Source organism: Anolis sagrei, chromosome 2 (genome assembly GCF_037176765.1).
Source record: "Anolis sagrei isolate rAnoSag1 chromosome 2, rAnoSag1.mat, whole genome shotgun sequence".
NCBI classification, from domain to species: Eukaryota; Metazoa; Chordata; class Lepidosauria; order Squamata; family Dactyloidae; genus Anolis; species Anolis sagrei.
Window position 1 is genome coordinate 223477056 of NC_090022.1, and position 144179 is coordinate 223621234.

At 39.2% G+C, this 144179-nt stretch overlaps 2 protein-coding genes across 7 annotated transcripts; one reads left to right on the forward strand and one right to left on the reverse strand.

Moving 5' to 3' along the window:
- Window positions 1-4689: 4689 nt before the first annotated feature.
- ALDH1A1 (aldehyde dehydrogenase 1 family member A1) lies at window positions 4690-100781 on the reverse strand. Of its 5 annotated transcripts, none has more exons than XM_060762195.2 (14): window positions 100663-100781; window positions 44647-44756; window positions 33260-33364; window positions 31260-31400; window positions 27581-27710; window positions 25996-26057; window positions 20855-20983; window positions 18144-18257; window positions 17386-17488; window positions 16632-16816; window positions 12092-12256; window positions 9097-9254; window positions 8202-8276; window positions 4690-5274 (listed from the first exon to the last, which is right to left on the reverse strand). In XM_060762195.2, the coding sequence occupies exons 2-14, from the start codon at window positions 44740-44742 to the stop codon at window positions 5202-5204; spliced, it is 1536 nt and encodes a 511-aa protein (XP_060618178.2). In that variant the 5' UTR covers window positions 44743-44756; window positions 100663-100781; the 3' UTR covers window positions 4690-5201. The 5 variants fall into 5 exon arrangements, with proteins under 5 accessions (XP_060618178.2, XP_060618175.2, XP_060618176.2 ...); XM_060762192.2 differs by lacking the exon at window positions 100663-100781 and adding an exon at window positions 64152-64233; XM_060762193.2 differs by lacking the exon at window positions 100663-100781 and adding an exon at window positions 63828-63924.
- Window positions 100337-120437, forward strand: LOC132767350 (cytochrome P450 1A1-like). Of its 2 annotated transcripts, XM_060762196.2 has the most exons (8): window positions 100537-100623; window positions 103745-103900; window positions 113871-114696; window positions 115107-115227; window positions 115419-115508; window positions 115601-115721; window positions 117766-117852; window positions 118944-120437. In XM_060762196.2, exons 3-8 carry the CDS (start codon window positions 113884-113886, stop codon window positions 119224-119226), a joined length of 1515 nt encoding a protein of 504 aa, XP_060618179.2. In that variant the 5' UTR covers window positions 100537-100623; window positions 103745-103900; window positions 113871-113883; the 3' UTR covers window positions 119227-120437. The 2 variants fall into 2 exon arrangements, with proteins under 2 accessions (XP_060618180.2, XP_060618179.2); XM_060762197.2 differs by lacking the exon at window positions 103745-103900 and having other exon boundaries at window positions 100337-100623.
- The last annotated feature ends 23742 nt before the right edge of the window (window positions 120438-144179 follow it).

Sequence of the window (144179 nt, forward strand, 5' to 3'; positions counted from 1 at the left end):
GACTTGCCCTTCCTACGTCACGCACATGCCTCGTATTAGCTTGTGGTCTAAAGTAAGTGCTGTTGCAATTTTTTCAAAACAAGAATAACGGAGTTGGATAAAGATTGAATGTGCCGGAGTTCATATAGCATGACAGTGTCATCAAAGTCTTCAAGAGGCTTGCGGGGAATCTGCATTGCCTTACAGAACAGTGGTAAGGTGGGTAAAAGCCTTCAACAAAGGATGCCAAAATGTGGCAGACATGCATTGGCCAGGTCGTCCTAGTGTCAGTGAAGTGGAAGTGAATGCTGTTGCCATACTCATAGACAGTGATCGACACCATACGATTCGTGAGCTGGCCCAAAACACAGGATTGGTGCATACGACTGTGCTCCGCATTCTGAAGGAACACCTGGGCATGAGAAAAAATGGTTCATGATAGGTTCCACATCATTTGATGAAAATGCAGAAATGGCTATGATACTATGCTGCTCATACCCACTTGGAGCGCTATGAGCGCAAAGGAGAGGCTTTCTTATGCCATATCATTACGCTGGATGAGACTTGGGCCAGATTGTACCAGCCAGAACTGAAACACAAATTGAACAAATGAGTCACCACAAAGTTCAAAATTTCACCAGAACCCCAGTAATGTGAAAGTTATGGTGATTCTCGTGTACGACTGTGATAGTGTCATCCTAACACATCCCCCACAACAGACCGTCAATGCGCAGTATTACTGCTCATTTTTTGAACACCATCTCAGACCAGCTTTGAGAAAAAAATGGCGACACTTTCTGCAGAACGCCCCTATCATTTTGCATGACAGTGTTCGGTCACATGCAGCGCAAGCTGTGGCTGATTTGCTCGATCAATGGGGCTGAGAAGTGCTGTACCATCCACCATACTCCCCAGACTTAAGCAATTGTGACTTTGACTTAATTCCTAAGATGAAGGAACCACTTTGTGGCATTCACTTCAGAACTGTTCCAGAGATTCTTGCGGCAGTACAACGCTCCATTCGAACTATCATCTTAACAGTGATACCTGTTCCAACTTACATACAAACTGTTTTCCTTCAGATGTTTTGGCCTTCAACTCCCAGAAATCCTAACAGATGGTAAACTGGCTGGGATTTCTGGGAGTTGTAGGCCCAAACACCTGGGGACCCACAGGTTGAGAACCACTGTGTTAGGCTTTCCTTCCCAGTGTTATGTTAAAAAGCTAGTAAAAACACAATTTTGAGGCTAGGTTACTTTTAAGGAGAAAATGCAGAGAAAGCACAGTGGTGAGGAAAGACTATTCCTCCCCGTCACTGAAACGATTCAACATGGGCGAATGTCAGATCCCATTAGCACAGGTCCTGACTTGCGCTAGGAACTCAGAACATGATTTCTCACCTATGTTCCGAACTCCCTTATTACAGCAAATTTTAGCTCAATTTCAAGGACAGAAGGCTCGGGATGATGGCCAAAAGCCGTATCTCTTATGGACATTTGATGGGCTCCAAGCCACATCGTCCTTGAAATGGACCAAAAGTGTCCTACAATGGGGAAATGTGATGAGGCCCTCACTCTGATTGATGTAGGATCTCTAGGTCAATATTTTTGGTTGATCTTGCAGTACCTGCTGAATTGCTGGTTTTCTCTCTTCCCTTTTATGTCAAGCCTGTTCAGTCTTAGGCTGGCTGAATTCTTTATTGACAAAACGCGTATCTCTTATGGACTTGTGGATAAACCAGGAATAAAATGGGAATTGTTCCAATAGTGAACTTAGAAGAATTAATTGAAGAATTCATATTTGTTTGTAGGTAATAACGCTCAGTGTTTATTGGCTCTTTAAACACTTGAAACATAGTCTTATATCTCCCTCTTTGTAGGCTGACTTGTTTGTTGTTTCACACTATACAGGCATTCCCCAAGTTACAAAAATTTGACTTATAGTTAAGAACACAAGTGAGACAACAGGAAGTGAGAGAGATCTACCCCTAGAAAGGGAAATTCATTCCTAGAATAGGTACTATGGGGAAAAGGTGTCTCCACTGAAGCTTTATCACCAATTCTTGCTTCTACAACAAGCCATTTTTTTCAAAATCCAATTTTCACAGAGACAGAAAATGAGGTGAAATCATCTTTACAGGGATACAGACAGCAAAACAAACACCACAGGGGCTAGAGTTACACTTTAAAAATGTACCTGTTCCAACTTACATACAAATTCAGCTTAAGTACCAACTTTCAGAACCTATGTTGTTTGTAACTTGAGGACTGTCTGTATGCAGGGTGGCTAATGAATAGTTTAATGTAAACCTTATACTGTATGGTGAGCTTGGAAATATTGGCTAGAATGCACAATTGCAGTAATAAATTTGAAACCTAGATTTTCTCTTTCATAACTGAGTGGAGTAGCTGCTGAGAGTGGAGCTGGTCTGTTTTGTTGATCTGGGCGCAGCAAACAGATGTTTCCACCTTCCTCCCACAGGCATTATCTTGTTCAAGGAGGAATTGTGTCACAAATCCTGCTCCTGACCAGATGATGCAAACATTAGTTTGCTGTACCTAAATTAAAATGCAGTTGTACCCCCACATACTATTTTAAAAAAAAAATCTAAATAATTTTGATTCTCATGCCCATGTTGATTGGGGGATTATTGTCATTGTAGTCCTAAATTAAACTTTTTCATTTTTGAAAACTGGAAAACGGTAGAAAAGAAAAACAGAGAGGAAGCAGAAACATCAATTTATTTGGGGGGTAAACTAGCTTGCATATATTTGGCGAGTCCTCTGTCTCATAAACAGCCATGGGTCATTTCTGTATCTCCTTCATTGGAAATACATTTGGTGGTAATGCAAGAATCTGGGTAGCTGCCCCCAAGTTCTTGAAGTCCATGTGAAAAGAAACAAGGTGAGCTGTATCATAATTGTCCTCTCACCATTAGACACTTTCAAAAAATTTTTGCAGTGGAATGACTGAAATGCAAATTAAAACAAGCAAGTCTAGTCACAAGGAGTGGCTGAAAGTTTGTTTGTTTGTTTGTTTGTTTGTGTGATCACAAGCAGATTAAGGTGACTGTGGCCCCTTTCACATTGCCATATAAAATCAGATTATCTACTTTGAACTGAATTATATGGCAGTGTAGACTCTCATAATCCAGTTCAAAGCAGATAATGTGGATTATCAAGTTTGATAATCTGGATGATATGGCATTGTAGAAGGGGGCTATGATGATCAGTCATGGGATAGGTCTCTATGTTTTGGCCTTAAGCCACTGTTTCCCCAATGTTCAAAAACAGGGTCATGTTTCCATTCTCATTACTAGGAGGAAAACATCATTCTTACATATAGTACATTTTCTTGACTTGTTCTTAGACAGATCAATGTTTCTGTAAAACAAACCAATGCAAATATCCTATAGCTCTTTGACTATTGCATCATGGCTTATGAATGGGAGAAATTGTTTCCAAACAATGGTGATGTTTTTGGTTTCTCCTGAGCTTGTCACACAGAATAATGTTCCTTATCACTATAGCAAGGGAAAAGGATGAGAATAAATGCGGTGATAGCTTGCTCCAACTGGAAAAAGTTATAAGAATTAGTTTAATTCCTGCATCTGATGAAATGGACTGTTGTCTATGAAAGCTTGCTGTTGTGTGAGCCTTCATATTATTTTTGATTTATGGTGACTCTAAGATGTGGTTTTCCTGGCAAGATTTGTTCAAAGGAGATTTGCCTTTGCCTTCCTCTGAGGCTGAGAAAATATGACTTGCCCAAGGTTACAAATGGATTTCTATGGCCAAATGGAGATTCAGACATTGGTCATAGTCATAGTCCAATACTCAAACCACTACACTTTGCTGAATGCTTCTGCCATAATTAATTTACTAGTTTTAAAATACTGCAACAGAGTGACACATAGTTGTGTTGTTGTAGGTTTTTCGGGCTGTATGGTCATGTTCTAGAAGCATTCTCTCCTTGATGTTTTGCCTGCATCTGTGGCAGGCATCCTAAGAGGTTGTGAGGTAACTGGGAAAATTGGGTTTATATATCTGTGGAAGATCTAGGTCCAACAGAACTCTTGTCTGTTGGAGGTAGGTGTGAATGTTTCAATTGGCCACCTTGATTAGCATTTGATGGTCTGACAGTTTTTAGGTGTGGCTTGTTACTACCTGGGAAATTCCTTTGTTGAGAGGTGATTAGGTGCTCCTGATTGTTTCTTGTCTGGAGTATCCCTTTGTTTGAGTTTTTTTTCTTTATTTACTGTTATAATTTTAGAGTTTTTTATACTGGTAGCCAGATTTTGTTCATTTTCATGGTTTCTTCCTTTCTGTTGAAATTGTCCACATGCTTGTTGATTTCAATTGCTTCTCTGTGTAGTCAGACATGGTGGTTGTTGGAGTGGTCCAGCATTTCTGTGTTCTCAATATGCTATGTCCAGGTTGGTTCATCAGGTGCTCTGCTATAGTTCAGTTCCACAGATATATAAACCCAATTTTTCTAATTTACAACAGACCTCACAACCTCTGAGGATGCTTGCCACAGATGCAGGTGAAACGTCAGGAGAGAATGCTTCTAGAACACGGCCATACAGCCTGGAAAGCCTACAACAACCCAGTGATTCTGGTCATAAAAGCCTTTGACAATACATTAACATGTAGCTGTTCCCTGAAATCTGCTAATTTCTAATAAATCTAGTTTATGTTAGAAAATAACTGATTTTGTAACAGTTTAATGTGTAGATTTTAATAAAGTGTACATCCAAAGCACTTTTGTACAAAAGTTAGTATGAACAGATCTGAATATACACCATAAGGTTGTTAACGATTTTCCCCAATAACAAAGCATTGGATACACACGTGACTGCTTGTGCCAAGTTCATAACAAAGACAGCTAACAATGCCATAGACAATGCCTCACCCAAGCTGTGTAAATATCATTTGTCAACAATTTGTTTTCCACAGAACCATAGATATACTTAAACAGGAAATTACTCTTTTCACTAACATTACAAACATGTTTGATATTAGCATTAAGATTTCCCTTTCTCAGTGAAACAGGTTAAGGAATTTCTAAAAACAACTGTGAATAGTGGTTAAAAGCATTTGTTGTGATAGAAAGAAAAAGTTTAAATGAAAATTTCAGCTACAAAACGTTTTGCAGTATTGCAGGCCTTCACAATTTTGTTTAGCCAAAAATACTGTCAAGTCCTCTCTCCTGCAATGACTTTACGAATTCTTCTGTGGAATTTTGATTGTGACAGTTTTGACTTCTGTATATTCATGAAGGCCATATTCTCCCCTTAAAAGAAAGAGAAGAGAAGATTACTTCTCATAACAGTATTGTCTATGAATGTTGTTTGACAGTGTACATTTTAATATGCTCAGTTGCACATTTATTGGTCAAAGCAGGTTGAATGAAGGGAGAAGAAACATAGCACAGACAAACTAGCCTTAATGGTCAATTCATTATAGCTACCAGTTTTTGCACAACATAACACTTGCTAGACAATTCCCCCCCCCTTTTCCCTCTTCAATCCACGTGCTTGGAAACTATAGGAGTAGAAGAAGCCCACAGGGTCTTGAAATAACTGTGTGGGTATCTCCTGCCATCTGGATATAAGGCTGGCGTGATAATCCCCAAACTGAGTTTCCTGAGAGGCTCCGTTCCCAAGATTCCCAATGAGGATACTATACTTTTATTAGAAAATATAAGTGATACTCTAATTACCTTGACCCCTTGATCCTGCACTGAGCACTGGTGCATTGGTCCATAAAGAGACCTTGTGTTGGGGTTCAGCCTGCATGTGAACCTGAACCTGATTCTCTGATTGTATTTCCTGATGCAACTGAACAGGCTACTGAACATGTATTTTTCCCTGATGGTTTGGAAGATGTTGATTCTGAGGTCAGTGGCTTGGAAAGTGAAACTACACAGCCTGATGAGAATGTTTCAGAACCAAGCAGGGATAGCTCTCCAGAGGAGCTAGCACCTGGCTTCCTTAATAAGGATAGAAAAGAGCAGATTTGGAAAAACAGGAGTGAATCGCAGAGTCTGCGAAGGTCAAGCAGATTAAGGGAACGGGAGGCCCAGGCTTCAAAGCCTGGAGGCATGTCCCGAAACAGTTTCTTTAGTTTTAAGTGCCTCTCCCCGGGCTGTCTCGTTAGATCAGGATCAGTTTAGACTGAGGCATTACCTTGGCAGATTTCCCGTTTCCCGTGGCCTGCACCCCCAAGAGGCTTCTAGTGTTCCAAGTACGGTTAGTGAAATGCTAACAGGTTCCAGGTTTTGACAGTGTTGCTTTTGGAATTTTGATCTAGTTCATAGATATTCCTGACTTCTGAATTTTACTGTGGCTTTTTGACTTTGCATTTTCCTCTATTTTGTAACCATTTTTTCATCAATAAAAAGGGATTGTTTTTCCCCACAGCCAAGTGTGGTGGATGGTTTTCTTATGGTCTCGTTTCCTGATCTGGACTGCAACACCTTGCTCTTTCAGGTCCATCTTGGAAGGCCCAATTCCCATGTCAGTGCTGCCAATTGCTTGTCATGTGGGCTCTCAACAATTGCACTAGCACCCAGAATTACTTGCTACAGATGGAGACAATAACCACTATGCTCCTCCTTTTCCCCCATGCATTGTCCCCTTGTACAACGCAAGCATGCCATAGTAAAGCTGAATAGCTAAAGCAGTCACATCTATGACTGTACAAAGAGTACACAGCCTTGCTTTCACAAGTGAGTGCCAAAGTAGACTGGTAGGACTTTAGTATCTAATTTTTGAAAACTATAAACTTCTATTTATATGTAAAGGGATTTCAAATGAGCCCTTGCTAATACTGACTGGTTGAGAGAAACTGGAAACTGCCTGGAATTAAACTATGGTAACAAAATGAAGTTCAACAGGGACACATGCAAGATACTCCACTTAGGCAGAAAAAAATGAAATGCAGATACAGAATGAGGGACGCCTGGCTCAACAGCAGTATGTGTGAAAAAGATCTTGGAGTCCTCGTGGACAACAATGAGCCAACAATATGATGTGGCAGCTAAAAAAGCAATGGGATTTTGGCCTGTATAAATAGAAGTATAGTGTCTAGATCCAGGGAAGTCATGCTACCCTCTATTCTGCCTTGGTCATACCACACCTGGAATACTGTGTCCCATTCTGGGCACCACAATTGAAGGGAGATGTTGACAAGCTGGAATATGTCCAGAGGAGGGTGACCAAAATGATCAAGAGTCTGGAGAACAAGCCCCATGAGGAGCTGGGCATATTTACCCTGCAGAAGAGAAGGCTGAGAGGAGACATGATGCCCATGTGTAAATATGTGAGGGGAAGTCATAGGGAGGAGGGAGCAGGACTGCCCTGGAGACTAGGACACAGAACAATGGCTTCAAACTACAGGAAAGGAAATTCCATCAGAACATTAGGAAGAACTTCCTCACTGTGAGAGCCGTTCAGCAGTGGACATTTGTGCCCCCAAGTGTTGTGGAGGCTCCTTCTTGTGAGGCTTTTAAGACAAGGCTGGATGGCCATCAGTCAGGGGTGCTTTGAATGCATTTTTCCTGCTTCTTGGCAGGGAGTTGGACTGGATGGCCCAATAGGTCTCTTCCAATTCTATGATTCTAAGGAGAAGATGGTGCCCTGTTCCATGAACAGCAGTTGACCAAATGGGCAACTGACTCTTGGTTTAGTCCACCAGCTTTAAGGAAGAAATATGAGCTCCTCCCCACAGCCGTGAAGAACCAGTTGCTGGGTTTTTTGGAATGTGGCTATAATACCACTGACCTGGATTCCCTTGCACTAGCTCTTTTAAAAGAAATCCAATTGCATGGCACATCATGTTCTTTGTAGCTTTTAAAATCTGCCTTGCTGTTTCTCAGTAGCACGAAAAATGTAACAGAAGTATCTGCAGCAGTGCCAACTCCGTAGTCACTGTTCCGTGACCACCACATTATATAATGAATTATTGTTACTAGTTTGCACATAGTAGTGAAATTTCTTCACATTTCTTTTCAATGGTTACTCATGTTTCTGATAAGCCAAATCAGATAGCTGGAATTCAGAGTAGGAAAACAAAGCAATCTGAACACATAGGGATTTTGTAGCGATATTTTGCTCCTAAAACTGATAGCAAGGCCTTGCTTTTAAAATTCCTGTGAGTATCATATGGATGAAAATCCAGTTTCAAGATCTGAAAGAAATCCCTATTAGCAGTACTTACAGCTCACGGCCATTTCCAGACATTTTGAATCCTCCAAAAGGACATTGAGCAGACACCGCACTATAGCAGTTAACCCTGAAGAGAAAAGAGAGAAGGTGATGGAAACTTTTTGTGGATAGATTTATAGCTCAGCCTGTTAACAAGACTGGTTCTGTGCAGTGTCAGTTGATGGTTTCCATGTCAAGGGGTCAGAAAATGAACCCCAGAATTCACTCCAGACGTTGAAGGAATTGTTCAAGATGCTGAACCATATTCTCCAAACAAATTCCACAGCTTGAATATGTCCTGCTCCCGAATGAGAACAAATTCACCATCCCAGTTGTATGGGAACCAAAAGGCAACTGTGGAAGATGTGTGGGAGTTTCACTTAAGAAAATAAGGAATTCCCTCTCCAAGATAAGTTAGTCTCCTCTTTTTCAGCACTGGGATGTTTCTGAGAAGAACTCTGTTCAAGAAATACTATTACTGCTAGAAACAAACTCACCGTTGTTTTTGAGTTTGCTTGTTGGAAGTTTTTTGCCTTTATCATTTATGAACTATAGGCATACAAATTTGCTCTCATGTGGTGCTTAATAAGAATTCTGAAAATAATAATAATAATGATAATAATAATAATAATAATAATAATAATAATACAGATTGGGTATCCCTTATCCAAATGGTTGGGACTAGATTTTGGAATGCTTTCATTTGTAGGAACATACATAATGAGATATCTTGGAGATGGGATCCAGTTTAGACATGAATCCATGCATATTTCATATACAGCTTATACACATAACCTGAAGGTAATCTTATACATAATATTGTATAAATTTTGTGCAAAGTTGGCATACATTAAACCATTAGAAAGCAACGGTGTTACTTTCTCAGCCACCCACGTAAGGGTACATACCAGACTGTTCCAGCCTGAAGAGCAGATGTAAATGTCAAAGCTTTATCGATGTCTTTGGTAAATACTGCAGCTGCTAGGCCATAGGAAGTGTTGTTTGCTCTTTTGATGACTTCATCTATAGTTTTGAATTTCATAATCATCTGCACTGGTCCAAATATCTGTTTCAGGCCAGAACAAACAATAATCACTGCCTTGCTGTTAGGAGCGTTTTTGTGTTCTGTCTAAGAGTTGATGAATCTTTACCCCAAAAAGCTTTTGTGTTTCAGAATTTTTTTCGTTCCTCCACAACTAGTACCATTGCACCAAATTTCCAGTTTATGATACTGGTTATTTAGCTACATTTAAATACAAACCTTTCCAAAGACTTTGACAAGCTTTTGGAAAAAAGGTCCCAGGAACTGACCACCTTACACACAATTTGCTTTTGCTAGCAAAAGCCTTCTTTCCAACTCCTCATTCAGAGACCTTCATAAAGAGAGTCTAGAACCCAATCTCTGCGAGAAACATTTGAGGTGATCACGTATGTTCAACCTGGGATGGACAACTTATGGGAAGTGTAATGTTGGTGGGAAGGACAGTGTGTTGTGGAGGAAAGATAAGAAGGCTTGCCTTTCTTGTCATTTGTCATTTCTTCCCTACTCTCCCCCTCTCTCTACAGGTCCGGGATTTCACCTAGTCCATGGCCTCAAACATTTCACAGGACCTCTTCGAGGAGAAGATGGGGCAATGCTGACAGGGGACAGGGAAAAGGCAGAACTACTTAATGCCTTCTTTGCCTCGGTCTTCTCACAAAAAGAGAGTCTTCAACCTCAGCAAGATGGAGTGGATGAGGGACTGGAGGACATCCAACCCCAAATTGGGAAAGAAGTCGTCCAGGAATACCTGGCCACTCTTAATGAGTTCAAGTCCCCAGGGCCAGATCAACTACACCCAAGAGTACTGAAGGAACTAGCGGAAGTCATTTCGGAACCATTGGCAACCATCTTTGAGAGTTCTTGGAGAATGGGAGAAGTTCCAGCAGATTGGAGGAGGGCCAATGTGGTCCCAATCTTCAAGAAGGGAAAAAAGGATGACCCAAACAACTACCGTCCGCTCAGCCTCACGTCGATACCGGGCAAGATTCTGGAAAAGATTGTTAAGGAAGCGGTCTGCAAACACTTAGAAACAAATGCAGTCATTGCTAATAGTCAACATGGATTTATCAAAAACAAGTCATGCCAGACTAATCTGATCTCTTTCTTCGATAGAGCTACAAGCTGGGTAGATGCGGGGAATGCCGTGGATGTAGCGTACCTGGATTTCAGTAAGGCCTTCGACAAGGTCCCCCATGACCTTCTGGCAAGGAAACTAGTCCAATGTGGGCTAGGCAAAACTACGGTGAGGTGGATCTGTAATTGGTTAAGTGGACGAACACAGAGAGTGCTCACTAATGCTTCCTCTTCATCTTGGAAAGAAGTGACAAGCGGAGTGCCACAGGGTTCCGTCCTGGGCCCGGTCCTGTCAAACATCTTTATTAATGACTTAGATGAAGGGCTAGAAGGCATGATCATCAAGTTTGCAGATGACACCAAATTGGGAGGGATAGCCAATAGTCCAGAGGACAGGAGCAGAATTCAAAACGATCTTGACAGATTAGAGAGATGGGCCAAAACTAACAAAATGAAGTTCAACAGTGACAAATGCAAGATACTCCACTTTGGCAGAAAAAATGAAATGCAAAGATACAGAATGGGGGACGCCTGGCTCGAGAGCAGTACGTGTGAAAAAGATCTTGGAGTCCTCGTGGACAACAAGTTAAACATGAGCCAACAATGTGATGTGGCGGCAAAAAAAGCCAATGGGATTTTGGCCTGCATCAATAGGAGCATAGTGTCTAGATCTAAGGAAGTAATGCTACCCCTCTATTCTGCTTTGGTTAGACCACATCTGGAATACTGTGTCCAATTCTGGGCACCACAATTCAAGAGAGATATTGACAAGCTGGAATGTGTCCAGAGGAGGGCGACTAAAATGATCAAGGGTCTGGAGAACAAGCCCTATGAGGAGCGGCTTAGGGAACTGGGCATGTTTAGCCTGAAGAAGAGAAGGCTGAGAGGAGATATGATAGCCATGTATAAATATGTGAGAGGAAGCCACACGGAGGAGGGAGCAAGCTTGTTTTCTGCTTCCTTGGAGACTAGGACGCGGAACAATGGCTTCAAACTACAAGAGAGGAGATTCCATCTGAACATTAGGAAGAACTTCCTGACTGTGAGAGCCGTTCAGCAGTGGAACTCTCTGCCCCGGAGTGTGGTGGAGGCTCCTTCTTTGGAAGCTTTTAAGCAGAGGCTGGATGGCCATCTGTCAGGGGTGATTTGAATGCAATATTCCTGCTTCTTGGCAGGGGGTTGGACTGGATGGCCCATGAGGTCTCTTCCAACTCTTTGATTCTATGATTCTATGATTCAAACCAGGACATGTTAGGGATGTAATTCTTCCTAATGTTCCTTCTTAAGGGTAGCAACAAATAATTTCAACTATTTTTGTCCCACTCCAAGAAAGTATTTTAAAAATAGCAATTTGGAACTTATTTTGTGCAAATTTAATTGATTTTTGTTTTGTGAGTGCTAGAAATGTGGGGTAAATTTCCTTGTGGCAGCAGAATTCTTATTTAAAGGAGAAATGCCTTTAGCCCTCCTCCTAATTACACCATAAGTGTCTAGGAAGAAGGCCTTACAAGTGAATCAGTTATAGAAATATGAATATGGGACAATAACAATTGCAGAAACATCCAAGGTTAAGCAGTAGTGCTGACACAAACAATTAGCTGAGTCACAGTAGATATGCACATATTTTAGGAATGCTTTATCAGTTGTTAAAGCAGTCTGTACCAGGGAGGAAAGTATTACTGTGCAAACTCCACTCTACAGATACAGATATTGATTTAATTCACATTGCATGCAGCTACTGAAATAGAACACTGAGTCAAAAAGCACGATGTCCCGATTTCCCTTACCTCCTCTTTTGCAATGAGCATGTCATCTGTAACATCAGAGAAAACTGTGGGCTGGATGAAGAAGCCTTTGTCTCCCCAGGGCCCTCCTCCACAATGCAGTTTGGCTCCTTCTTTTTTCCCACTCTCAATCATTGCCAGTATTTTATCATACTGCTCCTTATCAATCTAAACAGAAAACACAGTGCCCAGATAAGACACTCCCTCACCGCTTATTTGGTCTTGAGATTAACAAAGCAGAAACAAAATCTTTACTACTGAGGAATAAAGGAACAATTTGCCATTGAGATGCTGGATATTTGCCAGTCTTCCCCCTAAAGTCCAGTAATTAGGAATTTAATCACAGAAGAATCAAAAGAAAAAAAGAAGTGTTGCTCAGCAAAGTTCTCAGCATGCTTATGGTCCAAAGATTCTCTTAAACTCCCCTTCACTCACAATTACATTCATTTCTCAGAAAGTGTTTTAACTCTGTTGGTTACATTTTGAAGTCCATTTTTTTCCTCCGGCACAGCTGCAATTCTCAGACCAACTCTCAGACCAACTCAAGAGAAGTTACATTGATTTGAGAACCTAGGAACTGATGTTAAGATTGCAGTTACACTGAGTCATTAACAAGAGTCAGCCAAAAAAGCTTTGATTAGAAAGAAAAAAAATGAATTTGCATTATACACAAATTCCAGGCTCATTATCCAATAACATTATCCTGTAGTTTAGTCTGGTTCCAGAATTTGGGGGTTCTGATTGCAGAAGTCTGGAGACATAATAGTAGACCTTGGGATTTTTAGCACAGTGGCCTAGGTAGGTCTTCTATATTTATTGGAATGCATCACAGTTTCCCCTGACACTTTTTATGAGAATAACTCAAGTCATTTCCAGTGGTGGATGTTGGTATGAGCTGGGTTTTTTATATTTTGTTTATATTTTTTGTTTATATTTTTTGAAGAGTCTGCTGAAAGGACAGGACTAAAGGCTGGCTCAGAACGCCACTATTCCCTGATGGAGTCTGCTGGAAAAGGCATGCCAGTGGTTTAAAGAGCCACATAAAAATGTGTAAGACAGAGGTTGGGACTCTGTGGTCCTCAAGATTTTGTTAAGTTTCAGTTTCAAGCATTCCCCACTACTGGCTTTAATGGAGAGCGAGTTCAACAATGTCTGGAGAGCTGCACAATTCCATGCATAGTAGAAAGCTATTCATCACATACATTGCATCAATTGTGCATGTGGCAGGGTCCAGGTTGCATTGTAGTAGGAAGTCTGTGGTTTGCTCTTCTCCATACTTGCATGTTGTGGATTGTACTTTGTAGCTCCATTTCTTAAGGTTGGCTCTGCATCTCGTGGTGCCAGAGCACAGTCTGTTCAGCACCTTCCAAGTTGCCCAGTTTTCTGTGTGCGCAGGGGGGAGTCTCTCATTTGGTATCAGCCATTGATTGAGGTTCTGGGTTTTAGCCTGCCACTTTTGGGCTTTCACTTGCTGACGTGTTCCTGTGAGCACCTCTGTAGATCCTAGAAAACTATTTCTTGATTTAAGTTGTTGGCATGCTGGCTGATATCCAAACAGGGGATGGGCCGGAGATGTCACTGTCTTGGTCCTTTCACTATTGGTTGCTACTTCTAGGTGGATGTCAGGTGGTGCAATACTGGCTAAACAGTGTAATTTTTCCAGTGGTGTAGGGTGCAGACACCCCATGATAATGTGGCATGTTTCATTAAGAGCCACATCCACATAGTGAGATGTGTTCCGCACTGGGCATGTGTACTCAGCAGCAGAGTATACAGACCAGCAACTACTGGTCAAAGGACATTTAATAGAATGCCAAGTTTGCAAACTTTGTGTGTGTATGTGTTTTTAAATACAATACAATTGTATAAATAAATTGTATAAATATAGTTTGACACTATAAATAAATAAATTGCATCAATTGTGCTGAATTTTCTTTTGACTGGGTCTATTGATGAAATTAGCTATTTGCAAATGGCTCTCTGGGGAGCTGGTTGAGGCACCTGAACAGAACTCATATTTACAGGAAATTTTACAGCAGGCTATATTCTAGGGATGGGGACAGAGTGGCCCTCCAAATACTCAAATGAAGCTCCCATGGTCCCTATACATTGACTGTGATATTTAGAGCTGATGGTAGCCACAGTTCAACAAGATATGGAAGGGCACACATTTGCTGCTCCTAATTCCTAACACTGCTTCAACACTGGATTTAAGCTCCACAAAATCTAAAAATGAACACATAGCTGTATAAGAATATGGCATAATCTGCTTAATTTATGAACAAGAGTCTCATATTTTTCAATAATGTTGTGAGAGCTGGTTAGTAAGTACTTTCTGGTCAAATTTTCAGGCTATGTGAGCACCCTGGTATTATCATATCAGTTCTCTTATTACTACATAGAATGAAGAGGTTTCTCAATGGGTCTTTTCATATATAGAAAGAAGTCAATTATTTCAGATAGAACTCTGGTGTCTAAAATGGGGGAAGCTTCATTATCACTGACAAATGCTAAAATATTTCAGCATCACATGTTGGGGTGGGTACTGTGCCCTCCCTGCAGGCTTGGGTTGAGAAGTCAAGATTCAAGGGTGTGTCAGAATCACTGGTTAGAAAGGCAGGCTGTGGCCAGTTCCCTGAAGGCAAGGTAGGCAGGTGCAGTAGGTGTGGAAACCAAAAGAGACAAGTTAGTTTTGTAGAGGGTTTGAAGAGACCAGGAAGTAGCAACTGGGATCAGATTGAAGATGGCAATTGCATTCCACGATGTTTTGGTTATTACAAACATCCTAAATTATTTCAAAAATAAAATTTAAATGTAATTTTAATAGGAAATCAAGTCACTATTTTGAAGTAATGATGAATGCTTTAAACTTCTTTATATCTTAAATTGCCATTTTTAGTCATTTTTTAAATGTTGAAGAATTAGCAATAAAAAAATCAATGGAGATACCGATTTTGCAAAATTTTTATGACCTCACAACTTCTGAGGATGCCTGCCATAGATGCAGGTGAAACGTCAGGAGAGAATGCTTCTAGAACATGACCATACAGCCCGAAAAATCTACAACAATCCATTTTTGTGATGGTTTAATGTGGACAAATCTAATCTAATGTTGCTGCTGTCATTAATTGCCATCAAGTCAACTTTGATTTATGGCAACCCTATGAATGAGATATCACCAAGTCACTCAGCAATCCTACTTAGGTTCTTGCAAACTCAGAGCTGAGGCTCCTTCCAATTTCTTGACTACATTCTCTGTTTTGATTAATGACCAAGCCAAGGATTAGGAATCTTGGATGATCTCAATATCTTTGTCTACTTTAAAGTAATGTAAAAAAATATTTGTTCTTAAATTACTTTCTTCAACATTTTTCCAAGTCCAAGTTAACATTAGCATGCCACAAATACAAAAACATCAAAATCCTGTCTTCTTTTGACAAAGAAGTACATGTTTGTAAGGAGAGGAAAGGAGCTAATTACACTGAAGATGACTAATAAATTAAAAACTACATTGATTCAAGAAAGGCTTGAAATTTTCCAATGCCCCTTTACTGGTATGAAAAAACAATATTTAAATTCAGTTGCTGGGAAATCTAGGGACCAACTTATATGGCCCAAATGAATCAAGGTGGGAGTGACTGAACTCCATGGTGTCCACATAATGCATTAGGCCAATTAATCCTAATGCCTTGCAAGGCCTTGTCCCACATTTAACAAAGTTAGGAGATGTCCTGGAGCTTCTCTAGAGCTCACCTGCATTTTGGGCATGTGTAGTTTGCTTAGCAGGAACCACCAGGCATGAAATTGCTGATGGTTATTGTTTATTGCATGTTCTGATGCAATTGAAGAAACGAGGGAACAATTCCTTATTTCCTCCTCCCTTTTCCTGTATTGGTCTGGCGCTCCGGCCAGCATGTGTATGTGAGAAGCAATGAGAAACAGCAATTTTGTTCTGGTGGTAACTGCTTAGGTTTTGTTTTTTCATGTCAGGAGCTATTTGAGAAACTGCAAGTCATTTCCAGTGTGAGAGAACTGGCTGTCTGCAAGGATGCCCAGAGGATGCCCAGATGTTTTTGATGTTTTTGAAGCCTTGTGGTAGGCTTCTCTCATGTTCCCGCATGGGGAGATGGAGCTGACAGAGGGAGCTCAACCTGCCCTCCACAGATTCGAACCTCTAACCTTGCAATCTTCACTACAGCCAGCACAATGGTTTAAGCCATTGCGCCACCTGGGGCTCCTACTGCTTAGGTGAGGACAGGGCGATAGCAAGGATGGTGATCCAATGGCACTGAACTGGATTTGGTGCTGCTGAGCCATGCGGACTCCTCCTTGCCATTGGGCCACCTTGGTGCTGTGCAATGTGGGCACACACCAGTCACTGAGCCAGTTTGCCAACTGGCTATGTGAACTCCCCCAATGCTGATCCAGAGTACTCCACTCTGGATCGGTTCCAGCATACGTGAACAGTGTAGATGGGCCCTGGGTTTCAAGTCCAGATATGACTGTGAAAATTCTGGCACAAAATATTCCTCCTGAAATTTACCTGAGGACCTTGATGTATTCCAGGAGTCAGAGGATTTCCAACGACAATTTTCTTAGCTCTTTCCACACTCCTACGTACAAATTCATCATAGATTGGCTCTTCCACAAAAATTCTAGATCCAGCTATACAACATTGCCCCTGATGGTAGAATAGGCCAATGTGTGCATATTCAACTGCACAGTTCACTGTAAGGAGAAAGGGGGGGGGGGGGAGAAAAATAAATATACCAGCACTCTGTTTATTAGTTGTAACATAGTTGGTTGTAATACAGACACATTATCTTTGCTTACTTATCAGATCTTCCAGTTAAAGTCCCCAAATCCTACCTGTCTATCTATCTAAATATTGTTTTTCTCCCAAAATGGGACTGATGTAGCCAATGGAAATCAAATAGTCTCTGAAGTATATTGTTGCTATCACAGTCACTGGCCCAAATCCTCTTAGTTAGTCCTAGCTAGAGTAGAACTTTAAACCTGTTGATTAAGAATGAGTCAACATTTATGTAAATCTTACTGATTGAATAGGCTTAGTTTAATTGGGAGCCCAACAGAATTCAGGACACTGTTGTTAAAAGTAAGAGAGTTATTTCACATTAAGTGACAATTACAATATGGCTTAATTACTTTCAAACAACTAATTATTTGTCATTAGTTACTTCTAAGTTCTGTTAGCTAACCCCTGCAGGCGACAATCAGAAAATGTTTTAGTGTGAAGACTTTAAACAAAGTAAATCCAAGAGAAATATGCAACTCACTATCAGCATCAGCAAAGATGATATTGGGACTTTTCCCTCCAAGTTCCAGAGTGACCCTCTTCAAGTTGCTCCTTCCAGCAGCTTCTTTGATCTTCTTTCCAACCTGAAAGAGAATATAAATGGAACATTTGTACAAGTACAGATTGTAATTGAATATTCCTGCTTCAAAGACACAGCTTAGCAAAGTTACTTTTTGGAGTACAATTCTCAAAAGCCTCTAGCCAGCATGGGCATTTTCATTTACTTTTAAAAGTGGTACATTGATATTGTATGTTCTATCTATTTTTGGAAAATGTGTTAATCAAATTGGACTTTTTGATACTGCATCCAGTAATTTTTGTGGGTTATATACTGCTGCACCACTTTAAAAAGATAAATCTATGTATGTGTTGCATTTTCCTTAACTTTGTTGTTTGAGATTAGCATTTTATCAAGGAAGTTAACCTACTTTGGTGTGTGTGTGGGTCTCCTCCAACTCACATTTAGAGGAAATATGCATGTTTAGTTTTTAAGTACAACCAGGCATACAACTTTATCTTCTCACATTATTTTGCTTGGAAAGCTGTTCCTTTTATTTCAAACAGTGTATTATTTAAAGTGACTAAACCCACCAAGAAATCATTAAACTGACATTGTTTAACAAGCTCAGGGCCAGAAAAAAATAACATAATCACACAAAGCGAGCCAAGTGATAAATCATTTGTCAGAATCTGGTGCTTAGACTTTCTAGTTACAATTATTTGCAATTAGGGAAATACCTCAGTGGAGCCCGTGAATGCCACTTTATCTATGTCCATATGATTGGAAATGGCTGCTCCAGCAGTGGGTCCATATCCTGGAACAATATTCACAACTCCTGGTGGAAATCCTGCCTGAGTATCAGAGGGAAAAGGAACACAATTTCTCATTTCAGTCCTAAAATTACACCCATTTTATTTGTTGCCATTATATCTGAAAGCAGCCGAGAATGGTATATGAGATCCCCTCATTTTAATCTTCCCAACCAGGCTGGGTAGACTAAACAGTGCTTTCCCAGCCCTATATCCTCTAGATCTGTTCAGGTTGCATTCCTCCTCATCTTTGCCCAGTTGACAGGGATAGTAGATTTGATGTAGTCCAACACATCTAGAAAATGTTGGGATGAGCAAAGCCAATCAGATATGATCTGGTTCACTTATAAAAACCATTAAAGTGGAGCACTTGGAATTAATACACAGTTGGCTTAAAACCGTGAGAGTTTAAGCTTGATCTTTTGCGCATGGGATAATTCATGCAAAACATTATGCAGCTTCATTGTATCTAAGCCCAGCAGCTGAGAAAAAGTCCTCCTTCAATTCCAATTGATGTTGTTATGGCCTCAGAGCAGGCCCGTAGCCAGGATTTCGTTTCGGGGGGGAGGGGGGAGCTGATTTTTTTTCAGGGGGGGATTTGGGGGGGGCTGAGTTTTGGGGGGGGGGCTGAGTCTGAGTGAAAGAGGGTCTAGCCTAGCAAACCTTTTGTATCATTACCCCAATACCCCCATGCATATGGGATATATTGAGTATGGTAATCAGATCATGATATGAATAAACATAACAGTTTAAATAATGCACCAGTAAGGCCTTTTCGCGAGCCACCATGAGAATTTCGGGGGGGGGGGGGCTGAAGCCCCCCGAGCCCCCCCCCCCCTGGCTACATGCCTGCCTCAGAGCGAGCAGGTAGAAACAACTTCATCACGATAGTCCTAGCAGCTGATGAAAGGTCCTCTCTTCATTCCATCTGTCACTACTGTTGCTTGAAAGCAGAAAGGGGCAGCTTCATCATGCCTACGTCAGCAGCTGAGGAACCCCTGTCTCAACAGGCACTGCTAGGGCCTCTTAAGGCAACAAGGGAGAAAAGAGCAACAAGGCACAGTGCCATCACAGTGGTTGGTGAGAGCCCTCCTTCTGTACCAACTTTCACTGTTGTGGATGTAGTGAGAAAGGGAGAGAAGAGCAGCCGGTATCTGCTGGACTTAATCCTCTCCTCCACTTTTTGTGTGTGCGCCTTCAAGTCATTTCTTATGTGTCTGTGTTTAACCATGGTCCCTGGACAGCTGCAGGTTCCTTTTCTGCATATCAACAAAAACCCAATTTCTCTGAAAGTAAGGCCTGATTCATACATGCAACAAAATAAAATAGTAGGGTAATGATGTAAAAAGGGGGCAACATTTCAAAGTGTTTCTCCACCAAAACATAGGTGCCCACAAAACTGTCAAAGCCATCTGGCAAGAAGAAAAATTGGCACATCTGCTACAACATACATAGGAGAGCATTCAGAAGTATGATATGTCAGCTACAGTCTCTTGTCATAAAACAATCAACCCTGCCACTTCAGGATTCCATATGAAAGTTTCCTCATTCTGAGTCAGACTACAAGTCTTCCACAGATCTGGGAAGCATTTCCTGTTTGGATTACAGCTCCCAGAAACCCCTAGACAGGATCATTCATGTTGACTATGGAATTCTGGGAGCTGTAATCCAAAAAATAACATTTCCAAACTTTAGTCCATCTTATGCAGCATTTCCTTCTGCACCAGTTGATCTGATCTCAGTCTTTGGTCTCCAGATGTTCTGAACTTCAGTTCTCACATGTCCCAGATAGCTTGGCCGATGATAAAAGATAAGGGATTTTAGGGATCAAAATTAAAGTATTTGGCATGTCAAAGGTTGGGATCCACTGTTTTATGCTAACTCTTGATTGCCTTCCAGGGTCTTAATCTGGTCCCTTCTTAATTCTTTCTTGAAAAGGAATCTGGGAACATCCGGGTACAAAAAACACCCTTCAACTATTTCCTCTCCTTGTTTATACCAACATCCCCTTACCATTCTAGTTTTCATTTTCTTCTTTCACTTAACTCCTGTAGGTAGAAATGGGACTTAAATTCTAGGTTTAGATGTACAGCCTTATGCTAGACATGTTTTATTTTCTGGAGCGTACCAGGATTGACAAGTAGTCATTTCAAGCTCATTTTCTTCCATTTCATGAGCAAAGTAAATATCCCAACCAGACCATTAAATTAAAACTTCAAGATGCAGAACAGCACTTCATGGTTGAGATTCTGTATGCAGAAAAATACAATAATGCCCCTTACCCTCTCCTGACATTAGTCAACACACTGTTTTTCTGAGTTCTTGTTTGCTTTTGTTTCTAGAAGACCTGGCACTTGGCAAGATGTTCAGTTTGCTAAGCTCCTAATGATTTGTTTTCTGAGCAATTTAGGCTCAAAGATGCCAGCTACTTGCCCTTGATTTGCTTCAGTGGTTTGCCTGCCATGCATTGCAGTTTCCCAAGACAAGACTAGACATGCTGGGAGCTGGGGCAATGACACAAAGGAAACTAGCCCTTGCTATTTTATTAGCATTGCGGCAGTGGAAGAGTGAGCACCCACATAGCATGAGCTTTCCTTCTTCAGAAACACGCTTGATGTAGTTTTGTTATAGCAACTTACCTCTATAATTAGAGAGCCCATATGAATCGCAGTGAGTGGAGTCTGTTCTGCTGGTTTGACGACCACAGTGTTTCCACAACAGAGAGCTGGGGCAATCTTCCAGATGAACATCACCAGTGGGAAGTTCCACTAAAAAGAAGAATGACAATACTAGAAATGGAGGAGACCAATGAATTGCTAGGACAATGGCTTCAAACTACAGGAAATAAGATTCCACCGGAGCATTAGAAAGAACTTATTGACTGTGAGAGCTGTTCAGCATGGAACTCTCTGCGCCAGAGTGTGGTGGAGGCTCCTTCTTTGGAGGCCTTTAAACAGAGGCTGGATGGCCATGTCGGGGGTACTTTAAATGCGATTTACCTGCTTCTTAGCAGGGGATTGGACTGGATGGCCCATGAGGTCTCTCCCAACTCAAGGATTCTATGATCTCATGCTTTCTAATCATTCATGAGGGTTGTGTAGGAATGAGGGACTCATTCATATACATGACTCTTTGATGCTTACTGATACTAGAGGGCTATGTTGACAAGATACTGGTAACAGTGTTCAGTTTGGCGACCAGCTGAGGACAAGACCCCTGCAGTGTGCTGCACAAAGACTCCTTATGTCACTTTGACTGAAGAAGAAAGCTGTGTTGTTATTACATCTTCTGACTTTCTGAGCCTGTTGTTAACAGCCCTGCTCAAGTCTTGCATACTTCAGATTTCCATCTGTAATACTATCTCCCTCTTTTTCACCATTTCCAATTGACTTAAAGAAGAAGGTACCTCCCTATTTTTCATGGACACTTTCTGAGCTTTAGTTCTGATTAGAGTCTGGGAAAGTAACTTTTTCAGATGGCAACAATCGGACTCCTCTAGTGCCCATGCTGGTTGGAAAATCTGGGAACCTCTCATTCCAAAAAATAACTTTCTCAAACTCAAAGCATAAACATCTGCTTTGCAACAGGGAAACCCACTCTTTCAGTTCACACAGGAAAAAAATTGTCTCTCCAACTCCTGAAGCAAATGCTGACCTAATTTGAAAGCGTGTTAATTGGATTGATATATATATTTCTCTCCAACTCCCTTCTGTAGGAACTGAAGGAGTACTTTGCCACATATTTCTCTTTAGATTGGCTTTATTGGCTGCAGTTCAAAGGGTTCCTTTCTTGGGCCTCCTTGAGCTTCAGAGATCACACAGTGGTCACTCCTTTCTACATCTCAGAAGTCTTTGAAGGATGGGGTTTGCTGACTTACAGTCAGCATGAAATGTCTTTGAGACTGCCAGCAGACTGTTTATTTGGCCACAGTGAAGCATGTGAAAATATGAACTGGTCTATTAATTAACAAACAAAAGGCCACATCTAAGCTTCATGGGTATTTCAAGATTTGTGTTCATTGTCACTATTTGAACTTCAACATGGCTGTAATTACACTCAGATTTACAAGACCTGTCAGACTGCTGGTATTAAAACTGTGTGAGCATGCATGCTCTGAACAGTTAGTCTTTGGAGTTCAATTTCCAGAATCCTCCATCATAGTCACTGATTCAGCATAGTCAATGTCTAGGCAATTTTGAGACCTGATATCCAAAATAAGTAGAATGTCCAACTGTGCACACACTTGTCAGCATACAACTTTGGCTAATGCTATTTTTAGTTTTTGAGCGTATCTAAGGGTGTGCAACATTGTAGAATTAATGCAGTTTGACACCACTTTGACTAGCATGGCTCAATGCTCTGGGAGTTGTAGTTTTACAAGGCTGTTAGCGTTCTCTCCCAAAACATGCTAGTCCTCACTAAACTACAAATTCCAAGATTCCATTGCAGCTAAAGGGGTGTCAGACTGCATTAATTCTAAAACACTGTTAGTCCGATTTATCTCACAGCCTAATATACTACAACACCAATGTTTATATTATACAACTGTCTTGTACCCAGCCTACAGAACTCTGGGACTTACAATTTAGTTCAGTTTTGGCTTGCCAGGTAAATAAGGGCCAGGGCCCTTGAATCTTCCTGCGGCTTTTGATGCAAGTAATACTTGCTGAGATTTCCTCCTTTAGACAACTGTGCCTCTTATTTTAGTTAGTGATTCCAGTTCAGTGGGGTACTTCGAATTCAGTTGTAGATATCACTATTGCTCTCTCCCTGAATTACTCATGTCTCAGTAGAAGTTTAAGTACCTCACCAGACTAGTGAGGCTTTTTTCAAATAATGTCCTAAAAAGGTGTTGGATAAAAACTAGCAGTTGCTCCTGTATGACCAGCAATGAGAAGCTTATGTTCAGGGCCTTTTGGTGAGGACCTTTGAACTGGAACAACAAGCAAAAGAAGCCAACCTGACGGTATTTAGCTATGGCTGTGCTTTCATCTGACCAGCATTTAGGAAAAAAAACTAATTTGGATGGGAAATGTTGGCTTAATCAGGCTTCTATATTTAACTATTGATTTAACTAAAACTGGTATCAAACTGCTACTGCTCACACTAAAACTGAATCTATTTCAATTATGTTCTCAAAGGAAGTTACAAGTTGCAGCAAGGAGGGTGTAATGGAGTCTATACCCTATGCACTTGACTTAAATATTTTTGCATTCTTGCCTCTTTAGAAGATCACCAGTGGGAACGCGAGACTCTGCAAATATTGTTGTGGTTCATGTTTCACCAGTCCTAGGCAGCATATCCAAGAGCCAGTGCTGCTGAGATAGAAGTCTGACAACATCAGAAGATACTTCAGTACTAGAAAGTGTCAAGGGCTAAGTTTATCAATTTTACTGTTTTGTTTCAATTGATGTATATCGTATTGACATGACAGGAACTAGATTTCCCTGACAACCAGTTTGATAACTATCTTCAGTACCTAAGGCAGCAGCAGGTATTTCATGACCAATACTGCCATAATTTTAAGAAATGCTGTGGAGAAATTCTAAATAGGTAAAGATGGAAAGAACACGCGTTCCTTTAAAAGTATTTTTAATAGTGAAATCCAAATGTCTTGTTCACAGAAAAGCAAAGAATTCACTGTTCCTTCTTCTTATAATCCAGTCACAGCCAAGAATACAGATTAAATACGAGAGTGGTTTGAGATCTCAATGGTGAAGAGATTTCAACCCAACGTGTTCAGGTGATGCTCTACTCAAACCATAAACCACTGGCATTAAATGCAGGCTGCAATTCTTCCTGCCATTTCTATCCATTTTAAAACTCTTGCTGCTGTCACTAGGATCACTATAGAGATCACTAGGTCTTTTTTTCTTTTTAAGTAACTAGCTCATTAAAGAAGTTTTAGCCAACATTACTTTCTGAAGTATGCCTTGATTTCAATCAATCTGACCTCTTGCAGTTATGCTGTTGGATATGAAAATATGCCTTTTAAAAGCAAGTCAATGATCAGAGCTAACATTTTTTCACTTAATTAGATGCATAGGCAGTCTAACATTAACATTATAAGTATCCTTGTTTTAGCTTTTCAGAATGAATTGAATGTTTGTTAGTATCTTAGATAACTGCTCTATAAAGCTACTAAAAATATAGCAAAACAAATATCATCCCACTTGCTGTATAATTGTGGTTGTTCCAGTATGTCATTAGAATAATTCTTTTTAAAAGGAACTTTCCCAAGTCTGCCAAAAAGCAAGGCTCTTCAAAGAACTGAAGCTAGCTGATGAGTAAACACATGTCATGAGCAGCCTGCAATTACAGTCAACCCTTCACATTTGTGGGTTTAAATTCTGCAGAGTTGATTATTTGCGGATTTGATTAACATGGTATCTCTAGGAATCTCTAGGTTCTTCAGCTACACCTTTATGGTCAAATTCTTGCAGAACTTGACCATAAAGCCACACTGGAAGACTTAAGAGATTCCTAGAAAGAAATGTTTTAATCAACTCCACGAATAATCAACTCAGTAAATGTGAGGGAACAGTAATTTGGAAGCCTATGGTGGTATGGCATATATATGTGGAGCCATGCAGGAATGATGCTTCTTTGTTGGGTGTCTGAGTGTGGCAGGAAGAGTTGGTTATGCCCTGTTTTGGATCTTCCTCCAGCCCTCATATAGCAAGCCAATCAGAACTTCTCTTGCCTCCTCCTGATCACAACTGAAAGATGAAGAGTCCTCTTTGGTCTGCTAGGGAGACATAAATCTTTTCCTCTAATACTGCATCTTCCTTTGTCTGGTGGAAAGCTGATTGGGGGTTTACTTCATCATAACAGTAAATTCTCACCACCTAATGTTTGCTTGTCACCATTTTCAGGTAGTGGTGTTGTTTGTGTACAGCAGAAGTGAACAATAAAGTGAACAATAAAGATATGTAAACCAAATTGCAGCTTAAATCTTTTTTTAGAATACATCACACGTAATACTCAGAGAATCGGATATGCATCTTTAACATAATGTATAATTTGGTCTTCACATTCATGAGGATCATCAGGATGGTTTTAAATATATTACTTAATCAAAACTTTTTTACAGTCCAAAGCACAATTAGTTCATCGGTAAAAGGAGCACAACTGCAAACAAATAAATAAAGTGATATAACGAATTAAACTCAATATTACTGTTGTTTGAAGACACCCATACCAAAACAAAGATGTTTGAGGAATTCACATAAAGTCAAACTGCTCCAGTTCATGTATCCTGTATTCATGAATGAACTCATACAAAACCCCAAGCAGACTGTTCTGTCCATCTCTAACACCAATAACTTAATTACAACCAATGTGAAATATAATACTGGTTAAATGAAAAACACATGTTCTCATCCAACGCTTCCCTTTGTGAAATTGAAGAGTTCCTATTTAGAGACAGTCTTCTACCCCCAAGGTGATCAGATTATTTCCCCTTTCTCTCTTGTGGCCCTTGAAGTACTTTGCAATGGGATGGAAGTTGGCCATGGGCAACACCGAGAGAGGAAGAGCTTCCTCCTCCTGTTAGCAAAATCCCCCACTTGTTTAAAGGCCTTTCATTGTAAAGGAAGATTTCTCTCACTGACAGAAGGACAATATCAGTTGCAAGCCTTTAGAGCTTGGAAAAGTTACTTTTTGAGGGCTACAACTACAACCCATCCCCCTAGCACCACTACCTAAGAGATTCTGGAATCTGTAGTTGCAAGAAAGTAACTTTCCATTTAGTTCTCTTAAGTAAATCAATTTAACTTACAGGTATAATTTGACCACAGACTCCAACAGGCTCATGCCTTGTATATGTGAAATAGTTTCCATCTAGGAAAGATAATAAGAACAGTTTGGTAAGACAAAGCAAGGACAAATGAGAAAAATGTTTTTGCTATTCAGCACTGTCCACAATATTATAATTGTAAGACAATTAGAAAGGAAGGCAAATAATTACTATTGATCAAATAGAACAAAGAGTATAACAGTTGTCAGGCATTACCACTCCTAATTTTTAACAATTATATATATGAGAGAAATGTTGGTGACCCCTATGGAATCAGGCTCTGGGGTTTGTTTCTTTTCAGCTGAATGTCTATTGCAAAGTTGCTTTTCTTTTGCATTGTTTAATTCAACTGGGAAAGTTGGGGAGCTAAGGAAACAAACTCCAGAGGAAAATGTTATCAGTGACAGAAGTAGATGAGTAATCAACTACTGTGGATATAACAATTTTTTATTCTCTTAAGACTGGTGTAGGTTATGGTTGGATGAATATAAATCTGTGTATAGAATAAGGAGCACTTTACAAAATATAGCTTCAAAACTTTTCAGATATCAACTTCATACAATAGAGTGTAGCATCCCTTTCATTTTTTAATTACAAGTAAGTATTCCCTCCCCAAATCCAAATCAGGAGCGTCTTGGGAGATATCTCAAATCTGGTTCCTTTCCTAAATTCACCCACCCACCTACATAAAGACTGTATATATAAGCCAGATCAGGACCCCACACACTACTTTGTAAGTAAAATAAAATGGGTTCAAGTACATAGCATTTTTCTTTCAGCAATCATACCTTCTGGTACTCTTGCTCCAACAGATTTGATCTTATTTCACTTCCCAAAGCTTAACAGTAATGGTTGAAATGGTGTACTAGAGTGGAAGGGATGGATTAGAGACTAAGTACCTCATCAGATGGGTTGATTTGCCACTTTCTCTCCCATTTCACCATGGAGCCCATTACACAACGCACAGCGACTTTTGGCCAGGCTCCATGGCCAAAGGGGAGAGCAAGCAGTGTATGCACAGCTGTAGCAACATAGAAGGCTTTCTGTGTTGCCTTTGGAGCAATGGGGGAAGCTAGGCGATGCAGGGCATGGAGTGATGGGTTCTCCACGCCCCCTGCTGGGACCCTATGGATTTGTCACGATGTGTGGTGAATCCATATGCTTTTCCGATGAGATCCTTACTCTGTTTGCTGGTGGAACCTTGTCCAACTGGTTTTTTTACAGATACTTCCAAACAAAGAGTGAGGAGGAAGTGTGAGTTATAAGGTCTCCTGACACTTAGCAATAATAACCTATTTTAATCAGTATTTATATTGGGACTCTGCCAATTTGTACAGCTGTAGGTGCTTCAATGAAGATTACAGTTAAACAAGTGAGTTAAACAAAATTTACCAATTGTATTTTAAAAAGAAGATAGTTATCCCACAGTGATACTTATGATTTCTAAAAGTTATTTTTTCTGAGCTAAAACTCCTCTTTAATTGGATACTGTTACCTCTATTTCAGATTTAAGTTCCACAATTACTGAGTCGTCTTGGAATCATAAAAGCTTATCTGATTGACTCACCCATTGGGATGGTACGCCCATGGATTTTATCGGCCCAACCTGCACAGTAGCGTAAAGTGTTGATACAGCCGCCTAAGTCCATTAAGTAGGCATTGGAAAAGAGTTTCCCTGCATTAATGCTCTCCATAGTCTGGAATGAAAATAGCCAAGAAATTATCCATAGGAAATAAAATTATATAGCTGTATAAAACCATGTGTGTATTTCACTTTACTCTAAGCACCCAAATCGGCCAAATTATTTTGGCATATGAGACAGTGGAGTATGATGAAGATGGCAAAATTTATTAGTGAGGAAAAATGCACAAGTTAAGAGAGGTTTCTGCAGTTTGCTTTTGTCTGAGCCTTTTAGGGAAGGTTAGATTTCATCTTTGCCTGTCCTTGTTGAGTTGAATGCAACTGCTTTTAAATTTTGTACTCAGAGCCCTTCCATACAGCCATACAACGCTGAATATCAAGGTAGAAAATCTCACAATATCGGCTTTGAACTGGGTTATCTGGGTTCACACTGCGATATATTCCAGTTCAAAGCAGAAATGTTCAGCTATGTGGAAGAGGCCTCCACCTGTAGCAATGGAGGAAAGTTGAGTACAAGGGGAAAGTGGGAGGTGAAGCGAGAAATTGGGACATGGTGGGAGGGCATGGGAAATGGGCAATACACGTCGAAGGAATATATATAAAGTGTCATATAAGGTAAAGTGACATTCTGAATAATGTATATCACAATAAGACTTGTATGGCAGAATTTTGCTAACTGAATGGATGTATCAATAATCTTCATCATCATAATAAAAGGTGGGATGGCATAAGATTAATCAGGACTGTTGATGTCCAATCAGGAGAATCGGGGGATATTTTTTTTTTGTCGTGTCAGGAGCGACTTGAGAAACTGCAAGTCACTTCTGGTGTGAGAGAATTGGCCGTCTGCAAGGACGTTGCCCAGGGGACGCCCGGATGATTTTTGATGTTTGTATCATCCTTGTGGGAGGCTTCTCTCATGTCCCCATATGGGGAGCTGGAGCTGATAGAGGGAGCTCATCCACCTCTCCCCGGATTCGAACCTGTGACCTGTCGGTCTTCAGTCCTGCCAGAACAGGGGTTTAACCAATGCGCCACCAGGGGCTCCATCGGGGGATATGAGAACATAGTTCCCTTTCAAGAGAGACCAGAATGTTTTAAAATATGCTTTTCCAAAATACTTTCTTGCAAAATATTTAGTGCATATGACAGAAACAAAACATAACAACACCCTGAAAATAGCAATTATTGGGAAAAATAATAAAAAGCAGAACAATGTGTAATGTCTTCAAGTCACCTGTCAACATAAGGCAACCTCATGAATTCTGTAGTTTGTTGTTAGGAAAGGAAGATTTAGATTGGATCTTGCCAATCCCTTCCTCTAAAAATGGCCTAAAGCACCTGATAGTAAAAAATAATCCATATCTATTATGATCTGTTTGAAATATGAGGAAGTTAATAAGCTCAAGATGCTTCTATAGATTACTTCAGTTCCACTCTTTTCATTGCCTGAGTTTTCAGACTATTTGTGAAACAGGACTATCCAGTTCCTGGCCTTTCTTATTACTGATCTTTTTGCTTCCTTGCCTTGAACCTAAGGAATGAAGATACTATTACATTCAATCAGAGATGGGTGAGAATTTTGTTTCAGATAATTTTAAATAAGAATGCTCCAAATTTACAAATTTCTTCATACTTGGGATCGAAATAACACCAAATGTTTTTCCCACCTTTCATATTGTTAAATTTAACATAGGGGAGTCTACTGCTGATTAAAGGTAGTTAATGGCTTCAGATATGTAAGAACAATTTTAATTTATAATGTTTGAAGTCCAAAACTACTTCACAAACAAGCAGGGATGTCTGCCCAAAAGAGTGCTGATTAGTATGGCGTGTCTTTATGGAAAAATAAATATTCTAACTCAATAGCCAATTTGCTAAGCAAGCACTGAAAAAAAATTAAACTCTCTGGTATTTCCTTGTGTTTCTATACTTATTTTCATTCTTGCATACTATGCACGTTATCTGAGAGAAGCTATTGAGTTCATTTCATTTCTTAAACTTTCCTCTTGTCTGGGAGATGATAATCTCAGTCAGTATAGTCAAACAGTTTTAGTTAATATTTAGACAATAAATATGCAAGTAGTTAAAGGTTAAGGATTTAAGAATGGTATTAAACATTTTGGATTATATATAACCCAGTGGTGGAACTATTTCTGTTACTACAATTGGCCAATGACACTCCTAGCTTGTCTAAAAAGCCACAGAGGTAAGGGCACTTTTGGTCTCTGTAGATTAGTGGTTCTCAACCTGTAGATCCCAGGTGTTTTGGCCTAAAACTCACAGAAATCCCAGGCATTTTTCCAGCTGTTAGGATTTTGGGAGTTGAAGGCCAAAACATCTGAGAACCACTGCTGTAGATTTTCAGATGGTGAAGAGGACTACATGGTAAAAAACTGGAGGAAGTCCTATTATGCAAGTAGACTTTTATGACTGTGTTTGGACTTAACCCTGTGTCTCTGGTTGCACAATGATCAAGGATAATCAGGAAAAGTCTGGCTGAAGTGAGGATGTAAAAAAATCAGATAAACTGGTGAAAAAATGTCAGTCATATAGTTTGTTTGTCCCAGCACAAGGGCAAAAAGAACAGCACCTTTTCAGCAGTAACAAAAAAAAAATAACAAAATTGTATTTTGTGCTGAAAGTTGTATTTTTAAAAATTAAGCATAGCATTGTGCACAAAACACAATGTTTTGTGCACACTGTTTTTGGAGATAATAAATATGAAAAAATACTCTTTCTGTGTTTTTGTCCAAAATATTTTGAAATGGGAAAGAAATGATGCAAGAATATGCAAAAAAGTGTCATAAACATGGTGAGTTTTAATTTTAAAAACTTTTGTTGAGAATAAATTTAGCAAAGATTTATATCTTTTTGGGCAGCAGCACCAGGCTTGCTAGATTTTTGGAGAAATGTGAAAAAAATTGTACTTATAGTCCTAATTTCAACTCAAGAATGAAATTTCTGCGTTATCTTATACTACTTTCGTTTCCCAGCTGCGGTTGATCATTCTAGATAGAGAAAATATACATTTACTTCAGAGAAATGCTATTTGAGAGCAGAGGTCAATAGAGTGGAGCCACACTGACCCGAGGCCAAGTGAGTTTGCTCAACCCACCTTTGCACTCAGAGTGATAGTGGAGGCTCTAATTGGCAGCCTCCTCCCCTCCTTATTTTTCTTCTACAGCAGGGCAGGCAGACATTGACCTTAATGTGGCATCGGTTGACTTTTCAGTCTCGCTGAGCACAAAAAGAGAAACTTTTATCTAGACCTAATGTCAGAGTTTACTCAAGGGCCACCCTTCTGGAGAATAAAACTAAGCATGGGGTTTAATTCAACCAGAAGTATTGATTGTTTGAGATAAACATTATATCTTTGATGACATCTCTCAGATAATGCTGCCTGCAGATCATGAAACTTGCGACTTGTCAAAATGTTGGGTTCCCCCATCTCATAAAACAAGTTTTTTAAAAAAAACAAAACAAAACAGAAAACTAAAAGGATCCTTCTTAAGTCATAAAATCACATGTTCTGTGATCATTGCAAGAATCAAAGTTTCTTGCATTGCTTGACATGTACGACTAATGAAAAGTTCACACTTACAGCTAATAGGAGCCGATCCCGTTCAATTAAATCAGCCAGTTTGTTCAGCAGCTTTCCTCTTTCAGAAGCATCCATTGTGCGCCAGCGGGATCCAAGCTCAAAAGCTTTTCTTGCTGCTTTAACAGCCTTGTCAACATCCTCCTTTATGGAAAATCATTTTAAATACAGTGAGCATAAGTTCATGGATGGTACAATTCAGTACCCATACATTTTTTGACCATGCATTCAAATAGCGTGACAAGTGGTTACCATGAGTCTCCTTGAGAGAGATAAAGCAGGGTATTAATAATAATAATAATAATAATAATAATAATAATAATAATAATGAGTTCTTGATTTCCTCCTTACCTTTATCTTCACAAAATCCATGTGATGTAAATCAATCTAAAGATACATCTACACTATAGGATTAATGCAGTTTGGTGTCATTTTGATTGCCATGTATCAGTGCTATAGAATCCTGTGATTTGTAGTCTGGTGAGGCACCAGCCCTCTTTGGCAGAAAAGCTAAACACATTGTAAAACTACCAAATTCTATAGTACCAAGAAATCAAATGACTGGAGAAAACTGCCAATAAAAGCATACATACAATTTTCTGCTTTCAAAAATAGTTTTGGATCTTCAAAGTGATCTGCAAGACTGAAAAAAAGGGTAATACACTGGGATAGCAGTTAAAGTGGTGTCAAACTGCATTAATTCTGCAGTGTAGATGCTTCCTTAGTGACAGCAATGAACTCAGGATTATCCAGTGAATTTTGAGGTTCTGTGAAAAATCTGAACCTGGATCTCATAAATCTGAGCCTAACATCTTAACCACTATACTAAAGAACGCTGCCTCTTTAATAAGAGAGCTCCAGATGCATTGTTTTCCATTTGTTCCTCTCATGTATTTTTCCATTGTTTCATCCACCTGTTAATAATTTCTGAGGGTCCGTCCAAACAGTACCTTTATTTCGGTATCTACCGCAATAAAGGAGGGGCTGCAGACAATGTTCTGGACCAGGAAATCCCTGGTTTGTAGTGAATTAATTAGATAGCGGGTTTATTCCGCTCCTTCTTGAAAGGCATGGGATGAACCCACTATTTTCAGTTCTGGACTGCAGAATACTGTAGTCCAGACAGTATTCCCAAAGTTTTCCAGGATAAATTAGACCAGAAAACTGTGGGAATCCCAATCCCCTTGCCCAAAGCCCCCCGAAACGAAATAAAAAAAAGAAGAAAAGAACTCACCCGGCCTCTCTGGGATGGCTGCTGGAGTTCTCCTGGCATGTACAAATGACGCAACAGGAGAAAGGGGGGAGGGGAAGAGAAGAAAATTGCTCCCCCCTTCCTTTCTCCTGGTGCGTCATTTGTATGCGGCAGGAGAACTCTGGCAGCATTCAGAGGGAGGCCGGGTGAGTTATTTTCTTTTTTTGCTCAGTTTAGGGGGGCTTCTGGGGAGGGGGTGTTAGTTTCCCAATGTTGTACTGGGAAGTTCCAGTACAACATATGGACACCCATCCCAAAAAGCACACACTTTCTGGGGTGGGTGTAGTCAGCCTCCCAGGAACATCTGCATTTTTAAATGCAGATGCTCCTGGAATAAAAGGCTGTCTGGATCCATCCTGAGACAAAACCTGCTAAGGAGGGAAATATGACATATCTACACCATGATAGGATCATTCCACATACAAAGTAGCAGTATGATTCGAGTTTTAATTGCCAGGATGATATCCTATGGAATCTTAGTGTTTGTAATTTGGTGGGCCACCAAAGGAGTTGATTGAAATTTCTAAATGCCTCCCTTAAACTGTAAATCCCAGGATTCTATAGGATCGGGTCATGGAAATTGAAATGACAGCTTTAAAAATGGAATCACAGCACTACAATTGTGTAGAATGAAAGGACCCAGAAGTAATGTATCTGAACCCCCTCTCTTTCTTTTGTAGATGATTGTCCCAGGCAATAGAAGGTAGTTTAAATGTTAGAGCAAGTCTAATGCATACATGTATTAACAAACCTTATCTCCTTCTTCCACTTCACAGATTTTCTCTCCAGTTGCAGGGTTAAGGACAGGGAATTTTTTGCCGCTAGCTGAATCATGCCACTCATTGTTTATAAATATCTGCAAGAGAATAGGGGTAAGGGAGAAAGATATTGCCGTATTTAATTTCTTTCCCCAGGATTCTAATTTATTACCAATTAACAAGATTATATTCTGAAAATAAATATGATTTTCAGTCACCGTATTCTTGTTTAATGAAATGTGATATGTAACTGTTGCGTGCGTGCGGAAATTTCAAATATCTTGCTCACTTAGTCTCTTCCTATGTATGTTGCTTTAGTACAGATAACAAAGTACACCAAGTTTGGAGTTGTACATACGTTGTGAATGCAACATCAGGGCTTACAATTTTGTCTTAGGACTGTTTTCTTTCTTTCTTTGTCTTGAAGAAAGCACATAATGAGAAGTGGCAGGGCATGGTAGCTCTTATTGGAGGAAGAAGACAGAGGAAGAAAAGCAACGGTCCTCTTAGGAAACAGAGGGTAGTGGGCAGCATAACTGTTGGGCCTAAATATTTCTGATTGAGGAGAGATATCCTTCATTGTTGATTGAGATTCAGTTTTTTATTAAGGATAATGGTGAGTTGATCATGCCTGGGTAGATCATGATGGACAGGCAAAACATTATGAATTGTTCATACTTACATGTATGTTTTTACAAAACAGTAAAAAGTATGTAATACAATGAATAATAAAAATATCACTACTTAAAGCCACTAATAATGTGGCTACTATGAAGAAAATAAAAAACAACAAAGGAAACCTTATACACTAGCTAAAAAATGATGTCAATATATTCTACTGCTCAAAGAGAGTTTTGTGCATACAATGGGCTGCTAACAAGACAAATAAAAGGATCCTAGAGCAAATCAAGCTTGAACTCTAGCTAAGATGGGTCAAATTAGACTGATGGTTTTTGAATATATCATGAGAAGGTATGTCTATGAACAGAGGAAACTGCAAGCCTGCTTAGAGTCAGCAAATTGCAGTTTAGGAAATGTCTATGGGATTAAAAGGATGTAAATCTGAGTCTTGTCTCTGATGGAAGTTAGATAAGAAATAGAAGGTTAAGAGAGAGATGAAAACTTGAAAAGGGTTTTGGGGACCTATGAGTAATGAAATACATATTTCAGAGGTTAATGTGTGATCTAAATGTGTATCAATAAAGTTCTACTTTAATTTTTACAACAATATCTGGCTGTTCCAGCTGTGTTTTAATAAAAATTCAGGTCATGGTTGGCAACACAGTAAACCCACCGAGCAAGGCACCCATTGATCCATATAGGGATGTTTTCAAGGTCCAAATGCCAGATCCAGGGAGGGACTTTGAGGGGGCAAGGTGAGTCACAGGAACTCTAGTGCAGTGGTTCTCAACCTGTGGGTCCCCAGTTGTCTTGGCCTACAACTCCCAAAAATCCCAGCCAGGGAAAACTTCAAGTCCTTCCTTGCTCCCCCCCCCCCCCAAAAAAAATTCTGAGCTTTTTTTTCTTTTTTTTTTTTCTTTGCATCAGGAGTGACTTGAGAAATTGCAAATCACTTATGTTGTGAGAGAATTCTGCAAGGATGTTGCCCAGGGGATGCCCGGATGTTTTGATATTTTACCATCCTTGTGGGAGGCTTCTCTCATGTCCCGCATGGGGAGCTGGAGCTGACAGAGGGAGCTCATCTGCGCTCTCTCCGGATTCAAACCTGCGACCTGTCTGGGCTACATACACATAAACAAACAGATGTTCAAGTCAAGGGTGCAGGCACACTAGGTGGTTACAGTCTTACCATATAATGTTTATGGACTGCATTTGAGAAAGATACCATCTGAGAGAGCATTCGTTTTTGTCCCTCTGCTGCCATTGTCTTTAAAATTATGTATTGAGTTTTGTTTTTCCATTCTATAAGATCACTGGGATTTAAGAGTAACCACAGTAAACATATAATTTGAAACATATGATGGTTTGAACACCTCAGAAATCCTACTGGTTTACCCAACAGGAGTGCTGAAAAAGCCAAAATCTTGCTTTAAAAAAGGTCTAAGGGATCCTTTTACATATGAAATGTTAACCTTTTCACAAGCAAGAAATAGAAGGTGCCCCAAATCCCTTTTTATTATGATACAAATAAAAGCCTCCTGCATTGATGGAAGAAGTTTATAGGGAAGCTGATATCGAAGCCCAGATGCAGATTAAAAAAAACATGAGGGCACAAGTGTCATCTATTACCGAGAAAACCAAATCCATAACAAGCAGAGTGTTAAATGAAGGAAACCTCCGCTTGGCAAAACAGTTGGTTCCTAAAGAGTAAGAGCAAGTGAAAGTATGTAAAAAGTAAATATTGATATAACAGCTTTCTGTGAGGCAACACAATGTCAAATTCTTATCTGTTTGTGAAAGAGAAAATTATGAAACATGCCTTTTTTGGAAATTCCCCTAGCTTTTTGCTACATTTACATCAGTGACTCAATAACTTTTTATCAGGTGCTTTCTATAATTTCCTCATGTCATTAACTGAAAATCGTAACTTGGATGTAGCAGAAAAAATAAAAACTGCAAGAGGCAATTTAGGTTTAGGTTTGGGAGGGAGAATGTAGATACTCTGGTTAATTAATCTGACCTTTCATGGTTGAAAATTGGGTCATGTGTAGTCAAGCAACATCAGAGTATGGTTAAGATGACAAAAACTATTAGGGAACACACAAGCTAAGAGATGCCATTGTAATGTGCTTTTGCCTGAGCATACAGGGAACTGTGAGATCCCATCCCCTCTTGGCTCCTTTGAGTTGACTGAGTGCAAACTACTTTTTGACTTTGAGCTCAATTTGTATCAATGGAAGTATGCTGAGGACAAAGTGAGAAGTGGAGAGAGACACTGGAGCTGGAGCTGGAGCTACACTGCCCTATACCCCAGAATCTGATGCCAGATTATTTGCTTTAAATAGGATTAGATTAGTCTACGCATCCATATAATCCAGTTCAAAGCAGATGATCTGGGTGTTATAGGGCAGTGTAGAAAAAGGGGGGGGGGCAGAGGATTAATCAGGACTTCTCATGGTCAAATCAGGACAGTGGAAAGGTATGGTATTATTGCTTCTTCCCTAAAAACCTAATGAGTTTTATGTTTTGTCCATTTATTAGCCTGTGAGAGATGAAGGGACCAAAGGGATCAAAAGTTGGGGAAAGATTTCATCTTTGCCAAAGATCCTAGATTTATTTTTTAAAATTGATCCCTCGGTGTGAAAGTCTTCTGCCCAAGACTGTGAAAAGTCATTCCAACAGCAGACAATACTGGTCTAGTTGGACACATAGACTCATCAAGTATATAACAGGTTCCTATTTTTCTAAAAAGGTGTACTTCCATCAGTGGTGCAGCATTCCTAAATAGTTCACAATCAAGTACTAACCCAAGTATCTATATGCACCATCAGCATAGATTGTAGCTATCTTTCTCTTGGAACTGTGGTTGACTTTGTAGAAGGAATGGGATCTATTGAATGGGAGATAAGTCAACCAATAAACCAGGAAAAACATCAGCAACTGTTATGGGCATGTTTAAACTGGTTCTTTTTGCTCGTGACGAGCAAGAACACAAATGGAAAATGATAACATGATGAGGTGTACTAACTGGTGTTTGTTTGGCTAACTGTGGTTTTGGTTTATGTACTATGGGATCTTCATGGTATTCATCACTGATATCTATGTTCTGCTTTTCTTTCTAATTAACAATGCATTTCTATTGTTCTTCAGCTTATTTTCCCAAAGGCAAGAAAGAGGTCAGGGTCAAGCATTACCTCCTCTCTACGTAATTATAGAGTGGGACTCTATACATGTCCATTCCAATTAATTCAATGGGAATTACTGGTAAATGTGTATAGGATTGCAATCTAAATGTTTAAGCTTTTTTTTAAAGTTGAATACAGTGCCAAGAAGAAAAGGATGCCAACACAATCAGTGAAATAATAATCATATAGCTCCAAGCCATGACCAAGTAAATTATTTTCTAAGATTCCAGTCCTGTGTTCTTTATTCATCTATGTACAGTACACATTTGTTGTTGAGAAGTATAGTGTGAGTTGGAGACATGGCATAAATACTGGATTAAACTACAGCTAGGAGAAAAAGAACTGTCAAATTAACAATTTGTAAGCAATATGAGAGCCTATGTGGCTGAAAATCAGGGTATAAATTCTCCAAACAAACAAACAAATATTCATTTTAAACTAAATTAGAATCTGTATTTAGTTCCATTCAAATACATGGGACAAATTATAGTAACTCCTCTATATATGCAACTGTGACTTTTGCAGGTTTGATTCTTCACAGATTTGATTCATGTGTTCTCTTTATGAATCTCCAACACTACTTTATTGTCATCTTCTGGTCAACCTTCTGGCCTCAAAGCCAACCTTAAAATCTCTGGCATAGACACTGAGAACTGGGAAGCCCTGGCCCTTGAGCGCTCCAGCTGGAGGTCAGCTGTGACCAGCAGTGCTACAGAATTCGAGGAGGCACGAGTGGAGGGCGAAAGGGAGAAACATGCCAGGAGGAAGGTGCGTCAAGCCAACCCCGATTGGGACCTCCTTCCACCTGGAAACCAATGCCCTCACTGTGGGAGAAGATGCGGGTCAAGAATAGGGCTCCACAGCCACCTACGAAACCACAAGGAAATGCAATCACATTGGAGGAGCTTGAGATTCCTAGAGAGATGTCCTTTCAAATAAAAAAAATACAGATTTTTGAAATTTGCAATTTTTTCACTTTTGTGGGGGCCCTGCACCCCAAACTTCATCAAATGTGGAGGGTCAATTGTAGTCAAGGCTGAACTTAAGCACCATTGATTCCAATAAGAAATAAAGTAGCCCCTGGATATCTGCTGGAGTTTGATTTCAGAATTCCTTGTGAATACTAAAACCTGTGGATGCTATAAGTCTGAATATACACAAAAGTATAGTAAAATAGTGTCCCTTATATAAACTTTTTACAATTTCTTTTGTATCTTTGCAACCCATGGGTGGTGGGATCCATGGATGGAGAATCCATGAATACAGAGGGCTGACTGTATAATGACTATTTATTTGTGTATTTAATATATTTATTTCCCACTCTCTCTCACCCCAAAGGTATCCTTGCTCCGCCTTCATTTCACTGAAGTATGGAGCTATAATCAACATGAGCTGATATAAGGATTTATTTGACATTCCAACACAGTCACATTGGCTAAAGGATTCTAGGAACTATAGTGCAAAGAATGATGTTTCCCAGGCTGTGGCCACTAAAATGTTTTCTAACAGCACATCAGCTTAGTATGGTAAATTCTTTGCCCACCATAAAATAACAAATACCAAATGTTCCAACATTTATCTCTAGGAGTCCATAGAGACCAAATCCTCCCTGGAAAGTATAAATGAAGCTCCCTGAATTCTTGCAACATTGTGCCAATTGACACTATTCCCATTCTTTATCATTTTCTGCAGGACTCTCTTTTATAGGCCTCAATACTAGATTACTTAGTAACTCAGTAAAATTAGGAGGGGAAATAAATTACAATGGCATGCCAAGAACAGTGTCCAAGGACAGATCATTTAATTATTAGAACCATGACCCAAATATTAATGATTTACCGTGAAACTTGACACATGTTTGCTCAGAGGTCTCATGAAATTCAGTGAACCTTTTTCCTAGACAAGAAGATGGAGAACTGCAGCCTTAGCTATCCAATAAATGTGATATGCCAGCTTTTTGTTGCCCACAACATCAACACTGGCAGTGTATGTACAGTTGGCCTTCTGTATATATGGAGTTTGCACGTACAGATTCAACCATCCATGGCTTTAAAATATTTTAAAAAATCCAGAAAGAAAACCTTAAATTTAGCACTTTACATAAGGGGCAATGTTTTAGTAAAAAAAAAGCATACGGTGAGATCTTGGCATTTGCTGGAAATTGGTTCCAACACACACACGCACACACCAGTGACTATCAAAGTCCATAGTGCTCAAGTCTTATTATATATGGACTTTGATAGCTACTGGTGTGTGTGTGTGTCTTGGAACCAGTTCTCAGCAAATATCAAGATGCCTTTTTTATTGAATGTATTGTCTCATGAAACATACAAATTGCCAACTTGCAAAGAGCTAGATATCATGAGCATTGGCAATCAACCACAATGGTATAGCAGAGAGTCAGCATGGTGTAGTGGTGTGAGCATTGGTCTATGACTCTGGAGACCAGGGACTGAATCCCTGTTCAGTCACAGAACTACAGCAGTGCAAGCATTTGCTTAAGCTCTCTGCATGGCAGAGAGTTGGCCTTCTAAAAATACCGGTTGTACTCGTTATTCTGCACTAAATATAGCACATTTCTTAGTATGAATTCAAGTAGTAGCTAAGGATTCTGCACAAAGTTCAGCAAGGAAGGCTTTGAAATATTCCTTTAAAAATACAACAGAACACATCCTATCTACATATCTGTTTAGTTAGATTTCCAGTACTTTCTACTGTAAACTTCAGTCCAGCTACTTATAAAGCTGCTTTAAAGAAGCAATTCATACCTGCACATTGTTCAGAAATTAGTATGTTGACTCTGCTCACTACAGGGTTGGAAAAGCAAATTAAATTATTTATTGGCACTGCTTGCTGCATTTCTATTTATTTCCTCTACAAGAAACAATTAGGCATTATACCAGTTGGGTAGCTTGCTTGGTTACTTTTGAATGTGACTTCATTACACCTTTGTTACCTCCAAAAGGTACTATGTCACCTGTGAATGTTACTTTGGAGCTCTTCATTAGTCAGAAAATCATTCTTGTAACTCTGTATCAATGCAATAATTATCCAAGAAAGGCAACTCAGGCAAAATCACTTCCAATTGTGGAAGTTTGTTAAATATTTCCCAGTTTATGTCACAACTCTGCCACCTGTATCAAAGAAATGCCAACATTAAGTTGGATGTCCCTGGGGTGGTGAGAATAAGCTGTAGAACGAAGTGATACAGCCTCGACGGAAATACAATATATCGTTTGATAAGAAAGATAATCAGGGGGTTCATGTTAATTAGTACACTCGTTGTTGTTTTTGTGTACCTTCAAATATTTTCTGACATATGGCAATCCCAATGCAAACTAACACAGGGGGTTCTTGGCAAGATTTCTATATAGGTGGTTTGCCATTGCCCAGCGTGTTTCCACTATGGGCCCTTCCACACACCCCTGTATCCAAGAATACCAAGGCAGAAAATCCCACATTATCTGAGTGTGGACGTAGATTATCCAGTTCAGAGCAGATATTGTGGGATTTTCTGCCTTGATATTCTGGGATATAGGGCTATGTGAAGGGCCCTTTATGATGCTGCTTCTCTTTAATAAATATATATTTCAGTGCTAGTATTCTCATGGTGCTTCAACATCTCATATGATACATTTTCAGTTTGCCTTCTGTGATGTATTATGCTTGTGAGGTATTCCTGCCACCAAGGATGAACAGCTTTGCATCTCAATGGGAATGATGCAAAATGCAAGCTTCTTCGTCCTTCACTGAAATCAACTGGTCTTAACAGTGCTTAATGTTGTTTTCTTCCTGGACAGCTGGCAGCCTTAAGCCAAACACCCAAATACTTGCCTCAGCCTGCCTTACCCTGCCCTTTAAGAGCATTTTAACATGCTGCAGTTGGCAGGTGAACTTTTTCACAGCCTGGAGATAAACCTTATCACTCACTAATGTCTTGCACATCAAATTGCTGTGAAAGGCACATGTTTGGCTCCACTGTGTTTTGTTTCTTCGTCAAGGTTTGGCTAGGTTGTAATCTTTCTTTCTTTCTTTACCATTAAGCCTCCTGATTGCACTACTCTGTTTTTCTCCCTGAAAGTCTTTCAAAGTTCACATGAGTCTGCTAGCACTCCGGTCAAAGTACAGAGATATTTTGAAGGACTCATAAAAACAGGAGGAAAAGAAAAAAAGTGGAGTGGATGCACAGAAAACTAATTGAAGAATTAGTCAGTGATATTTTCTCATGTTTCCCCTTAACCGTCTACTTCTGCAGGACTATGGAAAGAATTTGGTGAAGTACCTTCTACTTGATAAAACAGGATTGTTCTCAGCAAGGGGTTTCCTTGCTCTACTGGAGCCAGGATGCTTAGCTGGATATACAGATTTATGATGCTTTCAAAGAGATGTGGAGATTAAGGATGGTGTAAGATTTACTTTAACAATTCTCTCCCCCCTCTTGCCAATCCCTTGTCATTGGCCATGATTGCTTGAGCCTTTGCAAGTAGAAGTCCAAGACATCTGGAAGGTCAAATGTCTCCTCATCCCTACAGCCAAGGCCCCTTCTACAATGCCATATAAAATCCAGATTATCTACTTTGAACTGGATTATCTGGCAGTATAGATGCAAATAATCCAGTTCAAAGCAGATAATGTGGATTATCAGATTTGATAATCTGGATTATATGGCAGTGTAGAAGTGGTCTAAATCTGCAACAATTATTTCCTAGGAGTAAGCCCTATACATATTTGCTCCATGCAATTAAGAGGTCAGGATAGTAGATGGGGTTGTCCTTTCCCATCGTAACTGATTCAGATAAGACAGAAGCTCCATCTACGCTGCCATATAATGAAGTTTGAAACCACATTATATAGTCAGTACAGACTCAAACTGCATTATATGAGTCTACACTGACAATATAATGAAGTTTTAAACTGCATTATATAGTAGTCTAGATGAGGCCAACAATCACTATCCTCATTCCATATCTGAGGAGCAAACAGACATTGGTTCAAGACTCCCTCACACTAAGTCTAGCAAGGAAACTTGTCTTAAGAGTCTGATGCATGGATTAGTCCTGGGGTCCCCAAATTAAGGCCCACGGGCCAGATGCAACCATCCAAGGTCCTTTACCGTTACCCACCCTAAACTTTAGACATAGGGTCACCCAAAGTCTGAAACGTCTTGAAGGCACACAACAACGACAATTTATTATTTATTTCGTAAATTTCTATCCTGCCCTTCTCCCCACAAGGGGGACTCAAGTTAATCCTAATTAACTTGACTAGCTCATCAGCCAAAAGCAGACCCACACTTCCCACTGATATACTGGTAAGCTTAAATTGGTTCAAATTGTTATTCATTTTAAATATTATTTTGTTCTTTCATGGTTATTCCAAGACAAATAAGATATGTGCAGTGTGCATAGGAATTTGTCAGTTTTTTTAAAAAAACTATAGTCCGGTCCCCCCAACAGTTTGAGGGACCGTTAACTGGCCTTCTGCTAAAAAAGTTTGATGGCACCTGGATAAGTTAATCTGGAGAATGAAACAGAAGTCATTTTAGTACTATTGAATAAAATGGTTCCGAACTGATATAAACACAGGAAATGTGCAGTTGGCTCTCTGTATCCATAGATTCTGCATCTATAGATTCAGCCATCTGTGGCCTATGAATTTTTAACAAAATCTCAAAAGCAAACCTTGATTTTGCCATTTTATATTAACGTATTTTATAACACTGCTGTATATAATGGGACTTGAGCATCCATAGATTTTGTTATCTGTGAGGGGCCCACAAACAAATCTCTGGTGGACATCAAGGGCCCACTGTAGTTTTCATTAAACCCTTTGTTATAATTTCTTATATCCCTTGACATAAGACAATTCTAATAAGTGGTTTGCTGCTGAATTTTTGTAGCAACCTGGTTGCCACTGATTTGGGGGGACAGCTGTGTTTACTCTTGGGACTCACAGAAAACATGGGGAGGATGGCAGCCTACAAAAGGGATGGTTGAGTACTGCATGTGACCCACAACCTACATTTTTAAACTCACTTGTAAAACGTCAAGGTGTTTATGAACCAGATTGCAAAATGAGTCAGTTAAGGCCTTCCATCTGACTGCAATGGAATTAAGCCAAGCTTTATAGTTTCAAATGTGATTAGTTCTAGTGAAGTAACATTCTGAATAAGAGCACAGTCAATGGAAATGAAATTCCTCTCATTCAATACAGTGCAGGACAATAAATCTTCCTGTGTCCAAATCCTTCATCTTAATTTGGTAGGGGATAAGAGATTTAGCTCTCCCCGCACCCCACAGTCTTTTGTCCTGAATGTCAAGTTTTCTGAGATTTTAAGCATGCAGGCAGATACCGTTCATTTCTCTTTGTTCTAAAGTGGCTAATTTGCTTTTATGCACAAATCTTCCAGGAAATAATTCCTTAGGTCTAAGAATATTTCAGTTTCTTTTTATACATTTTTGACAATTTTAATTCAGAGACTGGAAAAGTTACTTTTGTGGATAGCATCTCCCAGAATCCTTAACTGGAGTGAAGGGTTATAATATAAAAAAGGAAAGTATGATTGTAAAGTGAGAGCCAACAGTGTTGAGAGGTTTGAGCACTGGATTATTAATTTGGAGAATGGGATTTGAATTCCTGCTCAGCCATAGAAACCCACTGGGCAAGTAACACTCTCTCAGCTTCAGATGAAAGCAAAGGCACCCCCTTTTGAACAATTTGAGCCAAGAAAGCTGCACGACAGTTTGCCTTACACTCTCTATATGTTGGAAGCAATTGAAGGCAATATCAAATCATAATGAGATGCAATTGCACATAAGAATTATGTGCACATCAGAATTATGTTCACTGCTAAAATATCCCTTTTTAATATCCCATGCTAAATCTTCTTTATTCTCTTAAGACATATCTACACTGACCATATAATGCAGTTTGATCTGGATTATAAAGCCAGTGTAAATGGGGTTTCAGTCTTTCACAAAGTCAGTTGCAAAGATCCAGTTTCTACAGAGCTTATTTCCAAAGAACATTCTGGTTCTGTGCCATTTGCTAAAAAGGCCCATTTCTAATCAAGCTCTGCAAATAGAATTCTCCAAATATGTTCCGCTAAGTTCAGCAGGGCTTATGAAACACGAACAAGACACAGCTGTTATTTTAATGCAGTTTACTCCCAAGTATAGCTGCCTGGGTGCACAGCTGCGGTAAACATAGGACTGGAAGATTAAGCTGTATTCAGTTCTGAGAATTAAACCTTTAGATATCCTTAGACAACACACACATGAGTGATTAACAACTTTTTACAACATTTCCTTGAGCAGTAAGAATGACCTGCAGAAAGAAGTGCCCTTCTTTAGGAACATTCCCAAGGGAATAGTAACTGGGGAAACCTGAGCCTTTCCAAACCCTAAAACATTAAGAAATGATTACAAAACACTGTCAGCAACTAGCATGCAAACTGAAATAACACAGATGAGTAAAACCACAACTGTGCTCAAGTGCCGCCTGTACAGAGCAATAACATCCCATATCAGAGAGGCACCACTTTAGGGAAGCTAATCGACACAACTATAACTCACCTTCGTATATTTAATCTTCACGTCACTGAGGGGTGCAGGCAAAGTCACAGGGGCTGGAGCCGAACTGGAATCCGGTTGCTTTTTTTCAGATGCCATGTCTGATTTAGTTTCTGAAACACAGGTGAAGGGAGGCTTTCAACAAGTTCAGTGATATTTGCCCTGACTGAGCACTTAGATTTAATTGTGTCCTTTTTTATCTGAACAGAGCTATGGTATATTTGCATACAAGAGCATGATTGGATGATCAAATGCATAGCAAAGCAAGGAAGGGGGAGAAAAGAGAACCATAATAGACTTGTGACACCTACGCAGCAGCCTATGTGCTCAGGGGCAAATGTTTGAGATTTGCAATCATCTGCTGCTTACATTTACCTGCAAGAATAACTCATGCTCTGAAACATCAGTGTGGGTAGCCTGACAGGAGACCTGAGGTTATTCCAAGGTTTTAAAGATTAGCTAGCTTGTGTGTGTGTGTGTGTGTGTGTATCTGTTAGGATCCTTCTATTCTTGTAACATCAGCATGACTGGCCAAAATTGAAGAGGTTCAACTTTTCTTGGCAGAGATTTTTGGTAATGAGAGCACAGTACATCTTGAATAACCAGGAACGTTCCACTGAAAAATTCCATAGCCTCCAACTGTTCTGATTTGACTGGGATAGTCTCAATCCACTGCCATCACCCTTTTTCAATTGCTTTAAAAACGCTCCAGTTTATTTCTTCCCCTTCCATTTCCACAAACAAATTTCAAAGTGAAAAAGAAGTATGCTCTCATTCAACAGGAAGGAAAGAAGAGGAGGCAATTTGGCCAGTAGATTCAGGCCAATGAAAGCCACACCCTATCCCACCTTGTGTGTTCTTCCTCATAGATGACTTAGTGCCATCTTGACCATGCTCCGATGTTGTTTGGCTGCACGCGCATTCATTTTTAGTTTTGAAATGATGGAGGGTGTAAGCTAAGTTGAAAACAAATAGCCAGTGACAAGAACATTTTTGCCATTAATATGCTGTAAACTGCCTTGACTCCCCCCTGGGATGAGAAAAGCGGTATATAAATATAATAAACAAATAAATAAAATCAGGGAGAAAACCAACAATGATGGGTTGATGCCGCACAACCAATTGAGGGACCTTGCACACTACACAATTATAGCACTGTGGTTCCAATGTAAATATCACAGTTCCATTCTACACAATCCTGAGATCTGTAGTTTGGAGAGGAATTTCTAGAATTCTCAGAGGGCTCTAGAGACTTACTAACCCCTCCCCCCCCCCAAATAAAAAGAAATCCATGTAGCCATGGAAGTTAAAGTGGACTCATATTGCTATATTTGCAGCGTTTTAAAGGGCATTGTGCAAAAACAATCCATTGTTTTTTGGGTGACATAAACCTTTAATGTATCTAGTCCGCTTTTCCCAATAGAGACATTACAGCCTCCATATACACAGGGAATGTTTCCAGGCTTCATATGGGTATACAAAACTGTGGATAACAGTGGACTGTATTGAAATGAAGGACTTCTGATGGAGAAAATCACAGAGTTGTGTTGGAGGACCTAGAAAATGCCTTGCATCCCCCTGCAGGGGTGAGAAAGGTGGTGTACAAATGAAGCTAATAATAATAATAGATGCCATATAAATGAAACTGCAGGTACCAATCTCATGGAGAGATGTGTGTGTGTGTGTGTGTGTGTTGTACTGTAGTATTATTCTTAATACTAAGTTAATGATTAATGATTAATAGTTGTATATGCACCACACTATGCATAGGCAATATTCTCCATCAATATAAGCCAGAAATCTTACAAACATATTTACATCTGAAGAAGTAGACTTATGCTACCAGCTTTGATCTCTTAGGTTTCAGACTCTGTTTCCATGTGCTTAGGAAACAAAGCCCCATGGGAGTCCCATTGAGGCCATCACATATCGTGAAGGCACTTCTGGTGGGAATTCATAGAGCTCGGTTTCCTAAGAGCATGGAAACAGAGCCTGAAGCCCATCTTCAGAAGTCAGGTGTTAACTGACTTCAAACAGGTTCCAGATAAGATAAATGTGAAAAGATGAGTAAGGGCATCAGATGGCTGGCCATCCCTCGAGACAGGAGGAAATGGGTTGAGACAGTTCTCTGTGTTTTTCCTTCATTCCAGCTGATGAAGTCCTTAGTCTCTAAGCTGCTACAAGATCCTTTTGCATAATCATGTTAAATATTTAGTTCTCTTGAACCCAAAATGACCTTCATATAGAATAAATATACATCAGATATAAATTTTAACAAAGTGAAACAACAAAAGCTAATCAGAATGGGATTGTTTGCACATCTCTAAATTGTAGGGAGGGGAAAACCCAACCAATGAATCTTTTTCCAGTTGCACAAAAACAGTTACACTGCAGAAAGCTGTCCATCAGCTTTCTAGATATTGGGACACAATGTTCATTTGAGGAAAAGGTGACAACAACAACTTGAAGGTGTTTGAATGGAGCTGTGCCAATTTTACTGCTTTGCAATTTCATGCAAAAAAGGGTCACATTTTCATTATGAGAAAAGATATGTAAGACTCTTTCAGTACATGATTACAGTTGCCAAGCTACTTTATTCCCAGAGATGGAAAGATGTAAGCAGAGTGGGTATTGAAATTGTCTAATTTGGCAGAAATTGACAATTGTGATGAATGATAAACCAATAACCAGTTTTTTCAAAAATATTGTCAACCAGTAAATTACATTTTTGAGAAACTATTGGGAAATTGCATCAGTATAGGATTGGAAGAATAGTAGATGTTTATCTATATATAAATAAAAATATAATGTTCATTTGTGGGATTAACAGAACTAAAAAATCACTGGATGAATTGACACCAAATTTGGCAGCAAAACACATTGTAATCCGATCTATGTCTTTCAAACAAAAAAACCATAAAAAATAAAGGAGATATTACTTAACCCCCTCCCCCAAATGCCTTACAGAGCATGTGCAAAAGCCCCTCTCCCCTTTTGCGCGAGAAGTATGAAGCACCAGTTGTTGTGAGGGAAGAGAAGCCTCGCCATGGAGTCCCTTTTCATGCAGGAAGACAGAGTCCATTTTCTTTTGGGGAGTGGAGGGATTGAGGAAAGGAAAGAGGGAAGAAAGGAGAAGGCCTGGCCCAACGGAGGGGTGGGGGCTTGGTGAGGCAAGCCCTGGCAGCAACTGGAGCCACCGCAGCAGCTCCATGAGGCCCACGTGGTTACCAGGCAACTCTTCCCCCAAGACCAGAGAATTGTAAGGCAAGCCTGACTGCAGGAGTGGCTACACACCACCACCACCACCACCACCCCTCTGTTGGGTGAAGGGAGGATGTGAACCATGAGAAGGCCAGCAACTCTCCCACTTGGGCTCCACATTCCCCCTTTCACCCCCCCCCAAAAAAACCTTTAAAAACCCTTACAAACTGTCCCGGAGGAAGGAGGGGAAAGAAAGGGAAAGGAGAGAAGAAAGGAAGAAAAGGATTGGTGAAGAGAAGAGAAGATTATGAATGGAAGGAAAGGTAGAAGGAAAGAAAGAGGAAAGAATCGAAAGGAGGCAGGGATGGGAGAGGAAAGGAAGGGAAGAGGCAGGGAAGGAACAAAGAAAGAAAGAAAGAAAGAAAGAAAGAAAGAAAGAAAGAAAGGGGAAACTGGTGAAGAGAAGAGAAGAATATAGAATCAGAGAGTCCTAGAATTGGGAGACATCTGGTGGACCATCCAGGCCAACCCCATTCTGTGAAGAAGCAGGAAAATCACATTGAAAGCTCCTCCAACAGATGGCCATCCAGCCTCTGTTTCAAAGAGGCTTTTTGAGTGTTTTGGCCAGCATGAATATAACTGAAAAGCCTTGCAGCTTCAGTGGCTGCTTCTCATTACTTTATTTTCTCTACGACCTTGCACCTTAAGAGCCTGGCTTCTACTAACCAGCAGGAAACCTTTGGTGAGAGGAGTTCCCTAGCCCAGATTGCTTCATGTCTGCAAATCCTCTGTTTTCTGAGGGTCACAGCAACGCATGGCCGGGTACAGCTAGTAAATATGTAAAAATATGTTGATGTTATGAAATGAAAGTTAGTAGAATAGATGATCAATTATAGTAATTGACTGGGTAACTGGAATTCATGTGTTTTCATTTTGCTTTTTCTATTTTTATTAGGGTTTTTTATGTACTATGCTGTAGTTTAGATGTTTGTAGTTGTAGTTTTAATTAAGGTTTTTGTGTATCTTGTTATTTATGTTTATATATTCTTCTCCTTATAAGTTGTTTTTAATTGCATAAAATGTTTTTCTTTTTTAATATGAAGCAAAAAATCTCACCTTTTTTCTTTTCCACGCCACCCATGACAGGCAATTTCTGTGGCATAAGCTCCACACAGGGTGTGGTAATACTCTGAAACATTACCAAGGCTTTAAGTACTTAGCCTTGCCCTTTAGTCTCCATATTGCAACACGGAAGGCTTGCAGAGAACTGTTTGCCTTGCAACATATCTGGCTTCTACCCTCAGCATTTCTTAAATGCTTTCTTTCTAATATAGCTAATGCATTCTCTAACATACCTAATGTAATATAACATTGGACCTCCCATCATGCAATTCAAGAATGCTAGAATAACCCTTGGACAATGGATTTTTATTAACCTCTTAATACAGGGTTAGTCAAAATTAATAGGCCAATAAGAATAAGAATAGAATTTCTTATTGGCCTATTCATTTTGACTAACCCTGTATAATCTACTGTTTATTCTGTTACTGGATGTATCTGTAAAGCATAAAGTAAGTGCAACTTTGGGAAAGCCAGAGTGGTGTAGTAATTTGAACACTGGACTAATGACCTCATCACATTGATGTCACCCGAATCGATTTGCCAGCCTCTGTGGCAAATTGGTGGGACTGTGGGGCAATCCCGGTATGCCTCGGCAGCAGTAACGCTTCCACATCACACGTGGGAAAGCATCACTGCACAGCTTTCTCCCGAGCTAGCCCTGTGATTCCTTATGGAACATGGGAGGCCTCCTGTGTTCTGGGCCAAGCACTCTAGGATGCTTGTGCCCCTGTTCACGGATGGAGCCCCACCAGAAGTCAGCCTGCATCATGTGATAGGTGGTATGGGAATCCATCAATCAGCTGTGCTGCAAGCGTCCTAGGACACTTGCAGCCCAATGTGTGATAAGGTCATAAGACCCTGGAAAACATACATGTTGATGACACACTTTTTACATATGCATCATTTTGCGACAAAGTAATTCAGTTTTACTAACAAACTGGAGGTTAAACCAGCCTCTTATAGAGTTGGAAGAGACAGCATGAACCGTCTAGTCCAACCCCCTGCCATGCAAGAAAAGTACATTCAAAGTACCCATGACAGATGGCCATCTAGCCTTTGTTTAAAAGACTCCAAAGAAGGAGCCTCCACTTCACTTCAAAGCAGAGAGTTCCACTGCTGAACAGCTCTTAAGGTTCTTCCTAATGTTCAGGTGGAATATCTTTTCCTGTAATTTGAACCCATTGCTCTGAGTCCTGGTTAATGGACTGGTAGCCAGTGAAGCTGTTGTAAAAGGTGAATTACCCGATCCCTGTTACCTTTCTCAGTCAGCAGTTAGGATAGCATTTTGGATTGCCTGAAGTTTCCAAACAGTTCCCAAAGGCATAATCACGACCGTGTTATGGTAATCCCAATGGGATTTAATCAAAACATTTGTCAGCATAGCATAATAGCAAACTAATACCTTGCCATGAAGATAAAATCATTAATACCACACTTGCTTAATTTCCTGCTGTCAGGTTGGGATAGGGAAGCCTCAGGCTAAGATGGAAGTCCTATTGTCTACATCTTGAAATTAAGAAACTTAATTAGAGCTGGAAATAAATACATGCCTGGTGGAGTCAACCTGGAGGACCAAGAGATTCCTAGAAAGAACATCATAGTCAAATCCGCAAATAACAAAGTCCACAAAAGGTAAACCCACAAATGTGGAGGGCCAATTGTATATCATTGGGACCAAAGTTGAACACTGGGATTGAAAGCTCTTTAATTTCACTATGGCTGCATGACATGACAAGACTGAATTGGACCATATAGAACAGATGTGGAAATACCGTGAGCCTCCAAATGTTGTTGAAAGTAATTCCCAGTATTTGAAGAAAGTTGCAATTCGGCAACTTCTGTCAGGCTGAACAATTCCTGTCCTGACAGAGAAGCAGGGTGTCTGTTTAGGGAAAAACAACTCTTAGAAATGATTAAGTAAAAATATGTACATATATGTTATAAATATATTCATAGTTTCCGTTTCCAGGAAATGTACACTAACAGTCAGTGGCCTACATATAATTCATACATAATGCAATTGATCATTATATGTGGATCACTGACTCTTTAACGGCTTTTAATATACACATATATAACATTATGTATTTCCTAACTGTAATGCTTTGTTAATTATCGGACTTATGAGTTAGTTCCTGTCTTTCTTTCCCCCCTTTACATCTAGGGAAATGATGTGGCTGCCTTTGAAACTAGTTTAGTCTTGGATACACCAGAATGGCATAGTGTGTTGGACATAGAGTGTAGGACAATGGCTCTGGAGTTCAGGGTTCAATTTCTTGCTCATCTATAGAAACCCACTGGTGACCCCACAAAATCCTGTAATAGGGTTGCTGTAGGGCAGAGATGTCAAACCTGTTTTCACCAAGGGCCACATCAGCCTTCAAAGAGCCATTTAGAATGTAAAACTTTATAAATGTAACTATGCTACCATGGCATTGAAAGCCTTGCAGGCCATAGAAAATGATGTGGCAGGCCAGGTTTGGCCCATCGGCCTTGCGTTAGACATGCATGATTTAAGGTTACCATAAGTTGCAATGGATTGGAAGGCTCACAGTAACCACAATATTGCCACAATGCTGTTCTGATGACACGGAAAGGCAAATTTGCCAGGCCTTGGGAATGTATCTGCCCTGAGACACTCATGTACCACATACTCCCCCAAAAATTCCACACATGCCATAGAAAACCAAAACCAAAAGTGTTCAGTTCTGAAAAATGAGTTTAAGATATGTTAAATGCAGGAAGGCCCTGTGACCTACTCAACAGGTAAATTATGGATACAGACATTTGGAGGGGTAGTTCAGTCTTTTTAGCTAGGAAAGGAGTTGAGAAGGGCATTAAGCACCCTTAGAGAGTCACACCTTTGTCTACCTTTGGACTAGTTGCACCTCACATTCCAAACCGAGACTGATCAAGGACAATTATCAGCCACAATATCAGTGCCTTACCTTTGTCCCAACCAACTCCCAACTCCTATCTCCACCTAACCCATTTACAAAGCATGATTATTAACATTGCTTAATTTTTTGAAGTACAGTATCTGAATTTATGTAGAAAAATATCCAACGGAGCTTGAGGAGGTGATGGGACAGAGACAAAGCCTTCTCCAGGTGATTCTAATGGTCTGGCTGGCTCTTTCAGAGATATACAATCTTTCAAATAAACTGCACCCAAGCTGTATCAGGGTCATCATAAGTTGGAAACAATCTGAAGGCTCACAAAAACAGTACAGCTCTTTTTGCTCTATAAATACTGTTATGTATTAAGTATTATAATCTTTAATAAATGTATTAAATATTAATCTAAGAATTTTAATAATTTGCTAAGATGAAATAGTATGACACCATATCTATGGGATAAGGTAAAGGTAAAGGTTTCTCCTTACATTAAGTCTAGTTGTGTCCAACTTTGGGGGGTGGTGCTCATCTCCATTTCTATGCCAAAGAGCCAGCACTGTCCATAGACACCTCCTAGTTCATGTGACCAGTATGACTGCATGGAGCACTGTTACCTTTGCACCAAGGTGGTACCTATTGATCTACTCACATTTGTATGTTTTTGAACTGCTAGGTTGGCAGAAGCTGATCCTAACAGCAGGAGCTCACTCCTCTCCCTGGATTTGAATCACCAACCTTTTGGTCAGCAAGTTCAGCAGCTCAGTCGTTTAACCTGCGGCACTACCAAGGGGTCCTTTCTATGGGATACATTCCCAGATTTCACACGGATATGCAAAACCATGGATATCAGTCAATTCTATGGAAATAATGGATGTCCATCCTATGAAGACCATAGAGTCATGTTGGAAGATCTAGAAAATTCTAGAGAGGACATACTTTACTACATGTGGATAAATGAAAATGGCAGATATTAGTCCCACAGACATGGGGGTGTACTGCATAGGTCTTCATAGTTAGCTGAGTTAGTTGAGTTAGGCGATCGCAGTTAGCACCATAGCATTATAATAATAGTTTCCTAAAATAGACAAATGACTCTAAGGATGTTTACAGAAGAAATGTTTCCCATTCACTCCTCCTAGATTACAGCTCCTTGCATCCTCTCCAGAATCGTACTGATTTATTATTAAATTAATTAAAATATGTATGCCCCATCCTATATTATTTATTTGCTTTATTTTTATACCGCATTTTTCAGCCTAAATCGGCGACTCAATGCGGTTCAGGGTGGGATATGGGATCGAGTTACACACAGCTTCAGGAGAAGGAGGAAGGGGCCACTTGTGTATTAAAAATTGTGAAGTATAGCCAGTCATCATGACTGTCCCCGCAGCCATAACTCTAAGGAGGTTCCATAAATGGAGGCAGCTATTTTGATTCATCTGAATAAACTAAGTCTAGAAATTAGCAGGAGGACATCTTTTGTAACTTTGCAGGTAATCATTTCTGATTCAAAACTAGAAAATTCCTACTTAATAAGAAACCCTTTTTCCAAACAAAAGATTCTTCTACGTCAGTGGTTTTCTGACATACGTCCAGGGAGCACTGTGGACTTAAACAATGATGGATCTGGACCACACTTGACGCAAATACTCAATATGCCCAAATGTGAAAACTGGTGGAGTTTGGAGAAAATAGACCTTGACATTTGGGAGCTCTAGTTGCTGGGATTTATAGTGCATCTACAATCAAAGTGCATTCTGAACCCCACTAACGATAGAGTTGGGCCAAACTTCCCACACAGAGACCCCCATGACCAATAGAAAATACTGTGTCTTCTGATGATCTTTGATGACTCCTCTGACACCCTCCTCACAACCTCCCCAGGACTGTTCTATGTCCCTTGGTTAAAAGGCCTTAGTTTTTTTTCTATAAAGACAATAACTGGAACTTAAAAAATAAGCTATTTAAGTTAAAATTGTTGAAACCCCGTGAAGGTTTATATGGATCTAATATCTATCCAGTAGGTTAATTATTGACTTTGTGGTAGGTAATTGCTGCTGTGAAAGAATGCTTCCCATGAATGCTTGCATCAGTGCTAGCCTTTATATATTTCAGTATTATTTAAAGCAGCCAGGAATGTTGTAACATATAAAGCATCCAATGATGATAAAGCATACAGAGCATCGTATTGTAATTGTGCTAGGAAAAACAAGATACGCTGCCAAACATTTCTCAACCATGCTGGGGTCAATTAGGAGAAGGTTAGCTATGTCTAAGTGAAATCTGTGGAATGTACATTTATATGTTGAGTTCCTACTGGTTTCAATGTTATTTAGGCACTCCTTTCTTTGAAATGTGCCCAGTGGATACAGTTCAAACTACACATGAGGGAGCTATTAACCTCTGCCATGGGAAAGACTCCAGATCTATGCACAGCTCCACATGCATTTTGCTTTTATGTGCAATATGAGGTAGCCTCTTTAAAATTTGGTCTGTGTAAGTATATTGAAACAATCATATCACCACAAGGATGAAATAAAATCTTTGTGTTCCCTCTGTGTGTTCTCTTTCTGTAGTATAGAGTTTTATAAACTTCAAATTGAATATGGACTTTATTGCACTAGACAGGCAAAGCTGCACTGAAGCAGGACTGACACTTTTGGTGAGGGTCCCTATTACTAGACACTGTGAACATTCATGACTTAGATGAAGGGCTAGAAGGCAGAATCATCAAGTTTGCAGTCGACACCAAATTGGGAGGGATAGCCAATACTCCAGAGGACAGGAGCAGAATTCAAAACGATCTTGACAGATTAGAGAGATGGGCCAAAACTAACAAAATGAAGTTCAACAATGACAAATGCAAGATACTCCACTTTGGCAGGAAAAACGAAATGCAAAGATACAAAATGGGGGATGCCTGGCTCGAGAGCAGTACATGTGAAAAAGATCTTGGAGTCCTCGTGGACAACAAGTTAAACATGAGCCAACAATGTGATGTGGCGGCGAAAAAGGCCAGTGGGATTTTGGCCTGCATCAATAGGAGCATAGTGTCTAGATCTAGGGAACTAATGCTACCCCTCTATTCTGCTCTGGTTAGACCACACCTGGAATATTGTGTCCAATTCTGGGCACCACAATTCAAGAGAGATATTGACAAGCTGGAATGTGTCTAGAGGAGAGCGACTAAAATGATAAAGGGTCTGGAGAACAAGCCCTATGAGGAGCGGCTTAAGGAGCTGGGCATGTTTAGCCTGAAGAAGAGAAGGCTGAGAGTGGATATGATAGCCATGTATAAATATGTGAGAGGAAGCCACAAGGAGGAGGGAGCAAGCTTGTTTTCTGCTTTCCTGGAGACTAGGATGCGGAACAATGGCTTCAAACTACAAGACAGGAGATTCCATCTGAACATGAGGAAGAACTTCCTGACTATGAGAGCCGTTCAGCAGTGGAACTCTGCCCCGGAGTGTGGTGGAGGCTCCTTCTCCTTCTTTATCACTCATGGCCGAGTATACTTGCCTTCCAAGGGTAAAGTTTTGGCAGTGAGTCCAAAAATGATTGTAGATTAGATACCTATTCTGGATCCACATAGCCTGTCACAATGTGGACATAGGTTTCCCGGTAATCAGCAGTCATGTCAATGGTTTGCTTGACACTTTTCTTTCAGCACATTTCTCCTTTTCTCCTTCTATTTGTGCCTCCTCAAAATCTGTAACACCATTGGTAACAGCTGATCTCCAGTTAGAACGCTCGAGTGCCAGGCCTTCCAAGTTCTCGGTGTTCATGCCACATTTTTAAGCTTAGCTTTAACCCTATCTTTAACTCTTCTTAGTTGTACACTGACATTCCGTTTTCCGATCTTGAGCTGATAATAAAGTAACTGCTTTGGGAGACAGTGATCGGGCATTTGGACAATGTGGCCAGTCCAGTCAAGTACCTGAATAGCAAAGTCTATATTAAAGCAAAGTTAATAGGTGGATAGTAGAGATTTATCAGTCTTTCTTAAATTTGGTGTGATGAATCTCTTGAGGCAGGCGATCACATCCCCAAATTTCACATGAAAAAAGAAAGCCATGCCATTTTAAGAACACTTCAAATCACTTTATGAATTTTAAAAAGATGTTCTCACCTTGAATCCAACTCTGGCAGTCTTCATGATCCACAGGGACTTTGAATAAGTAGCATCCTATTTGCATTTTATCTGACTTTGCTTAGCTTTAAGCAAAGTCTGGGGATATTCTAGAGTTTGCAGGAAATTCTGGAGTATTTTAGGACTTTGTGGCTGCCTAGACAACTGGATTAGGGCCATTTTGGTCTGATCCACTGTCCATATGGACACTGTGTCATCATCCTTGCCATGCACTGATCAGTGCAGAGAGGAGGATTGGTGGTCCCTGTGTTGCTATCTCCAATCCCTGCCAGCCATGGAGCTCCATGTGAATGCCTGGCTGTTGGAGTTGTGTCTTCTGAGATCAGAATAGGACATCCACTGATTCGGCAAGAAGGAGGGGTGTGTGGACAATGGGGGTGGCCACTGAAGTTAATGCCAGGTGCTCACATGGAGCTCCATCTCATCATGGTTGAACTGTCTAGTGCCACAGAGGATTCGGCCCAGTGTGTGTGGCTGCCACCACAAATGCCAGATTAAGCAGCCAATGTAGATGCAGCCAAAGTTAGTTGGGGGGGGGGGGCAGGACTTGGGCATTCTCTCTGCCATTTGACAAAGTTAAGGCCTTCTGAAATCTTTCCAAGTCTCCAAATAAATAGTCTGCTTACATCTGTCAGACATGATTCTCATCCTTGAATTCTCCTGATATGATGAATTCTCTTTCAGCTCTTTTCTTTCTTTGGCCACAATTCAATTCAGTGGCACTCAAGAGAAGAGATTACGACAGATAATGTGTTGTCTTAACATAAGTTGATAAAACTTCTTGACGTGTATTCCACCACAAAGAAGAAGCAGTGTTGAGCCATCAAAGTGGAAAGAAACCATAGAAACTAAAAATGATGAGGTGCTGACAGGAATTTTCCTTAGATGTTGTCCTTATGGTTTGCCAGGTTCCCCTTGGCAATGCTACTCAAAGCAAGTCAGGAGATGCATCTTGTCAGCAATAGAGATCCCCACAGAGACAGAAGTCAGACTTCAACTTAAACCATCTTCTTTAAGCTTTGCCCATGAAACATCTTTTGTCAGTTTCGCTAAATGGAGATATTTCCCAAATAGATTTTTGTGTTCACAATAGGTGTGTGTGTGTATGTATACATATACAAATACACACACACACACACACATATATGGATGGCAAAGAGAATTGTGGCATTTGTATCACCACATTACTGAAAATACCTATATGCAAGAAAACAAAACATCATATGAAGACTAACTCTCTCAGTCTGATAAGCTATGTAATATGGTGGATCATATGTCCAAAATGTCACATCATTCCTTCCCCAACAGAAATGGCATTTCAGTGAAACAAATGCAAATACTATGATAACAATGAGATTAACTGAATAACACCTGAAAAAGATCTACCTGGTTGTATTGCTGCCAGGTTGGCAGATGCTGGGGCTAATAGCAGGAGCTCAGGCCACTCCCCGGATTTGAACTACTAACTTTTCAGTCAGCAAGTTCAGCAGCTCAGTGGTTTAACTTGCTGTGCCACCATGGTGTATATAGTGTGTGCCACATATAATAATAGTATGTAAAAAGTATATGTGTGTGTATGTGTGTAGTGTATATGCACACACACACACACACACACATATATATAGTAAAAAAAAGAAGAATACTTTTAAAATAAAAATATCATGGAAATTCAGGTCATAAATTCTTGAAACATTAGTGGCTGAGAAGGTGACTGTCTGACCCATTCCAGGGCTAATCCAGCATACGGAATAGTAGATCAATGTAGATCCACCCACTGGTCGGGTTCAAGTAGAATTAGATGCACTAAATAAAAAAATACAGTAAATGTCATCCATGTAGTCCTTTATGGAGAGAAAAGGCAGGGTATAAATAAACATAATAAACATAATAATGATGTATTAATTAAATTGATCACCTTATTACATCATGCAGCAAAATTGCAAAGACTGGATAAAATAACTGCCATGATGAAGTAACTGCAATAGCACATTGGAATCTGTGCAAAAATATAATTTACTATCTGCTAACCACCGATGGGAACGTAAACCTAAATAAATGTCTGCCAAAACTAGTGAAAAATCTTATGGAACTTTATGATTCAAACTGATAGAACTTAGTGTGTGATTAAAAAAAAAAAGCTTGAATGATTGTGGCGATCCCTGAGAACAGTAGAATCAAATACAAAGAGAGAAGTAAGATTATGAAATATCAAGGAGTACAAATGGACATTCAGCACTCTGGCAAAAGGAAAGGTATGTCGTTTCAGTGGTGATAGATGCTCTGGGAGCTATTTCAAACAAAACATCTGAATGAAACCACTAGATAGAATTACAATGGCAAATTGTAGAAAGTAACACAAACTTGGAACATAATATATTATCCAGTAATACTTCACAGATGCCTCCATCTTGGTCAGAATCTGAATAACTGATGATCCAAAATTCCAGTCAGTAACATCTCATAAACTATGAAACTGCTAGGAGGAGTAGTAGTAGGGGCCAGTGTGTCATAGCGGTTTGAGCATTGACTATGACTCTGGAGATCAGAGTATGAATCCATGCTGTCATGGATGGCTTTGGGCAAGTTGCATATTATTTTTTCAGACATTTATATCCTGCCCTTCTCACTCCCGGAGGGGGATTCAGGGCGGCTTACAACGCGCTAAGAAAGCACTGGAGTTGGTTTGCCAGATTTATGATCCACTTGAAGGCATGCAGCAATAGCAAAGTAATACCAATAACAGATTTCCGAAGTTTAATCTCAATCATGTAATATTGCATGTGAGACAGGGGCTAAAATGTATGCACATTTCAAATCTGTAAATTCATATCGGTAATGAAGCCAAACTGCTATGAACTGGACATTTTATACAAGCAATTACCTAAGGTAAAGGTTTCCCCCTGACATTAAGTCCAGTCGTGTCTGACTCTGGGGGTTGGTGATCATCTCCATTTCTAAGCCGAAGAGCTGGCGTTGTCCATAGACACCTCCAAGGTCATGTGGCCGGCATGACTGCATGGAGTGCCATTACCTTCCCACCTATTGATAGACTCACATTTGTATGTTTTCAAACTGCTAGGTTGGCAGAAGCTGGGGCTAAGAGTGGGAGCTCACGCCGCTCCCCGGATTCGAACCTGTGACCTTTCGATCAGCAAGTTCAGCAGCTTAGTGCTTTAACCCACTGTGCCACCGGGAGTAATTACCTATGCAGCAGAATAAGCACATTTATCTCCCTAAGCAGACCAAGATGTTATGCTTATCTATCCAAAATTAAAGCACATAGTACCTATATTAAGCAAAGTTATTTTGCTACATGAGGGAGAAACTCTGGCTCTGGAAATAAGGCAATCCATAAACAAATTTAAATGAAATCACTCTAAATGAAATTTTGTTGAAATGGTTTGCACAGTGCTTTTTTTTTTGTACAGTGATCTCTCCAAATATTTCTTTATGAAGTTATGACATGTCTTTTCTAGCACTGAATGAATTTAGTGATGTAGTGATGCACTAGTAGAAATGTATTTACGCAAATAAATAGAGTAATTCACTAGGCAGAGAAGTGAGATCTTGCACAATCCCTTTATTTCATAAAAATGTTCCAGTTTACATCAAGTCCAGGCAAGTAAAGGTAAGGCTCATGTATTATCTGGGAAAATTTATAGCCAAATAAATGCATACTGTCACATATTTTGAGATTACTATGATCAACCTATTACCTCTGTCAGGCCATATCAACTTAATAAGAGATCCACTATGCTTCTGGGCCTCTGAACTTATTTCAACAAGCTGGATGTTAAAATATACCACACTGTGAATTTCTTCTTTCAGTGTGAGTGCAACTTTCTAATCAAACAAATTGATGGCCATTACCATTGATGTTGATCAAGGCTTCTGGAAGCTGAAGTCTAAACATTTGTACAGCCAAAGGTTCCCCACTCCTGCCCTAATACAAGCACTGAGATGAACTCCAGAAGCAATTCAGTGGCTCTCTGGCTCAAACTAGTGAATGAATCACAAAGTGGCAAATGAGGCTCACTGTAGCTTGCAGTGGATTCCCAGTTTGGGTTTCCAGTTGTTGTTGGATTTCAATTTACAGAAAACCAGACCGCACTATGAATTCTTTGGGATTGTGTAGTCTAGAAACATCTAGGAGGACCCAAGTTTGGGATCATGTTACTGTAAATTAATACTAAGGGCTGCATATCAAGACAAAAAGGGTTGGTGACCTGGAAACAGTGTGTGAAGGCTGAGTGCAGTATGGATTGGCTGGACAGCCAGAGCTTTCCAACATTCCCTGAGCCACAGCAACTGGATTGATTTGGACTGCCTTTTAAAGAGGTTTTATATAAACCTGGAGTCCTCCTCGCTTCCCATTGCCCTATTTCTGACATTGCTGGGTTGAGAATTTCCTGAGAGAGAAAAAGATACCCTTAAAATGTATCATCTTAAGATGTTCCTGAAGTTGTCCTCAGCACATAGCAGTGCAATTACTGCTATGGGAACAAGCAAAGCAATCTACGGGTGATGTCCTTTGGATTACAACAATACTAAGCATACTTCATGAAAAAGGAAAATCTATAGAGTGTTGTGATATCCAAGGTACTCATCCTGGTGTGTAGCTGCTATCTATGACAGTAAAACTATCATGGAAGAGCAGCATTTGCAATAAAGTCTGTAATCAAAAAGTAATAAATGATTGCAGGCTTTTAAAAGCAGATATCTATGTTTATAGGCACTAACAGAAGCATTTATTCAAATTGTATTTATTGGTAGCCATTTCAAAATACTTTCTGGTACAACATGGACTATGTTTGCAATGAATGCATGGTGGTAAAATTGGAAACTGACATTCAGTATTGGAATTTCCTATGAGGAAACACTAAAAAAAGACTTAAGTGACAGCATGCTGTTGATTCGTCCTTTGGATCATAGTTAGGAGGTTTAGGCTTAGGTTAATGAGACTGTCACCTAAATACAATTATCTAGAAGTAAGCCTCTCTAATCTAACTTACAAATGAGGTCCGTTTGTGTGTGTGTGTGTGTGTGTGTGTGTGTGAGAGAGAGAGAGAGAGAGAGAGAGATTTTAAGTGCAATTAGTTTCAATCATGAGGCTTCTTTTTTAAGCAAAGTAAATGTTTCACAATAGTATCTGGAATCTGTAAGTACAATACTTTATTCTAATTTAGTTGGCTAACTGCATTGTAAGATCAGATTTACCTTTTTATAGTTTTTTATTTCTGTAATACATTTATTTTGTTCAATAGACAAACTGTAATTCTTAGAGTTGTTGACATGAGATATTTCTATATGAGGCTTTCATTACACACTTGCCCCGTCTCATTCATTACATTTTATAGGGGTGTGTTTGTGCGCATGTGGGGAAATGAGAATGCGTGGTTCCAGGTTTTTCTTTTGGAGTCATCCTACCACATTCACAGAATTTTACAGCAAGTTTTCAAATAATTCCATTTACATCCTGTGTTTTACAACTGGTTCTCCTATCTGAATATTGCTTTTAGACTGCTGAGTACTAGGACACACAAGGAAAAAAAGTACAGTCTAGTGATTTCTATCTTTTGTTCATAATAGATTTGTTAGGTTGATTTTTTTGTGGTAAGCAAAAAAAGCTGGATAGAATAAAGGCAGAACACCGAGGACCTGAAATTAGGAGAATATTCTGGGACTGGGATTTTTAAAAAATGCAATCTAGAAGTATCCAGAAAGGACAGGGAAGGCAAAACTGCAGCAGAAAGTGATTTGGCAGGGAGCCCCCCCAAGTCGTTTTTCTGGAAGCATCCACAGCTTTTGGAGTAAAATTTCCTGTGGAATTTGGTACAATTTGCATGTTCTGGTTCAGGTAATCTACCTGAAGGGGTAGTGAGCAGAAAATGTGGTGTCATAGCGTTAGAGAAAAATATGAGGGCCTATATATATATAGGGAGAGCCAGTTTGGACTTTAGTTTGAGCATTGGGCTATGACTCTGGAGGTTTGAATCCTTGCTTGACCATGGAAACACACTGGGTGGCCTTGAGCAGGTCACACACTCTCAGCCTCAGAGGAAGGCACAAGCAACCCACCCCTGAAAAAAACTTTCCAATAAATTTGCTTTGGGATCTGCATAAGTAGGAAATGACTCAAAGGCATCCAACACACATAAGATAGCTAATTCTACTAATGAGAAACCTTGCTAGCAATTCTGCAAGCAATAATGCATTAAATATTTTAAAGACAATTAATACAATATGTGCTGTAACTTTCTGTAGCCAGGACACATACAAATATGAATATATAGTTCTTAATGCCCATTAAGCCTGCATAAATTTCTATCACTTTGGCAGCATTAGTCATCACTGTAAAAGGACAGCTGACTGTATGTACATTATAGAGCAAGCCTCTTTCATTTTATGAAATCTGCATAACAGTAATTGAAATTTTTGTTGTGTGATTAAAAAGTGATTACATATATTATTGATAGCACTGAAAGCGGCTCATTTGGAACCATGACATGCAGATTTCTTTAAAATTAATGTCTTTGTCCCAGACTTTTAGACCACAAAATTTAAGGTTGTTATTTTTAATAACTTTATAAAAAAATCTTTGATAAAATCAAAATTCTCAAAATGTGATTTAATCTACATTGTAGATTCTGCAGACTTTAATTTGCAAGGAGGACATAGATATTATGGAGTAAAGAACTCCATAATAAAATGCCATTATAAAGGTGATATTGACAATAAATTGGAAGTCAGGGTTTTTCTTAAAAATAGTGTCCTAAATTAATTTTTGACAATTTTTAGATCACACACACACATACATATATATAATTTCTTATATTACTTCATAGTTGGAAAATTGTTTCAATCAAAAACATGCCTTGCAGTCTAATTATTTCATTTGCAGAACTCTCCTATCTATATATATATTCAGAATTAGATCCCACTGTGTTCAGTAGCACGTATTCCCAGGTAAAGTGAAATGCTCAAGTCAATTGTTTAGGAAACACATCAATTGAGACATCGTTTATGTCAGTGTTTTGTGTATTCTAAAACTAGTGAACTCTAGAATGTAATATATTTTCCTCTAAACAACCCATCTAAGACTGAAAACATAAAAGGGAAGCTGATTATACTGTCACAAATTACCCACAATAGAAATAAGAGTAATGTATTGTGTAAGAAATCAATGCATTTTTCCTGAACATTTGCTAAGCAAAATTATATCTTGCTTTGTCTACATTTTGGTGTCTCCTACTTTACATTAATTGCATCTAAAAAGCTTCTAACTAAAAGCATTTTTGAGAATGAGCTTTTTGTATTTTCTTTCATCTAATTGCAAACATGTACACTTGATTGTATCACAAAATGTTTCAGAGCTTCAAGCATTCAAAACCAGAAGTAAAAAACAACCTAGTATTAGCAAATCTACCATTATTTTGAGCCCTAATATGTTTTGCAAATAAGTCTCTTTGATTTGAGAGGAAATAGCTCCAAGCTTCATAAGTATGATAGCGCTCTGCTTTCTTCTTAAACTGCATTTGCATTTATGCCCATTTGTCCAACTTGGTTTTTTACCTGTTTTATAGGATATCCATTAAAATAATATTCAGGAGAGCATAAATACATTTGGAAGCATTTATTGCAACTATTAATTGTTATTCAAATATCATGTGTTTTGGGAATATTCCTCATAGAAATAGTAAATACATTCTCAGCACTCACTGTAAAAAGTAAGTGGATTTGAGGATCTGGTTATCCATCTCCACCATTCCCAAAAAAGAAGACATATTGAGATAATCAAGAATTGAAGGCCTTACCTTTCCACTTGCTGTTTGATCTTGTAAATGTGATGCACTTTGCCCAGTAACACGCTCCGTCCTATAGTCTGCGACCAACACTACAGTCAAAGGACCGTGCATGGCCTCTATATATATGCACCCAGCAATAGCTGCAACAAGTGGCTATCGAGAGCCCTACTCCAACCTTGTGTTTATTGAGTGAGATTACTCATAGAAAGAGATCCTTCAAGCAAACACTAAATCTCCATTAAATTAGGAAGAAACGGAATGATACATGCGGGTGGGGGAGGCTCTTACTTACGACACATAGCAGATGAAAATACCCACAGCCACCACACGTACCATTTATTCTGTTAACCATGTAATATAGATTGTCATTTTGACGTTCAGACCATTTCTCTTCTTCCATCACCTCCCTGTCAATCCAGTTCACTCATTCTTGTTGATGATGAAATGAGAGGGTGAGGGGAAGGGAACATGGAAAGATTGTTATCCTAGATGCTGTATTTGTGGGACATTTTAAAGCCGGCCAGATTAAGCATTGGGAAGATGTTAGCCTTGATAAAAGGAAGCCCCACTGGCTTTCTGTCTCCCTGAGACAATGAAATCACATCGTTGCGTCTGTCTCTCTCTGTGTTTTGAATTGTTCTATTTTAACACATAACAGTTTGAGGGCTGGCTAGTATTCTTAATTAACTCAAGTTAAAATAATGAGGGTGGTGGCAGTGGGAGGGAAGGAGAGAGAGAGAGAGGTGGACGATGGAGGAGGAGGGGCTGCTACATAAATAAAATGGGCTCAGTTTCAATGGGGAGGAGGTGGAACAATTGATACAGTAACTGCATTATGGGCTGGGGAAAAGCTTGCAATGTTTATTTCTTTAGTTCAACATAACATTTGTTGTTCTAATGCAATGAAGGAGCCACCAAAGTCAGTTTGGAATTAAATTTTTACTTCCACCTGAATGCATTTCAAACTACAGTGGTGCCCACCAATCTTGCATAACAAATTCTGCCTTGCTTATACACACTGTGGAATAATATGCAACAATGAAGCATTGCTTACCATGTACACTTCCATACAACAACACTGTTTGGGGGATTTTCAGTCTTAGCCCTTCTAAGAATCACTATCAGTAGAGATGTGAAAATAGTTCAGTCTTGATCATTTTGCATTTCCCAAATTCCATCTGAATTTTCTTCACATCCATTTCTTTCCCTACTGCATTGCAAGATTTTGGGGAAAGTGCTGTATTGAAATTTGTATGCATTCACATTTCCCCTCTAATTCACACATTTCTTTGCATATTTTAAATTACATACAAATTGTTCCACCCTTGCTAACTAAAGCATATTTGTATGCATTTTAATGTGTATATATGTGTGTGCAATGTTTCTCAGAAAGCCCCCCTTTCCAAAACTTCACTGTTTGGAAAGATGCATTTCTTATTAGAATTATTTATGGAAGATGCAAAAATATTTCCCAATATAGCTGAATAGAATATCATTTTTTCCTGCTCATCAGAGGTTCACAATGAATAAGAAACACAATGAGTAAGATCCATGTTTTTAACCTGGATTCCTTCTTCTAGTACAGTGGTTCTCAACCTGTGGATCCCTAATTGTTTTGCACTGCAATTTCCAGATATCCCAGCCAGTTTACCAGTTGTTAGGATTTCTTGGAGTTGAAGGTCAAAACATCTGGAGACCCACAAGTTGAGAACCACTGTTCTAGTCTCCATGTTTAAAAACTGGAGATATTTTTCAGTCCGGTTACTACTTGGATGAGAGATCACCAATGTCTACCAGTTGCTGTGGGCTAATTTCAGAGGAACTTGGCAAAACCACTTTGTATATTTCTTGCTCAACAAAATCTATGAAATGTATGAGTTTACCATAAATTGATAGGTAACTTGAAGGCATATGGACACACAAAGCAACACGGAAGATATGTGTTATATGGGAGCTGAGGCCCCTTCACATCTAGTTGCAGAATATAGCCGGGTTTAGTGGAGTTTCATTCCAAGACTTCCACATGTACCAATGTAAGTAGTGGCTCTTATTTAAAATGGTAAAATAAAGGCGAACTTTTTGGATTTTTAAAAATATTTTCAAACATGGGTGGTTGAACCCATTGATACAGAATCCATGGATACATAGGGCCAAGTATACATAGGGAAAAATTTGGGAAACTAATCTAATCTAGTACATGGTGCAGTGTTTGTGACACTCTAAGGCCTGAGATAAACACTTCCCCTAATAAACCTTTCATCCTTTGAGACCTTGGAAAATTGTTTTCCATCCTGTTCATAAAAGGAAGTTTTGGGAAGAAAGCTAGAACTATATAGTCACATTATGAAAATATGTTGAAATTTGAAAGTTGCTAACTTACTGATCTTACTGTCTGTATTATTTCTAAACATCAATGTGCAGGTGACTATTCTTAAATAACAGTTTAGTGGGATGGAATAAATTGAATTGAACGTGTTAACATATTTTACAGATAAACTCTATGTTTTGAAATCCTTTAAAATATGACTGTAATAATTTTAAATGAAATTAAAAGTAGCAGCCATTTGAAAGAAGCATTAACTGAAAATATTATATATTATTATTTACCTCTTACTCAATACTTTCATTTATTTCCATGTTCTTCAATCTTACTGTGTTAGATTTTTACTAGAACTTCCATTTTCTCTTATAACCTTAACCTCAAATGCCTAAGGAGTCCCAGGTGGTGCAATAGGTTAAACCTTTGTGCTGGCAGGACTGCTGACCGATACGTCAGTGGTTTGAATCCGGGGAGAGTGGGGTGAGCTCCCTCTGTCAGTTCCAGCTCCCCGTGCGGGGACATGACAGAAGCCTCCCACAAGGATGGTAAAACATCAAACATCTGGGCACCCCCTGGGCAACGTCCTTGCAGATGGCCAATTCTCCCACACCAGAAGCAACTTGCAGTTTCTCACACACACTAACCCTGAATGCCTGTTATAAAACAAACAAACATTTAAATAAACAAAATATCACAGCCAACATTTCAAAAATGCTTTCTGCATGCAAATTCTTTCACATTTGAATTTTAGTATTTTTTTTAAAAAAATCTGAATTTATTTAGTGTAGATTAAGTTTAAATGTTTCTAAAGGAAAAAATGTTATGGAAATAAAGTGGAATAATGGCTACAGCCTACAGGAAGAAGCTATACTTAATTATTTAATATTCTGCCTTTACCCTTATACAGAATCCAAGGCAGCTTATAAACATTTTAAAATGCAGTAAAATGCCTCTGGTATCTGCTGGAGCTTGGTTCCAGGACCTCCTGTGTATACAATGGCATAGAAAAGTGGTATCCCTTACATAAAATGTTTTTTTGGGGAGTGGAGAGCAGCAGGGACATATTTTCTAGCCCTAGATGGTGGAATCCATGCATGCAGAGTCTGTGGACAGGGAGGGCCAACTGTACAGTCTATAAAAATATTTGTACAAAAGTTAAGAAAAGATTAATGACAATTCAGTTAAAAAAACAGGGTAACAGTTGGTCATTTTATGTCCTATGGGGAAGGTGCCTATAAATCTTCCTGCAGCACTGTAGAATTCATTGACAGAAAAATAACCATGTTAATGTTTCAACGGAACTATGGCAGAAGTTAGCCAATGTGAGTATCTTAGACAGGTAGTATATTCCCGGGTAGGAAAACCAAGGGACAACAATTATGGAATTTGCATTGATCCATGGATATGTTTAATGTGAAAGTTACAGAGCATGCAATAAACAAATCATAGAATCATAGAATCATAGAGTTGGAAGAGACCTCCTGGGCCATCCAGTCCAACCCACCATCAAGAAACAGGAAAACTGCATTGAAAACACCCCCGACAGATGGCCATCCAGCCTCTGTTTAAAAGCTTCCAAAGAAGGAGCCTCCACCACACTCCGGGGGAGAGAGTTCCACTGCCAAACAGGTCTCACAGTCAGGAAGTTCTTCCTAATGTTCAGATGGAATCTCCTTTCTTGTAGTTTGAAGCCATTGTTCCGCGTCCTAGTATCCAGGGCAGAAGAAAACAAGCCTGCTCCCTCCTCCCTATGACTTTCTCTCACATATTTATACATGGCTATCATGTCTATTCTTTTTTTTAAAAGTTTTATTGAGATTTTACATAAAATTGTAGGGGAGAAAAGGGGGCGAAGGGGAGGATGATTGGGCGGGGAAGGAGGGGTTTGGGATGGAGAAGCTGGGGAAGGGGCGGGTGGGGAAGTGAAAAAGAAGAAAAAAGAAAGAACAAAGAAAAAACATGTAAAAAAGTAAAAAAATAGAATAAGGTGTAAAGTTCTAGACTTCCACATTCTTCTTCCTTGCATCTCTTATTTTACTTTTCATTCTTTAGTTTTCATTGGTTTATATCACTTCCCTTTTGCATCTTGTTTGATCTGGAATCTGTTTCTGATTAGCATATCTCCTTCCTGGAAAATCGTGGTGGTAATGTATTCTATTGTGCTTTCATATACTCTTTGAACAGTGTCCAGTTGGTTGGTGTCAAAGGTTTTCCCCCGGAGTCTTTCAAATAGAAGGTCAATCTATCCATGTTCATTATTTCCCATATTTTATTCTCCCATTCTTCTTTTGTTACCAATTTGTTCGATTTCCATCACCTTGTAAGTACAATCCTAGCTGTGGCAGTCAGATAAGTGAAAAGTATATCCTTAGTCAGTTTCTTCATCTGTAATTCCTAGCAGGAAGTATTCCCGTTTCAATTGTAATGGTACTTTTAAGATCTCCTGGCAGGACTCCTGAACCATCTTCCAGTAATTTCTCACTTTTGGGCAGGACCCCCACATGTGATATAGTGTTCCTACTTGTAGTTCGCACTTCCAACACTTGTTGTTTGCCTTCTTATACATTAATTCTGATTTCTGTAGGGTAATATACCATCTATAAAATAGCTTGAGCCAATTTTCCTTTTACTTCTATTGCATACGTATACTTTAGTTTCTTATTCCATATCTGCTCCCATTCCTATAAATTTATTGTCCTGCCCACATTTCTGGCCCATTTCACCATACATTCTTTTACTAATTCCATCTCAGTGGACCACTCCAATAATTTAGTGTAGATCACAGTTATGTTCTTTTTGTCTTTTTGTAGTAGCACTTCCCAGAAGTCATCTCTGTCTGCGAATCCTATTTCTTTATCTTTATTAAAATCATCTTTCAATTGAAAATATTGGAACCATAGATATTTCTATGCTGTAGCACAATTACTTCTTGGGATTTTATTTGGATCTGCCCCTCTTTCTTCAATAAGATATCTCTGTACGTTGGCCGCTCAGTCCAACCCAACAGTCTCCTTTGTCCTGCTATTCTTTTTTTTTAATGGGGGTGGGTGGGAGAGAGAAGCGCAAGGAAAGCAACCTGCGTCTGTTAGGAACCCAATGTGAAGAATCCAGCACTGACCCATGTATAAGTTGACCCAAATTTTGTCAAGCTAGGTTTCAGCTTTTACACAAGTATATACAGCCATTAGTAAAGATTTTCCCCTGACATGAAGTCCAGTCATGCCCAACTCTGGGGGTTGGCGCTCATCTCTATTTCTAAACTGTTGTCCGTAGACACCTCCAAGGTAATGTGTCCAGCATGACTGCATGGAGCATCTTTACCTTCCCGCCGGAGCGGTACTTATTGATCTACTCACATTTGCATGTTTTTGAACTGCTAGGTTGGCAGAAGCTGGTGCTGACAGTGGAGGCTCATGCCGCTCCTTGGATTCAAACCTGCGATCTTTCGGTCAACAAGCTCAGCAGCTTGGTGGTTTAACCCACTGTGCCACCAGGGGCCATTACTTAATTTTTAATATTGCATTTTTCTGGCAGAGAGATAGAGGCAAGTCCGTAAATCTCAGATAACAAAATGGTTTGGATGTAGCCCTGCCTCAGCATTTGGCAGTTTAGCCATGGCGTAAAACTAGGCACTATTCTGTGTGAGACAAGGTACAGTAATATCTAGGAGGGCAGCTGCTAAGTTGCAAATACTCCTGTCTCCAGCCATTTCTTTCTATTCGTTTCATAACCCACAAGTCCATTATGACTTTTCAATGAGCTCTGTTTTCTCAGCTGGGAGAGACAGATATGCTTGCTTCACTTGCAGGCTCTTTCCCACACCTTCCCATGGGTGTGTTGCTGAAGAGATGACAAGATGGGGTGAGGTCGCAATGCCATTCTGTTTCTTTGGATAGAGAACCAGAGATGAGTGCAAGAGCTGTCTCCCTACTTTCTCTCTCTTACTGTTCTGGCCATGTTTCCTTTGCAGATCCAACACTGCAGAGTACATATGTGCAAGCACAAGAGAAAGGACTGCCACACAATAACAAATGCATTTGGCAAAAAATGTATACTGAAAGTGGATTGAGTGCGAGATTTCATCCTGCCATTCCATACGAGACCTTGACCCTTTGGTATGACTTTATCATCAGAAAAGTAGCTTGCATTTTCTCTTGATTTAATACACATCTGTGCAACTTGTGAATGTCCTTATTTGGAGTAGCAGTTAGCTACAAGCTTAAGAAATTTCTTTATTTTTGTTGATTACTTCAGAATGCAAAGGAAGGAGAGGCTAGGCAGGGCAAAATATGGTTAAAGAGCTGTATTCACCTTGGTGAGTCACAACTTGCATTTGATTGATTTAATATAAGTGGAGTAAGTATAATAGGTAGTAGCTGGTGAAAAAATATATCATGTTAGAAGGTAAAAGGGAATATTTAGGCAGTGATGTCTATCTTGACTGTTGACACATTTAATATATAAGCATGTCTTAATTAAACAAGCATCTTGGAAAGAAACTTCTTTTTACAAAGTATTTTTGGCAGCCTCCCTCCTCATATTGTGTCTGAATTATTATAATTCTTGTTTTAGTAGCTTTGGCATTTAAAGGAAGGAGAAAGAAGGCTGTAGAAATACAGATCTAGTTTCCAACAGACCTCACAACCTCTGTGGATGCCTGCCATAGATGAAGGCAAAATGTCAGGAGAGAATGCTTCTGGAACATGGCCATACAGCCCAAAAAACTTACAGCAACCCAATGCAGATATTGGTATTTGGTTGTAGTAATGTGTCTGCAGTAAACAACATAACAAAACTTCAGATGATGGAAATGGGATTCTACTCCATGAAATCCTACTATAGCTGTGTATAGTAAAGGTGAAGGTTTCCCCTGACTTTTAGTCCAGTTGTGTCCAACTCTGAGGGTTGGTGCACATCTCCATTTCTAAGCCGAAGAGCTGGCATTGTCTGTAGACACCTCCAAGGCCAGCATGACTTCATGGAGCACTGTTACCTTCCCACAGAGGCGGTACCTATTGATCTACTCACATTTGCTTGTTTTCGAACTGCAAGTTTGGAAGAAGCTGAGCCTAACAGCGGGAGCTCATCCCGCTCCCCGGATTCGAACTGCCAACTTTTCAGTCAGCAAGTTCAGCAGCTCAGCAGTTTAAGCCGCTTTACCACCAGGGGGCACATATAACTTTATATTTGCCTACAATTGGCAACTGTCTCCATCATTCCTTACTTTGTGTGAACAGCAAAAAGGAAAGGAGAGAGCAGGTAAATCTGCCTTATCGGCTATCTCAGCATGTTTTAATTAGCACAGATCTACACATTTAGCCACCAAAATGGAAATCATAAAAAAGAAAGCTAATGAAAGAAAAAAATCATTCCTGGATGCATATTGGAAGAAGCTTTCATGTAGCCTCTTTAAAGTTTGAAATGTTTTTGTTTGCTTCTGCAAGGCTGAACTGATCTGGTTATTCCATTTCAAATGCTCGTAGTGTTGCCTCCGAAAAATCCTGCAAATCTCTTGGAAAGACAGGAGGACAAATGTCAGCATGCTGGAGGAAGCAAAGACCACCAGCAATGCAGTGATGGTTCTCTGCTATCAATTCCGTTGTCCTGGCCACGTTGTCTGAATGCCCGACCACCGTCTCCCAAAGCAGTTGCTCTACTCTGAACTCAAGAACAGAAAATTTAATGTTGGAGGACAGGAAAAGAGATGAAAAGATGGACTCAAATCCAACCTTTAAAACTGTGACATTGACACCAAGGACTGGGAAGCCCTGGCCCTTGAGTGCTCCAGCTGCAGGTCAGCTGTGACCAGCAGTGCTGTAGAATTTGAAGAGGCACAAATGGAGGGCGAAAAAGCAAAACGTGCCAAGAGGAAGGCATGTCAATTCAACCTCGACTGGGACCGCCTTCCACCTGTAAACTGATGCCCTCAGTGCATGAGAACACGTAGGTCAAGAATAGGGCTCCAGAGTCACCTACATACCCACCGCCAGTACACTGAACTTGGAGGACAATCTTACACGGACAACGAGGGATCGCCTAAGTAAATAAGAAAGTAAGTGTTGTGAATAAAAAGTTTGCTAAAATATGAAAAGCAGCTCTACTTTTTGTGGTACAGGAAAATACCTCCCCCCCCCCCACCCCCCGCCGCCACCCAATGCCATTTTTGCCTCTGGCACAAATTTTATTCTAAAACAATGATGTCCAGGAGCACATCAACTTTTTTACCTGGGGCACACCTGAATGTAGACCCTTCTTTCATTTTGCTAGATTCACAGGAATTCTAGCATCTGTTGTGTTCTACTTTTATCTCTCCCCCCCCCCCCCAACACAGCTAAATTAATATTTATCTTATGACAACACATCTTTTAAGAAAGGCAAGGCGGGATTGCTATATGTTGATAGTACTGCACACAGTTTGGTTAGTATTGCTGAAGGTCTTCCATCGGGAAATGCTAAGAAGAAAAGGAATGCATAATTTTGGATGTGAAGAAGTCTCATTGTTGCTACGATGGTAGGAGGATTTTCCAACCCCCTTAAGTACTTCCCCCTCTGATGCAAAAGTGTGACACCAAATTTGTGTTGTAGCTACAAAGCTCTCTCCCACAAAAATCCCATTCAGTACAGAATCCCTGTTTCTTTTACCATTTCTACAACTATGCACTTGGATATGCTTGCATGCACACATGTGCGAAATACACAATCACACATGACAAGTAGAACAGGACAGACTGCTCAATAAACAACTAACACATTTTGCCAATGTGGGAAAATATATAAAAGGGCATTCTTAAAGATACACACATTTTTTCAAAGCCCAATTTTAAAATATCACAACAGCTCTCTACTGTGCTGTTGTAGCTCTTCTCAAGGGCAAAGGGGTCAATGTTCCCTTCCTCTACTTTCTGCCTGAAGACAACTCAAGGCAGAATTGATATTCTTATTCAAAGGTCATAGTGAAGATCTGTGCATTTGTTTATGTGAGGGAGAACAGCTGGTCCAAAACAGTTTGCTACCTGAAATGAACAATAAGATCCCATCTGCTTCCATTACAGATGTAGATATGAACTAATCTTGAAGCTTAATTTTATTTGAATGTTAAGGATGGGAACATCTTCAGTTTTTGCACAGTGCTCTTTGTGCTTGAAAGCAACAAGCTACCTAAGAGCATGAAAAATACTGTAGTGAATGCACAACTCTGTATTTCAAGGGTGCAGAACAGCTAGGACTCCTTCTAGCCTCTGGTGCCAAAGATGGCCACCTCAGTCTAATAATAGTGCTTCCCAAAGAACTTCCCAAAGAATTCTGAGGAATACAGAATTGCTTTGAATGCACCAAGTGAATTGAGACAATTGGTTAGGAAGAGGCAGGAGGAGCAACAGCAGGCAGAGATCAGAGCCATGAGGAGACCCTTGTGGTCAAGAGCTTGTCAGGATGAGGTGTGATCTAGTGGAATCAGAATACGTTTGCCATTTTTCTGTGCTTTAGGTCAGTTACAAAATGAAAGTAGAGCCCTTAGCAAAGCCTTTGTTGTCTATGCCTCTGTAGAAGTCGTCCCCGGCCATGGCCTTGACTGGGGTCAACAAGAAGCATTGGCGGCTTTAGTAAAAGCCAAGGGAATGTGACTGGTAACAGAGAAGGAAATTGCCGTCTGCCTTTCGATTGCTGTCGTTATTTGCGACTAACGAAGCCAGGCCGTCGCCAAGCTCTTTGCAGATGAAATGAAGCGATGGTCTGAAGGAGGCGCCGTGTCCTGACAGGCTGAGGTGTGACCTGATGTATCCTAACCCACCCAGACATTGTCAGCAGAACAGAAGGCAGAGGAAGGAAAAGGTGGAAGGTCCAGAGTTGGGGTGCCTGGAGAAACAGACTCAAGAAAAAAAGTAAGAGGTTTGTGAGGACATCATTGAGAACCAGCAAGTGGGGAAACATCTCCAGAGAAGAAAGCAACACTGAGATCTGGTCACTTTGTTAGAATGAATGCTAAAAAAGAAAACGTTTCTTGCACATCCACTGACACTCTATTGTGCTTTGGAGAATGACAAAGTTCAGGTGCACAAAGCACAGAGTTTAAGAAAGAAAAAAATTCTAGAAGTTGTACGAAAGCACAGAAACAACTGGTTCTCCATAGAGTTAGTTTTATACTTGGTTTTATCCATGAGAAACATGTGCTAGTTGGATTAAATTTTCATTTGCACACATTGCTTAGTGAATTGATGGTAAACTATAGATTGTACAAGTATTATGAACTAAGTGTTTACATCTAATCTATCTATATTATTTTCCCTTAATGGAAACAAGTGAATGCGCTATTATGAATGCTAAAATTCCCTTAGGAAAATGAATCAGTGGGACACCAATGCACCTAATCTTTTACTGGACAGAAGTATTTTTGTCTAGGGCCTAAAGGACACATAGTGGACCCAAAGTATACATGGTAATTTGGCTTGGGGATCTGCCAGATATGAAAAATCCCCATAGATGATAATACCCAGTATGATTAAATGGCAGTGAGATGAATGCCCACACATCAGCATGTCTGCATTTACATCACAATATGAAATGCAGTAATCTATTGTAGCTGACAGTCATGGATCCAGAAGGCATTTGTAATCAGATATCCCCATGTCTTTTTAAAACCAAAAGTCACAATAGGAGCAGTGCAAGGGTAGGGTAGAGAGGAAGAATGGATGTCTACCATTTTTCCCATGCCGAAATTCTCCCTACCTCTCTGCTTACCTTTTGCTCCAGCACAGAAGCTTGGGAAATGACATAAGATAAAGGATTTTCTTCCCAACATTACAAACACATACCAGATAATTCTCGGCAAGAAAAAGATCAAGCAATCTAATTACACTATGATCCCCATATCTGAGGTGGATACACTTCCGGAGTTCCTAGGGATATGGCAAACTGTTCTATATTTTCAATAGAACAAATAATTGATATATCAAGAAGCAGGTGAAACTTGTACAGGATGCTTTATGTGATTAAGCACCAACTTCTGCTCTGGCCAGAGTGAAGTGAGGGGGGGGGGGGGGGCTACAGTTGAAGACAGATCCATCTTGTCTCCTCTGCTTTACTAATAATATAATATAATATAATATAATATAATATAATATAATATAATGTATATACATATAATATTTATAATATTATAATGTAATACAATATAATAATACAATATTATAATTATATATATTTATATTACATGTAATAGCACTAATAATATTACAATATAATGCTGTAAGTACAATATAGTAATATATAATACTGATATTGTACTATGCTAATAATTTAATATATTGTGTGTATATATATATATATCTTGTAAGCCACTCTGAGTCTCTGAGTCCCCTTCAGGGCCAGAAGGATGGCATATAAGTGTCATAAATGAATAAATAAATAAATAAAGTGAGTAAATAAAACCATGCAATGAAAAAGTGAAACCACTTTTTCATTGGGAGGGAGGGGGCATACTGTATGGGAGACCATACCATATACAGTTTGTAGATAGCTTCTTTTGGTTTATGGAGCCTGTTTTTACAGTTCTATCCTGTGTTTGCTCAGAGATAAATCTCATCCAGTTCTAAGGGGATTAATGGTGAGTAAAGAACTAGGGAATCATCAAAACCTAGTCTTCCTTAAGTGAGGAAAAGATTATAGTTTTAGGATTTCAGTCTAATCTGCATTTGAGAATGTATGGCTTGGAAAATAGCCAAAATTTGCACACACACAAGTCAGCAGCACTACTGATTGAAAAGGTTCAGTATAAGATACTTGCCACTGGACAAAGCACTAATGCTTAAATAAGTATGATCACATATTCCTTCTTATAATATTATTTTTATATATTTGAATAGTTAATTCACCAAAACTGTGACAGAAAATAAATTACATTTTAATAAAAAAAATTGATAGGTTTTTATAACAATGCACATGTTCATTCCTATATGTACAACACATGGCAATCCAATTATGCTAAGTGTGGCTTTCTCTCTCTTTTTCCACCTCAAAAAATGGGATAGAATCCTCTATGGGAGTTTCGTCCTTATATGTGGACTTACATTTGTAGGAATGAGAATTGGGCAGTTTGTAACATCCGTATTCAATAGATGATTGCTGCTATCTTACTCTGTAGCAAAATGCCCAGTGCTCATTATGCACAACTCTTCATTGTGTTACAATGTGCATTCATTCCAATGCATATCAGGTACTCCTGCAAGTGTGTGTGTGTGTGTATACACACACACACACACACATTCACAATTCACTAATAGTTATCAAAATGTATTTTTCTTCATTTAAAGACCTTCCCCTACTTCTATGCAACAGTTTATACCAGTCCCAGTTTATAGCAGATTAACATACTCTCATTACTTCAATCATTTATGTTTTGCCCTGCACCTTTAGCACTAGCAGGCTCTTGTTTATTTCTGCTGCTTCCATTCACATCTGTTGATCTGCACTGGATGTATCCGCCCTTCTCCCGTTTTCAGCTAAGCCTACCAAAGAGAACTTGCCATGAAGTTTCCCTTTTCTGCACAGGATAATTTGAAAGCAAACATGGGATCACAAAGAGTTGGAATTTGCAAATGAATGCCCTGATGTTCTGCAGGCACTCCCAGCTTCAGTCTTCTGCATAACATCTTCAGGACAATTCACTCACACCTCTTGCAAACCAACCAATGTTTTAGCAATGTAATGCCTTAATGAATTGTTTTAATCACTATTATTATTTATTACTGTTGTTGGCATTGAATGAATGCCTGCTGTGAAGCTGCCTTGAGTCCCCTTCCGAGGGTGAGAAAGACGGGATACAAATATGTGATATAAATAAATAAATCACCTGGACCTGTGGTTTGCCATCCTTCAGCATCCGCAGCTTTACTTTTTCATTCAAGAGCTCAAACAGCATTCCATTGTATATTTCAAAGAAAGTCATGTATACTTTGAGATATTGGTCCTGGTCCCGTGTCTTCTGCAGGAAGAAGACATCATATTCCTTTGGAGGACTGTGTTTTTTCAGAAAAATCATCACCAATCGTGTGTGTTTTTCCACTGCCATTCTGTCCATAGGCAAAATACGTAGCCTTCCCCCTTCAAAAATTGTCTGCACAAGTAGTCTGGCAGTGAACCAATAAACTGTTTCATTTGAAGCTTCTTCATCAAATGAGAAATCAAATCGAAAAGGCTGGTTTTCCAGATATTTCGTCATATTGACCTTCACCTTTGGCTCAAATACAAGAATGCTGTTCTTGCTGACAATAGTAATAATATCACATTTCTTCTTTGTAAGTTTTTGTACATTTCCTCACACAAAAACAAATTCTAAGATCTTCTATTGGGTCATGCTTTGATATTGACTGACAATTAGGAATAGTTCTGTATTCCATGACCATTTGTGCAAAGTCCCAGTTTGGATAACTGCTGTCATACACCTTTGCCCACTCACTTCTTATTTCAGATCATGGAGTTCTTTTCTCTTCTCTCTTATTTTTAATTTTCCCCATATTCTTCACAATAGTAGAGTTTTCCCAAGCTTGAGTTGCAGCAGATACAATTTTGAGAGACTGCGGAGATTCCTCTATCATTGCAATACTATTTGGTTGTGTATTATGAGAACGATATCTAATCCTAGATCGAGCTTGTACAACAGGAACAGAAGAATGGATTAGTGGTGGCACAGAAGCAGGTGATTTTACCTCCACATTGCTTTCCCAAGCATTGTTTTATGATTCAGCTATTACAGCTGTTTTGTTAGCTTGGCACTATAGTGCTTCTCTTGGGGCAGGAGTACTTGAGATTGTTGTCCTGGGATTTTGACTCGATATGGTTCCATTTTCCTGGACAGGAAGTCTCCCTTTCCCATCAGGAGTAACTGGAATCACCAGCTCTGGATTCATTGCTACTACATAATAAAAGTTAATCTCCTTCTTTCTGGACATGCTATCCTCTGTCCATTCCACTAATACAATCTCGTTTTCCAAATTCACAGCCATGATAGTGGCAGCATGGGTTACACCACTGCTTCACTGGATACTAATAGTCAGTCCACACAGCAGGTACTCATAAAAAACACTCAACTCCATAGCCTCACAAACAAATGCAACCCCCCCCCCCACTCTTTTCCTTTGATTTTGCCCCAAATGTATTTAAATTGCAATAAAAAAGATATAAGATTTTGGCAAAGGCTTATAATTTTTTTACTGTTATTCTAAGTTGTTCAAGACTGCAATCTTGTGCACAGTCCACTATATAGTACTGTCGCCAACCCATCCCTTTTTGCTTCCTGCTATTCATGTATTATGTTAATTTTCCCAAAAATTCAATGTTCAGCACTTTCTTTACACACTGTTTGCATGTCTGATCCCTATCATGTTAAAATCATTTCTTATCTTCCTTTTCATTTTTCAAGCATAATGTTAATAAGATTTGAACATCCAAATCAAGTTTAAATTTTGTAATTGTATGATCTGTATTTTAATGTATTTTTGTATTAATGTATTATGATCTTATTATGTTTATTCTATCTGTGTATGAATTTTCTGCTGGCCTGAGCCCCTCTTCGGAGGTCGAGAAGACTGGGTTATAAAAGCTCTAAATAAATAAATAAATAAATAAATAAATCCTTTTTATTTATTCACAATAGTTTTTAGAAAAATCAGATATTGGGGTTTTTCCTACCAAATGTAAAGAATCATATTTTTTAATGTGTATCTGATGGAGAGGACCGGGCTCCATAAAACGGTTTACCAAAGAAAACTTGTTATAAAATTCTTATTCGTAGTTTTTAAAATTCCTAGCAGTCCTGACAACAGCCAAATTTTGTTTTGTTAATTTTAAATATTTTTCAAATATGTGCCCTCACACATTTGAGTTTAGGGCATTTATTTTCTGAAATCAAAACATCCCATGTGCCGACCCCCCTGTTTCAAGTAATATTGCAAATCGAAGATTTTCTCCCTGAGATCTTTCATGAAGAATTGATCCCCTCCAAGAGTAGAGTTGTGATTCTTGCTACCTTTTTATAAAGTGGGGGGAGGTAACAGCAACCAGATTAGTGTCTTAAGTATGAGGCTAGACTGAGTACTAGTGATTACTTTGATATGTTAAAATATTTTGTATTTCTGACTGCTTTAAGTTCAATCCTTATCAAAAGAAACATACAAGATCAGAGAGAGAGAGAGTAGGAAACTTGTGTATTCTGTATCAATGGAACAAAGAGTTTCACTTCCTTAGCTGAAAACAAAATAGTCTATCTTAATAGAAAGAGCCAAAGTCCTATGGGAACTTTTATGAGGTTATATAACCCAAAGGATATTCCAGGCTTACAAAGGATATATTGCTGATTAGATGTGAACTAATGTAAACACTTAACTATCATACTGAAGAATATGTTAGATACTGGTGACTGGAATGTTACTATGCAAATGTTCAGTATTTGTCTCATAAATCTGTTACTCCGCATACCAGACTAAATATAACCCACATATCACAAATCTCTATTGTAGTTCACATTTTTTAAGCTTGGTATGGGGTTAAAACATCTATAAAGATCAGTGCAAACTTCATTTTGTTCTTCAGACCCAAGAATAGAAGGAAATAATTATATGGAGCATTTTGTGTAAACTTTTCTGACTACTTTTGTTAGATCCCACTTATTATTAACATTTTTTTTCTTGTAACGTTTTGAACAATGTTGTCTGCTGATCACGTAATTTGGGTGGAAGTGTGACAAATTGGAAAACAAACTATTGGGATTGGGTGATTCTGAGGCTATCCAATTTAATTGCATCCAAATCTTAGTGTAGATTTGAAAAATCCTATTAAGTTTAAAAGTTTCATTAAAATTGTTGCAGAGATATTTTTCCCCAAGAGCAAAAGGTGGACTTATTGTGTAGGCAATTATTATAAAAATGGTATTCTATATAGATGTGTCCCCAATTTTAAAATCCTCATGTTTCAGGAAGGTATGTGGAGTATTTTTTAGAGGAAACTGAGTGTTGTTTTGGAATGGGATCTAATTCTTGATGTATTTAGGGTGGTTTTTTGTCCTATGTTTTTAGGACAATGACATAGTGCTAGGGTAATTATCATAGTGGTCAAGAAATCTGCAATAAATACATAAGTTAAAGAAGGTATTTAAAGGCAAGTATAAACTTTCAGGCCTCCCAGACTCTATTAAAATATTCTTGTAGCTGTGAGAGAGAACTGCAGAGTAGCACTAAACTCTGTAATAGTTCTGAAATCTAACACTGTTCCTCAAAGAAATGTGATTGCACAGCGATGGTACATTTCCATTCATTTTATTTTGATTAGCTGAAGCTGTCGATCACAAAAGTGACTCTTCACTTTCCTAGTGCAACTGGAGTGGAACAAACTACTCCACATCTGTATGCTCACCCACAATGCCCTGCCTCATGCACAGAGGAAGAACTGTTTAAAGCTTCAGACAATGTAGTCACCATTGCCCATTTTTCGTTTATAATTATTTAGCTGCTTATGTTCCCTCTATTTTATCAGTTTTAAACTTATTTATTCAATGCTTTTGACTTGAAATACATAAATCACATTCCTCCACACCACTCCACTAATGTTTCCTTATCTGGAGAATTCTGGGGGAAATACTGATTTTGGGAGACATGCTATGTGTCTTTTGGCATCCTAAAAATTGCTAACAAGTCCCCAGTAGAATTCAGATTCAGATTTAGTTTGTTACGAAGACAACTTGCCCTGATTCGGACATTTCCAGATGATCCCAAATTGACCCTTGATTCAAGGTTTGTCCAAATGCAAACAATGCAAATCAATAGCTATGTCACATGCAAAAATCCAACTTTTCCTATCATCACACTTCCATATTTTGCATGTCAAGCCATTGTGAAATAGTATGCAAAAGAAATGGCAGCCTACCTGCCACACTAATTATTGTTGCTGTAAAGTGCACAATGCACCTGATGATCAACTGAATTGGTTGATCATATTTGCAGTCCTGGATCTGTCCACAAGCCCTAGCCAAACTTTAATAACTTTTTACTGTTCTCCAATTCTTACTCAAATTGACAACTACAACCTTATCTCCTGTTTACCCTTATATGCCATAAACACATGGTCTCATTGATTCTCTTTATTGTGTTGTGTGCTTTGCAGAACAATATGCCCCTTTACCCAGTCATCATCGAGGCAGGGTGTGCTGGGCTTAGGAGTTCGAGTGTTGTTGAAGTGTTTCGAAAGACGTAAATTCCACATTTTTAAATATATGTACCTTTTCCTTCTGCCCTAGAAGTGAACCAGATTTGGAGATCTGATGTGCAATCATGAACACAGAACCAGAAACTCACTTTTCTGGTTCTATACTAAAGATAGTTCATCACATTTCCAAATCAAGGGCCCTTGGGAAAAGATTTTAGAATTGCTGACTAACCCGACTTTCACAACAGTAAGTAGGCAGTTTGTTCATGGGTGGAAATGAGTGATGAGAGATACCTTGATAGATGCAAAGAACTGGAGACCATTTCTAGGTTAGACAACTTATTTGCAAGATTACATATTTGATTAGTATTCTGTCACTCATTGTATATGGTTGAAAAGAGGGTGAAATGCATTTTGAATCTGTGTCCATTGTAGAGATTTCTGGCTGCCAACTCAAATATCTCTGAGGTGCACTTGATAAAAGTCCTACCGTTGAGGCATCTATTTTCTTTCAGTATGGTCAGCTTTTGTACTTTTTACAGTTGGAAATGATTTGAAAGGCTTTGTTGGCAAGGATTTTATTGGCAAGGTTGTTCAGAGAGAATTTGTCTTTACCTTCCTCTGAAGCTGAGAGAGTGTGATTGTACAAGATCATTCAGGGGGTTTCCATGGCTGAGCAGAGATTCGAACATTGGTTTCCAGAGTTGTAGTCTACTACTTAAACCATTACTCTGTACTGAATCTAAATGCTACTAAATATTATAAACTATGATATTACTATTACATATCTGTGAACCTTACACTTTAATTTTTTATAATTGATTAAAAACACAACTTTAATAGGTTAAAAACAAAAACTAATTAAGAAAAATAATCACGGTAAAATTCCCACGGAATTCACTCAAAAGCTGTGCGAAGTTTAAAATAACTGGTCCAAAAGATAGTGGATCCTTAATAGACTTGATATCATTTGCCCTGCCACACTTTGTGTTGACACAGAGCCTGTGCTTGCCTATCACATATTTTTGTTGCTATGGGTTTTAACAAATTAAACAAGATTTGAGAAATCATTTGTTATAAATAACGGGGAGAAGTATATTTAATTGGTGGGTTGACATGAGACTTATCTGACTTATACATGAATCTGACTTATCTGACTTATACATGAATATATATGCTACTTTTTAAAATTAAGCTCCTGCCTTTCTCTCAACAGAAAAACCGAAGTGTCTTATAACCAGGTTAAAAGAAGGTACAGCTAAAAACCTGATGGTAGTTATTTCAAACAATAGAAACATCATTTAAAACACATTAACAGCAAAGTTAAAATGTGGCACATTTCAAAAAAGTCCTTTTGCATGACCCCATTAGTCATCAAATGCCTGTTCTAATAATGTTGCCTTTACCTGTTGGTGAGAAGAGAGCAAAGGGAATGAGTTTAGCCTCCTGTGATGGTGTGTAATGTGTTGCAACTGATGCCTTTGTTTATATTATGACATATTATGAGTTTTTAATGGGTTGAATCATATTTGTGCACTGCTCTTGTTTCCTATGGATGAAGGATTATTTTTAAATGTTTTAATGAGTCAAAATTACATGTTCATTGACCCTTATAGCCATGGATTTTCAAATGTGAAACTTAAATACTTCACATGACATTAAGAAACTGCAGAAAGTTTACTGAGCATGAATACATTTTAATCTTAACATGGCATGTACTTGGCAAAGAAAAAGGGGCTGATTCCTGAGGCCTACCTGTATTATAATTGAAAATTGAGATCTGACCTATTCATGTCTCGCTAGTACTTCGGCTGTAAGACATGAATGGGTTGAAACAAGCACAGGTAAATATAATAATAAAAATACAACTTTAGTTATATACCGCTCTATCTCTCCGAGGGGGACTCAGGGTGGTTTCCAAGCAACATCACCAAAACATACAGAGTAAACAGCATAACATAAAATTAACAAAATAACATAAGCATAACATTATCACAATAACACACATATATATTAAAAATAATCCTGCCTGTTCAGAGCAATTATAAGGCCAGGCCAAGGCTAGTGCAAACTCAAAATATGAGTGGGCCGGGAATTAGATACAGTGCTATAACAGGTTCACAGCAATAGCAGGTAGGGGTGTGTGGCTGCTCATTTCCAGGGCCTATTAGAGGGATGACCGGGGTAATAGGTAGGAAGTATAAGGCCATATTCAACATATTTGGGGCTGGGCTAGAACTGGTCATTCTCAAAGGCTTGTTGAAACTACCAGGTCTTCAAGCTCTTACAAAAAGAGGGGAGGGATGGGGCCTGTCTTATTTCCCTTGGAAGGGTGGTCTAGAGGCAGGGGCCCACCATTGAAAAGCCCCTCTCTCTCGTCCCCACCAACCATACTTGTGACGGTGGTGGGAGCGAAAGGAGGGCCTCCCTGGAAGATCTTAGAGTTTTAATTAACTTTTTAAAAATCACAAATGTGTAGCAAACATATATATAAATAAGGTGTTCTTATTTTTTTTAAGTGCCTAGGCAATATATAAATTAACAACTGTGACAAAGTACATCATTGAGACTATTACCTCTATGCACTAAATCAATCTGAAGCTCTCCAGGCAAGATTAAGTTAGGATAGATCTAAATGTGTTGCCAAGCAACTATCTCTGCCATCTCTGGTTCTTAAGCTCATAATCACCAGGAGGAGAGAGAAAAAAGTTAAAGAAGTTTTTCTTCCTTAAACAGAAGGGACTTGGTGAGTCATTTTGAGATGCTGGTAAAATGAAAATCTGTTGTATTTCTGGGCTTTCGTTTAGATGTGGGACATCCTGGAAGCAATAAGATTTGTAAACAAACTCATAAATCTTATCATGAAATGACAGGAAACAATTCTCCTTCAAGTGGGAATAATACGTTAACTTTCTAGTAGATTCTCCAACAAAAGATCCAGATGAGGATGCCAAAAGCCAAGAATTCCTGCAAATGAGGGTGTTTTATTGGTTTGACATCTGGCAGTATTTGAGATCCAGAAATTCAGAACAAGAAAGATACCAGACTGATACATCTGATCATATTTAAACAGAAAGAAGACATGAACTTGGAAGATCCGGTTGGTTTGTTGTGCCAAATATGGCCTGTTTCCAATTCATGTAAAAATGATGTTGCCTATATATAATTCTTTATTATTATTTTTTGTTTCTTTGCAGTTGAAAATTATCTTAAATACAAAGAGATGTTCCAGTTGATGGGAAATAGTTTACATCGATCCTCTGCAAAACAATCAAATACTATCAATTGGCCATTATCTGCCCTGTTGATTAGGGACTCTTCTTGAGATAATTGCTATACTAAAAGAAAATGTTTGATTGTTAATAAGTCTCAAACGTTTACAGCAAAAGGAATGTAGGTATATTGAATTCTTTGCTATCTATGGATATGGAATGCATGCTAAGTACGGAAGGATGGACAACAGTGCTTTGTAAAGAATCTGGGATACATTTTAAATTAGCTGTGGCTGTCAATGAAAAGTTAATTTTAGAAGTAAAGGGTTTAACTCCGGTCTTGCTAATTAACATAGAATGAATGTGTGGATAAAATCAATCATAAAACATTTGGAACTGTGCCATGACAATTAATAAAGAGATTAGCAAATAATCTGCTTTTTAATGAGAGGAAACAAATATATAAAAGGCTGCTCACAAGGTTAAAATTAAGTTCTGTATCTAATAAGATTCACAATAATCTGGAATTTGTTTCCTCTTCCTTATAAATTCACAACTATTTATTTATTTATTTTCTATATTTATATCCCGCCCTTCTCACCCTGAAAGGGACTCAGAACACCTTACAAATTATATGTACATACAATATATTATATTATTAGCATAGCACAATATTAGTATTATATATTACTATATTGTACTATGCCACCATACTATATATTGTTAGTAATATAACATGTAATATAAAATATATAGTTATTATATTGGATCATTATTATTATTATTATTACTAACTCAAATTATTGTATTGTCATGTTTGTCTTCTCCCTTTCTTGTACACATTTGAAAGAACTTTTCCTTGCGCCTTGATTTGCATTATTTGGTGGAATTTACACTATACAGTGATGACAAAAATGATTTAGGAACTGAAAAGTAATGACAGTAATATTATTTATGTCATAAACTTGAAATTACTATTGTCCCCAGAAAACAAGCGAATATTGTGATTCATTAGAAAATGTGTAATTTAATTTTGTTTGATTTTTGGTCTTTTTTATGTCTAATAAAGGGAAATGCTTTGAGAGAATACAAAATATTCCAGCAATATTCCATGTAATATTTTAATCATAGTGACAAGAATAATGTTAAGATAATGTTAATATTTTATTCATGTAATTAGTTTTGTGAATCCAAAATGTTGATTTCCGATTGTTTGAAAAATGTTATGGTTGCTTCTGAATGAATAAACTGGAGCTGGGTTATTTTATCTAGTAAATTCGTTTTGGAAAACTGTGCTCAGTCAACTATAGCTTTTTGCCTTGTGAAGCAGTTCTTCAAATTGCAGGTCTTAAGGCTCACTTTTCACTGTGATTATAGTGCATGTGCAGTCTAACCCGGTGTAAAGGAATACTTGAGTCACTCCAGAGATTTAAAGTGGACTTATAAACATCACTTGCCGGTGGTATCCAAAACTGGATAATGACAATTTATTAACATCTAAAATTTCTCATCCTCACCTAGCTCTCAGAAAATAATTTATTTTGGCATGAATAAAACTTCATTTCTAGTATGCTATCCTTTAGTTTGAAAGTTATTATTACTCTTTTTAGATTGTAACAATTGTGCCACAAAGCATTGATGCTTGTTAAAAGAAATTGCTTCTTTTTTGTTATTTTTAAAGGTGTTTTAGAGTACAGCTTTCCAAACAATGTATCATAACACGTGAGTGTGTCGGTTGCAGTGTGTAGGTATGTTGTGTGAACGTAATGAGAAACCTCTGTGTCTATGTGAAATAAGGAATAAATCATATATTTTAAAAATATATAAATAAAAAGGTTTTTTGAGATATGTTGTCTCTTCTTACATTTTGTTGTGACCATTTATGCATGTGCCTATATCTCATATCAGGGGTATATGGGGTTTAGCCTCCAATTTGCTATAAAACTGAATTACTGTGTCATGAAATAACGAATGTCTAAAAGGTGTTGTGTCACCAACATGGAATGTTTGGAAAGTTCTGTTTTAGGGCAAAACAAAATGCTTGATGCAAAATCTTATGAGTACTCACAACAGAACTTTAGAGACTCATCAAAATACAATAAAATTTCATGAATAAAGTATGGCAAGTAATGTTAAGGAAGAAATCTAGTGACTAGTACTTCTAAACCAGGTTTTCCCACCGTTGTGCTCTCTAAATATAGTGGACAGCAGCTCCCATCAGCAATTATTATCCAAGACATGTGGAGTACAGTAAGATGAGGAAGACTATTCTAGACTTATTATTATTATTATTATATTATTATTATTATTATTATTATTATTATTATTATTATTATTATTATTTGCATTCTCATTGTGTCTGAAATACTCAATCTGCAATCCTATATTCCCCCCTGTATAGAGTTTTCCTATGTGAACACTGCATGAATAACAAATGCACAACCCCATTCCAATGGCAGGCTGATGTCACTGCTGCCATGAAATCTGTTAATGGATAACTGCAATGCACAACATTGCTGTATGAACAACTTTACTTTTGCCAACATCAGCAGAATATGTACAGCAGTGACTTATTGTCAATGCATGTGTAGTGCAACTTGCGCATGTGTCCCTTCCTGCATGCCAGCCAAAGTTTCCTGGGTGAAGTGTACCCAGGTTTCAGAAATTAATATTCATAACAAAAGAAACAAAACATTCTGTTTTTTAAAAAATAAATTTCAATCAGCCAAAGGAGGAATTGCCATAGTGTTAAGTCCACAGGCCTGCATCCTGCTTAACATGTTTGCTTAAGGTGGTGTTTAAGCTGCTTCTGAGAAACAGCTGATGCAGGTAGAGAGTTTACTCCTCTTCCTGGCCATAAAAGGACAGAGAACAAAGGCAGTAAAATAATTACAGTAATTTTTCCTTTTCAAAAATTCATATCACTTTTCTTTCTCTGAATCATGTTTTTATACCATCTTTCCTTAATAAAGAAGCCAGCTGGTTTCAAAAGCTAGTGTTACATATTTTATGTTTTTATTGCCCAAATAAAGGTGCTAATACGTCTTCTTCTTCTTCTTTTTCTTCTTCTTTATTTATAACCCACTTTTTCTCCATACGGAGACTCAAAGCAGCTCATAACTAAAAGCATTTCAATACAATTACTAAAACAGTATTAAACAACATTAATATTAAAACAATCTAGGTTAAAAATTAATTTAATTTTGTTGTATTTTGTTATATGAACAGTGGATAACAGTAGTTAAAGGCAGTTGTCCTATCCACACATCAAGTCATATGGCATTCTATTCTAAATCTTAACCCAGGAGCCCCAGTGGTGCAATGGGTTAAACCCTTGTGCCGGCAGGACTGAAGGCCGACAGGTTGCAAGTTCAAATCAGGGGAGAGTGCGGATGAGCTCCCTCTGTCAGCTCCGGTTCCCCATGTGGGGACATGAGAGAAGCCTCCCACAAGGATGGTAAAATATCAAAACATCCGGGCGTCCCCTGGGCAGTGTCCTTGCAGATGGCCAATTCTCTCACACCAGAAGCAACTTGCGGTTTCTCAAGTCACTCCTGACATGAAGGAAAAAAATTGTAACCCACATTCTTCATTAGTCTTAAGCGGACTAATATGTTTTGTGAAACAGAATCCACATATATAGATTCACAATCTGACAGTGCTGATGTCAGTCCCATGAAAATATGTTTTTTTAAATTATTTTATAAAGGTAGTTAAAAGCTGTTGTCTTATGATTTATTATTTGCTTACTCTTGACCAAGCAAATTTGAAGGCTGTGAAAGCCCTGTCAAATTAAATTACACTTCTATCTCATTTATGAAAAGCTAAGTGTATGACCTAAATTACAGTGGGATCAGGTCCAAATCCACTGTCTAGATGGACACCACTGCTATCACCCTTTTCCCTGGGCTGATCAGAAGCAGTGGCAACCACAGGGCAGAGATTAGCAGGCGAACGCAGTCCCAGACCAACTAGACAACAGCCTTGGAGTATATTTACAACAAGGCCAGATTGCCCAGATGCACCTTCCATTGCCGGCCATAAAAGGTTTTTGTAAATGAGCCCTAAATTTTCAATCTTTAAAACCTCCTAGTGTTGACACTGTGGAAGGTGAAAAAAGGAAGAGGGAATACTCTCCTATTCTTGTTATTTAAAATTAGAAGGACAAAATATGCAAGGATATTCTGAAAATTCTTTTTTAAGTAAAGTGAATGCAGTGGTTTGTTATATGTTTCAACAATTCTTTTGTGTTTTTTTGACTGTAAAATTTCCCATTTGGATGCATTTTAATTTACAAAATAAAATTGTAATTTTTTAAAGAATGTTAATATGTTTTCTAGAAGTAATTTTTTTCTTTTTATCCAAACTATATTTTATGCTCTTAAAACTGGGGAATGATCTTCTCTTTCTTTTTCTTTGCAATATTCAACAGCAATATTGGTTCAGTGCAGCAAGGTGTAGGTATTTTAAGTGTGATTACATTCAGTGAAAGAAATTTAAGTGGTTCTTAGGGCAAAGCGGCCAAGTAGATTCACCACCTCCATCACCCCGCACGCTGATACGCTGTGGCAATGCTTCCCTCATCACACGGGGGAAGTATTGCCCAAACAGGACAAAAGCATGCTGGCTCCAGTGGACCTAACACAACACAGAAAGGCTCCTGTGTTTGGGGGGAAACATCTAAGGAGGTCTCCATCAGAAGTCACACGATGTTGTGTGATGGCTGGCGTGGGGATCCATCCCCGAAGGCTCTAAACATCCTAGGATGCTTGCTTTAGTATGATGAGGTCCTCAGTTCCATTCTACTTACTGCCTTCCAAGCTTAAAGCACTGTCTGTCCTCAGTTTTATACTCAAAGTAACACTATGTAGGCCCTCTACATCTACAGATTTAACCATCCATGGCTTGAAGCCCCCCCCCCCCCAATCCATTATTTTTCCTTTTTATATGAAGGACACAACTTTACTACATGAGTTTATATAATGGCAGTTCATCATCCTTGCATTTTGGTATCCATGGGGCAGGGGGCGGGATCGGACCAAACTCCATTGGACATCAAGGCCCACTGTATACAAACATGGGAATTTTTCTTCCTTCTTCTCTACCCAACAGCCCAATTTACATAGTATACTTATTTTCTTTTCCATTACCTTTAATGTGATGATGGAACATTTTTAAAAAGGCCAAATAAGAGGGAAATTTAGTTCTACCTTATGTCCTATTCAACACAAGTCAACAAGGCTTTGGAAATGTCAGTTTCCTTGCAATAGTATCCACTGTGTAATGAAAAGGGCCTGGGGTGTCAGGGATGAGAACACAATTGACCCTTTTCATTGTACAGTTATAGTGGTAAGATTTCACTTTATAGTCATATGTTTTCACTTTAACTGTCATGGTTCCATGTGTGGAATACCAAGATTTGAAGTTTGCAGGGAAATGTTTAGATGTGTCATCCATAGAGCTCTACAAGCCCCCAGTTCTACAGGATGCAGCCATGGCTGTGAAAGTGGAATCATCATACTATCATTGTATGGTGTGAAAGTGCTCTTTGTTTCTCATAGTGTTTTTGCCACAGTTTACAGAAGTTGCAGTATTTTGGGGATTCCCTACAATGGTTTAATGCAGTTTAAACTTTATCCATGCAATACCTTGTGGTTCCTAATGTCCTAAGACAGTGCCTCCTATGCTCACAAACACTGAATATCCCACCTTGCTACTCATGCAAAATATTTGACTAAAGTACTTTGTTATATACTATTAATTACTATATGTGGAACTGCGGTGCTTTTTTACATTATTGTATTGTAGCATATTCTTCAACCTGAGAAGTTACAGGGAAAATCCTATCAATGGAACTAAAAAAACAAACATATCAAAATTTTGTTTCTTGAAAAAAATCATTAACTCCTGAGCACTAGTTTATCATTCAAGAATTTTACTTCTTAGAAGACTAAAATAAATAGGAAACTTAAGATATAGTAGCTCATCTGGAAAACAACAGAAACTGAGGTCTGAAACCGAAACCTTTGAAATAAGGATTGGTGCAGAGTTGAAAGTATCCTAGAAGATGCTGTTAAAACACTCACTATCTATTTAACTTTCAGTCATACATAAGTGGGCTGTTCTCAAAAAAAATAAAGAAGAGCTAAACTCTTAGTCAGGCCCGTAGCCAGGATTTCGTTTCGGGGGGGGGGGGCTAAAAAATTTTCAGGGGGGGTTTCGGGGGGGGGGCTGAGTTTGGGGGGGGGGCTGAGTCTGAGTGAAAGAGGGTCTAGCCTAGCAAACCTTTTGTATCATTACCCCAATACCCCCATACATATGGGATATATTGAGAATGGTGATCAAATCATGATATTAATAAACATAACAGTTTAAATAATGCACCAGTAAGGCCTTTTCGCGAACCACCATGAGAATTTCCGGGGGGGCTGAAGCCCCCCGAGCCCCCCCCCCCCCCCCCCGGCTACATGCCTGCTCTTAGTGGCACATTTTTTTTAAAAAAAGAATGAAGCTGATATCATGCCACTTCCCAGATTTTTTTTAAAAGGACACACACACACTGAATCCAATATTTTGGAAATACAGAGGGCATTTCCTGATTTTTTTCAAAGAGTTGCCACCAACTTTGAAAAAATGGAAGTCCTTTTATTCGTTTTCAGGATTGCTCATTTTGCAATAGGTAAAATTGTCTGTAATTGTGCCTAATAAATTAACTATCATGAATAGTACAAAAAAGGTAACTCTTAATAACTTAGCAGAGTGCTGAACAACGTTTCCACACAGAAATCCTGCCAGGATCCAAACATCCCATTATATAGTGTAGGAGATGACTGCAGGAACAACACAGACACCAAACACAGTTGTTCTTTCCAAATTCAGGAAGGCTTTATCTTCAAAGTTGCAGATGATATTTACAGCTATACAGAATGTACAATTTCTCTATATCTCTCCATACCAACTCTCATGAATAGCTGACAACTGGCACAACAAAGCATTGCATGGGCAGTTCCTTGACAAAATTGAAGGAAAAGTTGGTAAGGCGAAGACTGGTTATGGCTCACTAATGGAACACTGAAGAAGGAGACAGAAGGCCTGATTCTTGCAGCCCAGGAGCAAGCCATCAGAACAAATGCAATAAAAACCAGGCTTGAAAAATCAATTGATGACCCCAAATGCAGACTGTGCAAGAAAAGTGATGAAACACAAACATAGGCACAACTATGTGGTCCAAATGATTCATTGGAACTTATGTCACAAGTACCACCTGCCAGTAGTAAAGAACTGGTGGGATCATAAAACTGCAAAGGTAGTGGAAAATGAACACAAAAAAATACTGTGGGACTTTCGAATCCAAACTGACAAAGTTTTGGAAACCAATACACCAGACACCATGACAGTCGAAAGGAAAGAAGTTTGGATTATTGATGTCGCCATACATTGACAGTCGCATTGAGGAAAAACAACAGGAAAAACTCAGCCGTTATCAGGACCTCAAAATCGAATTGCAAAGGCTCTGGCATAAAGCAGTACAGCTGGTCCCAGTGGTATTCGGCACACTGGGTGCTGTGCCAAAACATCTCAGCCGACATTTAAAAACAATAAACATTGACAAAATTATGATCTGTGAAGTTCAAAAGGCCACCTTACTTGGATCTGTGTGCATCATTAGAAAATACATCACACAGTCCTAAACGCTTGGGAAGTGTTCGACTTGAGATTTTGTGATACGAAATCCAGCATATAGATCTCGTTTGCTGTATCATACTGTGTTTTTGTGTCAGAATAATATTAATAATCTTTATTTATACCCCTCCATCATCTCCCCGAAGGGACTTGGGCTGGCTCAAAAAAGCACACAATAGTGCCACAACAAAAACAGCATGCATTTATATAAACAACATATGTTTAAATAACAACAGTGTACTAATATAAACCCTACCAATTTAAATACTAACAGACAAAGCAAGGTTGCAGAGAAAAACAAGCTGTGTACCATCTCAGTTCATAAAGTGCTAACATAAATCAGTCACTAGGTCCTAGGGTTTCATGATTAAGGTACTAATCATGATCCAAAGGCTTGCACAAAAAGCCATGTTTCCAATTGCATCCGGATAGCTTGGCTGACTTAATCTCTTTGGGGGAAGCATTCCAAAGCCGGGGGGCCACCACCAAAAAGGCCCTCTCTCTTGTCCCCACCAGCCGCGCTTGAGACAGAAGTGAGACTGAGAGATCTTAGAGCTCGCGCCGGTTCATAAAAAGAGATGTGGTCTCAAAGATAGTTTGGACCCAAAATGCATAGGGCTTTATGGATAACAACCTGCACTTTGCATTGGGCCCGGAAACTTGTTGGCAGCCAGTGGAGCTGTTTAAATAGCTCCACTGATGAAACTTTCATCATCATCATTTCATCATCCATCATCACTGAGCACATGGAGCCACTTGACTACCCTCCTGCATTGCATCAGACACTTGCCTGGTCATGGTGAGACAGCACTTTTCCACGTGGCTAGACCTGAGTGATTCAGCATTTTATCATTTTAATATGCCTGGAATTTTTACAAATATTGATACACTTCATTACTGAATTTATGATATTGCATGAATGTAATCACTCATATCTTGAAAATAATAATAATAATAATAATAATAATAAAACACCCCAAAAGCAAAGCAATTATACCAAACGATGTATATAATGGAACTTTGTCCTGCAATCAAAACTCATCAGATACCAAGTGCCCGCCATAATTGCTGTGCTAAATTCCAGTTCATTATGTCTTTACCTGCATTCATCATGAGTCAGTTATTTTTCCTTATCACAATGTATACCAAAGAGTGTGCTCAGAGGGTGATGGCAGCTGGCCACAATTGGATTGACCAAAGTATTAATAGGTAAGCCATACTAGCTGAAAGGTTTTCAGGGTGCATCTACAGTGTAGAATGAATACCACTTCAACTGACCTTATTCATTGCTAGGGAATGATGGGAATTGTAGTTTCAGAAGGTCTTTAACCTTCTCTGCCAAAGACTGCTGGTCCTCACCAAACTACAACTCCCATGATTCCGTAACATTTAGCCATGGCAGTTAAAGTACTGTCAAAATGCAGGAATTCAGCAGTGCAGAGGCACACTGAGACCCCTTCTACGCTGCCACATAATCCATATTATCAAAGGAGATAATCTACATTATCTGCTTTAAACTGGATTATGTGAGTCTACACTGCAATATGATCCAGCTCAAATCTGATAATCTGGATTTTATTTGGGAGTATAGAAGGAGCCTCAGAAATCTCTGCAACCCTTCAAAATAGATTAGAATGTTCCCGTTGGCCTTTGAACTGAAATTATGTTTTCAAAATGCAAAGCACTGGAGAAATTAAGATAAAATCAGAAATATCAGTTACACAGAACATGAGGAAAATGGAACAGAGAAACCCACATATGAGTCCAAGTAAAATAAAAGTGTGTTTGGAGAACAAATACAATAAACGTAAAAATGAGAAACCAAACAAAATCAATTGCACCTCCTGGTGGCAACCCCCCAAACTACCAGTGTTTTGCCTAATATATAATATTTTGTGATTTTGAAAAGAAAAGAAAAACACTTTTCAAAAAAGGAGTTGAAATGAAATATACCAATTTGTTCATTTATATTTAAAATTAGAATTTTAAATGTTCAACGTATTTTAAATGCTGTTGGATAATATTAGTTCTTACTTATTCTTGTTATAGGCATGACTAAAATCTGCAGACAGTAAAAGATATGTGTCCTGCTATTATAAGAGGTGAGCCAGTAGGGTGTAGGAGTTTGAGTGTTGGATTAAGGACTCTGGGAAACCAGAGTTCGTGCTTCACTGGAGACCCTTCCACACAGCCCTAAATCCCAGAATATCAAGGCAGAAAATCCACAATATCTGCTTTGAGCTGGGTTATCTGCAGGCAGATCTAGACAGCCCCTTTAATGAAGGAGTTACCACAATAAAAAAGGGGCTGTCCAGATGATGTCCTGGACAAACCCGCACTAATCCGCCACAAACCAGGGTTTTCCTGGTTTGTGGCGGATTAGTGCGGGTTTGTCCAGGACATCATCTGGACAGCCCCTTTTTTATTGCGGTAACCTTGGTTTGTGGTGAATTAATTTGATAGTAGTTTATTACGTGCCTTCTTGGATAAACCCACTACTTCCGGTGTCTGGACTGCAGAATATGCAGTCCAGACAATATTCCCACAGTTTATTATTCCCACAGTTTTCCAGGCTAAATTAGCCCAGAAAACTGTGGGAATGGCAACCCCCTCCCCAAAAGCCCCCTAAACAGACTTTTAAAAGAAAAGAACTCACCGGGCCTCCATGGGGCGGCTGCCAGAGTTCTCCTGGCGCATCATTTGTACATGCCAGAACTCCATCTCATGTTTAGGGGTTTAGGGGAGGGGGTTACAGTGTCCCGGTGTTCTACTGGGAAGCGCACACTTTCTGGTGTGTATGTGTGTGGGCAGGGCCCCAGAAACATTTGCATGGAATAAAGTCCTGTCTGGAAAGGCCCTGAGTCCACACTCAGATAATGTGGGATTTTCTGCCTTGATATTCTGGGATGTAGGGCTGTGGAGAAGGGCCCAGAGGTGAAGCAGAATATAAATGCAAGGATAAAGTAACAACACATGCCAAATGCAGTCTGACAAATGAGAAAGCACACATTGATTTCTCTTTGTGTGTTTCCACTATATTGTCTGTCATTTAAATCTGAATTTGACAAATAAAAGGTTTGAATTGTCTTATTTCAACTTTCTTCTTCAGAAGAATGGCTATGGAAATCTGGTTTGTGCTCTGACAGAATTTTCTGGGCGCTTCCAGACAGGACTAAAATCCATGGTGAGGCAGGTTTTAAAAACCCTCTTTGTCACGGATTTCATTCTCCACTGCCCCCCCCCCCCAAAAAAAACCCGGGCTTTTTTGAAGGGATGTGGCTACATGTCATCCCGATTAAAATTGGGGTGGCATGCAGCCACTCCGAAGCCCCCCAATTTTGCCCTAAAAGTGAAATAAAATGTACTTGACCGACATATGTTTCCTCCTCGCACCCTCCTAATGTGAGGAAATGGGGGCTAGGGATATAAGGGGCTTGGGGGAGAGGGTTTGGGAGCTATCCCGCATGTTTGGGCTCAAGGAACCCAAAAGGTGTGAGATGGCAATGGGGATTCACCCCTGAGTAGTCCCAGGATTGCCCAACAGGCCCAATACCCCATTAGACCCTAGCCTTTCAGAAAGGCCCAGATCTAATGGGGTATCTAATCAATTTGGAACATACCAGGGAAACCTTGGTTTGTTCTGAATTAGTTTGTTTTTACCGGAGGCATCATTTGGACACTTCCAGTAAGAAACGAGACCGGTACCGCTATATAAGCCTGTCTGAATGAGCTGTTTCAGTTGTACCTATTCTTTACATAAGGTGCATCTACACCAGTGGTTCTCAACCTGTGGGTCCCCAGATGTTGTGGTCTTCAAGTCCCAGAAATCCTAACAGCTGGCAAACTCGCTGGGATTTCTGTGAGTTTTAGGCCAAAACATCTGGGGGAATCACAGGTTGAGAATCACTTATCTACACTATAAGAATTAATGCAGTTTGACACCAGTCTAACTGCCATGGCTTCCAGTTATTGAATCCTTGGAGTTATAGGTTGGTGAAGCAACAGAACTCTTGGCAGAGAAAGCTGAAGAAGAACTTGTAAAACTACAGCTCCTTTGATTTCATAGCAGCTAAAGTGGTGTCAAACTGCATCTATTCTACAGTGTAGATGCAGCCTAAGAAAACAAAGTTGGTAACATAAACTTGGGTAAACTTGGAGTGCATCAACACTGTATAATGAATTCAATTTGACTTTAGCATGGCCGGTAAATCACCAGCAATTATAAGATCTACCAACCAAAAGGTTTTCAAGTTCGAAGCATGAGCACCCGACTGTCAGCCCTGCTCACTGTTTACCTAAGCAGTTCGAAAACAGCTTACAGCTGCATCCACCAATTCAAAGAGCCACAGCTTGAATATATCTATATCTATATATTGCAAAAGCAAGCTTCGATTTTTATATAAAGAATACCATTTTACTCTGCCATGGGACTTGAGCATCCTTGGATTTTGATATCCCTGCGGATCCTAGTATCAAACCCCAGTGGATATCAAGGGTTTACTGTCTGTGCAGAAAACCAGCCACAAATGTAACTGTATTGTTCCATCCCCATCCTTCCCACATGTCTTAGGTCCTTACTTTGGCTGCTATCTGTGGTTGCACAGTGTTAAGAAAACTCTTACAGGAAATAGTGAACAGATTCTAGTACAACAACAAGCAACAGCACCACTGAAATCCTGGCAACGTGCACCGGTTTGCGGTAGGAAAAGATAAACAGAAGCTCTGGGATTTGTTTTCTTTGATTCACATCTAGCCGCTTTCATTTCCTTGCTTTGTTTCTCTCTCCCACAAAATTGCAGTGGGAAGTATGGATTCCCACTCCCATCTCTCTTTGATTTCACAGAGCCGTGCAGTCCAACCCATTCTGCCATGCTGGAACACACAATCAAAGCCCTCCTGACAGATGACCATCTTGCCTGTGCTTAGGAACCTCTAGAGAAGGAGACTCCACCATACTCCAAGGCAGCATATTTCTGTGCTGAACAACTGTCAGGAAGTTCTTCCTAATCTTTTTTTTCCCTGCAGTTTGATTTGTTGAGCAAAAAATTGGAAATCGGAGAAGGGAAAGTGCTCACCTTCATCAAAGAGACATACTGAAACACAGATTGCTATATGGTTTGCTTAGTGCCTTGCACTTCCCTGTAGGAAAGATCAAACAGTATTTGCCCACCTGCAGCTTGTCAAGGCAAGTTTGTCACCATTTTCTTCCTCATTGTGCTGTCTATGTATACAAGATGCCATTTAAATATATATATGAAGAAAATATGGGCTATTATTTGAGAACAAACAAATGCTGGACCACTCTAACAGCCACCATGTCAGACTACACAGAGAGGCCACTGAAATTCACAAGCACGTGGACAATTTCAACAGAAAGGAAGAAACCATGAAAATGAAGAAAATCTGACTACCAGTATTTTAAAAAAACCCCTCTAAAATCAGATCAGGACAATAAATGAAAAACAATACTCAGAAAACTGGGGAATTCCAAACAGAAAACAATCAGGGTCGGCTAACACCTCCCAACAAAGGATTCCCCCCAGGCAGCATCCAGTCAGGCTTTGAATCTGCAATGTTATTCAATGCTAATCAAGCTGGCCAATTTCAGCACTCACACTTGCCTCAAGCAGAGAATAATTATTTCTTCCACCCTGGACATCCCACAGATATATAAACCCCACTTGCCTAGTTTCCAACAGACTTCACAACCTCTATGGATGCCTGCCATAGATGTGGGCAACAGGTTTATTACTTATATACGCAATATAAAGGTAGATTGTGTATATAAGTAATAAACCTGTCGTACGATAACACATCTGTTGTTTCAAAAATAACAATAACATAATACTTTGTATATCTTATTTATAGATATCTGTGTTCCAAATATATAAAAATGTGGGCAAAACATCAGGAGAGAATGCTTCTGGAACATGGTCATACAGCCCGGAAAACCCACAGCAACCCAGTGATGCCGGCCATGAAAGCCTTTGACAACATAATCTGCGTAACATTACTGAAAAAGCCATATTCTTTCTATTTTGAACTCATTTGTCCACATTAGCCTTCCTATCTTGCACCCATCATCTCTAAACTGTGGGTGCATCTACACTATATAAATGAGCAGTTTGGCACCACTTTAAGTGCCAGGGCTCAATGCCATGGAATCCTTGAAATTGTAGTTTGGTGAGGCACCAGCACCCTTCGGCAAAAAAAAAAAAAGGCTTGTAAACCTACAATTCCCATGAGTCTGTAGCATTGAGCCATGAGTGGTATCAAAGTGCAATGTGCATGCACTCTAAATCAGCCAATATAATCACTTGAAAGATAATGCCATATAACATTTGTGTCATTGCTTTTCTTTGGGCTACATATCTATTTGACACAGCTTTCTTTTAACGATTAGTGGATAAGTACCTTCAAGTTGTTTTTGACTTATGACCACCAAGGTCCAGAGTGGGAAAAAGAACTCTTGTCTGTTGGGAGGCAATTGTGAATGTTGCAGTTAAGCACCTTGATTAACATTGCAAAGCCTTGCAGCTTCAAGGCTTGGCTGATTCCTGCCAGGGGGATTCCTTTGTTTTTTTTCCCCCTGGCAGGAATCGGGGGGGAGGGGGAGGGTAGAAACACCTCCCAACATAGGATTCCCCTAGGCAGGACTCGGCCAGGCCTTGAAGCTACAAGGCTATTCAATACTAATCAAGGTGGACAATTACAACAGCCAGACTTGCCTCCAACAGACAAGAGTTCTTTTTCCCACCCTGAACCTTCCACAGCTATATAAACCTCCCTTGCTTAGTTTCCAATATACCTCAAAACCTCTGAGGATACCATAGATGTGGGCAAAACTTCGGGAGATAATGCTTCTGGAACATGGCCATACAGCCTGGAAATCTCACAGCAACCCCAAAGCAGTTCTACTGTAAACACTACTACATTCGACTTCATTTAGGTTATGAAGTCAATGAACATAGTTCTCCATGGGAACATCTACACTTTAGATTTAATGCAGTTTGGCACCACTTTAAATTCCAGTGTTATAGAACCCCGGGAGTTGCAGTTTGGTGAGGCACCCACATTCTTTGGCAGAGTAGGCTATCACTAGAGCTGAAAGGGGAGGCAAAGACAATGCATCCCATCTGAAATCTTGTGGCTGCCACCTCCTGCAGAATTCTGGGACTTATAGTTTAGTGAGGACCAGAACTTCTCTGTCTGAGCATTTTAAAGCCTCCCCAAGGGCCCTCCTTCTCTTTCAGCTCTAGTATCATAAGGCATGAAAACAACACATCTCAGTATTCCAAAACATTGCGGCTGCATCTACACTGCCATATAATGAAGCCTGAATGCCGTTATAGGATCAGTGTAGACCAGGCATGAGCAAACTTGGGCCCTCCGGGTGTTTTGGATTTCAACTCCCACCATTCCTACCAGCCTACCAGCTGAGAAGTCAGCCATAGCAGAGCACCTGATGAACCAACCTGAACACAGCATATTATCTGAGAACACAAAAATGCTGGATCACGCTAACACAACCACCATGCCAGGCTACACAGAAAAGCCATTGAAATCCACAAGCAGGTGGAGAACTTCAACAAAAAGGAGGAAATCATGAAAATGAACACAATCTGGCTATCAGTATTTTTTTTTTAAAAAAAACAACAACTCTAAAATCATAAACAACACTCAAAACAGGAGAATTCCAGACAAGAATCAATCAGGGCCAGTTGACACCTCCCAACAAAGGATTCTCCCAGGCAGCAACCAGCCAGACTTTGAAGCTGCAAGGCTAATCAAGCTGGTCAATTGCAACATTCACACTTGCCTCGACCAGACAAGAGTTCTCTCTCCCACCCTAGACATTCCACAGATATATAAACCCCACTTTCCTAGTTTCCAACAGACCCCTCAACCTGTGAGGATGCCTGCCATGGATGTGGGCGAAACGTCAAGAGAGAATGCTACCAGAACATGGCCCCACAGCCCGGAAAACTCACAGCAATCCTGTTAGGAATGGCAAGAGTTGAAGTCCAAAACACCTGGAGGGACGAAGAGTGCCCATGCCTGGTGTAGGACTATATACTGTAGTGTGAACTTACATTATATGGCAATGCAGATCCAGCCTGAATCGTGTTAAAGTGCACTACAATTTCGATGGGCGGGGTTTCAATCTGAAAAGGGCATCAATCATAGTGTCCCGGGAGTCCAGCCTTAACGCCTTAAATCAGCTACTGGGGACGGAGGGAGGAGATCACTCTTTGCATGCTCAGAAACCCTCCCGCTGGCTCCCTGGCTCCCTGCCCATTCCTCCTTGTTTTTGGCGTCGCCGGAGAGGAGTGCCGGGGCGAGAGCGCCGCCTTGGCAGTCCAGAGAAGCGGGAGATTTGTGTGCCGGTCGGAAGCAGGTGAGCGAAGGGAAAGATTGCCCAAGGGCGCATGCTTACGGGGGAGAATTCCGTGGCAAGCGACGCCTCTGCAGGGCAGGAGGGGATGCTCCGATGGGGAGAAGAAGGCACGTCTTCTGGGCGCCCACTCCACGAGCCCACTTTGCCTGGAGTCCCAAACAAGACTGATTTCCCTTCTGCATGGAACAGAAAAAAAATCCCTCTTGTTTACTCCAAGGAAAGTTTCCGAGTTCAGAATTGGGGCGGAAGGAGAGGGAGGGAGATGCTGGGCCAGAATGTTGTCATTGCCTGACTCTGGGAGTCAACATCTCCAGGGGCTGCAGCTGCACCGAGGAATTCAGTCAGCTGGACAGCTTGGACTGCGAGTTCTAGTTTAATAAGGGCTTTAGTCTTCCCTGCCAAAGAGTCCCAGGATTGCATAGCATTGAATCATTGTCGTTAAGGTGCTCTCTAATTGCATTAAGTCAATAGTTTTTTGGCTTTTTAAAAAATGTCAGAAGCAGCTTGAGAAACTGCAAGTCACTTCTGGTGTGAAAGAATTGGCTGTCTGCAAGGACTTTGCCCAGTGATGCCCGGATGTTTTACTATCCTGTGGGTGGCTTCCCGCATGTCCCCGCATGAGAAACTGGAGCTGACAGATGGGAGCTCACTCCACTCAGGGGCGACTTGAGAATCTGCAAGTTGCTTCTGGTGTGAGAGAATTGGCCATCTGCAAGGATGTTGCCCAGGTGACGCCCGGATGTTTTACAATCTTGTGGGAGGCTTCTTGCATGTCCCCGCATGAGAAGCTGGAGCTGACAGATGGGAGCTCACTCCACTCAGGGGCGACTTGAGAACCTGTAAGTTGCTTCTGGTGTGAGAGAATTGGCTGTCTGCAAGGACATTGCCCAGGTGACGCCTGGATGTTTTACCATCCTGTGGGAGGCTTCTTGCATGTCCCCGCATGGGAAGCTGGAGCTGACAGATGGGAGCTCACTCCACTCAGGGGCAACTTGAGAACCTGTAAGTTGCTTCTGGTGTGAGAGAATTGGCCGTCTGCAAGGACGTTGCCCAGGTGACGCCCGGATGTTTTACCATCCTGTGGGAGGCTTCTTGCATGTCCCCGCATGAGAAGCTGGAGCTGACAGATGGGAGCTCACTCCACTCAGGGGCAACTTGAGAATCTGCAAGTTGCTTCTGGTGTAAGTGAATTGGCAGTCTGCAGGGACATTGCCCATGGATGCCCGGATGTTTTGATGCTTTACCATCCTTGTGGGAGGCTTCTCTCATGCCCCCACATGGGGAGCTGCAGTTGACAGAGGGAGCTCACCCGTGCTCTTCCCAGTCCGCTGGCACAAGGGTTTAACCCACTGTGCCACCAGGGGCTCAATAATAATAATAATAATAATAATAATAATAATAATAATATCTTTATTTATATTCCGCCCTATCTCCTCGAGTGGACTCAGGGTGGATTCCAATAAACAAAAAAGGCAAACATTCACTGCTTCAGTACAATAACTAATATAGACATAATATCCCAAAATAAACTCACATGTGAAAATAACATATAACATGAGATGTATAGATTAAATAAAACATGCCTATCTAAATAATTATATCTAACAGAAAACCTAAATATAAAACCTCAAACATCCACATTAATTTACAGGAACCAATGAAGGTTTATTCAGATATTTGGGTTGATTTTGTGGGCGGTGATGTTAACTGGGCGAACATGGTCTAACGAAGCCTGAATACAATAATAGTTTTCCATCCGAGGTCTGGTAGCAGCCTCTCATCATCTAAAGTAAGTTTCAGTTGTTATTTGAAGGAGAAAAGGGAAAGGGGCATCTTTGTTTCTTTAGGGAGGGAGTTCCAGAGGTGAGAGGCGTCCACAGAGAAGGCCCTCTCTCTTGTTCCCACCAGCCATGCTTGAGATGGGGTGGGACAGAGAGCAGGGCCTCCTCTGCTGATCGCAGCGCCTGGGTTGGTTTATAGGAGGAGATGCGATTAGACAAATAATAATAAACTTTATATCCTGCCACCATCTCCCTGAAGAGACTCGGGGTGGCTTACAAGGCACTCCAAGATGCACGTGTAACATACAACAGGTAAAAAAAGTACAAAAGTATAAAACACATCACATAAAATTATAACAACAACCTCCATCAACACATGTAACATAATATCAAAACAGTACAATTTTAAACAACAGTAGATAAAGCTAACGTCAATTCACAAGGTGCCAAGTGTCAGCTTCATATGGGCCTGTTCAACTTACTCAAGGTCAAAGGCCTGTCTGAACATCCATGTTTTCAGTTTGGAATGGAAGAATTGGAGGGTGGGGGCTAATCTAATCTCTTTTGGGAGGGTATTCCAGAGCCAGGGAGCCACCACAGAGAAGGCCCTCTCTCTCGTCCCCACCAACTGCACTTGAGATGGTGGTGGGACTGAGAGAAGGGCCTCTGCTGTCAATCACAGAGCCCGTGCCAGTTCGTAGAAAGATATGCACTCTCGAAGACAGGTTGGACCTGAAGTGTACAGGGATTTATGGGTAATAGCGTGCACCTTGAATTGAGCCCGGAAACTTGTCAGAAGCCAGTGGAGCTGCTTCAGCAGGGGCATTGTATGCTCTCTGTAGCTAACTCCAGTTAGTAATCTGGCAGCTGATCATTGCATTAGCTGCAGTTTACGAACCATCTTCAAAGGCAGCCCCTTGTAGAGTGCATTACAGTAGTCCATTCTGGATGTAACTAAGGCATGGACGACTGTGGCCAAGTCAGGCTTATCAAGGTATGGTCGCAGCTGACGCACAAGTTTTAACTGGACCCGAGCCATGAAGGCACACGAAAAATAACAACCAGTTGATCCCTTTCTACCTTCTGCTCATTCATGGCCTCAGAAAGGTATATATAGAGCATATTTATAGCATTGTGGTAAGGTTTTAACTGTTTGGCTCCATATGGAATCTGGGATTTTTAGCTTGTTGAGGTGCTTGAAATGGTTTGCTAAAGAGTTGGCTTCCAGTTCAGTGGAGTAGACTACAGCAGCTCTTTCCAGACAGTTGAGATGTGTAGAGAATGGGCATCCCTTAAGTACCAGTTGTGCCTATCACCTATATCAGTTTTTTCCTTCCCAGGAAATTTCCCATGGGCTGGCAATTCATGTCCTGGAGATCAGTTTGGATCCATGGATCACTACTTTGAGTGGAAGTTCTTCCCAATGGCCAACAAAGCTACAAGTCCTTGGATTTCGTGGGATGGTGTTGTGGCTAATAAGATGAGATCAAACTGCTGTACATTTTCTTTAAAAAAGAATACTTATATATTGGAATAATCTTTGTACATGTTGAATGCAAAGTATTCAGTATGGAAGAACAAACAACTGGGGCCCCATCTACACTAATCATATAATGCAGTTACATAATACAGTCTAACTGCATTGGAGTGCAATGCAATAGTTCAAAGCAGTTAAACTACATTATGAAACTGCATTATATGGCAGTGTTGATGGGGCCTGAAATAAATTGTTTACTTAATTTTAGTTCCTGGAAGTGCCTGTGAATCAAAAAGTCAAATCTTTGTGTGTTGTCTTTTAAAGGACCGTCTTTCCAACTATTTAGATTCTAGGTTTTAACAGGACATGTGTAATAGTGGCAAATAAGGGGAAAATATTTTATGGATTTCCTAAGTGAACAGGAAAATACTTCATACTGAACTTTGTCCTTAACTGAACTTTGCTCCTGAGCTGAACTTTGCAAGTTGCTAGGAAAACACAGTAAATGGCAAATGCATTGATTTTTTTTTTTTTAAAATTGCCTTCTCATCTATAGCCCCCAAAAGGAACTTTTCTAATGTTTGGAAAAGGTACAACAGTTGCACAATGTATTTTAATTTGTAGCTAGGAATGTTCTATCTGGAATCGCCATCATCTTGGGAAGGACTTTGGGTGGGGAACATATTTTCTCTGAAGGCAAGGAACATGACATTTGTTCTTTAAGGAACTAATCTTTAGATGGCAGCATATGATTAAACTCTTTCCACTCATTCTTATATGGACATCGGTAATGAAAATCAGAAGTTTAGCTCTTTTAATGGAACATACATTATTATTTTTGTTTGTACTTGTTTTTGATCTTGAGAACTGTCTCCACTGCCAATTCTGGGAAAAGTCAGAAAGCCAAATCTATAAATAAATTATGACCAATGCAGAAAGTATCATTATAAAAATGGCAAAATATGTTACTAGGGCATATCTCTCTCCCATGCATAATAGCTATAAGAATAAAACAAGATTTTGGAAAAAATATTTTTTTATACTTGAGAATCCCTAGCTATCAGGCGCATTTTGGTGAGGATTCTGGAAAGTATAATCCAAACAAATTACTTTTCCAAAATGGCTAGCATGATTTGAACTCGAGACTAGTATTCAAATCCCCGCTCAGTCATGAAAACCCACTGGATAGCTTCAAGTAAATCACAGTCTCTTTATCTCAGAGGAAGGCAAACCCGCTCTACAAATCTTGCCAGAAAAAACATAATGATAGGTTCACTTTAGGTTACCACAATTCAGAAGTGACTTAAAGCACACAAACAAGTACATTTTCCAAGTTCTGAGCACAGTGCTTCTCTTAAAAGTTGTAGCTGTTCCCTGCCCTTTAGGGGAGGGCTTTTGTGCTGCTAGAGAAATGGAATGGGGTCAGTTAAAGGCATGTTTATACTTTTAAATGTCTTGTACAAAGCATTATCTAGAGTTTCTGTTCTTGAAAATAGTTCTAAATTCACTGCACACATTTTCACCACTCATTCCAGGGGAGGGAAGCCAAAATGTGTGCCAGGAATCCTTCATCTGGAGACAGAGAGGTTTGCAGTAAACAAACCCAGCTCTAGGGGTACAAGCAGGGGGACTAGAGCTCTCTTTCAAGCAGATTTCTTGCATATGCTGCTTATGTCAATAATACTGTGTCTTAGTTCAAGACAAGCTCCAAAATACAGATGTTTATCAGGAGAAAACAAAATAGTTACACAACCCGCTTTTATGGGGATTTGCCTTAGGATGTATTTGCCCCTTAGAGTGGGTTAAACCACTGAGCTGTTGAACTTGCTGACTGCTGTTAGCCCAGCTCTTGCCAACCTAGCAGTTTGAAAACATGCAAATGTGAGTAGATCAATAGGTACCACTTTTGCGGCACTCCATGCAATCATGCCAGCCACATGACTTTGGAGGTGTCTATGGACAATGCCGACTCTTCGACTTAAGAAATGGAGATGAGCACCAAGCCCCAGAGTTGGACACGACTAGACTTAATGTCAAGGAGAAACCTTTACCTCTATCTTTTTATGGCCTCATCTATAATTCCACATAATCCAGATTATCAAAACAGACAATCCACATTATCTGCTTTGAACTGTATTATATGAGTCTACATTGCAGATAATCTGGATTTTATATGGCAGTGTAGATAGATGGGGCCTATGATTTCCAGGCGTTCCATTTCTTGCTCTATTTGTGTAATAGCCAGCTTGTTTTTTTTTTTTAAAGTAATTTTTATTAAGAATTTTATAAAACAGGACAACGAAAGAGGGAGAACAATAAAAAGAAAATAGGAAAGTAGGAAAAATAGAAAGAAGAAAAAAAAAACCATAAAAAGAAAAAAACTAACCTAAAAGAAAGCATTAAACTATTCTAAAATGACTTCCACTCCAACATCAGGATCTTTTCCGTCAACTTCTTCTACTTTCTTATCCATTCTTATCCTCTAGTATTTTTCTAAATTTCTTTTCATAGTCATAAAAAGAAGTCCAATTCGTTCTCTTTAACGGTTTCCCGGTATTTCTTCTCATTAAAAATGTCAGTTCATCCATGTCTCTAGTTTCTTTTACTTTCTCCAACCATTCTTCAACGGTCGGTATCTGTTCATTTTTCCAAAATTTGGCAAAAATGATTCTTGCTGCAGTAGTGAAATACGTAAATAATTTATCTTCATTTTCCTCTACTTTAAAATCAGAGTCCGTAAATCCTAATAGATAATATTCCGGTTTCTTTTTGAACCCTCTCTTCAATATCTTTTGTATTTCTTCATGTATAGATGCCCAAAACTTAATTGTTTCTTTACACGTCCACCACATGTGGAAGAATGTGCCCGTTTGTTCTCCACATTTCCAACACTTATCTGAGACATTTTGATACATATGACTTAATTTATTCGGAGTCAAATACCATCTATAAAACATTTTATACCAATTTTCCTTCAGATCCATGGCATAAGTATATTTCAACTTTTTGTTCCATATTTGCTCCCATTCTCTAAATTGAATCGGCCGTCTTAAATTTTCGGCCCATTTGATCATACAGTTTTTAACCTGTTCCGTTTCAGTTTGCCATTGGATCAATTTATTATAAAGGATTGTAACTACCTTCTTTTCAGTTTTTAGGACTTTATCCCATGTATTTTCTTCCCAGTCAAATCCAATTTTTTGATCTTGTTTGAAATGCTCTTTAATTTGTAGATAATGTAACCAAGTTATATTACCAAAAATGCTCTTAAGTTGTTCAAAAGTTTTAATCTCCATTTTCCCTTTCAGCAGAATATCCTTGTATCTTGGCCAGACCCTCCATCCTAGAAGTCTTCTTTGATGGGCCTCCATCGCCGAGACCCAAAGAGGTGTGGTTTTATAAAAGAGGGCTTTATATCTTAACCATGACCTCAATAAGGAGGCTCGCACGAAGTGATTACCAAAGTTTTTTTCTTTAGATTCTCTATTATACCACACATATGCGTGCCAGCCCACCCTCAAGTCATGTCCCTCTAAATTTAAACATTTTTCCTTATCCAAGTTCATCCAGTCTCTTATCCATGATAGAGCACAGGCCTCATGATAGGATTTCAAGTCCGGAAATCCCAGACCTCCTCTCGTTTTTTTGTCAATCAAATTTATATAATTAATTCTTGGCCTTTTCCCTTTCCAAATAAATTTAAGTAAGTCCTTCTTCCATTTTTTAAATAAGGTTTGATTTCTTATTACCGGTATGTTTTGGAATAGGAATATAAGTTTCGGAAGAACATTCATCTTTATTAATGATATTCTACCCAGGAGTGATAGATTTAGGTAATTCCATTTTTGTAAGTCCTTTTGAATTTTATTCCAAACTATTTCATAGTTGTTCTTCAAGAGTTGACAATTTCTCGCCGTAATCCAGACTCCTAAATATTTGATTTTCTTTACACTCTCTATCCCCAATTGCTGTTGAATCTTTATTTGTCTCTCCTTTTTCACATTTTTAAATAGCAGTTTTGTCTTCTTCATATTCATTTTAAATCCAGCCACTTTTCCAAATTGTTCTATTTTAGTTATCCAGTGTTGTAGGTTTTTCTCTGGATCTTCAATTGTTCCTAATAAATCATCTGCAAACGCCCGTATTTTATATTCAAATTTGCCGATTTTCGTTCCTTTTATACTTTCGTCTTCTCTAATTTTCTTCATTAGGATCTCCATGGCCATTATAAAAATCAAAGGGGATAATGGGCATCCTTGTCTGGTGCCCTTCGCAATTTCAAACTCTTGTGTCAATTGACCATTTATTTTCACTTTGGCTTTTTGATAGTTATAAATAGCATTAATTGCATTATTAAATTTTTCTCCCATATCCAATTCTTGTATTAATATCTTAAAGAAATCCCAATTTAAATTGTCAAAAGCTTTCTCAGCGTCTATTGCCAAAATGGCGAACTCTTTTTGATGATTTATTTCATAATATTCCAAAATATCAAGGACGTTGCGAATGTTTTCTTTCATATGTCTATTTGGGAGAAAACCTGTTTGTTCTTCTCCAATCCATTTATTTAAGAAAGCCTTTAGCCTTGTGGCCATGATGTTTGCAAATATTTTATAGTCCGTATTTAAGAGAGAAATCGGCCTGTAATTTTTGATATCATTTTCCGGGGAGCCTTCCTTATGAATTACTGTAATTTCCGCTTCCTTCCATGAGTCTGGAACCTTCCGGTATTTCATCGCTTCATTTACAACAATTTTGAGTGTTGGGAGTAGCTGTTGTTTAAAGGATTTATAAAATCCAGCCGTAAATCCATCTGGTCCTGGAGCTTTATCTGCATTCATTTTATTGATTGCTTTTTCTATTTCCTCCTCCGATATTTCTTTATTCAATTCTTCTCTGTCCTCGTCCGTTATTTTATCTAGTTTCATTTGGCCAATGTACTCCATAACTTCCTCTTTCTTTATCTTATCCTTTGTATATAATTGGATGTAAAATTTCCTGAATTCCTCTATAATTTCTTTATCTGTCCTCAGGTCCTTATCCAAGATAGTTATTTTAGATATATGGTTTATTTGTCTTTTTTTCCGGATTTGGTTTGCCAACCATTTACCGGGTTTATTTGCATTTTCAAAAGTCTGTTGTTTTAAGAACTTCAGTTGTCTTGATTGAAGTTCTAACTCTGCATGGGTTTTCTCTTGTTTTAGCACCAGTAGTTGTCTCTCTATTTTTTTCCTTGGTCTCTTTTTTAATTCTGCTTCCTTAATTGCTATTTCAGCCACCAACTCGTTAAGCCTTTTATTTCTTTCCCTATTTTTCCTTGCTCCTTGTTGTATAAAATGTCCTCTCAGAACTGCCTTGAAGGCATCCCACACCACACGTGGGTCCATATCCTCTACTTTATTTATTTGCAAATAGTCTTGAATTATTTTGTTGTAGTATTCTTTATCCTGTTCTGTTTTTATCAGATTCTCATTCAATCTCCATCTTCTGGAGTAGTTTTTGTGGTTAATACATATTTCTAAGGGGCAGTGATCTGACAGATCTCGTGGTAAGATGTTAATTTCCTTCACTTTGGCGGAGAGTTTTCTAGTTATCCAAGCCATATCAATCCTGGACCAGGATTGGTGTCTGTTCGAGAAGAATGTATAGTCTTTTTTGTCTTTATTTCTGGTTCTCCATATGTCTTCTAAATCGAATTCATTTTGCAGCTCTAAGAACTTTTGAGGGAGTTTACCTTCTTTTGTTTTCCTTTTCTTCGCGCTTTTGTCTATTTGAGGGTCCATCACCCCATTGAAATCTCCTAACAGAATCATGTCATCAAATTCTGTTTCCTTTAGTTTAGAATTTAAAAATTCAACAAATTTTATTTTTGGACCATTTGGTGCATAGATATTACAAATCAATATTTTAGAATCTCCAATTGTTATCCTTACCGCAATGCATCTTCCTTCCAAATCTCTAAAGGCTAATTCTGATTCTATTGCTTCTTTTACGTAGATTACTACTCCTCTTTTCTTCTTCTCATATGAGGAGTGATATTCTTTTCCTAATTTTTTGTTCGGGAGGTGTGCAATATATTTGTCACTAATGTGCGTTTCCTGAAACGCTATTACGTCATAATCCAATTTCTTCAAACTATTCCATACCTTCTTGCGTTTTTGGGGGGAGTTCAAACCGTTAATGTTGTTTGAGAAACATTTTATTTGTCGTTCCATCATCTTATTCATTCCCATCCAGTCCCAATCCTATATCGCCTAAAACCATTTCCGCTGTTCCAATTGCTTGTTGTTCCGCGCTCTGACCTTCTTTTTCTTTTTCTTCTTTCCGTGGTGTCGTTCTTGGTGTCGTTCTCTGGGGTTTAGGATCTTTCAAGAAATAGCTATAATCCTTTGGTGACTTATATCTTGCCTTTTTCTCTTTGATACCCTTTCTTGGAGTAGATAGTCTTCTTTCTTCATCCCCTTCCGCTTCGTCTCCTTCTTCTTCCTCCTCCTCTCCCATTTCTTCTTCTTCTTCTCCCTGTTCTTTCATTAATTTATCATAGAACACTTTAGCCTTATGCTCCGATGTTAGCCAATATCTTTCTTCATTATATGTCACCATTATTCCTTCTTTTCTCTCCCACCTGAATCTTATCTCGTTCTTTTTCAGCTCTTCTGTTAGGAAGAAATATTTCCTTCTTCTTACTAAGGTCATCTGGGGAAATTCTTTCAATACTACAATTTTCTTTTCTTTGTAGAAGATTGGGTTTCTATTACTTTTATACAAAATGTCATCCTTCACCTTCTTCCTTGTAAATTTTACAATCACATCCCGTGCGGTTTTATTCCTCCTTGCGTAGAATGAGGAAATCCTATAGACTTGGTCCACCTCTTGTTCAAATTCATCCTCCTCACATTCCATACAACTTGCCAGCATTTTAATAACCAATGATCTTATGTCTTCTTTATCCTCCTCCGCTATATTTCTGAATCTTAATTGGAAATCCATTTGCATTTGCAGTAATCTCTCTTGTTCCCATTCCATTTTTTCCCTATGTTTATCCAATCCTTTTATCTTCTGTGCCATTTCTGATTGTGTTCCCTCAATTTTCTCTTTAGAAACTTTTAATTCTTTCACCTCTCCATGCAGTTGCGATATATCTTCTTTTATCTGGCCAAATTCTTGCTTTATTTCAGACTTCAAGACCTTGAATTCTTCTGTCATCTTTGTAATAATTCCCTCTTGTTTCTTATAATATTCTTCATGTTTAGCCTTAACCTCCTCTTTCAATTCCACTTTCAAAGCATCTTGTTTTTCCGAAATCTTTTTTATTTCTTTTAATAGATTGTCCATTTTTGGGTTTATGTCCAGAGACCCCCTCCGGGATTCTGGTTTGCCTGGGGTTGCCATTTCTTTCAACTCGTCTGCTTCTTGTCCTCGAGTTATCTGTTTTCGTCTGCTTCTCGTCCTCGTCCTTGGGGCCCTTTGTCTACTTCTCTTCCTCGCCTCGTTCGCGTCTCCTCACCTCAAGCGTCTGCTTCTCATCCTCGAGTCGTCTGCTTCTCGTCCTCGATCTGTCTCCACCTACTCTCTACTTCTCTATTGGATTTTCGGGCTTTTCCCAATTTAATTCCAATTTATTTCCAATTTATTTCCAATTTTTCTCTAGCCGCTCTGTATCGGACTTTCTCTATGGTTTTCAAAATGGCGTCTTCCCTCCTTCCGCCCCGTCACTTCCGCCCCTTCTATGCTTCTTCCGACCTTCTCCGTCCGTCACTTTAATCTGCCTTCCGTTTCCGTTTCCGTCACTTCCTTCCCGCCAACTCAGCCTGCTTGTTTATAAAGAAGGCTGAAGATAGACACAACAATTATGGCGTCAAGGTCGGAGATATTATCAGTTTTCCACTTTTAGGTTTCGGGGGGGGGGGGGGTGCGAAAGGGGGCTATCACTCCATCTTCATCTTCGTTTTCATCTACTTTAACAGAGCGGTTTTTCCTCTAATTTTGCCTCTAATTTCATTAATTTAATGCCAATTTTTATTATAGTATATTTTAATCAATCAATCAGTCAGATATTACTACCGAGAGGCCAGAGACCAAAATTACGATCTCTTCCTCTTTAAATCCTGCGGCTTCTTTTCTTCTTATCTCCTTTTCTCTCTTTTTTCCCCCAAGCCCTTACGGCTTGGCTATTTCTTCTTTAAAAGTGTGGGATCTAGTCCCGTTACCTGTTGCTGGGGTCTTTCTTGCTTCTCCACCCAATCTGGGCTTTCTTTGTTTCAACTTCTTCTTCTAATTTGTGAATGGATCGGCGGCGGTTAAACGGACCTTGCGGTTCGATCCTCGTGGGGCGGCTCGCTTTCCCCTGTGTTGCCCGGACCCTCTCGACCTCTCCTCCTTGAGGGGGGGGGGAGATCTTTGGGGTCTCAAGCCCACACTGGGATTCGCGGCACCTTTGCAAACTCAATCCAGCAAAGGGGGGAGCATTCAGCTCAACCTAGCCGCCACAACACAGGTCCTCGCTGGGAGCTCACTCTCAGCGAGGCAGTCCCGTCGCCATGTCCACCGGAAGTCCAATAGCCAGCTTGTTTTGCCTGCATGTTTTGCCTGTCGCCCTGATAAGGATAATAGTGCAGTAACAAGTTTTGCAGATATAAATATTTTAATCAGACATCAAATTTCCAGGAAGTCTTGTTCAACAAATGCTAGGTTTCCACAGCTGTCAACAAAAGTTGGCCATCACTTGATGCCGCTTTGATTAGCTCACTGACTAAATATGAAATAGAAACACCATCAGATGGAGCCATAAGACACACCTGTGCTGACAAAAAGGTTTTTTTTTCAATATTTTAGCTGTATTAATGCATTTTAGCTTTTGAATTGAAAAAAAAACCACATAATATAAGAGTCATACATCAGTTTCTTTGCATATTTGACTTTTTTTCATCATTTCAGGTGTTACTCAGTTTCAGTGCAACTTCATTTAGTGCTTTTGATCGGCTCATTGTCTTTCATGTCAATCAGTTAAAGTGTTTTGGAAATCTGTTAGAATATTTTAATCCCTATCATCTTGCTTACTCTTTACTCCACAAAAAATAGTCATATATTACACAATTAAAAACTCAAAGCAAGTTGTGGGAAATAACAGTATGTGGTGAAGCAAATCTGAGATCATTCTTGGATTTAGAATGCCTATGCCATATAGCTTTTTATTAAATGTTTTTATGACCTTTAGTTTTGCAATCAATTATAATTGGTTGCAAGATATGTTGAAAGAATTGTCATCTGTGGCTGTACTTCAACATGGGAAGGTGGTATCAAATTCTGTCCAATGGCCAACAGTCTTCAACATTTGTATCAGTGATTTAGGTGGGATAGACTTACTCTTTATCAAATGTGCAGCTGATATAAAACTGAAAGGGTAGCTAATACATAGAAAGATAGAGAAAAATCAAAAAATAGCCACGATTTATCTGAAACTGGGCTGAAATTAATACATTTCAACAGGAAAAAATGCAAAATTATACATGTAAAAAGAATTTTTGAATTATTGTTAATGATAAAATGCATATGAGCCAGAAGTGTAATGGTACAGCAAAGAAGACCAATAATATCATAGTGTGCATCAATAGCTTCCAAATTGAGGGAAGTAATGGTCTCCCTATATTCTGTGCTGGTCAAGCTTTGTTTAGGGCTGAGTTCTGGGCATCTCATTTTAACAAGGATTTAGACTGGTCAGAGTCACTCTTGGGCATCCACATGACATTCATGGACTTCTGGCCCATAATGTGTGATAAAACCCATCCAATTTTACTCTGTATTAGTACAAGGTCAGGAATGTTTCAGAGTCTCCCAAAACTCCCAAGCAACCAAGAACAGCAGGACTGGTTCTCATTTGCTATCCCCTCCCCCCCACTTTTCCCTCACCTCAGGTTGTGTGGTTGCCTTTGATGATATCAAGATGTTGAAATGAATAATTTCCTTTTCTCTTGCACATTCTCTTGCAGATCCTTTTTGAAAATGTTTTTTTCCACTGAAGTTTCTTTTTCAGAGGTCACCATCACCCTTTTTGTGGTGGCAGCTCTTTTTATTTCTATACATATGTTAATGAAGACCAAGCGGCCCCAACCACCAGGACCTTGGTCGTTACCAATTCTGGGGAATCTTCTCCAGGTTGAGGAGCATCCATACATTTCCTTTCAACACATGAGGAAGAAATACGGAGACGTGTTTCAGATAAAGCTCGGAATGGTCCCTGTTGTGGTGGTTAATGGTCTGGAGGCAGTAAAACAGGTGCTTTTGAGAGATGGGGAGAGTTTTGCCGGTCGACCGGATATGCACACTTTTTCATTTTTCGCCGATGGAGATAGCATGTCATTTTCAGTCCACTATGGGGAAAGTTGGAAGCTTCAGAAGAAAATTGCTGGAAGAGCTTTGAGATTGCTTTCCAAATCTGAAGCCAAGTCTTCAACGTGCTCTTGCCTCCTTGAAGAGCATGTGTGCGATGAAGCTTCAGAACTGGTGAAAACGTTGCTGGAGCTCTCAAAGAATGGTGGCTTTGATCCTGCGGCTGTGACTACCTGTACGGCGGCGAATGTTGTTTGTGCCCTTTGCTTTGGCAAGAGGTACAATCATAATGACGAAGAATTTCTGGGTGTGATTAAGTTAAATGATGATTTTGTAAAAGCTTCAAGTGCTTTCAATCCTGCTGATTTTATACCCTGCCTACGTTACCTTCCACTGCCGGCTGCAAAAGTTGCTCGTACATTTTATAGAAAATTAAATGAATTTGTTTTGGCATGCGTAGAACACCATTGTAGCACATATGATAAGGTAAGTTTTAACAGCACAAAGAAAACCTATTCAGATCATAGGGTATCCATGCTACCATTGGGAGTTTACAAATTCAACAGATATGTAGAGGAGCAATAAATAGAATACTTGTTCAGGGAAATTCATATTTTTCAAGTCTGGATTTTCTCTTTGGAAAGTGGCCTACATGTGCTCAGACTGTTTTAGATATATAGTTGACCCTCAACATTTGCACAGTTGACTTTTGTGGATTTGATTGTTTGTGGATTTGATTAAAATATTGTATAATATCTAGAAGTTGACCATAGAATCATACCAGCATAGTGACTGGTGAAAAAGAAGTTTGCAAATTGAAGTAGTGTTTACTAGACACATACTAATCAGGCATCAGGTTTGTGGTTTTATTTATTTAGGGTTTTTTTTTTCTTTAGAACTATGTCCGAGACATCACTGATGCTCTGATTACTGTTGGCAATGAGAAAAAAGAGGATGGCAAAACTGCTTTGTCAGATAAGAAAATAATAAATACTGTCAATGACATCTTTGGAGCGGGTGTGTATTAAACATTTTATCAATTAAATGCATGCCTTAAATAACCATTTCAGTAGATGCTTAAATGACAATTGCCAGTTGTAGAATTTTGGTAGAGATGACTGCAGAACTGACTCAAAATGGGTGACAATTAAAACAAGCAGAATAGATTCCATGATGAACTAAATTTCATGTTTTATTTATTTTGGCAGGTTTCAGTACCATAACGGCATGTTTGCAATGGATATATCTGTACTTGATAAGCAAACCAGAAATTCAAACTAAAATTCAGGAAGAAATTGGTAACACTATTCCGTTTTTTAAAAAAAATGAAACAACATTGACACTGTCATTAGTAAAAGACATGGCTTGAAATGATTCTGTTTCTTTGCAGATGAAAAAATTGGACTAAGACCACCAAGGTTTGATGATCGAAAAGATCTGCATTATACAGAAGCTTTCATCAATGAAATTTTCAGGCACTGTTCCTTCTTGCCATTCACCATTCCTCACTGGTGAGATGCTAAGGAGTGGTTTTGATTTCATTGCTATCACGTTCTGCTAATACTACACTTCTGGCAGAAGTAATTAATTTCAGTAGGATTCCTTTATATCCATGGTCTCCTGTTAACACTGTAGATCCAGGAAGACATCCCTCTTTGATATGTAGCTCATACTGATTTCCTAGGGTGCTTCCACACAGTACCTATACTTTGAAAGAGAATGGGTTGAAAAGGCAGATGGCCAGATGACATTTGTGTTAAATGCGCGCTCAATAGTAGCAATGGAGGAAAACCTCAATTCAAAAAGGTCCTCCTTTATCCTGTGTGTCCCTGCAGTCATATAAAGTTTGGGATTTACCCCTTGTGGAAATTGCTTCCCGTACGTGCCGCCACTGCGACTCCGGTTTTGTGTCTTATTCCTCCCCCGATTGAACATCTGCTCCATTAAACCTATGTTTTAATTGTTTTACAATTTGCTACATTATATTTATTATTTGTTGGATAATGTGGCATTGAATTTTGTCATAATCTGCTCTTCTCTAAGTCCCCTTTGGGTTGAGAAAAGAAGGGTATAAATATAGTAAATAAATAAATGTGCACATAGGAATCTCTCCATGTTTATATCAGGATATTTGCATGTGCACATATAAACATCAGAGCATAATTGAGTGATTATAACAAAACTTCCAGATGACGTGCCTCATCCTCCCTCATTTTTATCCTGAGGCACAGAAGGGCCATGAGGATAGCAGGGGAAGAAAGCCAGGGACCGGCAAATCTGTGTGGGGACCTGCTCTGAGGTTTATTTATACCGCATTTTAATCCCATGTTTTAGTGCTGTCTGGAAGCACCCTTAGAGTGATGGCGGGAAATCACAATCTTCATTACAATCACTTTTTTTGTACAAATGTTACTGTAGCTGTTTTAGCAGGAAGTGAATCTTAAAGTGGATTAGTGATGAAATCTCTTTCTGAGAGTTTTAGGCCCCTTCTGCATTGTCCTTATATCCAGGATCTGATCCCAAGTTATCTGCTTTGAACTGGATTATATGAGTTTCCACTGCCATATAATCTGCCATAAGCAGATAATCTGGGATCAGATCCTGGGATATAAGGACAGTATAGAAGGGGCCTTAATAAATAGTAATAGTAATAATAATAATAATACCAACAACAACAACAACAACAACAACAACAACTTTTTAGTTATACCCCGCCACCATCTCCCCAAGGGCACTCGGGGCAGCTAAAATGAGGCCAAGCCCAACAATTACAAAAAGGCAAAAAGAATACAAACAATCATACATCAAATAAAGTGCAATAAAATATAACAAAAGAAAATAATTCAAGTTAAACTCAGTATATAACATAAAATAGCAAGAGAGAGAGAGAGAGAGAGAGCGAGAGAGCAGAGTTACAAAGGATAGAATTTTAAAACCCTGGGTGAGGTGGATGGGTAGGATAGTGTATCTGGTGGGAGGTTCAGATGGGACAAACAATGGGGTTTAATTTCACTAAGGATGAGATAAAGTACATTGAAGAGCATTTTGTACTGAGTTGATCAAGGTATGGGGATCTGTTGTTCATTCCTCAAAGGCACACCGGAACAGCCAGGTTTTTAGGCCCTTCCTGAAGGCTGCCAGTGTGGACACTTGCCTAATCTCTCTGGGTAGTGAGTTCCTGAGTTGAGGGGACACCACAGAGAAGGCCCTCTCCCCCGTCGCCACAAGTTGTGTTTGTGACAGAGGTAGAAGCAAGAGGAGGACCTCCCCAGAAAATTGAAGGGATCGTGCAGGTTCGTAGAAGGAAATGCCCCTTCTACATTGCCATATAATAGCCAGATTGTCTACTTTGAACTGGGTTATATGGCAGTGTAGACTCGTATAATCCCGTTCAAAGCAGATTATGTGGATTGTATGTGGCAGTGTAGATGGGTCATCAGATACTGCTCAAGGATATTTTGAATGTATTATTTTAGCAACATGACATTGTTATGCAGACTTAAAGGCACCATGATGAAATAACATGACTTTTTTTCTTTTAAAAATATTTCCTAGTACTACCAGAGATGCTGTTCTCAATGGGTACTATATTCCTCAAAACACTTGCATCTTCATTAATATGTATCAAGTCAATCATGATGAGTAAGTACCAAAACAGCTCTTATTTAAAGAATTAATCAGGGCACTGTAGTGATAGTCAAGATGTAGATTCTCCCCTTTAAATTTTTACACCGTTTTATTATTTAGTCGTGACAATAACGTTGAGCCAAAGTATTTTGTCCAGTTGTTTTTGGCACTTTTAGGTGGAGGGTGATGTTTTCAGCTTTGGTCTGAACATTTTCCTTTGCTTCTATCCTTTCTAAACATAGTTAAACTGCTACCCCATGACATGTTTGGTGGCCTAATCTTTGCTTGGTTGTTTGTTACCAAGTTGTTTTATCATTGTATCTCATTTCAAACTCCTCTCTGCATGTACGAGAAAAAGGTGGTTTCTTTACATTCTCATAAAGAATCTTGCTAAATTTGGCAAGTTATCTAATGCATAGTATTGAAATAAAATATTTTAAATGAACGGATCCCACCAACTGTGTATATCTTGAACACACTTAGAACTCTTCTACCTGCCATATCATCTAGAATATCAAGGCAGAAAATCCGCAATATCAGCTTTGAACTGGTTTATCTGTATCTACACTACCGAATAATCCAGTTCAAAGCAGATAATTTGAATGTAATACAACTGTGCAGAAGGGGCCTTAGTACTCCCAATTAGTGTAGACCCATTAAATGAATGGGATACTTTAATTAGAACCAAACAATAACGTTTATTGTTTCCAGCATGAGTAATAATTTTTAGAGGCCTCTATAATCAAAGTTTGGAATAATAGTGGCATGCTTTCACATTTCTTCTTACTCACAGCAGCCATAAAGTGAGCCAATAATGAAATTTTCTTCACAATGTTTTTTAAATTGATTTTTTTCTTTGCCTTTGTCTGAGGCTGAGAGAATGTGACTTCTCCAAATCACACAATGATTTCAATGGTCCATTCAAATAGTAATCCACTGCTTAAACCACTACATTGCCTTAGCTCTCTTGGAATGCTTATTTGTTTGGATAGTAATTCCTATAATCCCTCAGCCATCACAATCACAGGTTTCTAAGGGTTTTGAGAATTGCAGTAAGTAATGTTTCCAAGTTCTGTGTAAATTGTGTTTTCTTCCCTTTATAACAGAGCTGTGTGGGAGGATCCATATTCATTTAAACCCGAGAGATTTCTAAATGAAAGTGGAGAACTCAATAAGAGCTTGGTGGAGAAGGTTTTGATCTTTGGAATGGGGATACGAAAATGTCTGGGAGAGGAACTAGCTCGCAATGAGGTTTTTGTTATCGTCACCACCATCTTGCAACAACTGAGACTGGAGAAACCTCCTGAAGATCAACTAGACCTGACTCCAGTGTATGGCCTCACCATGTCACCGAAACCATATCGACTTCAAGTAGCATTGCGCACTTAGCATGAAGTAACATTTGAACAGGGGGCAGCCTTCCTTTACAAACCATATAGCATGCAGTAAATATTAAGTAACCCTTGATCGTTGTGTCAAAATAGCTATGGGAAGAGGGGGAATTCAAACTGGGGAAACGTTAGCCTCCTCTCCTCACATCATTATTACGATGATGATGATAATGATAATGATAATAGTGATAATAATAATAATTTTTATTTGTACCTTTCCTTCCTTTACCCACAACAAATGTCAGCATCAAATTTGAGGAAAGCAGTCACATATTGTGAATAATAGTATTGTTTGTCCACATGTAAATAATCATAATCATAATCATCACCATCATCAAATAACTTTATTAATATTCCACCCTATCTCCCAGGAGGGACTCAGGGCAGATATGAACAGAAAAAAGCATGAATCATGTAAGTGTATGATGAGTCTGAGACTGGAAATTGATTCAGAGAGAAATGCATCTGTTAAGTAGGAACAGAGAGACAGAATTAATTCTGTAGCATGTAAGACTGAAGAGAGGCTTTGCAAATCAGCTGAAGATACTGGTATGAGGTTGTGTTAAGACAGGAAGTGGGCTTGGCCTTTTCATGCTTGTTTTCTACATAACCATGAAGCAAGGCCAAATCCACATAGGCTAAATAATGCATCCTTACCTTGATCTTAGCCTGTTGGAATACACAGATACGTCTTCCAGTGTGAAAATGCATATTTTCAAGACAATTAAGGGCTTTAAGACAAATAAAAAAACCTTCTGCTGGTTTTCAAAACATATGATTTGACCTCAAATTGTGATTGTGGTTGAAATCACGGGTGGGGGGAGAGTGGTTGATGGGTGGCCATCTAATTCCAGTAATCGCTTAGGCTACCTGATAGTTCCTGCTATTGTAGGGTAGTGTCCTTGTTTTTAAATGTATTTCCACAACTTTTAGTATCATTTCAACTCTTGTATTTCCTGCTTGGTTAATATGCTCTCACATGCTTTAATTGTCCCTGAAATTTTCCCCACATCATTTTATAACACATGAGGAAATAACAAGTACTGATTGTTTATTTCAGTGCATTGTTCTTGTTCTTCTATTAGAAGCCTTGCCATATCACATGAAAGCCTTGTGTTTTGCCATAATCTGTGCTGCACATGTCATTTTTTATGTCAAGACTAGTTTGTATCCTTTTGGAAATAAATTAGTCTGATATTTTGGTAACAACTTTTGTTTATTTCATTCTGCAAAAAGACAATGTGCTGTAATGGACATAATGGAATTTCAGGAAAACAACTGTTGGTAAAGGTAAAGGTTTTCCCCTGACATTAAGTCCAGTCGTGTCTGACTCTGGGAGTGGGTGCTCATCTCCATTTCTAAGCCAAAGAGCCGGCATTGTTGTCTGTGGACACCTCCAAGGTTATGTGGCCAGCATGACTGCATGGAGTGCCATTACCTTCCCGCCGGAGTGGTATCTATTGATCTACTCACATTTGCATGTTTTCGAACTGCTGGGTTGGCAGAAGCTGGGACTAACAGCAGGAGCTCATACTGCTACCCAGATTCAAACCTGCTACCTTTTGGTCAACAAGTTCAGCAGCTCAGTGCTTTAAGTCACTGCACTACCGGGGGCTCCAAAACAACTCTAAACTTGTGAATAAAACAGGAAAGACTGTCGATGGCATTTCCAGGTATCCCATGGGTATTTGGATCTTGGCGGTATTGGTCTGTAGTTAGTTGACTTTCATTTAGAGCAATAACACCAGTTATGTTTTGATTTATAATCTGGCTCATGGTTATGCTTTCAAGGAGACAATTTTACACTGCAGGATAAGAGTTTCTCATTTGCTGCTCGTGTAACAGCATGTGGGTGTAATTGGATCAGCTGTTGGACTATCTGCAGAATGGGTCCCAGAATGGATGGAAAGCTACTAGCGATGCTGCCTCCCCATCACCTCTATCCACAGTAGGATGGCAGCAAAAGTTCAATACTCTGACACCATAAAATATATCTTAGTTATGATATTTAAGTTACGTTTATGGGATGTTGTACAGTAACAGGCATTCAACACAGAGTTTAAATCTGAAAACAGTGAATCAAGAAGAGATGAGCAATGGAAGCATGAATCATACTTTAAAATGATTTAGTAAAACCCAAAGTGTGAAATTCAAGAGAATTGGGAATGAAGTTTAGATTCCTGTTTTGTGAGCATCGTGCAGGTTGTGCTGACTTCCACATACAAATTCTACTAACAGAAGAAGCAGGAGAAGAAAGTTCATATAGAAGTAGGACATGTCAGTGACCATCAGTACAAAGAAGGGTTAGGAGAACAGATCTGGAGAATCTGCTAGGGACCCATCACAATTGAACTTTTCAAAGGATAAGTAGTTGCTTGCAGAGTTTCAGTTCAACTCGGAATAATTTAACCTGAGACCTCCTGCTGATGGTGGTTCTGTATAAATCTTTGAAGCAACAAAATCAAAGTGACAGCAGCAAGGACCAGTGCAGTGGCACTGTTCTTTGTAGCCAGAAATGGATGTGAACATTGATCATGTATATTAAAATTGTATGTATCTAGAAAAGAACTGAAAGCTACCCTGCAGTGAGACAAGGCCTTAGCAAAAGATAGAAAAGGAAAACAGCATCATGCCAATAGGGAAGAGGGATAGAGAAAAGGCTGAGCTGCTTGACACCTTTTTTGCCTTAGTCTTCTCCCAAAAGGAGACTGTTCAACTTCAGCAATATGGAGTGGATGAGGTAATATGGGGAATGCAGAGCAAAATAGGTAAAGAAGTAGTCCAGGAATACCTGGATAGTCTAAATGAATTCAAGTCTCCAGGGCCAGATGAACTACACCCAAGAGTATCAACAGAACTAGCAGGAGTCATTTCAGACTCACTGACAGTAATCTTTGAGAATTCTTGGAGAATAGGAGAAGTTCCAGCAGACTGGAGGAGGGCAAATGTCATCTTCAAGAATCTTCAAGAAGGGAAAAAAAGGACCCAAACTATACCTGAAAAGATTCTGGAGCAGATCACAAAGGAGGCAGTCTGTAATCACTTAAAATACTGTGATCACTTAAAATCAATGTGGATTTTGCAAAACCAGGTCATGCCACACTAATCTTCTCTCTCTCTCTCTCTCTTTTGGTAGAGCTTGAAAGCTTGGTAGATGCAAAAGAATGCTGGGGATGTAGCATATGTTGATTTCAGTAAGGTCTTTGATAAGATACTCCATGATTTTCTTGCAAACAAACTAGCAAAATGTGGTCTAGATAATATTACTGTTAGGTGGATTTGTAATTGGTTGAGTAACCAAAACCAAATGATGCTCACCAATGGTTCCTCTTCATTCTGAAAAGTGACTAGTGAAGTACCGCAGGGTTTGATCCTGGGCCCATTACTGTTCAATATCTTTATTAATGGCTTGGATGAAGGTTTAGAGGGCATTATTATTAAGTTTTGCATATGTCACCAAATTGGGAGGGATAGCTAATACTCCACAGGACAAGATCAGAATTCAAAGTCACCTTAACAGATTAGAGAGCTGGGCCAAAACTAACAAAATGAATTTCAACAAGGAGAAGAATAAGATACTTCACTTAGGTAGAAAAAAATGAAATGCATAGATACAGAATGGGTGACTCACAGTACATGTGAAAAATATCTTGGAGTCTTAGTGAACAACAAGTTGAGCATGAGCCAACAGTGTGATGTAGCAGCTAAAAAAGCCAATGGGATTTTTGGGCTGCATCAAAAGGAGTAAAGTGTCTAAATTAGATATGAGCAAATTTTGTCCCTCCAGATGTTTTGGATGTCAACTCCCTCGAATCCCAGCCAGTTTACTGGCTGTTAGGAACTGATGGAGTTGAAATCCAAAACACCTGGAGGGCTGAAGTTTGCCCATGTCTGGTTTAAATCAAGGGAAGTCATGGTGCACCTTTATTCTGCTTTGGTCAGACCTTACGTGGAATATCGTATCTAGTTATGGGTGCCACAATTCAAGAGGGATTTTGACAAGTTGAATCATGTGTTGTCAAAAGCTTTCATGGCCAGAATCACTGGGTTGCTATAAGTTTTTAGGGCTGTATGGCCATGTTCCAGAAGCATTCTCTCCTGACATTTTGCCTGCATCTATGGCAGGCATCTTCAGAGGTTGTGCGGTCTGTTGGAAACTAGGAAAATAGGTTTGGTCTCTTCCAACTCTGTAATTCTATGATTCTATGAAAAAGCAAGGATTGTTTCCAACTAGTACACTCTGCACTGTTAAACAGTAGTAATCAAATCACATTTCTATGTTCATATGCAGTCAGTCTGCACAAATTTCTAAACTTAAGCTATTTGGGTTAGTTATGAACATGCTGGATGATTAGGAGAGGGCGATTCAGAGAGTGATAGACCAAAACATTTCTAGTTTTGACTTTAGTGTAAGGCAAGCTTCATAGCAACAACATCATACTGATTCTTGATAAAATACATAAAGATGTAAATAGTAGTTGTGGTTCTTCACTGAATTCACAATTTATTTTATGCAAGCACTAGTAATAACTTACAGCTACTCCTACCCCACACTTTTATTTATGTATTTATTTATCTACATTATTTCTATCCCACCCATATCAGGGCGGCATACACCGTCGGCACAATTCGATGCCATAAAAATACATACATTGATAAGCAAAAAAGAAACATTATAGTGCATTTAAACAAAGACAATGCATAATAACAATTAAAAAACAACAACAAAAACTATGTCCTCTTGTTCAAATCCTCATCCGTTCCATTGTCCTGGATCGTTCCTGGGTCATTTTCCAATTCAAGTTTGTCTATTTATTCCAAGGTTCCAAATGCTTGCTTGAAGAGCCAAGTTTTTACTCTTTTCCGAAAGGTCAGGAGGGAGGGGGCTAATCTAATATCCCTAGGCAGGGAGTTCCACAGCCGAGGGGTCACCACAGAGAAGGCCCTGTCTCTCGTCCCCACCAGATGTGCTTGCAAAGCAGGCAGGATCAACAGCAGGGTCTCCTCGGACGATCTCAAGTTCCTGGAGGGTTCGTAGGAAGAGATGCGTTCAGATAGATAAGTTGGACCGGAACCGTTTAGGGCTTTATAGGCAAAAAGTTAATTATGGTGATATCTATGCATAAAACACATCAATGCTATGATCTGAGCTGGAAAGTGGGATTGCAGTTTATATATCTAATATGCAAAACAGATTTTTTTTGCATTCAAACTACAATGTGCACATGAGAAAGATACTATGCTGTTTGAAAAAGGGGTAATTCTTGACCTGCAGTGCCACCTTCTGTATGTTTTGCACACTTTTTTGCCAACCTGTTTCTAATGTACTTTCAACATTATTTTATACGCAAACAGAACAAAGAAACACTTTTTTATCATATAAAGATTTTACTGCTGTAAATAGTAACCTTTCCTAGCCTGATCCCACAAAACTTGATTGAAATATCATTCAAACATACTCGAATCTTGTGCAGGATTGTCTTCCTTTTCCCCATGCAGATGATGCCCAGTAAAATAATTTGTGGTGGTGAGTGGGTTGGTGTCATGATCATGGTAAGTGTCAAAATCATGACCATTTTCACACTACTGCTATATTTTAATGTTTCCACAAATTCCCCCATTTACTTTATTTGGCATCAGCTGAACAAAGTGAAGGAAGACCATTTTGCTGGCATCTGAGCATGAAGAAATGACATTTCTGTCAGGCTTGGCAGGGTCAAGCCAGGAGAGGTAAGTTAGCTAACCACGTAATCCACACAGACTTACAACCAGTGTTCAGAAGAAAGTATTTCTGCTGTAGGTATGTAGTTATTAGTATGAAACCTTCTAAGACTAAGATTATTATTTTTCATTTTAGCAGTTGACAAAGGGCTATATTTATTGCAAAATAGTAAAGAACAATAAAGCCTTTCCTTCCTTGTATTGTCAAAGGCTTTCGTGACTGGAATCACTGGGTTGTTGTGAATTTTCTGGGTTGTATGCCCATGTTCCAAAAGCATTCTCTCCTGATGTTTCATTTGCATCTATGGCAGGCATCCTCAGAGGTTGTGGAGTTTGACCATAGATGCAGGTCAAACGTCAGGGAAGAATGCTTTTGGAACTTTTTCTTCCTTCTTTTTGTTGGTTAAAATTCTGATTATTTAGATGTGCCTATTCATTTTGTCAGTGATTCATTTGTATTTGGAGAGCAACACCACTGTTGCTTTCGAAGAAGTTCACCGATCTTAGTTTCTTGTTTCTGTAAAGACCCTCTGATCAGTTCCAAAATGGCTTTCACTTCCAACAGAAGTTTCTTTTGTGGCATACATCCAGACATTTCCGGTATCTCCACCTAAGAGATAGCATTTTTAAAGATATTACTTTCAATATAGAACAGTCATAAGTGACAACATAAATTATCAAAAGGAATGGTGTCACTAGGGTTAGTATCACTCAGTGTGGTTACTTGGTGTCATCCCTTTGGACGTTTTTCAGTACCAGACCATTTCACAAAATTGCAGCTAAAATACCAGAACCTTCAAGTATCTGTACCCTCTGCCCCTTCTGCTTTTTTAGAGATTTTTTGAGTGTGCATGTGTATTCATTCCCACTTCAGCACCTGGTTCTTTGTTCCTGGTTGTGAGGAACCTCGGCTGCCCAATCAGCAAGAACAGCAGCAGTGAGGCACAGCCAGCCTGTAAGAGAACAGGGTAAGAACCAGAAATTCAAACTATATGGTCAGCCCATTCAGGAGCAGGAAATGTGTCTCTTGGCAATCTGAACGGTAAATCAAGTACAAATTTTCCTCCACAAATTAAAACATGGTAAACAAAAGTATGTGCTTTGGGAAACAGCAAGAAAGGCAGATGTTGCTGGTGTCACAAGTCATTTTAGCTGCTCAGGAAGCAGTCCAGTGTATGTTATGGAGGGAGAGAAAAGATAAAATCTGTTGTTTGAACAAAATATGTGGATGTCGAAGGAGAAGATGTGTACCCCCCTAGTGATGACACCAAGTAAGACAGAACAGAAGTGAGTTGGTATCAAAAATGTTATAGAAGATTACATTTCACTCTTTATTGTGATATCCACTTACTGGAACAATTAATTTTTTTCTGCAATCCAAACTGCATGAGTGCTTTGGCATCTTTTGAACAGTGACTTCTTCGCCATAGCATGGCAAAACTCCCCAACTTCATCTCTTACTCATATTCATACATTTACTTGCATTCAATGGGAAAGTGTGTTCTTGCAGTAATTCCCCAATTACTGCAAGAATTTTTAAATCTGAGTAACTGAAGAGACCGGAGATTCACCCCCTTTCGTATTTTGCACAAAAACATTTTAGCCTGAGTCCTGCTGGTTAGTTCCAACTAAGGCATTTGAAGAAATATTTTAAAATTCCACCATGATGGAACTACAAAATGCTCTCTTACAATACTCCCCTTCTTCTTCTTACTCCTTTCATAGTCTTCTACTATCCAACGGAAAGGAGAGATGGTTGAGAAGTCTCTGGATATGTGACCAGCTACATGGTTGGCAATATTCTACATTGGCTACTTAGTTTTATAGGTGCAACTAACTAATGCCTTCCAGTCTAATGCCACCCACTTCACCTTAATAGCTTGTAGTCATATTGGATAAAGGAAAGCATTCAACTACTGAATGGGGTGTAAGAAGGATGATTTTTCCAGCCTCTTCCCACCATTGTGTGAGGCTGTCGCAATCAGAAGCAGGATTCCCATTGCAGTTCCTCATTGCAGCTTTGCCACTTGATGAAGGAGATGGAAAAGTCATTCTCCGTATGCCTAGATCTACAACTGAACAGACCTCCTTTGCCTGGTATATCTGCTGGCTGTTAAGATGGGCTGGGGGACATTTTTGTAATTTTATTGTAAGATTGCTTCGCCATACTGATTACAAAGCAGTTAGAGACCCATAGTCTATTTACAAATGTAACTGTCATGTAGAATGTCCAATAGTTCCATCTTCCAGAACCTTTGGAGGACTTTCTGGATGTCCTGAAATATGTCTTTATTATAGCACTTCTGGTTATAATCACATATTTGGATGTTTTTCTCCCCTGGCGATTACATGGCTGGAGGGGGATGCAAGAGGAAAGAAAACGAGTTGTTGGGAATTTTGATCATTGTGCAAGGAACTAAAATCTGACCTCTGCGACAATGAAATGGATGCATGAAACTGTAAATTAGATTAATGCTTGAGTGTGTGACTAACAGGATGTCAGCAAAATGTAAACACAATGAATTCATTGTTTAATAGTGAATCAGCTCTTTAGCAAATCCCACTAATTCAATGGTGCAAGTCTGTTCAGGACTAAGAACAGGATTCAGATCTTTACATGCAGTCCCCAAGTTATGAACAAGATAGGTTCTGTAGGTTTGTTCTAGTTGAATTTGTATGTAAGTCAGAGAAGCTACATGTTTAAGTGTATATATATGCGGATATTTGTTTTCCTGTTTGTGCCCCTGTTCGGAAGATTTACCCTCGCTCCCTGTCCCTGTGATTTTTTTAAATGGCTTGCTGTGGAAACAAGGAGTGGTGAGAAAGTTTTAGTGGAAACACCTTTTCTTAATAACTCTTTCAGGAATGAATTTCCCTTCCACGGAGTAGATTTCACTCACTTCTTGTTGTCTCACCCCTGTTCTTAACTATGAGCCATTTCTATGCCAGATGTTTGTAACTTGGGGATTAGCTGTATTTTGTGCAAAATACATTTTTCTAGTATTCACAATTTGTGTACTAAAACTCCTTCGCATTGTTTTGCAAAGACATTCTTAAATGCCATAAAATGAAAAAAAAACCCCTATAAATGTACAAAAGCTTTTGAAATCATACCCAGCAGGAAGAAACCTTCTGACACTTTTCATGTGCATGAACAAGAATGAAATAAACAAAAGAGATTACCACCATGATTTGAATTTTTTTCTGTTGATGTTCAGATCTGAACTTTCTGCTGAGGTGAACTGACAAAAAGCTTTTTCACACTCCATCTTATAGTGAGACAGTTTTAGCTTCCATATACACTTTCCGTTGTTTAAAGTTGAATTCTTTGTTTCCCCCAACATGAGCTACACAGAACCCAGTCATTGAAGCAAACGAAATGGAAAAGGTACAAGCAGTAAGGTTATTGCTTGCACTACATATATTTCCAAATCCTGTCTGTAACAAAATATTGAATTATTGCCCAGGAAAGGTGAAGGGAAGACATACCACAAAAGATGAAGAACTTTGACTTGTTTCTGTAGTTTCCGAATCCTGTGCTGTCACATCAAACATCTTTTTGTTTGCATTCTTCTCTGAAGTTTGGTTTTCTGTTACCTGAAAGAAATATGCCCTTTTAATACATTTGAGATTAAAGACACCGGGTTTTTTTCCATTAAAAAAGTTGTCATTTCTATCACTACAAACAGAAGAAAATTCCATATCCAAGGAAATCTTTGATAAAATGTCTGTCTATCGGTTGTCCTTTTTGTACTTTGGTTGGTACAGCACCACTTAGTGGAACAAAACAGGAAAGTGCAGCTCGTAACCTTTCCTGTCCAGTTTCTTCAGAAGAAGAAAGAACATTTTCTGAATATATATATGTGTGTGTGTGTCTGTGTGTGTGTGTGAAGAATGGTAGCACTTATTGAACCAATAATAGATTGGAGGTCTTATCAAGATTTAGTGACAATCTTCAATTGTGCAAAACAGGTTTCTAATGCTAAAAAATATATCCTATTCTCTCGACCAGTGAAATCACTTTAAAACAGATAAAATATTTTAAGCATCTTATCTCGAGAGGTAAAATGCACAAATTCTACCTTTTCATGTAAACCAGAGACATTTACTTCATCTGATAGAATCATTGCTCTTCTCTGATCACAAGGCAAGTCCATCTGGAAATCTACAATTTTTTGCACTTTTTCAAGATTTTGTCTATTCTTCTGAAGCTCCTTGACAGCTGAAGATTAAAAATAGACATGAGGTTTAAAATAGTGGTAGCTTTTAAGAACAACGAACCTCCCACAATTCTGGCAAAAGACCCAATTCATATATCTATCACATTCCAGAAAAGATGGAATAATTGGATAATAGTCTTCTATTGATAGCACTAAAAGCTCTCTCATAATACTCTTTGAGTAACAATGCTCTACAATGCTTCTAGCCCAAATTCTTAATAATCTTCATTTTACTCATCCATCCAATAGGTAAGAAAATAATAGATCAGAATTTATTCCATCTGCCGATCCACCCACATTGTTCCCAGCTGGGAGGATCACCATCTTGTGCTTTTAAACATGTATAACTTTTGAATTCCTTCTGTCTCAGTGATGTTATATGCACATTTTGGTAAAGTCTTCAAAAACCAAGTGAAGCAAAATGGTCTTCCATTTGCACTAACTCAGTACGCACACCTGGTCTACTTGATCATTTTTTTCTATGAAGATGTCAAGGATGAGGTGTCTCACAGAAAAATGGAAAGGATTAACCCAATTCAGAATATAAGCATGTATATTTATAATCTGTTTAGGCCTCAAGAGATGAATTTTCTGTTTTCCAAAACTCTGCACATCTCTATAACTATTACCAGCATATCCATCTCCCATAGTGATTCCAAGTGATGGGGCTGTACCATATCCCTAAGAACTGCATCCATATAGTTCTGAGTAATTGCATGTGTACCTGTCTATAATTTCTGTTTCTGGTAATAGAACTTATGCATGTATAACGAAAGACATTACAGTGGGTCTTCACTCCTCAGTATCTGCTGGGATTTGGTTCCAGGTTCCTCTGTGGATACCCAAATCTGTGGATGCTCAAGTCCTATTGCATATAATAGAACAGCAAAATGGAGTCCCCTACATACAATTATGAACAACTCAAATGAGTGTTAGAAAGAGCCTAAGGATTTGTGAAATAGTTGGGAGGCTACAGCAGGATATGAGAGTAGTGCTTGTGGAGGGGGAAAAATAGAAACCAAGGTTTGGTTGAATCCATGAATGCCATATCAATGAATATGAAGGGATAACTGTAGCTTCTTTTTTATGAAACAACATTATTTACTGTCTGTTTAACACCTCTGTTTCGTTAAAAGAAGAAGAAGAATGCAGAAATAGCCATGCTGTCAATTAAACAAGATCCAAAGTATAAATTGTAATACTATTATTAACCCAACCAAAAGATGCAAAATACATCACACTAGGTTTTGAAGCCCACTAACTTCATCAGGAAATGATAATAAATCATTTAAGAGAAGAGTCACAGGGATGCATCTTGCATGAAGTGCTATTGAAGGAATATCTGTGCATACAGAGAGCTAAGGCCACATCAATACACCCACAACCATGGGATGACTATAAACCAAAGCTGTGTGGAGAAAACCCAACAGAACCTTTTTTCAGCACTAGTGGTAACAAAGCACCACCATCCTTTGCATGCACAAAGTTCTGGTATAATGCTTCACCAGGTGTGTTTCTGTTTTGTTCCATTTCAATCATGGCTAGCAATCTTCTTACTGACCAAAAGCTGAAGCTACAATGAAGGAGAAATAAAGACATACATAAAGAATGCATTGTCCAAATGCAGCAATGTTGCCAAAGGAAATTACTTACTTAAGGTGTGTTGTGTATACAGACAGTCTAGCTTTTGACTAGTAGTTTCGAGAATAGAAGCCTGCAAAACATAACAATTTCTATGGCAATGAATGTCAATCCTTTTATACATGAATGAGTCAAACAACATGATATACATAGTCAATAGGCACTTTAGAGACCCCAAATTCCCTTGAGAAGCCAAAATGACTAAACGGGAGTTATCATATTTTAACATGTCATGGGATGACATGACTTGTTGAAAAAGATAACAATCCTTGTAAAAGAAGAAGGCAGTAGGAAAACAAGAACAACATCATTATAGATTGATTGATTCAATCAAAGAAGCCATGGCTCTGAATTTTCAAGCTTTGAGCAAGATGGTTGATGGACAGAGCTCTTGGAGGTCTCTAATTCATAGGGTCACCATCGGTAGACATTGAAAGGGCAACAATTCTTACTGTCATTCTGATGTTGTAACCCACTGTTTGCAGGGCAATGCAGCCATTGTTACAAAACTCAATGACAAATTATCAGAGAGAGCAAGAGAACGAGAGAGAGATCATAGATAGTTTTGAAGTGAGAGCATGAGAAGAGTATATGCTTATCCTGAAACTTAGTAAAGAACAAAAGCAGCTACTATACTGAAGATGAAGCATTGTCTTTTGTCTTTTACCAATGTACGGCAGAAATGTAACAGCATTCCCAACTCAGTTTCTCAGTATCTGATTTTTTTTGTTTACATTTTTGGGAGTGTGTCACACAAAAATTGCACAGTAACAATAATTTCAAGTATAAAAGATAGTTTTGTGCCAAACTATTGGACTATTAGAGGGAAACCAATTGAGTTTCCTTTCTTTTAAAAAAAGAAAAGAAAAGCTGAAACTCTTCCATTATTCTGGTAATGAGAAGAAGAAAAAGAAAATCCAGTGTAATTATGAATTCCCATTTCCTTGCCTTACCTTTTCTTGGTCCCATTTCTCTTTTTCCATTGTGATATGGTTTATTAACTTTTCTTTTTCTTGTCTCAGTTTTCTGTTTTCTTCTTCCAATCTCTGGATGTGCAATAATCCAGATAAGAAATTACTGGAACATGTTGTGGAGTGAATAAACTGCTGCTTTAATTGATCTATGAGCTATGGACTTCATCATCACAACAGGTGATCACTTGTGGCCGAGTATGATTGTCTTCCACTGCATTATAATAATTATAACTCAATGATGCTTAAAACTGCATTTACATTCTTTAATATTTTCATTTTACTGTATTTTACAATTACACTATGCCCTCCACTTTAGCATATATTTGGGTATAGTACTCCATGAAAGTGGAGAAACCGCAAATAAAAACACACTATGTTTTAACCGAAAAGATCACTTCTCTCAGAATATATTGATAATAATGAAGTTGACCATAGAATTTCACTGAAGGATCTTGCAATTTCTAGAGAAGTATTCTCTCCAGGAATCTCAAGGTCTTCTAAGACAATTCTATGATAAATATCAACTGAAAGGTGAACATAGAGTTATCCTGGAAAATCTAGAGATTCTGAGACAAAACATATTGATCAGATTTGCAAACAATCTTTGCAAAAGCTAAACCTACAAATGTGGAGGACTGACTGTATTTACAAAACACATCTTTAATTAATAATAGATTTCAGTGTGGTGTAAAGGACAACTCTGTGGACAGGTGATGATAAGGATTCACTGAAAATGTTATTTTATATGTGGTGCACATAGAAGACTGTCCATAATGAGTATAGCCTCTTGTAATTCCCAGGAGGTTTCAGTATAGGCCAACGTAACAGTGGAGCACAGTTACATTGCCAACATCATGTATCTTTATGGATACATGATGGAGTTGGTCCTACCGTTAGACACAATAAGGCAAGTACCTGAAAATGGTAGTGAGGGCCTCAGTGGGAGCTACCTAGCCATTTTCCTGGAGTTTATTGGATATAGTTTTGTCTCCTCTGGTGTAACAGAAAACCCTAATCAATTGACAGTTGCTCATCAGTTTCTGTACATCGAAATGTTGGGAAGAAGTCATTTTCTCCTTTGCCTAAAGCAGCATTTCTCAACCTGGGGGTTGGGACAACCAAACCCTTTTAGTATTTTTCTGTTGGTCATGGGAGTTCTGTGTGCCAAGTTTGGTTCAGTTCCATTGTTGGTGGAGTTCAGAATGCTCTTTGATTGTAGATGAACTATAAATCCCAGCAACTACAACTCCCAAATGACACAGCCAATCCTCCCCTACACCCTACCAGTATTCAAATTTGGGCATATTGGGTATTTGTATCAGATATTTACATTATGATTCATAACAGTAGCAATACGACAGTTATGAAGTAACAACAAAAATATTTTATGGTTGGGGGTCACCACAACATAACGAACTGTATTAAGGGGTTGCGGCATTAGGAAGATTGAGAAACACTGGCCTAAAGTATCTTTGTCTGGCCTTAATGAATACCAGTGTATTTGTGAAGATTGTGTGAATGTTGCAGAAGCTCATATTTTGTTTCCTCAATAAGGCTATTTGGAAAAAAAATGATTAAATGTTCGGTTTTTCCAGATTAAAATGATTCAACTGAGTTGCAGTGGAAATATGCCAACTATTTTATCAGATCCTCAATACTGTCCATAAAACTGTATGAACTGTAGGAAGCAGTTCATAACTGACCAACAGACCTTTTGGTGCCTCAAATGTTAGCCCTGTTTCTGAGTGTAGCTGACCTACTTAATTTCAAAAATGACACCAGTTTTCCCCTATCAGCTCTAGTTTTGGAGATAACAGAACATCTGCCACCTACCAACTGCCATTTGCTCACCCATAGAAAATCATGATAACCAAACATATTTAAGAAACTAGAGTTGATACAGTTCATCTAATGCAATTTTCAAATCAGTGTCCCAAATAATCCCAGAAACAGGCCTAAAAACCAAGATATCAAGAATAATATTTTGGTTGGGCTGTCTGTAATTGGTTGGTCTGTCTGTAATGCATTCTTGATAAGTTTTCACAATCTGCATTCAAAGTAACTATATTTTCTTTTTCTTTTTACCTTTGTTGTATTTTGCCAGTATTGGTTTTCCTTGTCTACTGCTTCCTGATAGGCTTCCAGCTGAGCCCTCAGGTTCTCCATTTTGTTGCAGTACTGATTCTTCACCACCATTATGGCTTGTTCCTGGGCAATATAGTAAAAGTGGAGAAATTGAAAATTCAGTAGACCAAGATGAGTATTATTTATTTATTTGTTTCCATATTTATATACCGCCTTTCTCAGCCCGGAGGTGACTTAGGGTGGTTTACAATCGGCAAAATTCAATGCCCCCCACAACATAACATATAATTAAAACATTAATATATAATATAAACCATATAAAAGCAATAGAGACAATAAAAACAATAAAACATCTCAACGTCTCATTACTAAAATCCTCAACGTCTCATTACTAAAATCATTTTCCAGTCGCATTTCCAATCGTTCCATGGATATAAATTAGCCTGTTACACTGCATCTGCAATGGCTTGCTCAAAAAGCCAGGTTTTAACTCTTTTTTTGAAAGGTTAGGAGGGAGGGGGCCGATCTGATATCCCTAGTGAAGGTGTTCCATAGCTGAGAGGACACCACTGAGAAGGCCCTGTCTCTTGTTCCCACCAGTTGCATCTGCAAAGGAGGTGGGACACAGAGCAGGGCCTCCCCAGACGATCTTGGAGACCTAGATGGTTCATAGGGAGTAGGCAAACATGTCTTTACATATCCCATTTTCTGATTTCCAATTGTTGAATAATAGCAGCAGCAGCCCAATGACTTGCTACCCTTCTTCCATTATTCAACTAAATCAAATAGAGCTTACGGTCACCCGGAGTGGAAAGAGTGTGGAAGGAATATGAGCTCAGCTAACTCCTGGCTCTTGAAACACACTACTGGATTCAGGATTTTTTCAATTCCATTTGTATACCTCATTCACCAGATTCTGGTTTGCGTATCTCTGAGAGATTAGTGAAGGAACCAAATGGATCACACAGGCCTGGTGTTTGCTCACTGCTGATTAAGGATTGAAACATTGTGAGGAATGAAAGAGAATGTATTAGCAGAAGTTTTTTTTTCCCAGATGGTAGTGTTGATGTGCAATACATGGAGCTTTGGGGAAATTATTTGCTCGTGCATTGGGTACGCTTAACAACTCTCAGATAAATCTGTATTAAGCTTAGCCTTCTGGCTCACACCAGAAGGTTAAGCTTAATACAGATTTACTGGAGAATTAAGCATTCCTGGGCTCACACCCAGAGCCACTTTAGACAAGCAACTGCGGCTGTGCTAATGGAATATCCAAAACAGTGTGTGTTTTTCGGTAAATACATATGGATTATTTTGAGTTTCCATAGAGGACAGTATTTTGGGACTGCATAAAGAAATACTCATATTAGTAGTAGAACCTTACCATCCAAAGCTTAGCTGCTTATTCCTAATCAATATATGAGGCTTCGTGCCAGGTTGCAGCAGTAGCTCTGCTTCTGCTTTCTCTGATCTGCCAAGTTGTGAGGTTGTGGGCCAAAGCAGAACTGTGCTCAAATGGGTATTGTGAGTTTTTCCAGTGTACTTTTGGGTTGTAAAAAGTACTCTGGAACTCACTTCCCAGAGACATTAGACAAGCCCTCACACTGGCAATCTTCAGGAGGAATTTGAAAACCTGGTTCTTCCAATGTGCCTTTAGTGATTGAATGAAAGATTCTCCCTGACCACACTTTGCACAAAATGTCCTTAGACGCACTTTACTTTATGGGTTGTGCAATGAAATCTTTCCTCATTCCTGGAGCCTCCTTCTTATATGTTACTCTGCCCTATCTCCCAATGTTTTAAATATTTTCTATAATTTTATCCATGCATCTGGCCCTGCCTAGTGAAATTTCCTGTGTTTTTAATGCTCGATTTTATATGTATTGTCGAAGGCTATCATGGCTGGAATCACTAGGTTCTTGTGGGTTTTTTCGGGCTATAGGGCCATGTTCTAGAGGCATTTCTCCTGACGTTTCGCCTGCATCTATGGCAAGCATCCTCAGAGGTAGTGAGGTCTGTTGGAATTAGGACAATGGGTTTATATATCTGTGGAATGGCTGGGGTGGGGCAAAGAGCTCTTCTCTGCTGGAGCTAGGTGTGAATGTTTCAACTGACCACCTTCATTGTTAAGATGTGCCTGGTTGTTTCCTCTCTGCTGTTTTGCTGTTGTAATACAAACAATCTACAAACCCACCAAGAAAATCCAACAAATGCTACGTTCAGCAAAGGACAAGAGGGATCCTCTCACCTCTGCAGGAGTCTACTGCATACCATGCAGCTGTGGACAAGTCTACATAGGGACCACCAAACGCAGCGCCCAAACACGAATCAAGGAACATGAAAGGCACTGCAGACTACTTCAACCAGAGAAGTCAGCCATAGCAGACACAGCATATTATTTGAGAACACAGAAATGCTGGACCACACCAACAACCACCATGTCAGACTACACAGTGAAGCCATTGAAATCCACAAGCATGTGGGCAATTTCAACAGAAAGGAAGAGACCATGAAAATGAACAAAATCTGGCTACCAGTATTAAAAAACTCTAAAATTACAACAGCAAAACAGCAGAGAGGAAACAACCAGGCACATCTTAACACCTCTCAACAAAAGATTTTCCCAGGCTCAGCCAGGCCTTCAAATGCTAATGAAAGTGGTCAGTTGAAACATTCACACCTAGCTCCAGCAGAGAAGAGCTCCTTGCCCCACCCCAGCCATTCCACAGATATATAAACCCATTGTCCTAATTCCAACAGACCTCACTACCTCTGAGGAAGCTTGCCATAGATGCAGGCGAAACGTCAGGAGAAATGCCTCTAGAACATGGCCCTATAGCCTGAAAAATCCCACAAGAACCTTGATTTTATATTGTGTTGTATATTATTTTGATTTTGCATTTTATGTATTTTGCTTGTTTTATTGTGTTTGTGTTATAGCTTGTATTCTATTGATGGGCATGGCCTCATGTAAATTGCACCCCGTCCCCCTGGGGGAGATGGAGCGGGGTATAAATAAAGCTTTATTATTATTATTATATTATAAAAGGGACGGAACATTTTGCCAAAGAAGGAGAAGCAATTCTCTATAGTTTCACAGGGGCAAAGATACATCTTTTTGTGGTCAAGATAGTAGCATCATCCATGAATATGGCTATAGGGAAGGCATTATTGCCAATAAGAATTTTGCTCTCCCACCCTTCCATGCACTGTTACATTTTACTCCAGTGTCCCAATTTTAGGCAGCTAAACAATATTATTATTATTATTATTATTATTATTATTATTATTATTATTCCGCTTTATCTCTCCAAAGGGTACTCAAAGTGGCTTGACATAAAAGCATTGATATCCAATTTAAAATATAGTAAAGGTAAAGGTTTCCGCTTGACATAAAATCTAGTTGTGTCTGGGGGTCCTTCCACACAACCCTATATCCCAGAATATCAAGGCAGAAAGTTTCATATTATTATCTGAGTATGGATTCAGATAACCCAGTTCAAAGCAGATATTGTGGGATTTTCTCCCTTGATATTCTGGGATATAGGGTTGTGTGGAAGGGCCCTGATTTGGGAAGGTGGTGCTCATCTTCATTTCTAAGTTGAAGAGCCAGTGTTGTCCACAGACACCCCCAAGGCCATGTGGCCGGCATGACTGCATAGAGTGCCATTACCTTCAGAGTTGCAAGGACACAAACTTCTAACAGACCAAAAGGATGGCCTTACAGTAATGTGAGCTCCCAGAGTTGTTCAATTCTCATAGAGAAAAGAAAAGAACAGAAAAGTGGGGCATAAATGAAGACATTGAATGCACAATTTGGGAGGAGTTATGTCCCTGCAGCTGCAATAAGCTAATCGCTTTTGTGCTTTCTCAAAATGATCTCACTAGGGCTTAGTGTGATAATAAAAGGGCCTGGCCAGCAAGATGAGTTTGCAACGGCAGAACCTGTTTTAAGAGTCTTCTGTGAGAACATCCAAAATTGGTATCATCTCCTGCCACTTTCAGCAAATAATTTATTTTACAGTTACTAGTTTTTCTTATTAAAAAGACCAGCAGAGGGCGCTATGATCTTATGCAAAATCTGAACTCTGGGTTAAAGTTGATTTCTTCCTTTACAAACCTGGTATGCAGATTTGCTTGTTTGTTTGTTTTTTGTGGGGATACAGCATAGGAAACAATATAATAATATAAGATTAAACAGACAATAGTGGTGGAACTCTTACTATACTTTTGAAAAAGGAATACAGTCATATATGGCTGCTGAGTGGTAAGCGGCCTTGAGTCACCTTTGGGTTTGAGAAAGGTGGGATAGAAATAGCATAAATAAATAAATAAATAAATAAATATTTATTATTATTATTATGGCTGAGATGACTATTCCAGAAAGCTCTGCTCTATGTGGCATGTGTGAACTTCTGCATGCTTTTTTGTGGACTTTAATGTAAAGGTAAAGGTTTTCACAAGGATGCCCTGGAAAATTCCTTTGCATGCCCCTCCACTCCCTGCAACCCTTCACTGAGTGGTGAATGGGTAGAACTTTATATTCTATCTTTTAGTGAAGGCTGTCAACCATACTTTGTGGAGTTGTGCCTGTTTTAATAGTAAAATTAAATTGTTGCATATTTTAAAAATCTTTATCATGAGAAAAATCACCTGGCTTTCTTTTCCAACCTGCTCCAGCTCTTTGATTAACTTTACATATCTGCTTTTCATCTGCTGCATGTCTTTTGCAATCTGAAATAAAATGCAGGGAGAAATATTCAAAGCAGACTTCTCAACCGGTAGACTTGTATAATTTAACCAAAACACAAGGCCAAAAAATTAAACATATTTTCTGGATTTAAAAAATCAACACAAATTTTGTGCTGAGTAGTGCCTGAATGGCAAAGATTCTTGTCAGTTCAGAATTGTCTTCTTCAGTGTTTCCTGACATTCAAGAAACACATGTTTCAGACTGTTTTGGAATGGCTAGGGACTCAGGGGCAATGTCGCTCTCAATCTGAGGGCAATCTTGTCCTGAACACTTTAGGTACTTTGCTTAAGTTCTTCTTTTCTTGGAAATGGCACTTAATGATATGCAATGCAGAATTTTTTACAATAGTGTATATAGGCTGAATCTTATTGATTACTCCTAACGTCAGTAGCCATTTCAATCAATTGTTGAATGTTAAATCCATATGTAGGGAAATCCTATTATTCAGTGTATCTACTTTGGATTCAGGCCTATGCGTTTGCAACACATCAAAACAGTAAATGTCAGCATGCAATTTGTGGCTGTGGAGGACTGACATCACATTCAGAAAAAGAAAACGACAAAATAGTATGAAATATAATATAAATATAATTTCACATTGTTTAAGATCACATTTAAGTCTTTATTAGAAAATATTTTATTTTCATTTTTTTTTCGTGTCAGGAGCAACTTGAGAAACTGCAAGTCACTTCTGGTGTGAGAGAATTGGCCATCTGCAGGGATGTTGCCCAGGGGACACCCGGATGTTTTGATGTTTTACCATCCTTGTAGGAGGCTTCTCACATGTCCCCGCATGGGTAGTTGGAGCTGACAGAAGGAGCTCATCTACTCTCTCCCAGATTTGAACCTGCAACCTGTCGATTTTCAATCTTGCCGACACAAGGGTTTAACCCACTGTGCCACCGGGGGCTCCTACTTTTATTTTCATTTCTGACCAGAACAGAATAATCTTGTGTATCAAACCAAAGCCCTGTCTAGTCCAATATGTTGTTCCCACAGAAGCCAAAAAAAAAAAGAAAGAAAGAAAGAAAGTGTGATATGAATACAATAGCACCCTCCCAAACACCTTTCACAGCAAATGGTCTTGAGGAACATATCACTTAAAGGAAAATAATAATATTGCTGTCATGACTAGCAGTGATTGATAGCCTTACTCTGAATAGATATAATCCCATTTGGAAGACGTTCAGTTATATGGTCAAGTCTATTGGTTTGAGTAAACATACATACATTAATCATTGATTTCTGTTACCTTTATCTGGAAATCCGACTTACAGGACAGTGGTGGTATTCTATGGCAACATCTCACTCTGATCCTCTCCTAGAGCACATTTAATATAAACATCCTTTGAACTTATCTTGCACTGAACTCTTATTATGATCTCTAACCAGCAATAAAGCTTTGATATGCATGACTCTAGAACAATGCCAACGTAAGTCACACCTCAAGCATTTTCCACAAGTGGGCCAAAACAGGTCCACACAACTATGATGCTGTAAATGAGATACACTGGAAGCACATACTTTGTTTTAAAAGGGAAATTCATTCCCACAAGACTTTTGGACATGTGAGAAGCCATTAACACAAGACCTGTTCTTCACCATGGATCTTGGTTTAAAGTGAGAGTGCTTTAAAAAAGCCTTCCCTGCCTTATTCCTAAATGATGATGAATTTGGCAGCCAAGTGTGAAGCCCCTGGAAGATCTCAGAAGGCTTGGAACTAGCTCCTTGGGCCACTGAGGTTATTGTTGCTGACATAAAAGTTAGTGCCCTAAGTGCATACCCTCTGGCAAGAAAAACAGAAGAAATATAGATTTGTCAATGGAGAGTTATTAGAAAAGGAAGGGAAGATGAACTGGTAATGAATTAGCATGAAATATATTGCACTCATTTTATATCAGAAATGAACTTTTTGTATTACCTTGATAATATATAATTTAGCTAATCTGTATGGAACATAAGGTTGCTCTTCTTTGGATAGGCATTCATCCAGCTGATTGTCATGAGGGAGCACTCTAGCAGTACTTGGATGCCCTATAATATATAATATATTAATTATCAACTATAGGAGACATAAAGGAAAATGAAACAGAAATGCTGACCACTGCAAGCATGCACTTAACACTTTAATCTAGCAACCATAAATTCCGACCTATATGAATCCTGTTATTTTGTTCTCCAGCATTCAGCTTATCTCAGGTCATTGATCAGAGATAAGAGCTGGGATTTCTTGCTCATAGTTGAAGAAAGCCCTTCTTCATCTCTATGCAGGAGATCACTGTTATCTCTGAGCAGCGATTGGGTATAAGGGTATATTTAAAGATATTTAAACCTGAAATATCTTTCTGTTTATCTTTAGTTTTAGGAGCCATATATTCTTAACAGAGAAAAACAGATATGAGCTGTACTCTGTGTCCTTGAAACCTTTTGTATAGTAGCTGACCCCTGAGTAGAGATGCATAAGAAACTTAAACTCATTGCCAAGTGTGCAAAACTTAGCTGTGCTTTGCGTGCCTAAAACCTGTTGCAAAGAAACATACAATTTCATAACCTAGTATTATAGATTTGTAACTGCTCTGTATTAAGTGCAACTATGTGGGCATAATGTAAAAGTATGAAAATAAGCTCTTGTCCACTGGATTATCTGAAAGAGGTCCACTCAGCTTCTGATGAAGAGGCTGGAAGGAGGTTGTTTTCATCCCATTGTTGTCATTTTTTTCTATGTCAGGAGCGACCTGAGAAACTGCAAGTTGCTTCTGGTGTGAGGGAATTGGCCATCTGCAAGGACATTGCCCAGGGAATGGCTGGATGTTTGATGTTTTTACCATCCTGTGGGAGGCTTTTCTCTTGTCCCCACATGGGGAGCTGGAGCTGACAGAGGGAACTCAACCTGCTCTCCCTGGATTTGAACTCCTGACCTGTTGGTCAGCAGTCCTGCTGGCACAAGGGTTTAACCCATTGTGCCTCCAGGGGCTCCTATTGTTGCCAATGAGTGAAGCTATAACTATCACAAGCAGGGCCCCTGTCACAAATCCTTGAGATATCTTCATTCACTAGGGGTATGCAACTCAGCAAAAACTGCAATTTTTGGTCTTATTTGCCTCAAGCGGGTGCCCTGCCTAGGGAGGGGGCTGCTTCAGGAAGGGATGGAGGAGGCTGCTGGGAAAGAAAGATGAGGAGGAGCCTCTGCCATCAGATGCCCACTCTTGCCTGATTTGTAAGGCTGCCCACAAGCCACGGCCTCCATCTCAAATAGAGTGCCACTCAGCCCCATTGCCCCCCTTAGCTGAAAGATCTGTCTGGTTGTGATCCATTCTGGCTGAGTATTTTGCTTATCCCACCCAGTCCGTTTTCAGTAGTTCAGCCGCCAGATCACTAAATTTCTCCAAATCTGGTATTCCCAAATGGAATCTTGCACACTCCTATCATTCACTGGCAGGAAGAAATTGAAATGTCATAATGGTTGTAACACAGTTTGATTTAGGGAACTTCAGTTAACAAACACCATCAATTTGCCTAAATCAGACTGTGCCACTACCATTATTTATTTATTTATTTATTTATTTATTTATTTATTTATTGCTTTTATTTGCACCTGGATTGAGATGCCTCACAACTGCTTTTGTACCTCTTTCTACTTCCACGCTTTGAAACTGGGATACTACTGGGCTCAAAGTCTGGTCTACATAAGAAATATAGTTATCCAGGACTGCTAAGTCCAATGAAGACTCAAAACCAAGAAGAACTAAAATAAATACACACTTTGGAAATTAAATATGTGACTAAGGAAACATCCATATCTCACTTATTGTACATGTACATGTCAGGCTACATAGTTGCTTTTGTCATACCTTTTGCTGCAACTGCTTTCTTCCCTTTTCTTTCGGTCAGGCATTTCACAAATGACAGCTCGTCAAATTTAAATTTATTCAACAAAGATTGCCTCTTTCCGATTTCACCTGTAGAAACAGTGCAAATAATAAAGCTACTTGGGAAACTTTGCATCCACAATCACTTGGACTGATGTTCATGAACAGAAAATTCTGACTGACTTTAGAATTCCTATTTCACTCAAACATTGTTTAGATTATGGTGCTTTTGGTGTTGTTGTGTGCCTTCAAATCATTTCCAACTAATAGTGGCCTTAAGGCAAACCTATCACTGTGCTTTCTTGGCAATTTGTTCAGAGGTGGGTTGCTCTTCCCTTCTTCTGAGAACGGATCTAGACAGCCCCTTTAATGTAGAAACTTCCACAATAAAAAGGGGGATGTCTAAATGACATTCTGGACAAACCGGAATTAATTCAACACAAACCAGGAAAACCCTGGTTTGTGGCAAATTAATTTGATAGTGTGTTTATTCCGCACCTTCTTGGAAGGTACAGGATAAACACACTACTTGTGGTGTCTGGACTGCAGTCCAGAAAATATTCCCACAGTTTTCCAGGCTAAATTAGCTTGGAAAACTGTGGGAATACCAACCCCCTCCCCAGAAGCCCCCAAAACATGGTAAAATAAAGAAAAGAACTCACCCGGGCTCCATCAGATGGCTGCCGGAGAAGTGGGGGGGGGGGGGGGGAGGAAAATTGGATGAGTTATTTTCTTTTTTACTGTGTTTTGGGGGCTTTAAACTGTTATGTTTATTCATATCATGATCTGATCACCATACTCAATATATATCCCATATGCATGGGGGTATTGGGGTAATGATACAAAAGGTTTGCTAGGCTAGACCCTCTTTCACTCAGACTCAGCCCCCCCCCCCGAAACTCAGCCCCCCCGAAACCCCCCCTGAAATTTTTTTAGCCCCCCCCCCCCCGAAACGAAATCCTGGCTACGGGCCTGGTTATTGCTTACCAAGTCCCGCTTCCTCACCAACATAAATGCTTTTTGCATTGGATGAAGGGTGGGTTTGCATCTCATCCATGTAATCAGTAATGCTGCCTGGCAGAGGAATAGATGAAATGATGGTTGTTTGTGATTTGGGATCAGCATCACCTCTTAGTGACTCTTCAGTTTCTTGAGAGCATGATGGTAAAACTGTTTGCACCCAGGCCGCTGAAAGGGAAGGATATGGATTATTTATACAAAAGGAAGAGTAGGGCTTTTTTTTTTTTTTTTTTTTGCAAATGATGTGTTTGGGAAAGTTATTATAACTTTTAGACTCCAACAACACATCATACATAATACCAGCTGAGGAATTCTGGGAGTATTTTAGTTTAAAAGAGAAATTTGTTTCAAGCTCAGTAATGCAAATAATTTTTTAAGGGAGAGAAAGCTACAATCTTAATGCTCTTAGTGCAACTACTACCTTTGATTACTTTGCATGGAAACATACTTAAATAATAGTGACCCGTTTGATTTGCTTGAAGATTTGGTAACAGTGTGCATCAAATAGAACTGGGCTTTTAAATATGTGCCAGATATTAGAATAAGTCCTTTACATATTTGAATTGAGTCAAGGGGATTTAAATTCAAAAGATTACAGCCACAGTCTTCGTTATGGATTAAATGAAAGCATGTGAGCAGACAACATGCCAGAAAAAGTCAAGATCAGT

Coding starts and splice junctions, on each gene's coding strand:
- ALDH1A1 (XM_060762192.2), bottom strand. CDS start 64,218: ATGGAAGAAGAGAAATGGTCTGAACGTCAAAATGACAATCTATATTAC. Junction 9,255..12,091: donor TGCTCATTGCAAAAGAGGAG/GTAAGGGAAATC, acceptor GGCCTGAAACAG/ATATTTGGACCAGTGCAGAT. Junction 8,277..9,096: donor CTTCAGGCTGGAACAGTCTG/GTATGTACCCTT, acceptor TTTTCTCTTCAG/GGTTAACTGCTATAGTGCGG.
- LOC132767350 (XM_060762197.2), top strand. CDS start 113,884: ATGTTTTTTTCCACTGAAGTTTCTTTTTCAGAGGTCACCATCACCCTT. Junction 114,697..115,106: donor ATTGTAGCACATATGATAAG/GTAAGTTTTAAC, acceptor TTTTTTCTTTAG/AACTATGTCCGAGACATCAC. Junction 115,722..117,765: donor CCATTCACCATTCCTCACTG/GTGAGATGCTAA, acceptor AATATTTCCTAG/TACTACCAGAGATGCTGTTC.